This window comes from Marmota flaviventris, chromosome 7 (assembly GCF_047511675.1).
Source record: "Marmota flaviventris isolate mMarFla1 chromosome 7, mMarFla1.hap1, whole genome shotgun sequence".
Lineage (NCBI taxonomy): Eukaryota > Metazoa > Chordata > Mammalia > Rodentia > Sciuridae > Marmota > Marmota flaviventris.
In genome coordinates, this window is record NC_092504.1 from 4,771,309 (window position 1) to 4,914,066 (window position 142,758).

At 48.5% G+C, this 142,758-nt stretch overlaps 4 protein-coding genes and 1 long non-coding RNA gene across 13 annotated transcripts in view; 2 read left to right on the forward strand and 3 right to left on the reverse strand.

The window, feature by feature from the left end:
* Positions 1–257: 257 nt before the first annotated feature.
* Kiaa0232 (KIAA0232 ortholog) lies at positions 258–81,053 on the reverse strand. 9 transcript variants are annotated; one of them, XM_071614124.1, is made up of 11 exons: positions 80,945–81,053; positions 56,321–56,363; positions 53,994–54,487; positions 35,552–35,689; positions 23,111–23,177; positions 21,881–21,962; positions 16,711–20,035; positions 15,423–15,494; positions 8,788–8,896; positions 4,790–4,887; positions 258–2,704 (listed from the first exon to the last, which is right to left on the reverse strand). In XM_071614124.1, the coding sequence occupies exons 3-11, from the start codon at positions 54,135–54,137 to the stop codon at positions 2,525–2,527; spliced, it is 4,215 nt and encodes a 1,404-aa protein (XP_071470225.1). In that variant the 5' UTR covers positions 54,138–54,487; positions 56,321–56,363; positions 80,945–81,053; the 3' UTR covers positions 258–2,524. The 9 variants fall into 9 exon arrangements, with proteins under 9 accessions (XP_071470225.1, XP_071470227.1, XP_071470223.1 ...); XM_071614126.1 differs by lacking the exon at positions 56,321–56,363 and having other exon boundaries at positions 16,753–20,035; XM_071614122.1 differs by lacking the exon at positions 56,321–56,363.
* A 25,362-nt stretch (positions 81,054–106,415) lies between these two features.
* LOC139706396 (uncharacterized) lies at positions 106,416–110,970 on the forward strand. Its single transcript, XR_011707942.1, has 3 exons — positions 106,416–106,962; positions 108,711–108,892; positions 109,010–110,970. It is a non-coding gene; the product is annotated as an uncharacterized lncRNA (long non-coding RNA).
* Positions 110,971–126,473: 15,503 nt separating this feature from the next.
* Bloc1s4 (biogenesis of lysosomal organelles complex 1 subunit 4) lies at positions 126,474–127,653 on the reverse strand. Its single transcript, XM_027936800.2, has one exon. It carries the CDS (start codon positions 127,495–127,497, stop codon positions 126,853–126,855), a length of 645 nt encoding a protein of 214 aa, XP_027792601.1. The 5' UTR covers positions 127,498–127,653; the 3' UTR covers positions 126,474–126,852.
* Positions 127,654–132,875: 5,222 nt separating this feature from the next.
* Positions 132,876–134,801, forward strand: LOC114093553 (MORF4 family-associated protein 1). Its single transcript, XM_027936345.2, has 2 exons — positions 132,876–133,421; positions 133,915–134,801. Exon 1 carries the CDS (start codon positions 133,033–133,035, stop codon positions 133,414–133,416), a length of 384 nt encoding a protein of 127 aa, XP_027792146.2. The 5' UTR covers positions 132,876–133,032; the 3' UTR covers positions 133,417–133,421; positions 133,915–134,801.
* A 6,035-nt stretch (positions 134,802–140,836) lies between these two features.
* Positions 140,837–142,758, reverse strand: part of S100p (S100 calcium binding protein P) — a 2,663-nt gene continuing 741 nt past the window's right edge. Inside the window, exon 2 of the mRNA XM_027935165.2 lies at positions 140,837–140,986. Within this exon, the coding sequence (XP_027790966.2) occupies positions 140,837–140,986 (150 nt within the window). The remainder of the gene's footprint in view (positions 140,987–142,758) is intronic.

Sequence of the window (142,758 nt, forward strand, 5' to 3'; positions counted from 1 at the left end):
ACCACGGCAAGCCACCAGGAAAGCACTGCTCCACCTCAGGCACACCTCCTGTGGGTAGCCCAGCATACCCGTGAGGAGGGCGGTGCAGCCTGCTCCAGCATGGCCTTGGGGGACTCCGGGGAGGGTGTCTCTACCTCTGGTGCCCCACAAGGCACTGCTGATGTTTGATGAGGCCACTACTAGCTGCTTCACAGGCAGACACAGAAGCTGGGACCTACATGAAAGAACCTTTGAGATGATAAATAAAGACAACGCACTCTTTTTAAAACTTTTTATTTGGTGTTAACTCCACAAGAAAACAAAACAAACAAACAAAAAAATCAGTTACTCTGGTGTACGTGAAATCAGAACAATACAACCACGGGAAAAAAAATCTCAGCCCAGGAATGGAAACTGGTACTTCAGTGCCATGGAGATGCAACGCGCTTCATACCACAGTGCGCTTCAGCGTTTGCCAACTTTATTTATGTTTTTAATGCTTTTTGTGATCATCCATTCACAAAACCAAAAACCACACTTTCAACTCTGTTGCTGAAAGCCTCTGAGTTTTAGTCACTTAACTATTAAAACAAATAAATACAGAATTTGTTAATCCCTTGGCCCATCTATTATCCATCCCCATTCCCTGTGGAAGGTGCTCCACCGTCCCACGCCTGAGGAGGTTGGCACTCTGCCACCTGGAGCCATTTCCTGATGAACAGCAGCTGTCCAAAACCAACTGAGCTCAAGGTTGTGTCTGAAATCTACTTATTTGGTCTCTGCTACGTAAGCAACGATTTCTAAGATCATCGTTGCCGCAGTGATTTTAGGAATTTTACAACTTCCAATCCTTTTCTGCTGTTGCTGTTAAATTATATTTCAGTGCAGATGCTAATCAATTTTTAGGAAGCTCCAGAAGAAAGAAAAATACATAAAAACTTATCTGATATCTGTAAATAAATAATAGCAACATAAAACCTCACACATGCACACACGCACACACAAACCCACTGTAAAGTGTCAAAAGATGCGCTGTATAAAGACAAACCCCCACGACGGCGAGATGGCACCAGAGGATCACATCAAGCCTCTCACGGTGAGGACACACGGAGCCTCGGCGACTCCACAGCCTTCCACGGTGTTTCTGTTATTGGGAAAAAGGCGATAAACTCACATGCTCAAAGCAAGTCAGGTACTTCACAGGCAGCTCAGCTCCTAGCTAATCAGGTGCGTCTGCTGCCTGAAGCAAGTGGTGAAGCTGTCTCGGCCATGTCGGGCGTCACCGCCATTCCCGATATCACAGATGCTAAACTGACTTCACAGATTAGGTGTTTTTAAAATGATGCACTGATTAAAAGAGAAAAACAACCTAAAACGTCCAGGCTTTGCAGATAGTGCTCCTCCTGGCTTCAAACTGTTGTAGTGTTGGGAGAGCTCGAGGAGGTGTCTGCACGCACAAGTGCGACCTGCACGAGGTGCACCGACTCCCAGACTCACCAAGGTGTGGCAAAGCAGGTTACATGAGGGGCCACATGGGCATGTGGGAAAACTACTCTACCCACCCAACCCACCGCACACACAACTCATCTAGAACCTTCTCTCCAACACAAGATGATATAAGAAGCTACATTACATCACAGCCACAAGAGCAGCTAGCTGCAGCAGCCAAAGATTTCTTTGGGGTGATAAGGTGGCCTTTATCTCATGTCAAATGTTTATAACTTCAAGTTTTGGGGGCTTTAATTTAATGTAGTCACCAGAAAATAAAATGTGCAACCAAGGTCCTCACTGTGTGCTGTCAGACTGTCCACGAAGAGCCCTGACGGCGTTCTGGTGTCCACGCACTGCAACACCAGCGCGGGGCAGGCAGGGTGGGTGTCTCACCCCACTCTGCCTCATTTACCACCCCACGGCCCAAGTCCTTAGCATCTTCAGTTAGCAAAAAAGTCACAAACCACAGTATCTTCATGATACTTTGGGGTGGGGGATCCTAAGACAGAAACACGGTATTTGGTGGGTCTCTAAAAGCACGCCTCTGTGGTTTCTACTTTGAATGCACATGAGATCTGACTGAAGGGAGACCATGGCCATGTCACTCAGGCTTCCCTCCTGCCCTCGCAAAGGCCTGATCCACAGAGGGCAGGACGCATCTCCCAGGGACTGAGAACAAAGCCACGTCTCTGAGCAGCAGGAGTGGTGTGGACACTGCGATGCGACGGTGTACCGACATGACTGCAGTGAGGGGCGGGGCTGCAGGGGTGGTGCAGGCGCAGCGGCACCTCTACGACAAGCACATGCACACCCATCTGGATTCCACAACACAAGCTAGTCTATTTCAAATAGCCAAGAATTTAACAGCTTGGAAAAAAAATCTTCAACAGGACAGCTGTCCTCAACTCTAAAATAAGCAAGAAGAGAAAGATAATTACTGATCTGAATCAGTTAATTGAAGAAGAAACCTATTTGTTGCTTTAGATTAACAGGCCTCACAGAAGGGCAATTCCCATCACATATCGTTTAAAAATAATTTGTACTACTCTGCAGGTTAGAGGTGAGTGCGGGAAAAGAGGTCCTCTTCGCTGGGGCCCACCCACTCGCCACCACCTTCGGAGCCCGAGTCCCCCGAGCTGGAGCTGGCGCTGGAACGTGTCTTCCTGCGGAGGCCGTTTGGATTCGCCCCAGAACCTCTCTCTCCTGTGCATCTTGCTTCATAAACAGAAGACACCTGCGAGTCAAGAAACAATTTTCAACAGATCAAAATCAGATTTTGCCTCCAAAGGGCTGACGCACCCTTTGTTCACACACAGAGATGAAGAAGGAGGCCCTGGTGTCCTGCTGTGCCGCACAGCAGCATAAGCTCCACTGCCTCAAGAGCACCTCTCCCTCAGCCCAGGAAGGACCCAGGCCCTCGCTCTGCACATCAGTCACTTGGACAAACGTGGCTCTGCAGGGTAGGATAAAAGGGTTGCTTAACTTCCACTGAGGCCTGCGTGCTGCAGGACAGCACGGCCACACCCTCCTGGGGCTCGCGTTCCAGTGGAGAAGACCAACAAGCAGACCAACACACACAGTTTCAGACTGCAGATGCACAGCACGGGGGGAGGGCACGGGAGTGGCCGAAGGCACAGCTTTCGAGGAGAGGCAGAGCGCATGCTCATGGCTGCCTCAAGGCAGTGCTTCTGAACTGGGTCCCGTCTTCGTGAACGCTGTTTAGGCACATTCTATTGTATGAGACTGCCCCCACCATATGGCTAGCATTTCTGGTCTCCAGGACACTAGATGTAAGTGGCAGCCCCTTGGCAGTCACGGCAACTAGCAACACTCCCTTCCCTGTCATCGCCACTAGCACCAGCCCCACCCCACTTCCAGATGGCAGCATTGCCCCTTCTTGAGAGCCCCTGAAGCAGGAGCACAGAAAGCCAAAGAGCGAGGAGAGTGTCGGGACATGAGGTCAGAGAGGGCAAAACAACAGGGCCTCACAGGCGCACAGGAAGTCTGGATTCTGTCCCAGTGCAGCAGGTACAACGTATGTCCTACAGTCTGACTGCTGGGCTCACAGATCAGGTCCATACTGAATCAGTGTCTCCACAACCTTAGATAACAGCATTTACTCTTTCTTCTTCTTCTTCTTTTTTTTTGTACTAGGACTTGAACCCAAGGCTCTTAGCCACTGAGCCACACCCCTAGCCTATTTTAGTTTTTATTTTGGAAATTAAAATTCAGGGCCTTGCTGAATTGCGGAGGCTGGCTTTGAACTTGCAATCCTCCTACCTCAGCTCCCCAGCTGCTGGGATGACAGGCGTGGCCACTGCACCTGGCAGTGTGTACTCTTTAGATGCTGCAGTTTTCTACTGTGCAAGGTGGACATGCCAGCAGAGCCTAGTGCACAGGGTGCTGTGACGCCACCCTGCACTGCTGGCTGGAGAGGTCGGGGGAAGTTGGAAGAGGGAGCTGGAGTGGCAGCTATCGTGGACTGGGAGCAGTGGTGTGGCCTAGTTGGGTAGAGGGGAGGTGAAGAGGCTGAAGGCACACTCTCCGGGGGTAAGAGCAGGGGCTGAGGAGTGGCACTTGATTAGGTTTGGGGGATCGAGGCTGGTGGGGCAGGTGACAGGAGCTGTTCACTGAGGCAAAATCCCTGGAGAGGCCTCATGAGGCAGCCTTGCTGCGCCCAGTCTGACAGGTCCACGGTACCAACACCAAAGGGCACCTGAGAGGAGAGCCCTCACTGGACTTGAGCTGACACGCAAGATCAACACTGGGAGGCAGAGGGGCTTCCCAAGGCCATTCACCTGTCTGCCTAACGGCAAGGTTAGAGACTCACTGAACCAGGCCCAGCCAGGCCTTGTTGTCCCAAGGCGCTCACTGGCCCATCAGGGAGGCAGACATCAGAAGCCACACACAGCTGGGTACCAGGCCAGTAGGATGCTGCACAGAGTGTGGCAAAGGCCCCCAAGAGGTTGGACACGCCGAACTGGCCCTAGGACGGTCTCCCCTGGGGCACGCCTTGAAAGATGAAAGAGGTACCACTGAGGGACCAGCAGTGGGGTGACAGGGGCAGCTGTGCATTGAGAAATGCTCTGTGGCAGCCCTGGGAAGGAAAGGCTGGGAAAGCCAGGACTCCTTAGGAAGCTTGGCCAGGGATCATCAAGGTAGGCTGTGAGGCAGACCCCAGGCCCAAAGAAGGGCCAGAGAGGAGGAAGTCTGCACCTGGGGTGGGGTGGCATGTCCCAGGACTCCCAGGTTTCTGACTAGAGAGATAGGGGAGGTGGTAGTCATTCTATGTTAATAACGAGGAGGACAGTCCACTTACCCTATTAAAATCTAACAGACGCTCTTCATTACTGGGTATTTCTTTAACATCTGGATACTCTTCTATACCATTCTCTCCCTTGGCATTTGTATAACATTCTTAATCATTTTGAGTGGAGAAGGGAAGAGAGGGAAAGGGGAAATTCCATTAAGACACAGTTATGAAACACACATTCTTGTTCCGTTTTCACTGAAAACCTAGGTCTCCCAACCCTCTGGAGATTTTAGGTAGTCATTAAAAGCATAGTTGGCCAGGTGTGTGCGAGAAGAAAGCCGCACCAACAGCAGCTTCTTGGACCCGCCACTCTTGAGTGAGTTCTTAAAACCAGGCCAGCGTAAGCTGGTACTCCTACTGCTCCACCACAAGAGGGTCACTCAACAGTACACCATCACACTTGCCATGTGACAGGCCCTGGGGACACAGGACAAAAGGACCAACGAGGTCTGTGCTCTCAAGAAGGAACGTGGAATGGAGGAGACAGACGATGCACCATGGATATGCTCATAAAACACAGGAACAGAGCAGCCCAGACAGAGGGAGGTGCAGTGAGGAGACACAGTGGGGCAGTGTCCTGGCCTCCTTCTGACTCAACACCAAGCTAACACGTGTTCACGCCATCTCTGGGGCGGGGAAGGAAGTCAGGCCCGAGTTCCAACTGCACAAGTGGCCCACTGGATGGAAAGGAACCGAACCCAGGGAGGGCAGCCATTCTCTGCCTGGGCTGCATGCCCAAGTCACCCGGGGGGCTCTCGAGTGCTAGCATGAGGCATCAAACAGATGCTAAGACTCCCCCACCCACAGCCACAGGGACAAGGTGGGCCTCGAGGAGCACTGCACCACCTCTCCATCGGGGGTGGACCTGGGCCAAGAGGTTTGGCAGCCGCAGGCACTTAAAGTTGCTAGGTCAGGTCAGGAGAGCAGCCCAGGCCCCAGGCTGGTCAGGCTGCAGCTGATTCCATGCTACGCCATCCACATGCAAGGCACGTCAGAGAGTGATACAGCGATCACACCCTCTACAGCTGCTGGCCAGGACAGGCTTTGGGATGGTTGCAGAGAAGACCACCACCCTCTGATAAGGCTGGAGACCCTGTCTCACCCCTCCTGGCCAATTGCCACTCACCCCGCACCCCTCCCCACTGCTGCCAGGGGAGGGCTATGAGGGGCAGGAGGCTGTTCCCTAGACTAGGATATGCTCATGGGTGGAGCGATCCTCTGCCCCTTCATGCAGGGAATCGGTAAAGGGCAATGGTGAACTGCTGTCCTTGTTTTCCTACTGCTCCACCAGGTTTTGAGTAACATGCATGTGTCAGGCACTGCTCTAGGTACTGGGCCCTCCACAGCTACCAGGAAGGCATTCCTTTTAGGTCCTTAGAAATACAGCAGTGGAGACACAGGAAGACCTAGGCAGTGCCAAGGCTGAGCAGCTGGACACAGTGGCACTGGGCTCTGGCTCAGTCTGTGTCAGGAGCCTGGCTCTAGCCACTATCTGTGCTGCTCCCCTGCAGGGCTTGCTCTGCAAGGCTAAGGCCACACACATTGACATCAAATGGGCCTTCGAAGTACCAAGAAGCCGTTTCCCAGAGCCCTGGAGAGTCTCAAGGGTCTGTGAGTTCCCTGCCAGTCCCTGGCTGGCCTCATCCCACGTACTCCTGAGTGCCCACTCTGGCAGCCACACTTCTGCTTGGCCTCTCTCCCTGTAGAGCCCCAGCTCTAAGTGGTTTGCACCGTGCCCTCAAGTCCCTGCTCGGAAGGCCCTTGAATAGGAGGAGTGGGACAGTTTGCCTGTGTTCCCAGAGCCTGGAACAGCGTCCAGCAGAATAAAGCTATGCATCTGCAGAGTGGAAGCACCTACCATGGCAACACAGGTGAGGACAGAGCGCCAAGGGCGCTCTCAGGCCTGATGGGTGCCAGTACAAGCAACCCCACCTCCAGCCTGTCTCTGCACCCTACTGTAAAAGGGAACAATCCCCTTCCCAGCAACCCAGAGGGCTCCAGGCCAGCCACTGGCCCAGGGTAGCACGTGCCTGTTATGAACTACTTGCAGCACTGGAACAGGAGTCCCTGGCTATTTCTGCTTGGTGGGTGAGGGGCTACCTGTTTTCTTGGCTAACCCTCTTCTGAGGCTACTTGTCCCCATCCTGTAAGTCGAAAGAGGGGTGCTTCATAATATCACTGCAGGGCAAATGCATGGGATTTAGCTCTACCACTATCTGTCCTTTGAGTGTTCCTCTAGTGCCACCCCACCTCACACACAAAAGCACCATGGACGTTCATCTGCTAGCAGCTACTGAAAGACTGTGCAGGTGACCAGGGACCTACAGTTAGGAGCTAGAGCTGGACTTCCACTAATGGAGGCAGAAAACTGAACTCAAGTAAGGGAAGCATGAGCTGAGTGTGTTGGAAAATTGCTATGAGGAAGGGTCTCCCACCACGAGACAGCAAGCACCCGTCTCTCGGGGCCCTTCCTTCTGTGCACAGCTCTGGCACTTCCCACCTGCTTCCCAGCACCTGCACCTGTCTTGTCCTGACCCAGCTGCAGGCTATATGTTCAGGAAGACAAGGTCTGTGCTGCCCCAACCCTGGAGTCCAGCTCAGTGCCAAGCACAGACTGCTGTGGTGGAGGACAAAACTTCTCGACCACAGGATATACAACCTGGCCTCCAGTCACGCTTAATAGTTGACTTGCAAGATCTGGGCAAATTGCCCACCTTGATACATAGCTTCCTCTTCTGGGAACTAGGCCCAAGACCCTGCCAGGCTGCTGCAGAGCAGCTTGCCAACCCTGGGGCTGCCAAGCCACTAGCTAACACAGGAGAGGAGCAGCCACCACCTTGGACGGGGCTCCCAGACAATCAGAAGCCACATGAAGACTCGGCCCTCTGCTCTTCTCAGGACCCCTGGGGAGAAGGAAAGGACTTGGGAAGCTGCCACAGCTGCAGACCAATGAGAAGCAGACAACCCCCAAGAAGAGTCTCGATGCTAACCCTGCCTCTGTCCCATCGGTTCTGTCCAGGCACGGGAAGGAAGGCTGACTGTGGGCAAGTATGACAGAGGCAAACCCTTGAACACATATGAGAGCACGGTGGCCCTGCAGGGCTCTGACGGGAGAGACTGGTAAGGAACCAGCATGCGGGAGCCAGGAGGCCAGGAGCCAGGCAGGCTAAGCAGCCTGACCTCACCCTCACAGATGTTTCTTTAGCTCTTGCTTCTCCCCAGACTCTAGGTAGAAATGTCTTATAGCTCTGCACAGGTCCACCTGGGAGGCTCGGATGGTGCTCTCAGAACATGCCCCAAACTCGTGACCTTTCTCCCAAATCAGCAGCTGCCACCCCCTGGCCACCATCTCCTCGTCTTTATCTGGTGCTCACTCCTCACAGGAAGTTGCTTGACAAACATCTCTACACATCTCGATCATGTTCCCTTTATCCCTGCCACTGCCACCACCTCAGTTCACACCTTCGTCTCACCACTCCAACTTCTGCCACAGCCCAGGCACCCTGGCAGATGCCCTGCAGGTCCAGTTCCATCTCCACTGCTGCTGCAAGTGTCCTAAACACACATCTGACCTTGACGCACAAACTGAAGTCCCTCATCAGGCCCTCCCTACACCCTCAACTCCCGACAGGCCCTTCCCCGTCTACCACAGCCCAGCTGAATACAATGGCTCCCTGCTCCTTCTGCCTGCCCCAGTTCCCTCACCCTCTTCTCCCCAGGCACTGCCTCATTACCTCTTCCTCCCCAAGTCCATATAGCTTGTATGCATCTCATCAATGGTTGGACTTTTCATGAATTTCCTGTCCTTTCCTTCCATCAGCCCATGGCTGAGTTCCAGAGTGGGGTCTGGCTCTTACTCATCGCTGTATCCCCAGAGCGTGGCAAAGCACTGGCCACAGAAAACCCTCTAAGAGTCTCCTAGACTGATAGTCACAGCCAGAAAACTTACTGCTCTTAATGAACTCAAAGTCTGAATGCATAATGAATAACACAGTCCTCCTTACCTTCACACTCTGATGCAGGGAAGAGAGGAGAGTACAAGGCTTTTTCCCACCAGGTCTGCTTTTCTTGACTTCTATTCATTTCTTGTACATTAGTGTTCAATACAGGAAACTGTTCAGATTAAACCAAATATAGAAAACATTGATAAATTTCAGGATAGAGGTAAAAATATAAGTTTTATTTATTAATTATGGACTAAAACCCAGGGCTTTTTTTTGTGTGTTATGTGGTATTGGAGATTCAACCCAAGGCCTTGTGCCTGCCAAGCAAGCACTCCCCCACTGAGCTACATCCCGCCCCCCAAATCCAGGATTTTTAAATTGGTGAGTTTTTTACTGTTCTGGATATGGTAAAGAAAAAGGCCAATATGTTTGTAGAAAATAAAGAAAGTCTTCCACTGAGTGATAGAGCTAACCCTTATCTGTAAGTTTTGAATTTATATTGTTTCATCTCTTGTACAAAACTGTTTTTTTCCTACAAAAAAAAAAAAACGAAAGTCTTCTTTAAAAAGCACTCACACTGTAAGTGGAATGACTATCTTGTAAGCCCAGAGAACTCTTAACAAGGCAAAACTACAACAGAACAGGAAATACTCCTAAACTAAGGCAAATTTTTTGACTTCAGCAGTGCACAAAGATAACATGCCCCTGAGCTTGAGGTGTTCTAAAGAATGGGGGCCTCTTCTTCACACATAAGGCAGGAGGTAACAAAAGAAGAGATGGGATGCAAGGTAGGTTCTTACAGGCAGTTACTAGCCTAAATGTTTTTCTTTAGAACAAAACTATTTGCTCAGGTGAGAACTCAAAAGGAAGCTGGGACAAAAAGAAGACAAATCACAAACTCATATTCAAAACCCACAGCGTTGCCCAAAAGCCATGAGGGCATGACTCCTGAGGAGCAGGGGAACTCACACCCTGAGCCCCGGTGGCCAAGGCAGAGTGGAAGCACCCAGCCTAACAGGAGGGACCCAAGTCTCCAACTCTCAAAGCCCAGCAGGACCCTGCCACCAACCTGGGCAATGAGGCAGCATGGCTGGTGGTCAACAGCGGCTCTCCTCAGTGACCCAGGAGAGTCCTTGAGAGTACTCATTAGGAGATTCCTAGTCAGCCTCGGTCAGCACCTGCACCCTGGTGGTGTCTTTCCACTTGCCTGCCCAGCTCTCCCAGATGAGGCCTGGCCTCTGCATCTTTGTATTGCCCGGGGCCCCTACACTGTGCTCTCAACAGAAGTCTGCTCTCGGAGCAGCCCTGGACTCTGCGTGAGTCTTTGCTGTTTTAAGATGTGCCATTGTGGATTTGAGTTTAACATTATGTGTTCTGGACTGTTTTAGTAACTAATAAACAATTCTCCAATAGGATTCTGTTATGCTTATAATTGTAAATTATTTTATGGGTCTAAAATTGCTTGATTCAATAACATGTCTTTTACAACATAAGAAACACTAAACTTTTTGTTCTCATTTTATGCATCTTTTCAGATATATTCCTCAATTAGGAACTGAAGGAAACCGTACTGTCTTCCCAGGTCAGTCAACCTGCACTGTTTTCTCCACAGCTTATCCTAACAATAAAAACTAGTCCTGCTGTTAGATAATAGATGCCCAGGCCAAAGGAACAAAGTTCTACCTCATGCAAATGAGGTGAGAAACGCGCAGGTCAGCAGTGAATTCGAGGCATGTAAAGCACCTGGCACACCATTCCCAGCACCCTGAAGCCCTCGGCAAGGACTCGCCTGTCCTGTGATATTACTTAAAGCCATTCAGGGCAGCAAGGAAGGCTCCCCTGGCCAGAATCCTCTTATCATCCCAAGGCACTACATAGAGAGCTGGATCTGGAGGTGGCAGATCAATTTTTTCTAGTGTGAGTTCAGTAAGACTGCTTATCTTTTAATCCTTTATTGAGACAGGAAGCAAGGAAAGGATGAGAGAGGGAAGAGAGTTCATTGTGGAGGATGGGGCACGGCAGGAAAGCAGGCTGGAGGGCCAGGACACCACGGGGCTTGGAGCCCAAGCCAAGCTGAGGCCACCTGCCAATGGAATCGAACTGGAAGCTTTTTAAGGGCAGGCCCACGTCTTACTCATCATCTTTGCATCTCCAAGCACAAAGTAGATTCTCAGCATCTACAGAGCTGAACACACCAATTCCTGGGCCTAGACTCATATTACTGAGCACACCAATTCCTTTCTCTCCTGTTGAAACCACTGGTAAGAGCCTATCAGTTTCTACTACAATTTTAGGAGTCTTTCTGCATCTTCAATTTGAGTGTCAATTCCTGTGGTAGGCATTTAACAGGGCCAAGTGACTCTTGACTGAAATCTCTGAAACCATAAGCCAAACAAATCTTTTTTTTTTTTTTCTTTTTGGTGGTACTGGGGATTGAATCCACAGGCACTCTGCTACAATTACAAGTGTATGCCACCATACCCAACCCTAACCAAATCTAAGTTGATTTTTTCCATAAGCAATGAAAAGCAAACAGAAAACTGATACTGAGAAGTAGGGTCATTTCTGTAACTATACTTAGTGATGTGATTCAGAAGCCTTAGGAACTGGTTGGCGGAAGAAGTTTGGAAAAATTTGGAGGAAAGACTAGAATGCTATAAGCAGAGTTAATGGGTGATTCTGGTGGGAGATCAGAAGACCAGAACTCTGATAGGACTATGGAGAGTAAAGGCTGTGCTAACAAGGCTGCAGACAGAAACGAGGACTCTATTGGGAACTGGACTTGTGGCCAACCTCAATATAGAAAGAACTTTTCTACATTATGTCCATGCCCAGAGACTTTGTGCAAAGCTAAATTTAAAGGGGATGGACTAATTAATTTGGTAGAGGAAATTTCAAGGCAGCACAGCACCCAGGTAGTGACATGGATATTGCTGGCTTTTAGCCAGGTTTACTGTGAAACTGGGGAGCAGAAAGCAGAGTGGAAAGATATGAAAAACTTGACCAGAAAAGGAGTGAAGTCCCAGCCAAGAAGAGTACAGTTGCTAGAGATCAGCACCATTAAAAATGAGCCAGCAGGGCTGGGGATGCGGTAGTGATGTGTCTGCCTTGCATGCAGGAGTCCTGGATTGGCTCCCCAGCACTGTGGGGCCGGGGTGACCAGGGCAATAGGAACAATGCCTTGAGGGCAACTTAGGAATCAGCAGGAACCCCCACCCCCACTTCAGACTCTAAGTTGCTGTTTGAGACCAGTGGCCCACTGTTGAATCCCCACCCCTGATGGAGTCCCACTATTCAGCATCAAGGCATTCAGAATGCAGCTCGCTGGCTCAAGTTCAAACTGGCAACAGGCACTGGCACCATCTATGTGACACAGTTTTGTAGACATGCAGAATGCAAGAGTTATAGGGTCATGGAGGTTGCCACTTAGATTTCAAAACAAAGCCTGGGAGGTCAGGCAACATCTGGCAGGTCAGGAGTCCCTACAAGCACCTCTGACAGGGTGAAGTGTGAAGCTTTAAGAGTCAAACTGAAGCTCTAATAGAGACCCCAGTTAAGTTAGAGATGCCAGGAAGTTAGACCGGCTGCCAAAGAAAGCTGCAGGCGGTGGGCAGAACCATCCCTAGAGAGCATCTATGTGGGCTGCAGCCAGCAAGGCTGTGGGGTGGGGCTGCCCAAGCGCTGAGGAGCTCACCTCACACCACCTTGTGCCCTGGATGCCGAACAAGGAGTTACATGATTTAATGTTTACCCTGCTGAGTTCCAGTCTTTCGTTGGTCCAATTCCTCCTTGCTATCTTCCTGTTCCTCCCTTTTGGAATGGGAGTTTACCCTGTGCCACTGTATCCTGAAAGTACATAACTTGTTTCCTAATTTTTAATAGGGGCTCACAGCTAAGAGTTTGCCTTGACATTTAAAGGAAACTCTGGACCTGGATTTTTGAACAATGATGGACAGTTAGACTGTAGGGGTTCTTGAAGATGGACTAAATGCGTTTTGCATCATGGCAGAATGTTGTGATTTGGATCTTAACGACCCCCAAAACCCACGTGTTAAAGGATTGGTCACCAGCCGGTGGCACTATTACAAGGCCTAGTGGAAAGAAGCTAGGTCATTAGGGATGTGCCCTTGGAGGAAATACTGGCACCTCAGCCCTTTCTCTCCCTCTTTGCTTCCAAGCCACCATTAGTTGAGCAGCTTTGCCCCCGCCACGATGCTCTCCCTTGCTCGCGGCCCGAAAATAATGGAACCAACTGACCATGAACTAAAACTCTGAAACTGTGAGCCAAAATAAGCCCTTCTTCCTTGAAGCTATTTTTCTCAGGTATTTTATTACAGCAACAGAAAGATGACTAACATGACCAACGTGCATCATTGAGACAGCCTTCCCCTCAGCTGCTGCCAACTTTTAGGTTGTGAGGCAGAGACCACACTTTGCTCATCTAACGTCTAAAGAGCTCACACTTTACTCAACTTCTGGTTTGGTTGTGACTAAAAGGAATGCATAAAGGACAGAGGGAACAGGAAGCAAAGCAAAACAGAACAGGCCTGCCCCGAGGAGACACACACACACCTGCCTGCCTCTGGGTGTCTTCTGGGCTCCCTCCCTCCAATGGCAGCTCTGCAAGGAAGCCTGCCACATCACTCAATTAACCTGGGAAGCTCCTCCCAGCAGTCCCAACCCACCACATGCCTCTTCCAACTCTTCTCCTTCTTTCAGATACCTTTTATATTCTAACACAGCACACAATATGTTTGCTGTTAGCTCCCCAAGATTGCAGGTAGCTCCCCAAATGCAGGGCTCTACTTATTTCCACTCAGAGGCACTTAACACATTTGATGGAAGAAACGGAACAGGGGTGGGTGCGCGTGAGAGCAAAAAGACATAAACTTAATTAACCCCAAAAGCCTGACCATAAATGCTTCCAGCCGCAGACATCCTCCTCAGTTCTGTTCTTCAGTGCTGGAAATAGAACCCAGGAGTGCTATACCATTGAGCTCTTTTTTGTTTTTTGAGAAAAAGTCTTGCTGTGATGCTGAAGCTGGCCTTGAACTTGCCATCCTCCTGCCTCAGTCTCCCAAGTAGTTAGAACGATAGGCGCCAGGCCTCAGGAATTTTTTAGAAGGTGGAAAATGGAAATCAGGTAAATGAACAGGCTTCACAGCTTTAAATTCTCACTGGACATACAAGTTCTGAGAGAGCAAGCTGCCAGGGTTTGGTTTACTCAGGGACCCCTGTGCCTCTGTCATTCAGCTTGCAAAAGCAAAAGGAAGCCTTCCAAAGGCAGAGGCCCGAGTCCTGCTTTGAGACTCTCTTTGCTCAGAGTGGCGGGAGGAGCTCTGGCTCTGGGCAGGCCTCCCAGCCCTCTGGGCCTGCATGTCCTCAGTAGTCGGGTGGGAAGAATCTGTCTGGCCCTAGCACAGGTGAGCTGGGTGCCCTGCCACCCAGATCACCCTCAGTCCCTCTCTGGCCTCCAGAACTGGTGACCTTCACAGAGCAATGTTTGCCTGTGGCAAAAAGACCTCCTCCCCTGAACTGGACTGGAAAGTCCCCAAAAGAGAGAAGGAAGACTTCTGCTGCTTTTCTGGGCTTCAAAGTGCTTGGCACCAAGTGGGCAACCAAATGAATGCAAAGGACACTTGTGCCACAGATTTATGCACCAACAGATACATGCAGCACAGTGCTTCTCCTGCTACTCCTGACTTTCCATCTATACCTGGACCATGAGCCAAGCTCATCGCCCCGTGTGCCTATGGTGCAGGCCCCCTGCCTTGCCGTGCCCTCTGTTCTCAAGGTCTGCCTCCTCCTTCTGACCCTGATACCCAGGTGTGCGTAAATAGCCTTCCTCACCTCTCAAAGCCTGGGAGGATTCTCCAGAGGTTCCAACAGCCTCCTGGGCTCACCTTCACTGCTCCACCTACCACATTACCAGAAAATTTGCTGGCCCTAATGCCCTGAAAGATAAGGAACTGGCCAGTTAAATTGTGGTGCACCCATACAAGGGAATAGTATGTAGGCAATAAAAGAAGAAGGGTGACTATAGTGTGATGCCAGTTTAGTTAAAATGAGAAAAATAGGAAGAGATAGGTGAACAGGTACTTGCTTATCCATGCAGAAAATACCCAAGAGGAGCCCAGTGGAGCTCACACTAGAGGTGGCTCCTGGGGAGGCTTGCACTGTGCCAACACCCACTGGCAACTTCTGCAGCTTAACCAGACATAAACCAGAATAAACTGCTTACAAATAGGTTTCCTTTCCTTGTCTGAACTCCTCATGGGCAAGGACAGTCTTGTTTAGGGCTCACTATACTGACAGGCAGGCATGAGACAGGTGTCTAATAAATGTCTATTGAGTTGAATTAAAGCATGTTCAAAAAACATCTTATGCTCCCAGACACCAATGCTATTAGAAACCCTGCGTTTTCATCCTCTTGCTCTGAAACAGATGGACCACTAGCGAGCTTTAAGTGGTGCTCCTGAGAAGCGAGCTTTAAGTGGTGCTCCTGAGACTGACCAGGCAGTGTGACAAGGCAGAAGGGCACAGGTCCCAGTCCTGCCTGGTCCTAAACCATCCTGCAGGCAACTCTCTCCAGCTCTCAGCACTGACAAGACCTCTCAGACACCCACACGTCCTTCAGAGCTAAAAGCTTTCAGGAAAACCCAGAATTCTGGTAGCAGGTAAACGTGTCAACATACTAGAAAGCGAAGGAGTGTGGTAGTGGTGTGATGCGGAATCGTGCTTCCTTCCTCCTTTTCTTTCTTCCCAATCTGGAACCAGGTGAAATACAAAGTACATAAAGGAATATTTAAGGAGGAAAATGGGGCAATAAACAACAAATAAGGCTAACAACATTACTGATTTTTCCTCAGTTCAGACTTCAGTGTTGAATGGGATGAAACTCATCCCTTGGGGATCTCTAGAATAGTGATTCGAGTCACCTGGGGCTTCCTGCAATCACAGGCAAGCAGCTGCACACCTAGGCACTGACTCAAAGAATAAGCAAGGCACAGTCCACAGCCACAGGAGCTGACAGTCGGGTGAGAGAGAAGGTGCATAACTCACTCGTGAGACACAGAAGTGCAATTAAAGAGCCACAACGTGCAGGAACATCAAGAAAATGAAGAAATTAATTCTGATGCAGGGTGGGGTGGGTAGGAGAGAAGAGGAATTGAGGGCATGTCAGGGAAAGGTGGTATGTGAAGAGGGCCTCATGGTGTGGGTGGGACTCACATGCAGGACAGACGCGGGGGGGGGGGGGGAATACACCAGCTGCTCTGCCTCAGATGGGACACTGCTAAAACTCCAACCCTGCCTGTCAAGTTGGCCGCTCCCAGAGAAGGGCCAGGCGCTGCTGTGTCCATTCGCAGCCGGAGGAGGCAGGTTGCTATGCTGTTTTGGGAAACAGGTTACTGCTTTAAGTGTTAGCTCTGCTGCAATCAACTTAACCTCGAGCCACTTTTAGGAATGTGGCTGAGGACTCAATGATTCCTATTAACAAAACTGTCATTGGGAACCTCCCTTGACAGACTCAACAGAGCTTGCAGCCAGGCCCCAGTTGGCAAGTGCATTCATCACTGAGCTACATCCCCCCCCCCACCTGCCCCACCTTCACTTTTATTTTGACATGGGTCTGAAAGTTGCTCAGGCTGGCCGAGACTTTACAGTTCTCCTGTCTCTGCCTCCCAGGTGCCTGGGATCACAGGCGTGGCCGCCGCCCAGCTGTGTAGGCTTCTGCTCTACACATAGCACATGTATGTTAACATAAAAGAATCCCAAATCCTGTGATTTAATGTAAAATGTCTTTCCTTTGAAAGAATATCTGCTAATTCAAATTTATAATCAAATCCATTTTCCGTCCTTAAAGGTAAAATCATAACAACAACTCTTAAAGACATTTGGGCTAGTCTCCCCAATAGTTGAACCCTATCTTTTGCTGTCTGATACAGCTATTCCTGGTAGTAGGATGAACAGTGGTGATTATACCTGATCCAATCCTGTGCCAAATGCTGACGTGCACAGACATACCTCCTCCAGCTGTCCTGAAGAAACTGGATCATCTTCATAAGCAGGGAACTGACAACCTGCTTTGCAACTGCAAAAATTATTAATTTCTTCCTCACATTGTGCCATTATTTTACAATTTGCTTCTGAGCTTTCTAAATCTATTTCCAGAGATTCATTCATGCTACATTCCAAACATTGATTTTGCTTCCCGACTGGCAAAATCCCAGTTGACTCCTCCTGGGAATCCAGTGATGTCTGAGCACTCTTTTCCATTCCAGACTTTTTTAATCTTGGAAGGAATTTTCCAGACTCAAGTTCTGATTTTCCATAGTAATGGCCTTCTTTCTCTGCATCTTCTTCCAGAGGTTTGAGATCTGCTTGTGGATCTTCAAATACATCAACCTGAGAAGGAATGGGAATATTTACTTCGTCTTTCTCAGATTCAAATTCCGACTCGCTTCCTCCTCCTGGGGACAGTTCAGATGCAGAAATTGGGCGAAAGTGAGTCCTAGGAGAGATCCGAATAGCCCTGTACTGCGTTCTATCAACTCCACATATCCTAGGGTGGAAAGCTTCACTGTCTGAATCAGAGCAGAGGATTGATTTCGGTTTAAAACTGGGGCTGAAAGATGCAATCCCTTCAGGTTCAAATGAACATTCCACATGAAGAACTTGGGAAAATGGATTGCTTAAGTCAAAGGAAGAGAATGAATATTCAAGTCCAGGATCTTCAACTTGAAAGTTACTGCAAGCTCCTAGCAAGTCTTCATGGAAGATAAAAGAAAATCCCTTATTTAATCCATTTTCCCCACTCTTCGGCTGATCATTGTGTTCAAATGACATGAAGGGTTTCCATAACTGCCTATGGCCAGGAGCAAAGCTGTTTCCTGGGGTCATGAAGACATCTGTTCCAGCTATTGTCACAACATCAGACGCTGCACACTGTAACAAGCTTCCTTTTGTGTGACCAGGTGGTACAACTGCCCACTCCCCATCGCTGCTGAAGGTTTTGAGTTCTCCATAAACCCCTCCAAGAATGAATGCGTTCTCTTTATCTTGGGCCACGTCCCAAGGTTTAGAGGGTGTAGTATAATCCCCACCGTCCACCTTTGATAGCTCACTGGAAACAAACGCTCTCTTCTCCAGGTTCTCCTTCTGTCCCTCCCAGAGATGATACTCAGATCGTTGCACAGCTCTACGAGGCTCCTGAAGGGTCTCCATCTTTGCTTCAGCATCCAGACAGCAGCAGTAGTTATTTACATCGGTGGAAAACAACTCGTCATCAATTCTTTCTATTTCTACTGTAGTCGCAGAATTTTCATCTGCCATCTTTGTCCAAATGTCTTTGATAACCCCTGAGCTGTAGCCATCTCCGTGTGGACTGCTTTTACTACATACTTGTGTAGTTTCAAAGTTTTTGTTTTCTGTTTTTTGTTCTAGCTGAATACCACAGACAGATTCTAGCTTAGATCTTTTTTTGAAAACTAATGTAGGAATTTCTCCTGAAGTTCTACTGTTCTGCTGGCAAGTTTCATCTTGCAAAAAATCTAGAAGTTCTTCATCTACATAATTTGACGAGACTCTAGGAACTACATAATTAATATCTTCTGCATTAAACTGTGTGGACTCTTCAAACTGAATGTTTAATGTCTCATTGTCTGAACGTGTTTCTTCTGAATGGGACCATGGACTACAAGTTCTTGTTGAAAGATTAGAACAGTGTTCATTTTCTTCAAAGGCACTATTTTTGGTCCATATTAGTAATCTAGACTGTGTTTTCCCAAGCATATTAGCACTAGAATCTGTATTTTCATTTCCCAAGTTGAGTGTTTCAAAAGAAAATGGTAAAACAGAATTACTGCATTGCACTTCAAACACTGAAAAACAAGAGTTTATACCAGATCCTTCATTAATATCTGAGAAGAGCTCTTGATTGCCAGCAAGCAAGTGTGAATTGAGCATTGTGCCATCCAAGATCGGAGAGAGTCTAATTGGAGAGTCTCCTCCAAAGCTCTCTCCGTCGGCATCGCCGGAGCTGGACGAACAGCACTCCCAAAACTGAGCCAGATTGCCAAGGTCTTGCAGGAACAAGCCCTCAGCACCCACAGAGCTGGTAGAATCTGTCCATATTGCACGTTCCCCTTGCAACTCCACACCATCTAACACTATGCAACATTCTGCCTCAAAATCTGTATTCTCTTTGCTTTTTTGTCGAATCATATTCAAAATCCGACTTTCTCCTTGCATGGTTTCTGAGGCACCAGGATCCAACATGGATTGATCAATATCCACTTCATAGAAGTGTGTTAATTCTGATAGATGAATGTCATCTAGGTATTTGTTGTCCTCTGGTAGAGAACATAATGAGGTCCCAGTGAGGTCAATATCCTCATTTATAACTGCAGGCATTTCTACAAAGTGACCATCAATGAAAGTACCTGCTGCGAGGTATGTTCTGTGAGTATTATTGTTGCTGATACACAGACCATGCACTGACTCAGACAAGTCTTCCACCACCTCTGACGTCAGAGCAGTTGACTCTTGTCTGTTTCTGTATGTGGTCTCTAGTTTGCTTTTTCTGCTCAAAGGAACAAAATATTCAGCAATTGGTTCAGTGTACCACAACGGCTCCTCTTTATACTCGGTGTCGTTTCTGCTCTCCGCATACAGGTCCCTCCCTGCAGTGCTGGCCGGATCTCTCCTGCCTGTCTCCTTGGCTGCTCTCTTGCCGCGCTTGCACAGCTGCCTCACAGACCCGCTGCTGCTGCTGCTGCCGCCTGCGTGGATGCTTCTCTCTGTCTTGTCACTATGCTTCAGTGACAGCCTGCTTTGCCCATTCCGCCCTTTTCTATTTCGAATTTCTCGTGCCTTGTGTCTTACTTTGACATATTTCATGGATGCTTTTAATTCTCCCTGATTCCCACTTGAACTTGAGCCTGCTTCACTAGAGCCAGAAGACCAGGAGCGAGGGCGGACCTTCCCTTCAGGTTTGTGCCGCATTTGCTTTCTATACAAGGCAGGCCTTTCTTCAGCAGGGCCACTGCTCAGCTTGTCCTCCTTCTCGTGTCTGCCTCTGCCCTGGGCTTTCTCATGCACAGCAGTGGACACTTCAGAGCGTCTTTCCTTGATGACTTCGCTTTCGCTATTGCAGTCCTTGGGAGAGGATGTGTCTGTGCTTGCTGGGGGGGCTGTGGATGATGAAGAGGAGCTGGAGTAAGAGCAGGCTTTGGACTTGTTCCACACAGTCATGATTTCTTGCAGGCAAACTGGCTTCTCAGAAAGTGGTGGAAATGCTTCGTAGTACCTGAAAAGCAGTGAAGAGATTGAAATGAGCACTTTGATGTGTTACATGCAGGAAAACAACGCTGCTAGTCAGCAAAATGGAATATTTCATTTTAACAGAGTCAGCACTCACATCATTCAAGAACCATTAGCCAACATGGTTCACAATAAAGTACACTGTACATTAACACTGCCCTGTGCATCAAGCAACTGTTTTGCTGAGCACTGTGATAAGCACTATACTCTGAAAATAAGTAAAAGGAGAGTTTTTATCTTCAAAGCTCAAATTTTAACAAATATCATAGTAAGAAAATGTAGTGTTTTTAGTAGGAAATGTTGGAATTTGAATCTCAGCTCAGTCACTTATGCTTGTGAATTTAAGCTCATTACTTAGTGTTCTGGTCTATTTTCTTAATTGTAAAATGGTGAGCATATGACTTACCTCACCAAGCTGTTGTGAAAGTTATAAATCAATGTAGCTGGAAAGCTGAATGGCACCTGAGTCAACACTATAAGCTCTAAAGCCACATTCCCTAAGGTCAAATCCTGGCTCTGCCACTCATTAGCTGTGTGACCCTAGGCCTGTTGCTTAATCTCTCTGTGGCTCACTTTCCTCACCTAGAAAGTAGAGGTAACAACCATTTCTGCCTTACAGAAAAGCACTGCTTATGGGACTGGCCTTGCTCCTGCCACTTTATCTCAGGATGGCAGCACAGTGCCCTGGCCACTGAGGGCACTGCTACTCTGGAGGCAGTGCTCAAGTCACACAGGAAGCGGCCATGAGGCCATGCTTTCAAGGGCCTGGACTTGACCCTCCTTTCCATCTATGTGAGAGCTGCACAACAGAAACATAATGTTTCCCATGTGCTGGCAGTCCTATTAAGGAGAAATGAGTGAAGTTAATTCCAATAATACATTTTATTTAACCAAGTAAACCCGTGATATTACCATTTCAACGTCAAATCAATATCAATCTAATGCCATATTAAACACTTCTTTACATGTTTTTGAAAGCTAGTGAGAATTTTGTGTTTAGAGTACATCTCAAGTTGAATGAGCCACTTTCAAGTACTCAAAAGCCTCCTATGGCCTGTGGGTTTGATTTTTGTTTTGGCACTGGGGATTAAACCCAGAGGTGCTTAACTGCCGAGCCACATCCCCAACCCTTTTATATTTGGAGACAGGGTCTCGATAAGTTGCTTAGGGCCTTATAAAGTTGCTGAGGCTGGCCTTGAACTTGCAGTCCTCCTGCCTCAGCCTCCCAAGTTGCTGGGATTACAGGTATGTACCACTGTGCCTGGCTTGGCTGTGGTTATTGTGTTGCACAGCATGGGTCTACACAAACCAACTAAATGCATTTTTTCCTTGGGTTTTAGAGGTTCAGAAGATTAAAACAAAATGTATAACAAGAAATCTGCTTATAATGCATTTTACAGTAACACTATTCATTTACAAAGAAAGAACTACAAGTACAGGAAACAGGTCTGGTTAAATCAGGGACCTGCCCTTGTTCCCTGTGCAAAAAGCAGTGAGAACTAGGTTTTCTTGCTATGTGGACAAGGATAATCATAATTTCTTACAGCTGTCTCAAAGAACTATTGTGAATTTCAAAAGTAATAGTACATAAATGGACTCTCTCGGCAAACAGCCACTTTCCTTGTCTTATTCGTCTCATAAACATTTATCGAACATGCGTGATATGCACAGAACCCTCTGGTTCACCTCTGAAGAGGTGTCAAGCACTTAATAACTACTCAGTAAATGTTTCCTAAATTATGAAATATGAAATTAAACAGAAGATGACAAACCAAAAATGGAAACCACATAGTTATTAGTCTGATTTTAACAAAAGCACACTTTTACATACATTTCCACTTGATCCTTTGCTGTAGGGGATAATTCTGCCTCTGGAGAGGGAGACCCCTCTAACTTTTTGTGAATCTTCTCTTCTGTTATGAAACAAAAATTCAGAAAGATTTGTCTTACATCTAGTTAATAAATACCCATATTGTTAAAGTTTCTCATTTAATTTTAAACAGAAATGATACAGGCTTCTGTGGCTTAAAAATGAGAACTCTAGACCAATTTATCTTTTAATAAAAATCTGTTTCTTCAGTGTGCCAGAAGGAATTTTCTGGCTAAATCACTTTAACATCAGGCTGAGAGGTGAGTTGTTCGTCACTGATACGGTGTTCTAGAGGCGCTTAATTAAAAGGCTGATGTCCCTGTGTACTATTAATTAGACCAGATGGGGAGAATATCTGTTTAGATTCCAAAAATATTTTCTCACAAAATTCTGACTGATGGACTTTATATGGACTCATTTTTAAACTAATACTAATCTGTAAAGAAAATCCTTCATTATAATTAGCTCTGTTACTTGACAAGGTGGCGAGCCATGGCTATGTCTCACCTCACCCAGAAACAACTGGCTATCCTTGTAGCTTAGCCTTAGGTCAAAATCAATCGCACTGATCCTTCAGCAGGAGGCCAAGCTTTGGTGCACAGCAAAGTGACCATGAAAAGGGCAAGGAAACAAGAGCCTCAGCCTTCAGCGTGAGCCTCCTTCTTAGGTCTCACACAGTCATCAGGAAAAGCAGCAATGAGGTTCCCAGACCTAAATGACTTCATGGGCTTGTCAAGTCTGCCTATCTAAAAAATTAAAGTCAAAGCAGAAGTTTCTTCCAAACCTGAAGTAACTAGTGTCCCCATCTTTAGAGGACTTCACACGGATGGGCAGATGTTAACAGTTGGGTAAGGATGAAGGAGGAGAAGGGAACGGTGCTCCTGGTCTCTGAGCGTCAATGTGAAGACACACACGGAGGAATCTTCCTGTCTAGGAAGGCACCAGTGGATTAAGTCCCTCTTCTCTTCTGGGAGCAGGGAACTCTACAAATTGGCTGCTAAGGACCGTGGCAGAATCCACAACAGGGCCCATGACAGAGTAGCACGCTGGCTTGGTGGGGTATGTTAGGCACAAAGGTTTGCTTCTGCTTTCTTTCTTTCTTTTTTTTAATTAATTCTACGGTTTTTCTCACTCTAGATCCTGGGGCTATCATCCCTGAGTGTGGCCTCTGCTTGTGAACTGCACGCTCACCTTGCTCACTCTGCAGGTCTTTCAGTCTGCAGCAGAGTTCTTCCACCAAGGTCTCGATCCCAGAGCTCTGTGAGATGACAGAAAGACCAGAGGTTACCTCTGGGTTCAGCAAAGCAGGCATCTGTACACTTCTGTTTAACACAGAGGTTTGCAAATCTCAGACGTTCCAAAAGAAATATATCATCAATACTTTAATGAATAGCAGAGTTTAAAAATTACACAACTGCAGACCTAAACTGATATATTTTACTATTGAAAGACATTAAGTGGAACTTACAAAATGTGGAAACATTAATGTATCTCCTAGAATGGCTTCTATCTTCCCAGAGGCATATCACTTTACTCATTAAGACAGATCAAAGGCCTAACTGCCCAAAAGCCAGTCACCAACAAAAAGAATCTAAGTGAATCAGATTAAGAACATATGTGAAGGGGATGGGGTTATGGTTCAGTGGCAGAGTGCTTGCCTAGTATGTGTGAGGCACTGGGTTCGATCCTCAGCACCCCCATAAAAATAATCAAACAAATAAATAAAGGTTGGGCTGGGGATGTGGCTCAAGCGACAGCGCGCTCACCTGGCATGCATGCAGCCTGGGTTTGATCCTCAGTACCACATACAAACAAAGATGTTGTGTCCGCCGAAAAGGAAAAAATAAATATTAAAAAAAAACTAACTCTCTCTCTCTCTCTCTCACTCACTCTTTCTTTAAAATAAATAAATAAATAAATAAAGGTATTGTGTTCATCTACAACTAAGAATATTTTTAAAAAGAAGAAGAGGAACATATGTGAAGTTGGGTGTGACGGCTCCTGCCTATAATTCCAGCAACTTGGGAGGATAAAGCAGGAGGATGGGAAGTTCAGGGCCAGCCTCAGCAACTTAGTGAGACCCTGTCTCAAAATTTGAAAAAAGGAGACAGGGAGGCTGAGGATGTGGCTCAGTAGCAGAGCACCCCTGGGTTCAATTCCCAGTTCTAAAAAGAAAAGAATTTATGTGAGTACAACCTTGTACAAACTCAATGCAAAGAAAATTTAAAAACCTCATCTTGGTCCTCTAGGAGCTCACAGTCTAATACAAGAGGTGAAAAAAAAAACAAAAAACATTTTTTAAGTGAACTCTTCATGACGGCAACAACAAAAGCAGCCCAGACAAGTGGCTGCTGGGAGCCAGCGCGAGGACCTTGTTTTCTCTGCAGGGTCGCACAGGTACAAGCCTCTGCTAAGAACAGGGGCAGGACTGCAGAACACCAGGAGGAGCCTGGGAGTGAGAGGGTGGAAGGAGGAGTCAGGTTTTGGAGAAAAATGAATGCTGGACACAGGCACAAGCACGTCTTTCACTAAGCAGACTTCCAAACTTTGTGAATTCTCGATTTCTCACAAGAAAGAAGGATCTTCTACAATGAATAAAAAAATGAATGTGGTTTTAGGAACTTTTGATTTATTCAGTGGGCAAAGTCCTATTTAAGTTGGCATCAAGTATCTTTCGGTGGGCACAATCAAACAGATGCACATGACCCAGCCCAGCGGTCACTGGGCCTGGGGAAGCTAAAAATAGAACTTTACCTCATTCGCTTAACCCAGAATGACTCAGCACAAGTATTATAGATATCCTAAAGGAGAAACCGCACAGTTATATAGTTTGAGCAGCAAGAAACAGATTCCATTGAAAAGGGATAACTGCAAACATTCAGTTACCCTCTATCCACATCACATCACAGTTTTAACGGGGAGACAGGAAAACAGGCCAGACAAGAGCTGCCGTCCCTTAAAAAAACACTCTTAAAACCCAGGCCAGATGTTAGTCATAAACATGGGTCAGCTCGACAATTCCATTAGAGAGGGTCTGCTTACCATGATGTTCAAGGTGTGACAAGGACGGCAGTTATATTCCCTCTTCCGGATCAAACAACTGACACCGGGGTCAGCTGACCTGCCGCACGACACTCTGAGCTGCAAGCCCATGTCACTGTGCTGTAAACCCTGCGGTCTCCAGTGCAGGACACTGAGACTCCAGGGACTGCATGCTAGGCTTCTTTCAACACTAAAATGGGCTGCCATGTAATAAGCTACCGCAGAATGACCACTACCACCCAGGGGCTTCGTGGAGGGTTGTTATGCTGTGTCTCGGACACCAACTACACATATACCATGTTGATCTGTATGTGAGAACAAAGGTATATACATACATGCACGCACAGACTGATATGTGTATATATACATATATTTGTTTTCATATAAATAAGTAAATATCTATGATGCTTTCCTATATAAATAGCAAGAGACAAACAACTTACTTCTTACCTTGTGTGCAGAAATAAGCTTTACCAACCAAGTTTTGCTTTTCTTTCTTAACTACCTGCAGTATCCTATTTAAATTTTTAAAAAATATATTTTTAGTTGTTGATAGTCCTTTATCTGTTTATTTATATGTGGTGCTGAGAATCAAACCCAGCGCCTCCTACATGCTAGGCAAGTGTGCCACAAACCCAGCCCCTGTTTATGTTTTTTTAATGAACAATTAGGCCACTACATTATTATGATCATGACTGAGAAGCTCAAAAGGACATCAGAAATGGGCATCATACTCTGTTGTGTCCTGGGAGGCAAAGTGTTAATTCAGAACTATTAAGGAGAAATTTCACTCACTTTCCCAATTATGCCATAAGCTACTGAAGAATTTTAACATTCATATTTCATAGTAGGCCGAATCCATACAGCATTTAAGAACACTGCAGCCTACAGCATCCTAAGACACAAGGAGAGCACAGTGCCCAGTCTTTAGTAACAACTCTGAGGGGCACGGGCTGGGGAGAAACCCAGACCTCTGCTGATGAGCTCACCTTGCTTTCCCCATCGCGTTGATAACAGAGGGTGCCCGCTACTGGTGGGTATCCAGCAACACAGTGGCACACCAGGACGCAAGTCAGCACTCCAGACCTGCAGAGCAGCCAGCTCTGCACAGGGACCAGCTGGCCTCCAGAGCTGTCCAGCAAGTGCCCACAGGAGCCGGTGGCGGCCAGACCTGCTCACCACACACGCTCACCCACTGCACGAGCGGTCACAACCCCACTGCCAAGCGGCCGTGCAGAAGACGACAGCCTGTCCTTCCAGAGTGCACGGGCTGCTCACCTCCTTCTCAGGCAGCAAGACCAAGGCGGCTGCATTTTGGCTCCGGGTTCCGCAAACCTAGGTCTGAATGCCTGCCCTGCCATGCTCGGAGGCGGCCAAGCAGTTGGGCACGCATCAGAGCCCCTGTCACCCTGCTCACTTAAATGTGGGTTTACTGCTAGATTTTATATGTCTTTCACTTTCCAGAACTCAGTTTTGGATTCATCCCTTCAAAAATGCCTTCAGGGCTGCTACAGCTCAGTGGTAGAGCGCCCGCCTTGCACGTGTGAGGCACTGGGTTGGATCCCCAGCACCACATAAAAAAAAATAAAGATATTGTGTCCAACTACAACTAAAAAAAAAAAAAATAAAAAGCCTTCAGGTTTTCCTGCTTTGAGTTTGGGGTGAGGAGTGGGAATGGGCACTAACCAGACGCAGCATGGCGCACCCCTCTGGGTCCCACCTGGGCGCCTTGGCTGAGTCCTTTTCTCTGACCAACACTGGGTCCCTGACAGCACCCACTCAGCTCTGCGGTTGCAGGCGAGGTGAAGGACAGTGACATAATGGAGACTAAACCTGGGCCAAAGCGCAGCTCATGTCTGGTACTTCCAGAGATTCTCGTTGCTCCTGACAGTTCCTACTGTTTCCCACCCTGCGACATATCAGTGCTTCTCCACCGGCTGCACACTTCCCGTCCCTTTAAATTCGTGACATAATCATCGCTGCAATGGCCTGCTCTGCTCATTATCTGTCCTCTGCATACCCAGAGGCTTCTGCTGCTGCGGAAACCTTCCCACAGCGCACTCATCTGGACGGAAGAGTCCCTATGTGCTGGACAGTGCCCCCGCCCCTCCCCTGTGACCCCTACCCAGTACAATACTCTGGCACATAACTGCTGGTTCCATTTGGACACTGAGAAGTAGAATCAAAGAGATCTAGGTGTGAAGCCAAGGTGAACCACTCTGATCGTACAAAATCCACGGGCCTACTGCAGCCTCAGTCTCTACATTGGGAAATGGTCACTGGAATTTCTGGAACGGTCCCCATTTCTTTTTCCCTCCTGTTCACCATTTCTTTACTTTTTTGTTCTACTTCAGGTGTACACTCCAAACCTTCAACTCAGTTTTTCACATCTATTATGCTCACAATCTTCAAGAGATCATCTTGTCTCTTGACTGTTTCTTCTTGAAAGCAACCTCTGTGGGAGAGCAACCCCACCCTCCGTCACCGGTACCCAGCAGCTGGGAACAGAGAGGGACGGGATCAGCAGGAGTCCACCGACTTCATCCAGTCCCCGATTTTCATTATGGAGTGCCCATGTTTTCCCTCAAGGGTGTCTGATGTCTCAAAGCCCAGAACCTGCCCCTTCGATCCCTCTAGAAAGTAACTGCGAGGACAAAACCAGCTATTCTGGTGCTCCGGTGAACCTGACTGCTGGCACTCACCCCTGGTGGGGTCCCCTCACACTGTGACGGGGCTTCATAATGACTATTAGCAAGCAGGACACACACCTGCTTGGAATGCCGACTCCTAGGCTCCACCTGCCATGCACAGTCGGGTGGCAGCTCAGAGCCCTGCTGCTGCAATACCAGTTCCTCGAGGAGTGCCACCCTGCCCTGCCGCTACAGCTGCACGGACGGCAGCAGGACCAACACAAGAACTTCCCAGCTGAGCGCGCACTAACCTATACAATCAAGAGCAAAGGTAATGGGTGCTTAAAGCCCCCAAGTCTTGAGTTCTCCGTCATGCAGCCACACCAAGGCAAAGGCTTCCCAACCACAGCTTCCCCACAGCTGACTGTGACAGCGTTTCAGACTCCAGACTGATTTCTAAGGCAGAGCTGGGGGGAGGGAGAGGAAGCCCAGTCACATGCTGAAGGGGAGGCCACTGGCGGCAGCGTGCTGGACAGCAAGGGTGCATTCCATACTTTAATGATTAGCTTTTTAAGTTTTATTAAAACATTTAGAACAAAAGTAATGTTACAGTTAAGTCAGTAAACGAGCACCAACAGAGAGGACTAAGGGCAAGACTGGGGTCCCACACTCATGCCTTCAGAGGCCAGGAAACGAATACCAAGATTAAAAGCCCCCAAACCCAAAGCCATTGCTGCTAAGGACATAGATGGCAGACTTCTTGAATGACAAAGGAAAGCATGTCAAGAGTTACGACGAGAAGTAGAGGGTATCACTGTGCTATCAGTAATGATAAATTGACATGATCAAGTTTGGAAAAAGATAACTGTTTTGAATCAGTGTTCAGCAGGGTGATGTATGCAAAGAGAATCTTTGCATGATGATCTGGACTCATCAGACATCCTGTGCTGTGTGTGGCTGGACAAGTTACTTAACTTCTCTGCACCTCTATTTCATCATCTACAAAGAGAAGGAAACACTTCAATTTGAATTAAGTCCTTCAATGTTCCTATTTCATTATAGCATCCTGTTGACATAAGCAAACCCTATTTTTTAATATCGCCCCATTTCTTACTTGAACCTGGAGATAGCAGTCTTTCTTCCTTTCAGATAGCTGTATTCCTTCAGGAAGAACTAAACTCCCTGAACAAGACTCAGACCCAAAGGCTTGGCTCTGGGTTGAGGGTCTGGATACTCCTTGTTTCTTAAAAAGTAAAGTCAAGATCTTCAAAGTACAAATTAGAACAGTTATTTTTAATCCAGAAGCAAGGCTCTGAAGGAGATCCCTAATAGGCATGTAAGAGAAGAAGGCACAAGAAAAGCCCATGTCTGTCTCTCTGGTTAGGTCCTGACTTCCATCAAATACTGCAGGCTATGAGGCTTCACAATGGCTTTTCAAAACTAGTGCTGAGGCAAACTCCTGTGGTCCCGACTACTCGGGAGGTTGAGGCAGGAGGATTACAACTTGGAGGCCAATCTAGACAAAGCAGTGAGACCATCTCAAAATAAAATAAAGAAGGCTGGGGGTATGGTTAGTGGTGGAGCATTTGCCTAGCAGGTGTGAGGCCCTGGTTCAGTCTCCAGTAACACACACACACACATACACACCAAAAAACAAACAAACAACTGACTTCAATGTAGCAAACTGATACACTAGAGAAAGCACTGTGGGGGCAGCATGGCCAGGGCCCGGGGCTCCTCTGCTGCACTCCTGTGATAGCCAACAACCCCAAACTCTTGTGAGTGACTCAGTGCTAAGAAAATAGATGAGTGCTTCACAGTTTCCCAATGGACAATTAGTTAGGAATGAAAAGAAATAATAAGAACGATTACTAACAGATAAATTTTAAAATGTTAACTAAAAGAGGAATATTGCAGAATATATGTATACAGTGTGGTACCATTTAAATAAAGATATGAACATCCAAAATAATGCTCATATCTGCACACAACTTCAAGCAATATTTAGTAGAAATAGAAACATAACAGGAAAGACAGATGCCAAGTCAGGTCCCGAGGACATGAAGGCCGGGCCAGCAGGCCGGGGAGCACGGCCCAGCCTCTGTTCAAGCCCTCTGCCCCTCACTCCCCCGCTCCTGCAGTCGCCCCACCTGCTTCATTTCACATCCTCACTTTCTAACATTCGAAAGATCAGGAAATTTCTCAGAAGAAATCCCAATTTTCCACCTTTTTCAAAGGGAAAGCAGAAGCTCTGGGTCAGATAAATGAGTAAGAAAGAGATGCCTGGGCTGGGGATGTGGCTCAAGCCGTAACGCGCTTGCCTGGCATGCGTGGGGTGCTGGGTATGATCCTCAGCACCACATAAAAAAAAATAAAATAAAGATGTTGTGTCCACCAAAAACTGAAAAATAAATATTAAAAAAATAATTCTCTCTCTCTCTTAAAAAAAAAAAAGAGAGATGACTGAAGGCCTAGTCAACCTTGGACACCCACAAACACTGCCTGGACTCCCAGCCACTTGGGACGAGGCTGAAGCAAGAGGATGGTGAGTTTGAAGCCAGCCTGGGAAACTAATCAAGACTGTCTAAAAACAAAAAGGGCTGGATGCAGCTCAAGGGGTAGAGTCCTTGCCTCGCATGCGTGAAGCTACAGATTCAATCTGCAGTACCAAAAAACCCTAAGCCCAGCTAGCTCTCTCATGGAGGCACCATCCCACACAGGCTCCTTCCTGGGGACTCTGCTCCTCACCAACAGGGAATTCCAACCTTGCAGCTGCCTAGACCAAGGAGCTGACCTCAGGCCTCTACTCCTTCCTCTTCTCTACCCATGCACAATTCTGCCAGCTCTGCTTCAAAGTGTATCACAGACCAACCAGTTTCCACCTTCCTGTCCCTTCTGGGTCTCTCAACTGGTTCCCCCAGTCTGCCCTCTGTCCCCCACCTACCCGGTCTCAGCCACCCTGTCTAGTCTCCACACACTGCCACACGCCCTGATGCACATCTGCACCAGGCTGTGCCACCCTCTCCTCCAAACCCTCCGATGCTTTACAGGGCCTTTAGCTCTGTCTACATGCCAGAGAGCCAAGGCCAGGCTTCCTTGGGCAGAGCTGGCTATGACTACACAGCAGGAATGTGTGTCCTTTGCTCTTATAACCACTGGCTGCTCCTCAGGGGCCTGGCCTGAAGAGGGAACAGGCACCACTTCTCCCAGGTACAGAGCACGTGTACATAGGGGACCCACACAACTCAAGTCTCAATAAATGCTACTCATCATTGTTTGGTGTTCTTATTACACAGAAAGAATTAGATTAAAAATGCTCGTGCCAACATACATGTTCAAGATCGGCTGTGAAAATGAGCTGTCACGAGACACCTTCTCTTGTACATGGCCTTGTAATGCACACAGACAACCCGTGCAAAACATGAAGGTGAGTTCTGCACTTCTAATGGCAAAAAGAAGTTCCCAATGGGCTCACCTGGATGGGAGAAGCCGAGCAAGTGAAGGCAGAGCCCTGCGCCCAGGGCATGGGTGCTCCACGAGGCCCTGTGAGCCCAGAGCCTGGTCTGTTGGCTGCAGCAGCAGCAGTGCTCTGACACTCCCGAGGTGAACTCAGTCACCCTGCACTTGGCGTTGGCCACCCCCAGACAGGACCACACTGCATTTCTAATCTTCTAGCCACCCCAAGTGCTGATGATGGGCCAGCTTCAATTAAATCTTAGGGGCCCAATAAAAACAGAACAGAAATAAAATTAATCATTAACAACAAAAGCAAGCAAACAACATAAAAAAGCCCTAACTTTGGGAGTAGGGAAAATAGAACCAGGTAAACTTGAGGAATTCAAAAAACAATGGCTGGGGCACACTTCAGAATTCTGTTTCATAGTTTTTTAAAGGGAGGAAGGCCTGGATTTATACAGCAATTTCAGGCATGAGCCATGCCCACTGATAAAAGCCATCAGACAGCTTGCATAACATCACTTAATAAAATCTATGCATCTGGCGGAGGGTTGGAGTTATCTATTATCAAGTCTCAGTACCATTCCTCTTTAACAGACCCCACTTCTAACCACAACCAAAGCAAATGCAAAGTGTGTTACAGAAAGTGAACACCCGGGAGACCTGCATGTTATTTGTTATTTGCATGTATAAATGAAAGGGGATTCGGCAAAGGCAGCTTTAGCGGGGACCCAAGGACTAGAGGTCCATCAAAGGTCAAGACCCCAGAGGAGTGACTCTTCAGCAAGAGCTTGGGGATACTCATAGGTGCTGCCAAACTCTCCTCCAAATACAAAAATGCATTTGACACCCCTGAGTTGCCATTCAGTTCTAGTGATGCCTCTCAGATATAAAATACTGAGCCAAGCAGGCCAAGAGGTGCACTAGAAAGTGGTGAACGACTCGCTACGAGACAAAGGGAGGCAGAGGCAGAGTCACACACATGGGGAGGTAGAGTGAGGCAGGCCAGCCATTTCCCTTAAATCCCGACACAGTGGGCAGTCTGCAGTACAGATGCAAGTGCGGTGGTCAACCACACACCAATACAGGGAGACAGGGTCCCGCCAAGCTGCCCAGGCAGACCTGGGACTTGTGGTCCTCCTGCCTCAGCTTCCTGAGCATGTCATGAGCATTTTAATCAACTGGATGATAAACACGGATTGCCAGTGGGTTTCAACTGTGATCAGCTGACAGTGACTGACTGAAGAGCGTACTAGGAAGAGCTCAGAGAGGGCATCTGGACTGAGCAGGCAAGCAGGGCACAGCCACGGCCCCTGCTGTCCTCAGTGTGTGGGAATCAGCCACAGCCACACACTATCACTCACGGGGCAGGGCAATAAGCTTCCTCTGTAGGTCCTCCTTGCTCCTTTCTTTGCACTGAAGCCAAGAGATTTGGAAAAGACAGCTAGGAGACACATTCATAAGTTGCCGCACCAATCCCTTCTATTGCTACAGAGTAAGTACAGTGTTCTTCTCTTTTTTCTTTTTTGTGGTGTTGAGGATTGAACCCAGGGCCTTGTGCGGCTGGGCAAGCACTCCACCCCTGAGCTATATCCCCAGCCTGCACATTCTTTTTATCGGATTTCAAAAGCCCTAAGAACAGTTTCCAGGGTCTATAAGTTGATGCACAAACAAGGTGTATGGCTCTGGGGCAGGGCCCTGATACTTGGGGCCTGTCTCCATTCATTCTATAAAGAGTCACGGAGACCTGGCCCATGCTCAGCACATTCACTTCCCCTGCCAACTCCAAATCCATCTGATAGGACTAAAAAGAATTATTAGGAAAAGCAATGGACTAATTCTTTTATAAAACGAGAAGGAAAGACCAAGATAGGATGATATGTTTTATTGCCGGGCAGAGGAGAACACGTCTCCTAAGCAATGACCCAAGGCAGCAAGGACCTTTGCAGGCCACTGTCCTTCCCTGCACGGTGTCCACCTCCTGTCAAGTTCTTCCCAGCATACAACATGCTCAGCTAGTATGAAGGAGACCCAGGCTCAACAAGCTGCAGAGAAGGGTGGTGACACACGTTCTCCCACTCCTCCTCCTCTCACAGCAGACTCCAGCCGCCTTGCTGCTCACTCAGCTCAACCAGTCATTTCTCCGCAGCCTTGGTCCAAAGGAAAAAGGAGATCTTTTCTCAGATTCAAGCTCCCAACCATGACTCAGCAGCTTTTTTGGACTTTGTTCAAAAAGCATTTACCTGAACTAACCTCTCACTTGCTGAAGATCGAGGCACTCTGGATCCTTTCAAAAGTGCCAGCTGGCTTATCAATCTACCCCCCGGGGTGTCATGAGGAAAACACATCTTGGGCAATTGCCTGAATGCACACCTCTCTGCAGGCTGCCCATCACCTGCAGACCCTGCTGAAGGGGGTGGCCCTCCACGCAGCCTGCCCCTCACCACAGTTCACAAAGTTAGGGGTGCTCAGAGGCTCTCTCTAGCTGAATGGTGTTGGGTGCTAGAGTTTGGCGGCCATGCTGGGCTGGGGCTGGAATGGCCATCCTTCACCATGTGTGCGCCAGAATTCAGAAATGGGAAATGACCCGGGAGCGGGGAGAGAGCAGGCTCTGTGTAGGAATAGGGTCATGATACAGTGGTCTTCTATTCTTCCCCCTCTTGCAGCAGATTTCAGCTGCCCTGTTGCTCATTCAGCTTAACCACAGTCATTTCTCAGCAACACTGGTCCAAAGGAGAATGGCAAATAAGACCATGGCTATTAGAGAAAGTGACTTTATCTGCCACTCAGAGCGTCCGTTGTAGATCCCTCCTTAGCCCAGTACTGTCAGCCCTTGGTTATAGTGTGGTACCCCTGCATCCTTTATGTATATTCCTTTTTCCCCCTTAAACTAGATCAACCATGTTCCTACTTGTAGTAACGAAATGGTGCCCAATTAAGCCATACAAGCAATACTTCCAAAGTCCTATCCAATCATGTATAAAGTAGCAGTTTTGGACAATTCAGAAGTTTAAAAAAAAAAAAAAAAAGTAGGGATAAAGGAGAGGAAAATAGTTGGGAAGAAAAAAGGGATCTGATGGAGGGGAGGCTCTTAAAAAATTGAGACTAGATTCAGTTCAGGAGACATTCAGTAACTTCCACAGGCAGCACACACTGTGCTGGGCACCAGGGAGTAAAAACCACACAACGCACAGTCCTTGCCCACAAGCGGCACAGCCTGGCAGGGGCAATGAGGACGCCAGGGCTGCGACACCCAAGGCACACACAGGTGCTGTGAGCCCTGAGCTGGAAGGACGGGCCTCCAAGGACACCTCTGCGTTGGACAGGAACACGGGTCAACACTGAGCAGCGAGGCGCCCAGAGGCATGTGCACTGTGTAACAGGCCAACAGATGACAGGGAGCAAAGCTGGCTCTCCTGGAAGGACACCCAGACCACCTGGCTCCAAGAGGAAGTGTCCAGAGATGGGAATCCCTCAATTTCATCTGGTACCTTAAGAGGTACTGAAACCACCTTATCTCGAACAGCACAGTCAAAGTAAAACTACTTTTTAAGAAGTTCTTATCTCAGAGATAACATCCTAGAGTAGGTAATAAAATAAGAATTCATAATATTAATTTAAATAAATGATCATATTTTAGAGTTATTTTATATCAGGATGCTAAAAGGTCTGAGAAATATTTTATATAAAGTACTAAAAGAAGAATTTTTAAAAATCTTATAATGTTTTCTAAAAAACAAAGAAAAAATATAAATCATAAGCAAAAACAGTACTCTTACAGTGTTAGAACTGCAATCTTACTTCTAGGAGTATATCCAGAAATAATGAAAATCATGGATAAAACCACCCATGCGGGCTGCGGCTGGGGCTGTAGCTCAGCAGTAGAGCACTTGCCCAGCATGTGTGGGTTTGATTTTTAGCACCATATATAAATACATAAATTAAATAATGGTCCACCGACAACTAAATATTTGTGTATATATATATATAAAAACCACACATGCAAAATGCTAGAAAGCATAACCAAAAAACCAAGAGTAGGCTAAATATCTAATGAGATGATTATGTTAGACTGCTGAAAGAATATTTTTTGGGAAATAAATTTAGACACTAAAAAAAGTAAAGACTATGTAATAACAGGACTAACTATATGATTTTAAATTGGAAAAAGTGGAAATTTTTGTATATATGCTAATTAGAGCAGTATATACAAAATGATATATTTTACAAACAAAGCGTGAGAACTTCCATAAAGAATGATAATGCTGTTTGTCCTTTTTAAAGCTGGACATGTGATTCTGATTTTCATCTTTGTTTAAAAATTACCAGTTATGCATAATGTTTAAGATGAGTTGGAAAAATAAAAGAAGAAGAAGAATGATAATGCTCACATTACAGTGGGAAGATAACGAGTGATTCATTTTTCTGAGTTTTCTGGGTCAAGTTGTTGTATTTGTCAACTTTTCCAATGTTTCTCTGTGTTTGAAATAAAATGTAAACTCACTTCATCAGAAGCAGATCGAAGACACTGGACAGCAGCCTGTTTCTTCATCTCCTCCAGCGTCAGATCAGAGCACTTCTTCTTACTCTTCCCCCATTTCTTAGGAGCTCCTTTTTCCCAGCCCAGGAAGATGTCATTCTCCTACAAGAAGAAGGCACCCAGTTAAGGGACCAAGACTAAACAAGCCTCAAGAACCACTCCACCTCCTGACACATGCCTCCCAACAGGACTCACTCACAAATGAGACCCTGATGACCAGGAGGCCACAGAACACTGCCAATCAGGACACTGTGGCATAACCCAGGTGGTACTGCCACATAGGTGGCTTAGGGCTTACTGTTTATCAACTTACCAAGCCTGACCACCTACGTTTGTACATGCCAAGAAACAACCCTAATGTTTGTGTGTAAAGAAAATATAAATTTCAGCATAATTTCTAAATTATAAACAAAATTAAATGGCCTTTTATAATTCCTACTCTTTGATATGGGACTTCAGGTTATTATTAGATTTTAAAACTTAAAAAATGATTCAACCGGGCTGGGGATGTGGCTCAAGCGGTAGCGCGCTCGCCTGGCATGCAAGCGGCCCGGGTTCGATCCTCAGCACCACATACAAACAAAGATGTTGTGTCCGCCGAAAACTAAAAAAAATAAATAAATATTTAAAAAAAAAAAACCTCTCTCTCTCTCTCTCTCTCCCCCTTCTATCTTAAAAAAAAAAAAAAATGATTCAACCCATATATCTATATCTTATAGTCTAAATAATCAACAGGTAAAAAATATTATAATTAGGATTCTGTTTTTTCTTGCTTATATGAGCCGATTATAAAAATCTAAAGAAAATTTCAAAAAGCAGCAAAAAGGAAAAGAAAGAAATCACCTGTGATCCTAACCTCAGTCAAAACTAAATCAATTAACTATGCTTCATTCAGTCTTTTTTATATGTTTTAAAAAAACATGCATGAACTCATACAACTTGTATAATTCTGCATCTGACTTCCTGCACAGCAAACCTTACCCTGTGTTGGTGTAGTTGAATATTTCAAGATGTAGGTTCCTAGGATTGTCCCAGACGGAGACTAAGGAAGACATTTTATTGCTTTGTTATTTTATTTATTTATTTTTGCCTTTTAAGCCTTTCACTTGAAAATTATGGTGAAAACCAGTGGAGAAAGATGTTGAAAGATGGGGAGGGAGAGGGAGGGAGGGGGAGGGAGGGAGGGAGGGAGGGAGGGGGGGAGAGAGAGAGAGAGAGGGAGAGAGAGGGAGAGAGAGAGAGAGAGGGAGGGAGAGGGAGGGAAAGAGAGGGAGGAAGGGGGAGGGAGAGAGAGGGAGGAAGGGGGAGGGAGAGAGAGAGAGAGAGAAGAAAAGAAAAGAAAAGAAAGATGTTGAAGGAAAGAGAGAGAGAGAGAGAAAGGGACAGACAGACCAGACAGAAAGGCAATGGAAAGCCACAACCTGGAAGAGGCCCTGGGGGCAGGAGGCCCTGGGGAAAGAGCCAGGCGAGTGCAGAGATGGAAGAGGAGGCAAGGAAGAGGAGGCAAGGTACCACAACAGCGTGCTTAAAGATCTTCTAAGATCAAATCACACCCCACCAACCGCCTAGCCCCATTTTTCCTTCAATCCAATCTATGAAGTCCAATTTATGCTACGAGGAAGACAGAGAAAGAGCTTCCCCTGTACTCATCATGAACAGCATGCTTTGTAAGCAGGTTTTGGGGCATGGATTCAGAGCTCATGAACTTGAAAAACATATTCTTTGGCTGAAAGGTTTTATTTCCTTTTTCCCAGGAAAAATATGGTTTAGGCCAAACAAGAACGCTTGGTGTTTCCACTCATTGAACATAAGTTTACTAGCTGGACCACATCTGGGCCTGCTGCTCCTCGGCAACAATTCCTCCTAGAGGCAGAGCTCCTCCTGTACAGGAGCGCACAGAACCCGAACAATGTCCACACACAGCTTCTTAAAGGCAGAGAAAGGTGTAACTTCCCGTCGTTCATAATATATAAAAGAACAAACACAGGAAAATTATATGTAAATTATTGAAAACACCACTCATTTTGTCTGGCCTGCTATGCCTGGCTTCTCCTTACTGAATACTTACAAACATATTTCTCTATTGTTGTATATCATAACTCAACACCGGTAAGGAACACTCACTAATCCTAGCACACTTGTGTTATAAATACAAATAGACTTTCAGAATTCTGATGGGCATGCTGTCCTTTTGGAGCTCAGTTTGTCAATACATATCAAGCACCTTAAACATGTACATGTACATGTAATTTTGATCCAATAAGTCTACTTCTAGGAATTTATCCTAGAGAAATAATCACTAAGTGTGCAAATATTTAGCTATAATGATGTTGACTGTACTGCTGTCAATAATGGCAAACATGCAGAGACAACCTAAGTGCCAAATGACAGGGCATGGTTAAATAAGTCATGATTCATCCAGTGGTATTACAGACACTAAAATGGAATTATGAAGTGTATTTATTGAAACAGAAAGCTACTGACAATGTAAGAGAAGTAATCTATACAACAATATAATCTCATTTTTGGTTAAAAACACACACACTTATGTGCATTAAAATGTCTGAGAAAATGTCATGAGATTACCAAGGAGCTTTTCTCTTGGTGAGGGTAGGCCATTCAGCGCACTCTCTCTCGCTCTCTCTCTCTCTCCCCCCCTCCCTCCTTCCCTCCCTCCCTCCCTCTCTTTTGGGTGCTGGGGATTGAACCCTGGTGTGCTCTACCACTGAGCCACACACACCTTATTCTTTTTGAGACAGGGTCTTGTTAAGTTGCTTAGGCTAGTCTTGAAATTGTAATCCTCCTGCCTCAGCCTTCAGAGTCACTGGGATTATAGATAAGCACTACTATATCTGGCCAAATTTTTATTTCCCAAATTTTTTAAAAAATAGAGTCATATGCTCTATTTTTTTTAAGAGAGAGAGAGAATTTTTTAAATATTTTTTTTTCAGTAGACACAACATCTTTATTTTAATTTTATGTGGTGCTGAGGATCGAACCCAGCGCCCCGCACATGCCAGGCGAGCACGTTACCACTTGAGCCACATCCCCAGCCCCGAGTCATATGCTCTTAATGGTCAAAAAGGTTTACTGTTGTCTTAAATAGAAAACTGCTAAGACAAAAGAAAAGAGAAGCACTCCTTCAGATTTTCACCGTAACAGGTATCTGGCATTACTACATTCATTTCCTGTCTGGGGACCCTTTGTTTACACTTGGAAACATTCGCCCATTCACCCAGAAACCAGGTAAGAGTCAGGTAAAGTCCAACAATGAATACGACTTGCCAGAGGCAGAGTCTAATGGGAAAAAGACAGACATGCCAACAGGTACAGTGTGACTGCGGCTGCAGCAATCACAGCCCTCCGCACAACCGCTGAGGAAATAAATGCCTCAGCGCTGTGGCCTCCTCTTGGCCTTGGTGCTGGCACAGGCTTCCTGTGGGAGGAAGGTCACTAACTGCAATTGCTGTTGCTAATGTTTCCCCCACCTCTTTTGTGTGACAAATTTATTTGGAGTTCAACAATTTCCTTAGTTTTCCATCCACTTCCCCTCTTCTAACATGCACAGTCTCAAAGAAAGAGAAGTTTGGGCTAACAAAGTGGTGAGTGGGAACCCAAGCAGAACTCTGAAACAGTGTGCTAACGCAGGACCAGCAGGCTCTTTCTGTAAGCACTGCAGGTACCTCAAGGCCAATGTGGTAGGGAAGGACATACAGGAGAAGAAGGAGAAGGAGAGGAGGAAGAGGAGGAGGAGGAGAAAGAAAAAGAAAGAAAGAAAGAAAAAGAGAAAAAGAAAGAGAGAAAGAATCAACATAAGTTCCAGAAATTTATAAAAATTTAACTCTTTCCCACTCTGTGTTATATGGCTCTAATGACAAGAAGAACGCAATTCTTTCTGGGGGAGATGATGTCATCTGATAGAAGGGGTTCCAAGCCTGGGGAGGTGACACAGAAGCAGGAGGACTGCCTGAGCTCAGTGGTTCAAGGCCAGTCTGGGCAACATGGTGGCACAATGCCTCAACAAAACAATCTACCAATATTCAACTTTTAATACTAACTTTTTTCTTTCCAACTTTTTAGTTGTTGTGGTGTTAGGAGTAAAGTAAAATACACATGAATGTGCTACCTCGGCCATTTTTAAGTGTATGTTTTAGTGTGAATACTGATGTTTAACACTTTTGTGAACCTATATCATAAAATTGACTTTGGGGGAGGGTGCTAGAGAAGCAACTGGAAACCACTGATGTGTCCCCTGTCTGCAGTCCTGCCTATTCTGGAAGTTTCAAACCAATGCTGAGAATGGTGCTCTGAAGGTCTGTGAATGCTATAGCCTGTATCAGAACTTCATTCTCACTCAGGAGCAAATGATACTCAACTGTAGGATGGACTCTGTCTTGTTTGTTCATTCATCTGCTGATGGACATCTGAGTTTTTTCCACCTGTGGATATTATGAATTACACTGCTATGAAGACTCAAGGAACATTTTTGTACGGACATGTATTTTCAATCCTCTTGAGTACACACCTAGGAGAGTTGCTGGGTCATACTTTGATTCTATGTTAACCTTTTGAAGAACTGCCAGGCTATTTTCCAAAGCAACTGTTTTTACAATCACTCCAGCAATTTATGGGGGTTCCAAGTTTTCCACATCTGTGAAGAGATTTGTGACTGACTGGGTTTTTTCAGCCATCCTGATGGATATGAAAGAGAAGAGCATCACAGTTTTGATGTCCTTACCAACAAATGACACTGGGAACTTTCCACGTGCCTAATGGCCAATTGTATATCTTTTTGGACAAGCTGAGTTTTCTTTCCATTGTTGAGTTGTAGAGTTCTTATCAATATGGATACATGTGCCTTATCAGACATATGTCCTACGAAAATTCTGTGCCATTCTGTGGGTTTTTTCTCACTTTTTTGATGCTACCCTTTTAAAGCACAAACTTTTTAATTCCAATAAAGTTGCATTTATTACATCTTCTTTAGTTGCTTGTGCTTCCAGTGTTGCAGAAATTACTGGCCAAGCCAAGTTATGAAGATGCATTCCTATGTTTTCTTCTAAGAATTTTAGTTTCAGTTCTTACATTCAAGTCTGTATTCCATTTTGAGTACATTTCTGCATGTGGCCTTCCTTCATTATATTGTACTCCCACAGGTCCTCAACTGAACAGGTTAATAGATACTGAGATAGAGAAATGTCCTTTGCATTGTCTTAGGTGTGCAAAGCACTGCTAAACTGCAGTTTGAACTCGGACAATAGAATCATTGTAAATTTGTATAGGAACAGACATTTTGGTTCACGTTTTAACTTCTGACAATATTAGACTATACAAAGCACCTTGCTATTATTTATGAATCAAACAATTCCTTGTTAAAATGACTTTACCACATTTTAATTTTATATAAAAGTACTATTTCACCATGCAAATTTTAGGTGGAATTCAGTAAGAAACCTCTAATCTGTAGTAAAAGCTGCATGAACAATAGCATGCCACATGCATTTTATGGGCATTTCTTTTGACAGCTTTCTCATTCTGTTTTTCTTCTGGATTCATGTTAATTAATATAACATAACTTATTAGCCAAAATTCAACTGCAGAACTGTACAATCAGATTTTAAGAGAGCATACTATAAAAAGATCCAAGATATTTCTATTTTATTTGTTATCTTTTCAGTTTGCTGTGCTGTTCTGAAAGTCAACTGACACGTGCCCAGGTCACTTTAAAAATGGAGTAAAATCAAATATAGTTTTCTAAATTCCTAGTCTTGAAAACAAAAACACAATTATTAAATACCAAAAGCAGATGTGGCAAAAAAAACTTCCCAGCGTGAGAATCTATTTATTACCAGGTACATTTTGGACACTATTGTGAGGTAATATAAGGCTGGAGTTTTGACTGACTTCCTCATGCTGTCTTCTATCAAAAAGGAGACAGGGGACTGGAGGAGGAAAAAGAACACAACATTCTAAAATACAGCTGGTATCATGACGTCTGCTGTTAGCTGCAGAGCACCCAGCCCCCTGCCTCCCACACCTTCCTGCTAACAGCCTTCAGGAGAACAGAGCCCTGGTGGCCTGAATGGGACTTGGCCACCCCCACCGGCAGGCCCCAATTGGTCAAGTGCAAATCAGTAGGTTGCGTCCCTTCTCAGCCACAGGGTAGATGCGAGAGGCAGGAGAACAGTCAGAAAGAAGCACTTGCTGGTTTCCAAGGAAGATGTGTGAGACTGTGATGCTAGAAACACATGCACTGTCACTACCCTCTTACCCACAGGATCTGGTTCAAAACCAAGCTGTAAGAAGGCAGACTGGGCCAGTATAGAAGCCCCAATGACCAGTGAGGGCTCCATCAAGTCAGGCAGGAGAGTCCTTCTGAACTTTCAGTCATGAGGACATTTTCCCTCAAGTCAATTCAGGCCAAATTTTTGGTAGCTTGTGAATAATGAAAAATACGGTCAGAATTTGAGGAAAGGACTCAGCAATAAATCAACACATCTCACTGCTCAAAACCATTTGCCTCTAAAAAACAAGAAGTTCCAATCACACAAGCATAATTTGAGGTTAATCACACTTATCCCTTCTCTTTTCCTGCTAGGTCTTCAGCCCCAATCCCTATGCCCACACTGCGCATCTGCCCCTACTGGCTCTTCCTGCTCAAGCCCCACCCATGCTTTCCCCTGCTCACCTCTGGCCTCACAGAGCCCCTTCTGTTTCTGTGGCCTTATATACACAATTCCTCTCCCCTTCCTTTATGATGGTTCTTCTACCTTTATCTCCTCCAGGACTCCTACTGTGACTGCCCCCACGCACTGCCAACACAGGATGAGTGAGCTGTCAACTGCAGCTGTTCCTCAGGAACTATTCCTATCTGTCTCTATACTCCTGATGCCTGACAGAATCAGGCAAGCCCTGAGCCTTCACATTTGAATAAAAAAAGCAAAATGGGGAATTTTAAAAATATTTGCATTCAAAACTTCTTTGTCCCATGAAAAGATTCAACACAAAAAAATTTTAATATGATACCCTGGGCAATATGTGGATGAGTTTGTGCACATACCATCAATATTAATTCCTAATGATTATTTTCATATTCCTTATGCATAAAACTTTTGTACATTTTGCTCATGCAAAATAATTCTAAACCTCGGGGTTGGGATTATGGCTCAGTGGTAGAGTGCTTGCCTCACATGCGTGAGGCACTGGGTTCGATAGTCAGCACCACATAAAAATAAAGTTATTGTGTCCACCTATAACTAAAAAATAAATATTTTTAAAAAAGAAATCATCACTTCTCATTACTTAAAAAAAATAATTCTAAACCTAATGGGAAGTGGTTTTTTTAAAAAATATTTTTAGTTGTAGATGGACACAATACCTCTATTTTATTTATTTATTTTTATGTGGTGCTGAGGCTTGAACCCAGTGCCTCACATGTGCTAGGCAAGCGCTCTAGCACTGAGCCCCAGCCCCAGCCCCAGCCCCAACCCCAGCCCTAGCCCCAGCCCCAGGAAGCTGATTGTATTATTCAAAATCGTTCCTCAGAGTTTCAGCGGGGAAGTCTCTTGTTTTATTTATTTTAGAAATATCAACTCATAAACTGCAAAAAACATACTTTAGCCATAATCAACCTTTATAATAATTTTGAAACGGACTAAAGAATTTTGACATACAGATTTCTTGGTTAATTTTATTATAAAAATATTAATAAAGTTAAATATGTAGAAGTTAAAAGGTAGCTCAAAAAAAGAAAAAGTCAGTTCCACCCCATTGTCAACCCCCAAAAGTAACTATGGTTAATAACTGGCACACAACTAGATGCTTTTAATGCTGAATCTGTCCTAGACACTAGAGTATACACAATGTCAATGCAGGGTATCCGCACCAGGCTGCTCTCAGACCTAGAGCACCCCAGCAACCTCAGACACCTTCTCTGTCTGAGTCGTGTTTGTGAACCTTCATACTTAATAGCTTGGGAAAATCTCTTAGATTGGAAATAATTTTCCTCAAATCTGAAAGTCACTGCTCCACTCCATTCTCAGAAGTAACATCAGAAATCAGAAGTCCCAATTCTTTGAGGCCTGTTTTTTCTACCTGCAGGCTCCTCTTTGTCCTTGGTGGTCTAAAATGTCAAAGCCACATGCCTGGGTGGAGAGGAAGGTCCTGTACCAAGAGGAAAAGTAATGCTCCTCTTGACTAGTGATGGTGTGTGACTTCCCCAGAAGCAGCAAAGTTGCCTGTATTATTCAAGGTCATGGCCCCTAATCCACATAAGGGGTCTGTCAGCAACCCCAGCTGGGCCCAGCCTTCCAGCACCTCTCTGATGTGACAAATGTATCAGCAATGCCACCTTAAGCCCTCCAGAACAGCTCATCTACCAGCCGACAGCAGTGAGTAACTTTAGGTAAAGCTACAAAGAGTAGAAGAATCATCTGACTGAGCCCTGCCCAAATTCCTGACTGACTCATAAAATCTGTCAGGTTTATAATAGAGGATTTTAATCATTTAGCTAATAAGTTTTGGATTTTTTTTTTTTTGGTGTGGGGGGTTACTGGGGATTGAACCCAGGGCTGCTTTAACACTGAGCCACACCCCCAGCCCTTTTTATTTTTCATTTTGAGGGTCTTGCTAAGTTGCTGAGGCTAGCTTTGAACTTGCAATACTCCAGCCTCCACCTAATTCTCCAGATTATAGGCCTACACCACCACGCTTATTAAGTTTCAGGCAGTATATTATGCAACAGACTCTAATATAAATATAAATATACATATATGTGTGTGTGTATGTATATATATATGTGTGTGTATATATATATATTTCTTTTCTACTAAAACTTTTTGCTTTAAACTCAAGAGAAAGTCCCCTAATCCTCCTACTACAACTCTGGGTGAACAAATCCAGATTCATTCTATCTGCATTTTACTTTAGCTTCTTAAAAATTTATTATTTTTTAACCTGATAATTATTTCACAAAGAAATAATAATAATTGCTACCAGAATCTTTACTTCTCAGTTTGGGGGGGGGGGCAGGGACAAAACACCTTTTAAAAAGACCCAACTATGTCAAAGGTAGCAATTATATCCAGAAATGCAACAGGCCCATGTTTGCTGAATCCATAACTAGGATACATGCAAGGCCAAATATTTCAAATTGAGATTATTCTGGAAAATGTTTGAAATACACTATCAGGAGCTTAAGCCTACTTTAATAAATGTATTTGCCCAGCAGCTTAAAGATGGGTAGTTAATAGAGGAAAAGCCACTTGCTGGGGAGATGAAAGGTCCTGCTCTAACTGTAGAATCAGTGCCTAGAATGATGCCTAGCACCTATAGCAGCTCAATAAACACGCAGAGAACAAGCCTCCTCTAGCCCTCAACAGTGCCACTTGACCTGCTGCACAGGACACGCATCACAGCAGTGCAGAGACAGGCACAAAGACGCTGCCCTGCCCCAGTCAGGAAGTAAAGAAGGTGGCACCAGAAGGCAGGTCTTCAGCTCCACAGCCCATGTTCTTTTTAACTGTGTGACACTGACAGCAAGGGAGGATCTCAGAGGTGGAGCGGAAACAGCCATCTGGGATAAATGTCATGGCGCAACAGGCACAAATTTGGGTAAGGTCAGCAATATGTAGTTTCACCCTCTAACCCCTCCCACACCACCAGCTTAATTATTCGTGAATGATCTGAAGAGGTGCACTCCACAGCAACCCTCTCAGGCCATAATGCTCCCTGTCACTTTTTAGAGTCAATGTGAACACTGGTGGGCACCATTCATCCATTAGGAGCAAGGGCAAATCCTGGGAAGGTTCAGGGCTAGGAAGACACTCCTGGCTTCCTTCCTCACACTCTGAAATTCAGACTGGAAAACTATTAAGCCAACTAGGTACATTTAAGCAAATAAGGGAATAAAGAAGTGTTCTTTGAATGCAAATGTCAACACTTGTCATGTAGAACAAACGTCTATTAAATGGAAAGTTGCTGAAAAACTGCACAGATGCTTAACTTATGAAGAGGCTGCTATAAAGACAAGATAAGTTGAAGATTCCCTTTGTCAAGCAGAGTGTGGTGGTGCATGCCTGTGATTCCTCTGGAGGCTGAGGCAGGAGATCCCAAGTTTGAGGCCAGCCTCAGCAACTTGGTGAGACCTTGTCTCAAAAATAAGAAATTTTAAAAAGGGCAGGAATATAAATCATGGTAAAGTGCCACTGGATTCAATCCCCAGTTCCACAAACAAAACAAAATAAACCACTCCCCCAAAAGAAGATATCCTAAGTCAAAAAATGCATTGAACACACCTAACCTGCTGAACATTCTAGCATGGCTTAGCACACTTTAAATGTGCTCAGTATACCCACATTAGCTTATAGCTGGACAAAATTGTCCCACAAAGCCTATTTTATAATAAAGGTTGAACATTTCGTGTAATTTATTGAATACTGTACTGAAAGTGCACAACAGAATAGTCATGAGGGTACTCACCAATAATGTACACCAGCTCAAAGCATCCAGGGCCTAAAGAATGTTTGAAGAATTGAACTAAAATTAATTGATGGATGATGGGATAGTACAGCAACAGGGTCATCAATTTCTGTGGCTGGTTGTCACTGCCCAGCATCAAGAAAAAGTAGCATACCAACACATTACTAGCCCAAGAGAAGATCAAATTCAAAGTATGGTTTCCACTAAATGTGCACTGCTCTCACAATACTGTAAAGTCATTAAGCTGAACCCCAAGGAGCAGAGACCTCTGTGCCTGCAGTGAGACACCCGAGGAACCCAGGATGGATTCAGTTTTTGTAGTTTCTACTTCAAAGACTAGAATAAACTGGGCACGGTGGTGCATGCCTGTAATCCCACTGGCTCCAGAGGCTGAGGAAGGAGGATCACAAGTTCAAAGCCAGCCTCAGCAACTTAGCAAGGTCCAAAGCAACTTAGTAAGACCCTGTCTCAAAATAAAAAATAAAAAAGGCTGGGGGTGTGGCTCATTGGTAGATCAGTACTGGGGGAGGGGGAAAGTTGGGGGCAGTATAGCTTGAGGAAGTCTCTGGGGTCTAGAGAGCGAAAACTACAGGTGCCAGGATTGGGGGAGAAGGAGGGGTGGGAAACAGGCCACTCTGCTGGATTCCCTTCGGACACAGGACCCCTGAAGCTGGGGGGCACAAGGGACTTCTAGATGGCCAGCAAGTTTCTATGTCTTTATCTGGGCAGAGTTATACAGATGTGACCTTTGTGGACATTCCCCCACGTTGTGTGTCTTTCTGTATGCAGTTACGGAGGCACCACCCTTCTCACTCTTGGACAGCATCCACAGTTGCTCCATAGCTGAAGTGTTCATTGAGTCCTGGTGGTGCTGAGATCTAAAACCCCAGCAGCTCAAGGACCCCGAACCCTGCCACAGACTGAGGGCGTCCTGGAAAGACTGTGGGAGAAGTCTAAGAAGGTCAGACTCCTGCATGAGGAAAATGGTTTATTTGAAGACCAAATCTTGGAATGTAGTACAAATTGAAACTACTTCCTAAAATTGAGAAGCGGTAACAGATCATAAAAAGGAAGAATACCTTGTACAAAGGAATTTAGAGAGGACCTTTACTCTGAAGGTTCAGCACTATCATTCTGGCTGCCTCTGGAGGACAGCCAATTCCTAGCCATCGCAGCCCCCTGATCACAGTGGCCAAGCCAAGGACAGGACCATGGCCAAGTCGACCTGCAAGGACAAGAAGCCTCATTGTTCTGCTGGACGTGCGAGTCTGAGCGACAGCAGGCAGGAGAGGGATGAGGCTTGTGAACAAAGGCCAGAGGAGGCAAACTGAGAGCCAGGCTCTGCATCAGGCTGCCACTGAAGTCATCCTAACCCAGGGACATTTTAAGTTTTCCAAACCAGTAAGTGCTACACAATTTACTTAGCTGTGTGACCCTGAACAAGTTACTTAGCTGCTGTAACTGAGTATTCCACTTATAAAACACAGATAACATCAGCACACCATGAGGACTGAGTTACTATAAACTGAAAAATCAGCACTTACAACAGTGGCTGGCACACGTGTTCGTTTTTACTGTATTTCCATTTAAACCACACTGACCTGGGCTTCCTGTTTTAATCCCAGACTCCTTGTATGAATAAGAAACAGAATTTACAACCAGGAAAATATTAAACTCTTCGGTGGTAGTTGTGCTTTTCTTTCTTTCTCTCTCTCTTTCTTTTTTGTGGTGCTAGGGATTGAACCCAGACCCAGGGCCTTGTGCATGCAAGGCCAGTACTCTACCACCTGAGCTATATCCCCAGGCCGGTAGTTTTAATTAGTTAGCTATAAAGGAAAGTTGAGAATGCTTGGTGGCTGGGGTTGCAGCTCAGTGGTAAGCGCTTGCCTCACATGTGTGAGGCGCTGGGTTCAATTCTCAGAACTGCATATAAATAAATGAATAAAATAAAGGTTCATCAACAACAAAAAAATTTTTTAAAAAAATGTCTGGGACTGTAAAATGATCTTCCTGAACAGCCCTCCCCTCCCTACCTGGAAGGATAATGAGAGCTTGTTGATGCCATCAATCAGCATGGCTTCCGGGCAAGGAAAGCCCCCAGCACATGCAGGTTGACAATTTACCACAGCTCCCCTCTTAGCCACTGTTGAGCAACATGCAAAGTGTTTTGAAGGGACACAACCTAGGGTGCAGGCCTACCTTCCCAAGTTTCCTGGCACTCACTTTCTCTCTGGGGGAACTGTATCCTACATCAACTGTCAACAGCGAAGACAAGGAACTTTCCCCCTTCTCTAAAAGCTTTACCAGTACATGAAAAAACAGTAACCTAACTCCACCTGGTCTCTAAAGCTTGCCCTTACAATGCCTCTGTCACCACTTCTTGAAACACTGGCCAGAGAAATTAGACAGATGATATAAATTAAAGAAATACAGATAGGAAAAGAAGAACTCAAATTAGCACTATTTGCCAACGATATGATTCTATACCTATAAGACCCAAAATATTCCACCAGAAAACTCCTAGAACTAGTAAATGAATTTTCAGCAAAGTAGCATGATACAAAATCAAAACCCATAAATCAAAGGCATTTCTGTATATCAGTGACAAATCCTCTGAAAGGGAAATGAAGAAAACTACCCCTTTCACAATAGCCTCAAAAAAAAAAAAAAAAAAAAAAAAAAATTCTTTGGGAATCAACTAACAAAAGAGGTGAAAGACCTCTACAATGAAAACTAAAAAACACTAAAGAAAGAAATTAAAGAAGACCTTAGAAGATGAAAAGATTTCCCTTGATCTTGGATAGGCAGAATTAATATTGTCAAAATGACCACACCACCACTATACAGATTTAATGCAATTACTGGTGCCAATACCATGCTGTTTTTGTTACTATCGCTCTGTAGTATAGCTTAAGGTACTAGAACCAAAATAGACTGGTAGACCAATGGTACAGAATAGAGGACACAGAGACTAACCCACATAGTTACAGTTATCTTATATTAGACAAAGGCTCCAAAAACATACACTGGAGAAAAGATAGCCTCTTCAATGAATGGTGCTAGGAGAACTGGAAATCCATATGCAACAAAATGAAATTAAACCCCTATATCTCACCATGCACAAAGCTCAACTCAAAGTGGATCAGGAACTAGGAATTAAACCAGAGACCCTGCATCTAACAGAAGAAAAAGTAGGCCCCAATCTCCATCATATCCGATAGGCCCCTACTTCCCTTAATAAGACTCCTACAGCATAAGAAATAAAATCAAGAATTAATAAATGGGATGGATTCAAACTAAAAAGCTTTTCCTCAGCAAAAGAAACAGTCAGTGAAGTAAACAGAAAGCCTACAGCTTGGGAACAAATTTTTACCACTTGCACAATAGATAGAGCACTGATCTCTAGGGTATATAAAGAACTCAAGAAACTTAACACCAAAAAAATAAATAAATAAATAACCCAATCAATAAGTGAGCCAAGGAACTGAACAGACACTTCTCAGGTGAAATACAATCAATCAACAAATATATGAAAAAATATATTTCATCTCTAGCTATTAGAGAAATGCAAATCAAAACTAAGATTTCATCTCGCTCCAGTCAGAATGGCAGCTATTAAGAATACAAACAACAATAAGTGTTGGCAAGGATGTGGGGAAAAGGGTACATTCATACATTGCTGGTGGGACTGCAAAATAATGCAGCCAATATGGAAAGCAGTATGGAGATTCCTTGGAAAACTTGGAATGGAACCACCATTTGACCCAGCTATCCAATCCTCGGTCTATACCCAAAGGACTTAAAAACAGCATACTACAGGGACACAGCCACATCAATGTTTATTGCAGCACAATTCACAACAGCTAAACCTAGATGCCTGTCAGTCAGTAGATGAACGGATAAAGAAAATGTGGTATATATACACAATGGAATACTACTCAGCAATAAGAGAATAAAATCATGGCATTTGCAGGTAAATGGATGGAGTTGGAGAATATAATGCTAAGTGAAGTTAGCCAATCCCAAAAAATTAAATGCCAAATGTTTTCTCTGATATAAGGAGGCTGATTCATAGTGGGGTTGGGAGGGGAAGCCTGGGAAAATTAGACGAACTCTAGATAGGGTAAAGGAGAGGGAATAGAAGAGGGGGCAAGGGGTGTAAAAAAAGATGTTGGAATGAGATGGACACCGTTACCCTAAGTACACATATGAAGACATGAAAGGTGTTATACTTTGTGTACAACCAGGGATATGAAAAATTGTGCTCGATGTGTAATATGAATTGTAATGCATTCTGCTGTCATGTATAACAAGTTAGAATTTTTTAAAATTTAAGAAAAAAAAGCTTGCCCTTAACAATAGAGTCTGCTATGTATCTGACAATGATTTGTTATATATAAAAATAAAATTAAAAAAAAACAAACCACAAAGTCATCTGGTATAAAAAACAGCTCTAACAGGAGCAGACTGAAAGAATCCTGGTATCTATAACCATGTTGACCCAGGATCCTCTAACTGCTCTCTAAGTAATAAGGAACACCATCTTTACCTTCAAGGCTTACCTTGAGAAAGAATAAGGCAATCCCTACATGAGAAATAGCCAGCACCGCATCTGGTGCGCTAGAGTGCTCCCTGCGTGACCTGGTTACTTTACTGATTTTAAAAAGAGAAAGCGGAAGAGGAAGGCCCTGCAGAATGTAAACCACAATGCAGGGGGCAGAACTGAGGTGGGAAATCACCACCTCCAACCACCACGGTAACAGCTGATGTAGGCAGGACTCAGCAGTGGACTCCAGACTGTCAAGCTCGGCTCGGCTCATCACAAAGAGAGGAGCACTCGGCTCTGGAGTGGGACTCTGGTGGGCAACACCTGAAGCAGAGCCAGCATCAGCCAGAAGGCACAGACTGTCATACAGCACATGCCATGCTATGGCGCACAGGGAAGGATACACCATCACTTAGGTCACAGCATTGCCACAACCTCAGGAACTGAGGCCAACGCAACACACCAACCTGAAGGACACCTTGGAAAGCAAATGGCCTATACTCTCCAAAAATGCCAATGTCATGAGACACAAAGGGATGATGAGATTAGAGATGTGACCACTAAAACCAATGCATGACTCACTGGACGCTAGAGTTAAAAAAAAAAACAAAAAACAAAACTGCAATGAAGAACACCATTGGGACAACTGTTGAGAACTAAATGCTGACTGGGTCTGAGACAGTAATGTTGCACTGATAGTAATTTTCCTTAATTCTATAATTGTACTATGGCTGTCCAGGAGATACACTGAGGCCAGGCTTAGTGACCATGCCTGTGATCTCAGCTCCTTGGGAGGCTGAGACAGGAGGACAACAAGTTCAAGGCCGGCCTGGATGATTTAGTTAAGACCCTATCTTAAAATAAAATTAAGCCGGAAGTGGTGGTTCATGCCTGTAATCCCAGCAGCTCGGGAGGTACAGGCAGGAGGATCCCAAGTTCAAAGTCAGCCTCAGCAATTTAGCAAGGTGCTAAGCAACTCAGTGAGGCCCTGTCTCCCTGAGTTCAATACCTGGTACCCCCACAAAAAGACATTAAATTAAATTAAAAAGGAACCGGGCATGTGCCCTGAGGCAGGATGCTCCAGGTGCCACCAGCACGTGCACATTGGTGCACTCAGGAGGTGGCATGCACAGGAGAACAGAGATAAAGCAAAGGGTGAAGGCACCACCAACTGTGGCCTGAGTGACCACCACAAAAGTATACACTACTCCTGCTGCTCTTCTGATGTTAGAAATGACTTTTCAAGGAAAAGTTGAAATCTTCTTAAAAAAAAAAAAAAAAAGTGATTTTCTGCCCACAAGGGTATTGTAGCTGACTGAGAAAGAGATCACATTCCAGCAAACAAAGTGAAAAGCTGCACAGAAGCGACACAGTCGATCGTGGTAAAAGACATTGCTTTTGAGAAGAATCGAAAGTTTCAAAGAAAATGTGACCTGAGCTTTGAAGGACGAGGAAGAAAAGCAGTTGATATCATCTAAAAGTGATACACAGGGAATTCTTGTCTGAGAATATACCTACCAGAGCACAGCAGTCACGACCAGAGAAGGAAAGCCCATGAGGTGAAATCCCTGCCAGCCGTGGCACCTCCACACCAGACGAAGCGGTTCACCACCGCTCAGCGCGCAGCCAGCACCACCAGCCAGAGGGGTGAATACCTGCCTCGGCACCGAGTCACCTCTTGTCAGGTATGGTTTTGCATCTGAACTTCTTCATCAACACACGACACGCATGTCTGCTTCCCAGGACTGAGTGGAGCAATATTTTAGGGTCTTTTATTTCCCTGTGGGTCCTTCTCATAACTCCAGATACACTGTTTTCACCAACCTGTACCTTTTATGTCCTGATGATGAACCACAACTGAGCAGGGAGGACCAAACCCAGGCAGACCCTCACCAGCTGCAGCTCATAGACACCAGCGGGTCCACCATCAAATCTCATCAGAGATGTGCTTCACCACAATCTTATCAAGAACAGGCCTATGCTTTACCCTAAATGTCTTACAGCCCTTAGCACAGGAACACTTTGGGTTAGTAAATGTACTAATTTAATTTTAATAACTTATTAATTTATTGATTAAATATTCTAAGCTGAAACTGCTGACATTGAAATTATATTAAAGTCCTACTAAAAAAAAATCACTCATTCCCATGTAAACACAAGTACATGTTTATAACTGAAGTATGTGATTATTTTAATTATAAGAAAGATGTTTCTTACTTCTGGAAAGTTCTTCCATGCTTGTAGATTTAATATTTTACTTGTCCCTAAATACTCTATTCTGCATTTGCTACAAAGATGGAGGCAAATCGTCAAGCTTTAGTAAGGAAACTACCAAATACCGAACCCATCTGCTGATCATCAGGTTCTGAGTCAACCCTCTGGAAACCTCACTTCCCAATTCCCTCTGGCCCAGGCTGTAAGCTGCTTGGAAGTCATGTGTCCAGAGAGACATGATGAGACACCTGCAGTGGGAAGGCCTGTCTGTACAGGGACGCGGGAGACCCGAGGAGATGTTCTGCATGTTACACTTACAGAACCTCAGGTGCTTTGGTGGCTTGGAAGGGCAAAGGCAGTTTCTCTGTCAATGAAACTTTGTTTTTTGTTTTCAGTGTTAGTAACAATAGCTTGAAAAATAAAAGTCCACAAAATAGCCCCTTCTTCCCACCAAGGTTCTATAAAAACCAAGAGTTTATGTGAAATTTGCAGGCAGAGGTCACCCAGAGCCCATCCATTGGTGGCTGAAAACTGTGCTTCCCTTCAGCAGGCCACCCTTGAGGAGCTCCTCCTGGAGAATGAGACTGAGGTTGAGTTATTTTTCAAGAACCCAGATTTGGTTGGTTTCTCACTTTAAACTCAGCACCCATGTCAAAAAAAAATTCACAATGTCTGAATTACAAGGTGACATACAGTGACTTCTGGCAAAGTTATGAGCTTTACAGAACTTTAAGTCTACTGATTTGTCACGCTATTTAACATCACTCTTGCCAATAAGATCCAGGTGTTAAACTTTGGGATGGTAAGAAGTGAACAGGAACAATGACTAAACACCTAGCTGTGATATACAACTGCCTGAATGTGGAGCCAAGGCTGCAGGACAGTGCTGCTCAAAGAGCAGGCCATCAACTTATCGGCAATCCAGGCAACATCTCGAATGCCCGTGACACAGAGAAAGCTGCCAAGCAAACGACGAACTGAACAGTGGACTTGCCAAGTTCCAACCCAAGTTCCAACTTGTCATCTCGTCCCCGACAGAGTCGAGTCTGCACAACACACACTGACTGGCCTGCTCTGGAGCACAATCGCCCTCGTTAAGAACGTAACACATGCAAATACAATCATCGGTTTTCACAGGACATTTAAAACACGTAAATGAATGAATACCTGTTCCTGCAGGTCGTAGTCATAGCTGTCATGCAGCAGGAGACTGAGGACGTACCGAGTATAAATCATGGCATCGATGCCACATTTCTCCAGCTCTTGTCCCAGCCAGGTCTGCACTGGGCCCAAAGCATGAAGCAGAGACATGTCAGAAACAGACACGGGGCCTGGATAGAACTCGAGGAGCTCTCAGATGGCAAACCATCCACAACTGTGCAGACAGGTACATGAATCTAGGTTGCTGACATCCTTAGAACACAAGGCATTTTCTGTAGTTGGTGTGCTGTTGTACCTGGAGGGGATTTTCACTCCGGTAGAAAGGGTAGAAGCTTGACACCTAGGACCAGCATCCACCTGTGCTGGCCATCAGCTCTCTAGAACAGCACCTCCCTCTTTAGGCATGACCACTGAACCAGCATCCTGACAGCAACAGATACGCGCGTGCAGTTTCCTACTTTCATTTCACATGGAGGCCAAATCTAAGTCTCCGGCAGAACCTACAAAAATGAGAGAAAAAAAGATATGCATTATATATACATGTAAACCAAATTATTTATCTTGTGGAAAAAAAAACAAACTGTTCCTCTTTATTGAAATACCTTTGATCTTAGAACACTATTTTCCCCCTGGAACCTTTGACATTTAAAATTAAATGACACTGTAAACTTTTAAAAGCTTACTATCTTTTAACAGGAAAATTGAGAAGTTTATGTTCTGTCTGTGCTCAATTATACTGATGGTTTATTTTGTTATCTCAAGAGACAGGACTAATAAAAACATTTTATTAGATTACAATAAATTTTTAATAATAAATTTTTGTTTATATGTAACACTGAAAGAATTTACTAACAAATCACTAGTTCACATTTAAGTGTAACAGAAATAAGCAGTCAAATATTAATTTTATTGAAACACAGGCAAAACGAATTAGTCCTTTAAATTTAAGTTTTATACAGGTGATCAATTCTTTCATATGCCTAAAAATTTCAGGACTAGTCATTGCTTATTTCATACAAATTAAGGTGAAACACAAACATTTTTATACCATGGCAGGCTACACTTTATACCTACTATAACTTTTCTTACATACGTAGGTTGAATTTCCGATTGTTTGTGATAGATGACACTCTTGATTTAACAGCATTCCCTTTAACATATTTTAATTGTGAAACTAATCTAACAATGAGTTTATAAAATCATAATGTTCTTTGTGGCAGAGTACTGATTGATGTATACTTCTAGCAAAAAACACCAACACAGTTAGAGGTGAAGCTCATCAGCTCAGCTTCTGCATGAACTTTAGCAGACAATAAGAAGGCTACTGAAAATAACTCTTATGAAGCAGTCTTAGTGTTCACTGTTAGTAAAAGCATCAAGTCAGAAAGTTAAATACTCTTCCCCCAAAGATTTAAGACTGAGTTTCTTGCATTCCATCTACAACTACATAGTAAACTTTACATACATCAAATATTTTTTAAAAAATTTAAATCCACTGTAGGACTAAGTTGCTGGATTAATGTATCACTAATGAGTATTTGGCTATTTTAAAAAACTCTTGCTAATATGTTATCTTTTCTAAATTATCAAAGTTGATTAAATCAAAGCAAAGGTTTTCTATGAGTTTCATCAGCTGACTCTTAAAATGAAAACATTTTCCAGAACTCGTTTAACAACTATTTGGTTCTCAGGATTACAGACAGATCATCAGTGGAATAATCTGGGATGTCACATGTAGCAGGCTGACAAGTTGGTTATCATTCAAGGAGATTTGACACAATGGTTGAAGAAACTAGAGGGGAACCTAGGTCACTGGATTCACAGGAAGAAGTCGGAGAGGGCTGCAGAGAGTGGAAATATCAGACACTTGTGCAAAGGGTTGTCCACAAACATTCACCAGTGTTCATGGGTGTGTGTCTAAGTAAGGACCTAACCCTGCGCGGGCAAGGAGCACCATGAAGAGCAGGAGGAGACAGGATTCCTGCTCAACAGTGGGGCAAGCGACACCCAGCACGCTAGAGAACCTCAGTGTAGGGGACCCTGGCTTGAACACTCAAGAGGATCTAGTGTTTATGGTGGGCATTAGCCCTAAACAATGCTCTGGTCCTGCCTGACAAATCTTAAAAGACCCCAAAGGACCAAACTATTTCCAACTAAATTCATAATGGTCCCAGAACAAAGCTCAATTTTTATAGGAAAACAAAAACATCCAAAATGAAATTGAGAATTGTCAGAGAAGTTAGAGGCGGAGAAGACATTGAAACAGTTATTGTAACTGTTCAAAAAGATGAGAAGAGAATGGAGGATAATGTAAAAGATGTACAACCCAATACCTGGAGATGAAGATATGTTCACAGGGAGAAACACAGGAGAAGTCTGTTAAAAAAAAAAAAAAAGATCACTGAACTTTACAAAACAGAACTAACTGCAGGATGGATGAAAAAATAACTTAAAAGCCTGAATAGAGCACGTGAGCTGTGTGACAACTTTAGAAACCCAACATACATGCAATTGGTGTCTGAAAAGAAATGGAGGAGATAGAGAAATATTTAAAGATTAACACCTGAAAATTTTTCTACACTGATGAAGCTTTAAAAAAAAAAAACTCACAGATCCACGATGCTCAGTGAACTCCAACCCAAGAGACATGAAGAAAACGACACTCCATAACAAAACACTGAAGCCTGAGACAAAGAGAAAAAGCTTAAAGCAGCCAGAAAGAGAGGCACACTGAGGATAAGAAAATGATGACCTCAGAGCTCCTGTTGGGCCCCACGGGAGTGAGAAGACAATGGAGCAAAACTTTTAAAATACTGAAAGAAAAAAAAAAAAAAAAAACATAAAAAAAAACCCTGTCAACTGAGAGTTCTATATTCCTTAAAAATATCTTTCAAAATCAAGTTGTGGGGCTGGGGGAGTGGCTCAGTAGTAGAGCACTGGCCTAGCACAGGTGAGGTGCTGGGTTCCATCTCAGCACCACTTAAAAATAAACAGATAAAATAAAGGTATTGTGTCCATCTAGAACTAAAAATAAACAGATAAAACAACAGCAACAAAAAAGTTGAAACAGACTTTTTAGACATGTAAAAACTGAGGAATTCATCAGCAGCAAATCTGTCCTACGGTAGTATGAAAAGAGAAAAAAATGGTACCAGAACAAAATGTGGATCCACTCAAAGCTGGAAATGGTAATTATATTTGTTTCATTATTTGAATATCCTTAAAAGATAACTGACTTTTTAAACAAAAATAACATACGTGTAGCACATGTACAAGCAAAGTGCAGAACAAGGAGCAGAAGCACCCAGGCTGGGAGAAGAGATGCAGCACACTCCTACAAGCCTCTCCTTTTTTTTTTTTTTTTTAATAATCGTGAAATCTATTTATTTTTATTTTTGTTACTGGGAATTGAACCCAGGGCTGTTCTACCACTGAGCTGCACCCCAGCCCTTTTTCCTTTTGAGATGGGGTCTCACTAAGTTGCTGAGGCTGGACTTGAACCTTGATCTCCTGCCTTAGCCTCCTGAGCAGCCACTGTGCCCAGATACTGCAAGGTTCTTACAGAGGACAGGAAAGGGCATTTCACTTGAAGACAGAGTCGGATAAATTAGCTATTAATAATCACAACAAATATATAAACACACTGATTTAAAAGGCAAAGAAAGATTGGATTTTTAAAAAAATATTTATTTTTTAGTTATAGGTGGACACAATATCTTTATTTTATTTTTATGTGGTGCTGAGGATTGAACCCAGTGCCTCATGCATGCTAGGTAAGCACTCTACCTCTGAGTCACAACCCCAGCCAACAGACTGGATTTTAAAACAGCAAGACCAGACTATGTGCTGCCACTTTAAATATAAAAACGCAAATGTTCCAAGGGAAAGGCTGGAAGAACACAGATGATGCTATGCTGACAAGACAAAAGCCCAATGTCCACACTGTTACTGTCCGAAAACACAGATTTCAGAGCAAAGAGGTCAGCAGAGACCAAGGTCAATGTGTGAAGATGAAGGTTGATGCATCAAGAGGGATTTAGCAGCTCTATAGTGCACACCCGACCGCACAGTTTCAAAATATATAAAGCAAAAGCTGGGAGAACTGAAAGGAGAAACACAAAGTCCCAGCTACACAGGGAGGTTCAACACCCCTTTCTCAGCACATCACAGAAAACCAAGACAGAGAGAAGAACAGCCCCCCGCAGCTTGACAGGGACAGACTAGGTTCTCGGTCCGAAGGCAGTCTCAAACAGCTGAAAGAATTCAAGTCACACAAGCATGTTTCCTGACCATGGAATTACATTATAAACAACAAATGTATGGAAAATCCCCCAAATATTTTTAAAAATATTTTTTAGTTGTAGATGGACACAATGTCTTTATTTATTTTTACGTGGTGCTGAAGATTAAATCCAGTGCCTCACATGTGCAAGGCAAGCACTCTACCACTGAGCTACAGCCCCAGCCCCAACCCTCGCCCAAATATTTGAGAAATAACAGATGTATTTCTAAACAACCAACTGGACAAAGGAGAGGTAAGAAAATATTTTATACTGAATGAAAATGAAAACACAATGTATCAATATTTTCAGAATGCCACAAAAGCAGTATTTACCTAGGAAGAAATTTAAAACACTACCTATGTTAGAAAAGGTCTCAAATTAATGATCTCTGAGGTTTTTACCTTAAGAAACTAGAAAAAGAGAAGCAAATGTAGCCTAAACTAAAAAAGAAAAAGGATTAGAACAGAATGAAATAGAAAGCAGAAGAACAATGAAATAAACCTGATTATTTTAAATAAAGTAGACAGGCCTCTACTTGGACTTATCAGCAAAGAGAGAAGGCAAATTATAACACCAGGATGGAAAGAGGAGGTGACTACAGGTTCTGCTGACATGAAAAGGATATTAGAAAAAACCTCACACCAGGGACAGCACTTGCCTAGCGTGGAATAGGCCCTGCGTTCCATCTGCAGCATCACACACACACACACAACTCTACACCAATAAACTCAACAACTCAGACAGAAATGACAAATTCCTTAAACAAATTACCAAAAGCTCACTTGGAGACACTTAATGAATATCTCTGTGTCCACAAGAGGAACTGAATTTACAGTTAAAAACTCACAAATCTCTAGGCCCTGACAGCTTCAAAGCTGAATTCTACCAAATATTTAAGGAAAATGTAATGCCAATTTTATTCAAATTTTTCCGAAAGTGAAGAGAAGAGAACGTTTCTTGAGTCATGTTATAAGGCCAGCATTATCTAATACCAAAAGCCAGATAAATATAGTACAAGAAAACTACGGACCCACAGGAAGAGAGATGAGAGATTCAGAAGTTCTAACCAAAATCTGAGGAAACTGAATCAAACAATATCCATCAAACGGAGAGGGCACAGGCTAATGAAATATATAGTCACCTTTGCCACTCACCTTCAAAATGTTAGTTTACTATGAAAGGCTCGGCTTATACTTGTTTCCCTCATTACTGAAATGGATAAAGGCCTTAAGCTTTTATGCTGTGAAAGACCTGGTTCACTGTAAAGTTTGACATAGAAATGTTGTCGTGATTTTTATCCCATTTCTTTAAAAGAGAATCTCAGCCCAACCACAGGATGGCCTCTTGAAGGAGATTTTCTTTAGCCAAATGATACCAGGTAGCGCAGGAAAAACTGGCATGCAAATTGCAAAATGAAGCCACTCCCGAAGCCAAAGTTGCATGACCTCCAACTGTGCTATTAGCCACTCAAAAGTCACTCTTTCTGTGACTTTCTCAATGGCCAAGCGCAAATACATGGTCACAGCCATAGAGTCACCAGGAGATTATAATCTACAGAGCACAGATGGCTGAGGACCAAGGAAAAGAAAGAGGAAGCAAGTCTGGAAACTTCAGACAAGGCTGCGCACACCTCTCCAGTCCCTTCCCATCCACACAGGACACACCAGTCACTAGACGGCTTACTTCTTCCTGTTTCTTCCAGGGGGAGCCATTCTTGGCTTGCAGCTGGCGTCTGCCCTCCTTGCTGTGAACCTGGAGCTACTAGCAGGTATTAGGCTCCCTTTCCCTAAACACCAAGCTTCCCGTAAAGGGCGAACATCTGACCAAGTCAGAGAGCTGATGCGGAGACACCCAGCTGAAACTTACCTCTAGCAGTCAAAGCATGGGGCCGGGGGAGTGCGGTTTTACCCACGTAAACAAAACCCATGTTCATCTACCTGGCAAGCTGAAGAACACAGCTGGCAAAAGTGTGACATTGTAAAGTCCCCAAAATGGCTAGTGGCAGAGGGCGAATACAGAGATACACAGCCTCCCTCTGCCGTCCAGCTTTCTATTTATTTTGGAATGCAGACATTTGCAAAGCAATCTCTGTGCATTTAAGCCACACTCTACCCAAACAGTTCAGACTCAAAGAAGCTCAGCACAAATTGGGCTTTTTCTGTCTAGTAGACATTTTAAGGACCTTGGGATTAAAAACAGCCCTTGTAGTCAATGAAAATTATCCCCCAAAGACTGAAGCAACGCTGTGCAGGCTTTTGGGTCAATATTAACATGTATTTTAGTCAAATTTTTCATTGCTGTGACCAAAAGACCTGACAATAACACAGAGAAGGGAAAGCGTATTTATCGCTCATGGGTTCTGAGGTCTCAGTTCACAGAGAGCCAACTCCATTGCTCTAGACCCAAGATAATGCAGATCATCATGGCGGAAGGGTATAGTGGAGGAAAGCAGCTCAGGACACGGCAATCAGGAAGCAGGGACAGAACTCCACTCATCATGGACAAAATATAAACCCCAAGTCATGTCCCCAGTGACCTATCTCCTCCTGTTGCACCTACCAGCCTAAAATTACCACCCAGGTAATCCCTATTAGTGGATTAATCCAGTGACTGGGTTCCGACTCTCCTCCTCTAAGCGTTTCACCTCTGAACCTTTTTGCATTGTCTCACACGTGTGCTTTTGGGGGGACAACTCATATCTAAACCATAATAACATGGCTCTGTGCCTGGCAGCCAGAGTGTGGTGGCTTGACAGAAGAACAGCAGTCAGGCCCAGCTGATCCCCCAGGTAACCCTGCACTGAGTTATAATACACGCTAGCCTCAGTCTTCAGGAGTCAATGCCAGCGCCTGTGACGTGAAGATCTTTCTTGGAACCAGAATAACAAAGTCGATTTTTAAAGCAAAGACACTGACTCCTTCCACCATCTAGTCTACATGTTTTCAGGGTGATGCGACATTCCCCAAGAGGTTTGGCCACTAAGGAAGAGAAAACTGGCCTAAGTACTCAAGCTATTATTACCTAAAACAAAGCTCTTTCAAAAAATAGATAAAACTGATAATGTCACAAATTTAAAATAAGTACTTCAATAATAAAGTGGTTTTTTGTTTTTTTTTTTTGGAGGAGGGATCATTTTGAGAAAGTTCACGAATCTTTCAAAGTCTCATCCCTATGTGACAATGTTCTGAGAAATACAGTCATCTTTCTATAAGCTTTAAACGCCACATGTTATTACTGAAAATAATTCAAACTATAGCTCTTGCTAGGTTTTTGAGATAGTTGTTTGGAGTGTACTAGCAGCAGCTCCAGTAAGAGATATACTTTGTCTACAGTGCAATTTCTTTGGTGTTCAAATACAGCAAGGTGCTTCTCTCTCTCTCTCTTTTTTGCAATGCACTATAAGTATTCTAGGTGTGATCACAACACATGCAAATCACTGCAAAATACAACAGTGCACAGGCATGGTGACTTGACTGCCTTGTGTGATATCCTAGCCAATCACATAGCACACAGGGAGGAGCAGCTGTGAATCCACGCTGCTCTGGGTAAAATGCGGGAGAAAAAGCTGGGTAGCTCTGTGCAAACAGTGCATTCATATTTTGAAGCAGCCGGTTGGCAGTTGACTTCAGAGTATTTCTTTCTGCTCAATTTTACCTTACTGGCTTTTTTCCCCCCCTTTCCTGGTACTGGGGATTGAATCAAGAGGTCCACCACTGAACTATACCAACCCTTTTTATTTATTTTGAGTCAGGGTCTTGCCAAATTGCCCAAGCTGGCCTCAAACTTGCAATCTCCTGCCTCAGCCTCCCACGTTGCTGAAATTATAGGCATGTGCCACCATGCCTGGCTTATATTATATATTTTTTTGTGGTGCTGGGGATTGAACCAGGACCTTGTGCATGAGAGGAAAGCACTCTACCAACTGAGCTATATCCCCAGCCCTCTTATATACTTTTCTTAAAAGTTTTAAAAGATTTTCTTAAATATGAAAATAGAAACACACAATTTTAGCACCTTGAAGTACTTTTTTTCAGTATTTCAACATGTTAAATAATAACATACAAATATTTTCATATTCTGCTTTTTTCATCAACACTGCCCCCCATGTTGTTCCAGTCTTGAGGCACTGTCCAGTGTGGTAGACTCTAGTCATATGTGGCTATTTAAATTCAGGTATTTAAACTCAGCGAGTCCTGTCCCAAATTTAAAAATAAAAAGGGCTGGGGATGTAGCTCAGCGGTGAAGTGCCCCTGGGTTCAATCCCCTGTACCACAATAGTGAGAAAACAAAAACAGATTAAGCTTACTGACAGAGGAAAAGGAGTAAGAGGGCCCCTGAACAAGAGGCCAATGGAAGAAAGTTTTAGTTGAAATAGGGCACATGATACTTCGGAAACAACAGCCCCCAAATTGTAGCAGACTAAAACAATGATTTATACTTTTGTCATGCTATATGCCCATCCTGGGTTGGCAGGGATGCTGAGTGTAATCACTCAAAACATGATCATTCTGGGACACAGGGTGACAAAATGGACACCATCTTGAACTCTGTCAGTTCAGGGGCCAGAAAATAAGATGTGATTGAGGTGACCCTGAGGTTTTGACTTCCAGTGACTGAGACCTTCTCAAGGAAGTGAGTTGCTCACACTCATCAGTCAAAGCAAGTCTCCTGGCCTCTCTTCAGCAGAGACAGGTGCAACCAGCCCTGAAGACCACTTCATGGGACAAAATATGGAATTCTTAATAGGAAATATCTAACATTGTTAAAATCAGCATTCTGGTAAACTAAAAATTAAAGCACAGATGAATTAAAATAATGTAAAACAAAAAATAATTCGTAAAAAAGAGACAAAAGCAATATACTCAGAAAGGTTCCAGAAGGCCCCAGTGCTGCTGAGACAGGACTGCCCAGCAGGCGGCACAGTGCGGCCTGCCCTGCCTCCTGCAACCCTGCAGCCATCCTACTACTCTCTTCCTGCACACTCAAGGCAGCTACTGTCCTCATGCCTTTGTCTTGGGATGAGACCCATTCAGACTGTTCTCTAGCTGCCTCCTGGGGATAGGCTATTTCACAAAAGAAGGCTGAAAGTTCTTCAAGCCAAACTGACATACTCCATGTTCCACTGAGCGGCATGCTCCCATCTTGGCAGATAATTAAAACTGTTGGACTGATAATTTCCCAAACCTAAATGGAGATGAATAAATTCTGAAGAGAGTTTGAGAAATAAATCAATATTTGAAATATTAACATGTGGCACAAGACTCCCTCTGGCCCAAGTTCTGAGCCCGTGAGCAGGGGGGACTGTAACCTAGGAACTCCTCATTCTTTCCCACTCTCATATGCACTGGAGATTCTTGTGTCCCAGGCACTGTGCATGGCGCTGGTGGTAAAAGATAGTGACCCTGAGGTTTTGACTTCCAAATTCACCATCCTGTATATGCAGGCTTTGGCTTTATGCTCAGGTATTAGGTAAAACAACTCACTCTTCTACCAGCTGAAACCCTCTGCCATTCCCTTTGATCTAGTATGGTACTTCCTCAATTTATACATCCACTCCAACTACATATTTTTAACTGGTCATTCCAAAGTTCACAGTAAGTCTGCAGAAGAGCTCGGGTTCAAGGGCATTCATGCCCTAAACTTTCTTTTCATAATTATTCAAGCTGGGTGCTGCAGCACTTTCACACAAAAGTACCTGAGGGAAGAGGGGAGGATATAACAGAAAATAGAAGACCGCAGAAAAGAGAATTTTTAAAAGTATGTTTGAAATATTAAGGCTCAGGCTTTTCGATGCTACTACTTTTTACCAAGATCCTAAATAATACTTGCCTGGCAAACCAGAGAATGCAAACACATACCAAGGTTTTATATATTTTAAATAATTTTTGCCTGTTATTTACTCACTTTGGTGCTACAATTTGGACCACAAAGTATTGCTTACTTTCTTTAGTAGGGAGTCTGGCTCCCAAAGCCAATCTATAGCCAGAAGAGGACCTCCATAAAGAATCGGAACTGGAACTCTATCACTAACAACAGGAGATGGGGGCTAAAAGCTGATCATGTAAGCCTGTTTACTCCATGTCTGAAAAATTATGTATGTTGGACATTCAGACCCCATTCTAGAGATGTATCCTGTGAAAAATGAACAAGGCTTATTTTTAAGATAATGTAATATTAAAAAAAAAAAAACTCGTGAGGGACCTGAGTTCCTTTCATGAAAACAGGGAGAACTGAACAAAGAGTAAGACACTGCATCCTTACCAGCCAAGGTATCAGAAAGGAACTGCTAAGTACAGGCTCTCCAGTGATACAATGAATTACTTTCATAAATACAGGATTGTTCTGATAGCTAAGACTACTACTTAACAGTAACAAAACTATTAAGAATTTTAAAAATTTGCAGGCCTGTAACCAGACCTGAAGATGAAGGCAAAAAGAAGAACCAAATGTGACAACACAGGATAGGTGAAAGCATTGCTTCCATGTAGAATCAGCAATTTTCCATTAAAGCAAAAGGAGAGCAGGTCACATATGAAAGGAGATGGGAAAGGGAAGGGCTTTCCATCCAATCTGGGTAAATTCTCTACTGACCTTGCTACTTGCAAATGCATACAGACCAGAAAGCTTTAGTCAGCCTTTCTGTCCTTATTGTTTAAACTCAGCCATTTAGGAGATAAGCTGCTTAAGTAAAGTTGCACTATTTTATATCTAACTTTTACCTGATCTCCAGTTATCTGATGATCATACTCATCTGTTAACATTTCAGGTTTGAAAAACTGGACTGCCAGATTAAAACTGCTTGCAGGTTACTATGTTATTAATAACCAATGCAGTTCACTTAGATGTGCTAGATGTCAGAATTCATTAGCAGGGCTACAAAATGGCAGTTTTTCTGCCTGCAAAATGAAATTCCTTATTTAAAAAAAAAAAAAAAAGTCCTAATGGGCCAGGTGCAGTGGCACACACCTGTAATCCTAGTGACTCGGAAGGCTAAGGCAGGAGGATTACAAGTTTATTTTATTTTTGATATTGGGGATCGAACCCAGGGCCTTGTGCATACAAGGCAAGCACTCTACCAACTGAGCTATATCCCCAGCCCCAATGGATTACAAGTTTAAAACCAGCCCTCAGCACCTTAGCACAACCATAAGCAACTTAGCAAGACCCTGTCTCAAAATTTTAAAAAATGGGAGATGGGGATATGGCTCAGTGGTTATACATGCCCCCAGGTTCAATCTTTGGTACACACACACACAAAAAAAAGTCTTTATGTGAATTTACAAAAATTCATTTTTTCCTAGCAGAGGCAAATTGCATGTCAAACAGGTTACAAAATTTTAAAAAAGCATAAACTATTTTAGCCAAAGGGATGGGGAAATGTACACACTCACAACTACAACAGTTCTCCTCGCCTGCAAAATGCAACAAAACAGCCACCACACAAGATCCAAACACAAGACAAAACAAAGTTCATTATCATGAAATTCTAAGAGCTTTTGTTAGAAAGGTAGTAAATGAAATTAAATGAAATGAAATTTGTTGCAAAAGTAATGAAACAATTAAATTTTAGAAATTTTAAAACATCAGATAGGAGAAATTAAAATTTATCTTCACTCTAGGAAATTAAAAATTTCAAAAATCCTAAGCAAGTTTATTTAGAAACTAAAACAAATAGATTTTTAGAATTTTTGAAAATACAAAAAGCTCAAATATGATGAAAAGCACTGTCAAAGCTGAAACATTTTATCATATAAAATACTAGATCACACTGTGCCAAAATGACCTTTCAAAGTGATACTCTTGCTTATCAAAATGTCTGAGCATAATCCCAGCAGCTCCGGAGGCTGAGGGAGGAGAACTTCGAGTTCAAAGCCAGCCTCAGCAACCACGAGGCACTGAGCAACTCAGTGAGACCCTGTCTCTAAATAATACAAAACAGGGCTGGGGATGCGGCACAGTGGAAGAGTGCCCATGAGTTCAATCTCCAGTACCAAAAAAAAAAAAAAAAAAATGTCTAAGCATAGGTATTCTAGTGCTTTCAACTTCTAAACTCAGAACCCAAGGCAATCTACCTCTGAGTTTCAAGAGAGGGGGAGAGTGGCCCAAAACTCTCCAATTGCTAAGACCATGGATTTTTAAAAATTACTGTAAAAAGCTATAAAATATTATAGTTCCCCAAAATGGGCTTAGGTAATAAGCAACACTTCAACAATGTTTTATTATCTGCCAATAAAATCTCATTTAATATAAAAATTGTGTGGACTGTCTGATACTAGTTAGAAATTTCAAAGGGTCTAAATGAAATTCTATTTGATTATGCAAAAAAATACAGTGGAGAACTCAGAAAGTACCAAAGTATGTGTGCTAAATTTTTCATCCATTGTTATATGCTTCAAACATTAAATCAAGTCTTCAGATGTAGCTCTTAGGGTAACTACAGTAATTCTTCTAGCCCCTAGAAGCTATTTAAAGGAAAAATGTTATCATTTAAAAAGATAACAGGCTGGGGGGGGGGGGGTGTTCTCAAAGTTTATTCTGGATGACACAACAAATGTATTATATTGCTTTAGAACTTTATTTTGCATAAATTAGGAAAACACCAGAGCTTCTTGAAACTTTCAATATGTTAATATACATCTAGGACCTCCAAGAAGGAAGGAAGTAGGTAGTTTGTGTGCTGAGTTATTTATAGACCCCTTTTGCTTCCTTGGAACAAAGTTTGGGAAACATGACCTCTAATCAGAATGAAATTAACATTTTCCCCAAAGTCTAAATTATAAGTAAGATATAGACCACCTGAGGTCCTTCCATCCTGAATTCTCCAAGACTGAAAAGTTAAACTAATGGCATAATTTAGGAATAAAATTGTTAAGTATCTCTCTTCTTTACTTCCCCTCAAATAACTTGCACAGTTATTCTATACAGCAAACCAACCAGTACTCCTTTTTATAAGTATCAGAATCCTTCAGCTTTCCCCTCTAACCTGGACAGCCTCCGGGCACATCTACTGTCTCTGAGTACACTAGAGTGGCTTTCAGGTTCCCGCCCTCACACGGGGTGTTCTGTGCAGGGGCAAAGGCCCTCCACAGCGCCCTGCCTCCCCCTGCACAAGACCAGCAAAGCCGACCCTCAGTGGTGGATGGCTTGAGCTTAGGAGTTCAAGAGCAGTTGGGGCAACACAGTGATAAGCCAGGAGAAAGGAAGAGAGAACGGTGGGTTGGTTGGTGTGATTTATACAAATGTCACCCCTACAAATCTCTTTTTCCTACCTTGTCCTCTCAGTCTAATAGTCCCAACGACCCACAGGATATTTCCATTTGACCTCAGCTAGATGAAGAATATCCACACAAATACATGGATTCAGAAGTGCCCTTCACCCTTCCCTCCACCTTCTGCCCTGAGAACCTCCTGCCAGTTAGTTTCATTCCTTTGCTCCTTACATCACACCACCTACCACACCTTGCTCCACATCTGAATCACTTCTGCATTCTACCCTGTTAGGCAAAATCCCATTTCTATCTTTTTGCCCTTGGAGAAGGGGTGAAGGTGACACATAACCATACCACCTATGAAGACAGGTGACGAGTGCTCTAGCAGGAAGGTGCTAAAGAAACACCCAGAAAGGACTAACTAAACTCCTGGGCACAGTGGCACACGCCTGTAATCCCAGCAGCTTAGGAGGTTGAGGCAGGAGGTTTACAAGTTCAAAGTCAGCCTCAGCAACTTAGCAAGACCCTGTCTCCGAATTTTAAAAAAAGGAACTGAGGAAGTGCCTTGGTGGTTAAGAGCTCCTAGGTCCAATCCCTAGGTACTAAAAAAGAAAAAAAGAACTAACTAAAACATGCATGTCCCCAACCTTCCGCCTCAGGGATCTGAGACACTTTCTACAAGAGCAACCCCTGCATTTCATTTTTTCTATCTGGAAAACCAACAATCCTACCTCATGGAAGGACCAGCCTTCCACCGCCCTGCTACCACCACTGCTCTCATCAAGCTCAACATAACCTCAGGTCTGTCTGGGACTCAACCCTACGCCAACACCACACTAGTCTTCATTACGAGACCTTTACATCAAGTCTTGGAATTCTGCTTCAGGAGCATATTCCCTATTCTTTATCCTTTTCCCTTTCTTACGATTTTAGGATCAGTGTGTCATATTCTAGGAAAGGCCCTCTTGGGGTTCTGATGGGAAATGAATTGCATGTATCAACCTATCTGAAGAGAACCGACTGCTTTACGGCACTGTCTTCCTGTCAGGAATAAGAGCCATCCGCACATTTAATTAGGTCTCCTTTTATGTCTCTTGAATAAACTTTAGATTTTGATCCAGACTCTGGCTGTTGGATTTATCCTAGATACTGGGTTACAAATTCTCTTTAGTTTTCTACACATTATCATCTGCAAGTGACAGCAATTTTGTTTAGGCATACAGTCCTTGTGCCTGTTAATACCGTCCTGTCAGATTACTGTGGCAGTCAGCTAGGCTGGTGAGAAGTGGCACCAACGGGGCACCCTTCGCCCTGCACCTGACTACACAGGAAATGTTCCCACACTCCCCCATGAGACTGACAGGCATTCTCTGTAAGGCCGGTTTCCTTAGACACTCTTCACGGATTAAGAACATTTCCTCCTACTTGAAGCTTGCAAGATCATAGTCACAGCTCAGTCACCTCTGTCAAAGACTCAGTGACAAAGGCGCTTTCTTCCTTAGGATATAAATGTGGTTTTCCTGCAGCAGGAGGAGCAGGAACTCACGGGAATCCTTAACATGGAAGTTTTGTACATGGATGTTCATCTCACTTCAACCACCCCAAGAGGTAGACACTGTTATTCCCTTGAGACTTCAAAGAGACCATCTCCCACTGAAAGAGGAGGAAGAACTGGGCAGAGGCACAGGCTGCACTGCCTCGGGAGCAAGCGGTCCTTCCCTGCCACAGTGGCTCAGCCAAGGGCCCTTCTGGCCACAAAGACTACAGCAGCAATGATTCCAAAGTGAACTTGGGTTTCCAGCATTTACCTTCTACTCTACCACAGTCCAAAAGGCCACAGGTTCCCTAAGAAGTCTTTCAAGGGGCTGGGGCTGGGGCTCAGCAATAGAGCACTCGCCTAGCACATGTGAGGTACTGGGTTCAATCCTCAGCACCACAGAAAAATAAATAAGACAAAGGTATTATGTCCATCTACAATTAAATATATATATTAAAAAAAGGGGTTGGGGTTGTGGCTCAGTGGTAGAGCGCTCATCTAGCACCTGCGAGACGCTGGGTTTGATCCTCAGCACCACATAAAAATAAATAAAATAAAGGCATTGTGTCCAACTGCAACTAAAAATATTAAAAAAAAAAAAAGAGGGCTGGGGTTGTGGATCAGCGGTAGAGCACTCGCCTCACATGTGTAAGACCCTGGGTTCAATCCTCAGCACCACATAAAAATAAATGAATAAAATAAAGGCATTGTGTCCAACTACATCTAAAAAATAAATATTTTAAAAAAAGAGAGAGATATGTCTTTCAAATTATCAAAGCAGCGTAAATTCAACAAGGGAAAAAGAAAGGGGACTAAATGAGCTGAGAATTTTAAGTTCACCTGACATACATTCCAAATTTTTGAGAATGAGCTATTGCTCCAAGGCCTTTAATGCCACTGGTGTCTGAAAATATGTGCAGAGACGGCTAAAGAGAGCCAAGACAATAGCAGGTTGAAATGGACATCATGTAAAATGGCACGTTTGAGAAAACCAGTACATTTAGTCCAGGAAAGAAGAGGTTACTGAGCACAACAATTCTGTCACACCAAGCAGAGGCACGGAGAAAGGGGACTCATTTCTGTTATTACCTATATTTCTCCTGAAGGCCAACAATGGGTCAAATCAAATCAATCAAAACATCTCTAAGAAAAATACTGTTGCACTGTGTGTAGACACCATGCTGAGTCACCCAGGATCCATCTGAAGGACTTGGCCGGGCTGCTCCCCTCTCAATCAGCCCCTCAGAGAGCTCTCCGGCTGCAGAAACCAGCTCCAGGCAACCACCAGGCCTCTCAGGGCTCCCGAGGCTGTGCCTCCCTGGGCCTGTCAGGCAGTTCAAGGGCTCCCTCCCCCACACAGGCCCTAACCAGCGCTCCACGTGCCTCTGTGTCCAGAGAACCAGCATGTGACGCTGAGGGAAGAACTGGCTTCCCCTGCCCACTGAAGTACCTCTTCACTAACTCCAAACAGCAGAACCACCACCCTTTGGTGTACATTTACCACGGGCAAAACACAGCGAAGGACACAAGTGAGTTTAATCTAGAGGCAACAGCAGCATGTTCACTAGCAAATTTAAAACTAGGACAATATGATTTCATCACGTACATGAAATGCTCATCCTCATGGTCCTGGGAACTTTTGCACCGCGGGTAAACCAGAACCCACAGTTCCACCCACAAAACTGTTTTTCCTCTAAGAACATGGATATACTCATCCAGGTCTGAGGCACCACAGCCACTCTCAATCAGTAAACACCATTGCCTTTTCTTAAAACCTCAATGCATTTCTACTTCACTGGGGGAGAATGCCTCACCAAGATAGAGGCAGACTGGAGTGATGTGCCCATGAGCCAAGAACACCAAGGACTGCCAGAAGCTGCTGGCACACAGACCAGGTCCTCCCTCAGAGGGAAACAGCCCTGCCAACACGTGGCCTCCAGAACTGTAAAAAAAATAAATTGCTGCTGCTATAAGCCCCAGTTCATGGTACTTCCTTACAACAGTCCCAGGATGTAATGCTTAATTGAATTCTCAACTTGATTGGATTAAAAGATACCGAGGATTGACAATTATGGGTTGTCAATGAGGGCGCCTAGGAATGACTGGCATGTGGGACAGTTAACAGAAATGGAGACCCTCCCTAAGTGTGGGCAGCACCTACCAATAGGATGGTGGCTTAGATGGAATGAAAGTTGGAAGAACAAGGGAGCCACAGCAGACGCGATTGCTGCTGAGATCTGCTGAGGATATCGGACTCTCGCTCCTTCACTCTTCCAAAGCGGATTCTCCAGAAGCTTTGGACTTGAACTAGGATGGCACCGTGGATCCCTCTTGTTCTGGGGCTTCAGCCTCTTGGACTGCGCAGCTACTGGTTCTCCCCACTCTCCAGCCTGCAGACAGCCATGGTGGACCATCCAGCTTCTGGTAGCATGAGCCAACCTAATCGTCCCCCTTTCAGAATCATACTTCCTGTGGATTCTGTTCCTCTAGAGAACCCTAACTAATACACAGGAGATGAATGAAGCCCCTCTGATTTTTCAGAGGCAAAGAAACCTAGACATGTTTTCGGCGTCCCAATACGCATCAAAACCAGGGCAACCATGTGCCCCAGCTCCAGAGCTGGTGCCTTTCCCTCATACTATTACCCCTATCTTACTGGAGCACTTCCTTCACCCGCTTAGGGAGGACTGCAGCAAAGCCTTTCCCCTGCACTAAGCAGAGCCTCCTTAATTCAAGTTTTTGGTTTGGCCATTACTGTTCACTATCCCCAAAGGCTTGAATCCAAAAAGAAAAGTGAGACCCACTCTGACCCCACTGTAGCCAATGACAAACCTGCTTCTTCCCAATGCCACCTTTTGCCAGTCCTGGTAAGGCCCAAGCAAGAGTCAATCAGGAGTTCCAGTTTCCATAACACCGCTCTGTATATGCAAAAGGTTTGTTGTTTTTTGTAAACAGAAGAATGAAATTCAGAGGGAAAAAGTATAACATCATAAGAAAAAATAACTGCCCAATACTGATACAGCTATCAACAAAGTAAAAGGCAGTCCACAGGCTCCACCGGGAAGATCTGTAGTCCCACTGTTGTAAATGGCCAAAGTCTGTTTCTCTGCCAAATGAGCAGGACAAAGGTGGATGAGGTTCCCAATGATTCTGGCTGAAGTGACCAAGTGGTAAACCAAAAAACCAAACCATGAGATTATACAACAGAAGGACACAAAGCCCTCCCCTCAGGGTAGCCAAGGCCACACAAGAAGCCTAACTCAACACTCAATGGCATCTGAAGAGCTCAGAACTAGCAGACGGTGTCCACATAGAGCAGTTTCACCAAGTGAAGACTGCAAGGTGAAAGCCCTGCGACCAAAGCTTTAAGGGTCATGAGAGCCTCCTTCCTGAATCAGCTGTGTCAAACCCTATTGGTGTGTGCTTTCTTTTTGATGGACTCCTCAGGCTGCAGCAGAGCTTTCTCTGAATAGGCTCATGAAATTCATTTTATAAAAAACAGTATAGGGAAATATTTTGAGCCTGCATCTCCACAGCTCTTTCTGGCCTATGAACAAACAATCCCATCTATTACATACTCCTCAGACCCGGTTTCTCCCTGACACTTCTCTTTTACCTAGTATGGTCACCCATGCACAGTCCACAATTGCATGGACACAGGCCCAAACTCAGGCTTTCCCTGACTACACACAACTTCTCCATCATGCCTCTGAGAGCAATTCTTCTCTTAGCAATATCAAGAAGAAACAAGTGCAACTTTAATATATTTAATCCAAAATAGTGTCACTCCAAATATAATCAAGGTGAGATTTTTTTACTTTTTTCATACTGTCTTTGAAATCTGATGTGTGTGACAATTGTGACACTTCTCCATTTAGATCAGCCTGTGCCAAAGCTCAAAGCTCCATGTGGCTCCTGGCTGCCTAACTGAGCGGCACAATCCTGGCTGACCTCCTCTCCCGGGGTTTTATGTAACATCTGTGTGGTGACTGCTCCAAACTCTGTCCACCCTCCTCTCTCCAGAACACCAGAATTCTAATGCCATCAAGCTACCAAATAAGTGTCTGACTGGCACCTCAAACTTATAGCTAAGGCGCTTCACCCATTCTACCCAGGATTCCAACCAACTACTTCGCAACTAGATAATGCCATGAATCCTCATTCAACTGAACCTAACAATAAACCTTATTTTCATTCTAACTTACCTATGCTGTGTTTAGTGTTTGTCTGACTTCATTTTACAAAGTGAAATTCCACCAGAGATGGACAGCTCAATACTGTGAAACTTAAGTTCTAAAGCTTCAGGTTAAATATGATTTTTTAAAAAATAAAAACAGGGCTGGGGATGTGGCTCAAGCAGTAGCGCGCTCGCCTGGCATGCGTGCGGCCCGGGTTCGATCCTCGGCACCACATACAAACAAAGATGTTGTGCCCGCCAATAACTAAAAAATATTTAAAAATTCTCTTTCTCACTCTCTCTCTCACTCTCTTTTAAAAAAAAATTAAAAAAATAAAAAATAAAACCAAAACAATACAAACCTGTAACTGCAGTTTACTATCAACCTCTTATAACTTACAAGACTTTTAGAGCCTTTTCCCCCCTTAATTTTAAAGCTTGTAGCATTTATGATCTATTATGGAGTTTTCCAAGAAAATACATATGGACTTTCCATGGATCTCAAATTAATTATACTTTTTAAAATAGCATGGGACATTTAAAGAGACATTGTATAAAGAGTCTCCAAGTAAATACATTGTTAATGTTAGTCATTATGGAAACAGGATTAGGAGGTGAGAGGGGCTTTACTTTACATGTTTTTTCATAAAGTCTTCCAAGAATGATTTCATAATTTGTAGGTGCAGTGGAGCATAATAATTTGGCTTCTGGTTCAAAAAGGACTATCAAGATTGTAGCAGGACATCATTAAACCAAGCAGGGGTGGTATGTGACTGTGCAGGAAGCAGGCTGAACCTGGGCCTTCACAAATGGAATAGTAGACATTTTTTTTTTTAAAAAATGGTGAGCTGGGCACGGTGGTGCACACGTATAATCGCAACAGCTCGGGAGACCGAGACGGGAAGATCTCAAGTTCAAAGCCAGCCTCAGCAACAATGAGGTGCTGAACAATCAGTGAGACCCTGTCTCTAAATGAAATACAAAGTAGGGCTGAGGATGTGTCTCAGTGGTCGAGTGCCCCTGAGTTCAATCACCAGTACCCAAAAAACAAAGCAAAACAACATGGTGAGCCAGCCACAGTGGCACACACCTATAACCCTGTGACTAGGGAGGCTGAGGCAGGAGGATCACAAGTTTGATACCAGCCTCAGCAACTTAGCAAGACCCTAAGCAACTTAGTGACACTCCACCTCAAAATAAAAAATGAAAAGGGATGGCAATGTGACTCAGTGGTAAAGTGTCCTTGGGTTCAATCTCCAGTACCAAACCAAACAAAACCATGGCAAAGCAGGATCTATGTCTTGTATAAAAACCACTCCAAAATATAAATTTAGTGTTTTTTAAAATCATAACACAAGAATACTCTCTATCATGATTACTTTTTAAAAAAAGATATATAGGCAGCTTTTCCCCTGATATCCAAGAAATTAATCATTGGTTTTCAAGGAAAGATGAGTACAGGATGGGATGGGGAATAACAGAGGATACTTGCTTTCCGTTTTATATTTACTACATCTTCAGAATTCTTTAACCTGTACATATTTTTCAAACAGGCTTTCTACCAGCTACTTATATTTAAAACAATGTTTTGGTAAACCACACTGCAGGAGACCCCAGAAAAGTAAAGTAGCCAGCAGAGTGCATGGCCTACCCAGGTAAGCTGCCAATGTCGGCATGCAGCCTGGGCATAAGCAGGTGGGCCAGTAGGGCCGCAGAGCGGAGATGCCATGTTGGGGGCTCACCTGTCACTGTATTGTGCACAAGAGCTACAGATCTAGTGCCTGGCCTGTGGGGGCTCTGGTCTTGTTTTGGGTGATTACTCCTCTCTATTTCTTATTCCTTCGTTTTGGAATAGGAATGTTTAACCTGGGCCTCTCCTGTCATTTTACCTAAGAAGTATGCAACTTGTTTTTTTTTTTTTTTTTTTTTAATTGTGGCTCACAGGTGAAAGGCTTTGCCTTGAGTCTCAGACAAGATTCTGGACTTAAACTTTGGAACAATGCTAGAGCAGTTAAAACCTGGGGACTACCTGGGGTGAGATAAATGCATTTTGCACTTGTGAAATGTACATGAAGCCTTTAGGTCTGGGACAGATGCTATCCTTTGGATACATGTGCGTAATCCCCAGGGGTCCATGATGAAACTTAATCCTCAGTGTGGCAGTCTTGGTAGATGGTGAAACCTTTAAGAGGTGAAGCCTCATAGGAGGTCCTCAGATCTTTGGGTACTGCCCTACAGAGAGATTAAGGTAGTTCTCCCAAAAGGGCTATAACAAAAGGGGAAAACCTGACTTCTCCCTCTCATGGCTTCCTGATTCAGGAGTGGCTGCTTACTCCTGCACACATTCCAACCACAATGCGATGCCATCTACCATCCTCACCAATGGGCCACCACATCTTAACTTTCAACTTCCCAAACTGTAAGCTAAATAAATCTCTTTTCTTCATAAGTAGCCCGTCTCGGGTATTTCATTATAATAATGAAAAGCTGACTAATATACATACAAAAAGTCCTTTAACAGATTTTACTTAAACTTTACAGTTTATGACAACAAGAAACTCCTTTGGATGGAGTATTAACAAAAGAGTATTAACAAAACTGTAAAGTTGGGCACAACAGCACACATCTGCAATTCCAGCAATTTAGGATGCTGAGGAAGAAAGAGCAAGAGTTTAAGACCAGCCTGGGAAACACAGAATGACTCCATCTCAAAAAAAATTATAATCCATATTCAGCTATCTATGGTGATGACCAAAGAAAGCAGTGGCAAATAACAGCCCGAAACAGACGGTCAAAAACATGTCTATTCAATTTCAACTTTCTCTCCATTAAAATCTTCAGGGAAATGCTAATGAGGAGCAAAATGCTAATAAGATAGTCAAGAAAAGGCTTATAACTAAAGAGAAAAACATTCAAATAAATTTCCAAAGTGGGCAAGCAACTTTGAAATAGTTATGTACTGACTATGAAGATTCAAAAGGTGCTTTGGAAAATGTAACTGAGTCAGAAACAAACTCCTGGATAAAAGGGAGAATATTTTTTGAGGCACTATCCAACCACTCTATGAGAGGGGACACACTGAAGCCCACGGCTCCCCACTGCTCCCCACGCATTCACCCCCAGGAATCTGTCCTCCACCGTGCTCACTGACTGTCACACTTCATTTAACTATTACTTGGCAACCCCGCCCCAACCCTACCATCATAAAGGTGATAGAGAGACAGTGCCTAGTTTCTCTTATGGTCACCAGAGAGAAAAATACACACCCTCAGACACACACACACACACAGCGCCTGTGTGTTCTCCAAATTCACATTCCTCCACCACTCCAGCTGGAAATGCACACAGAGCAACACATTCTCAAGCATTTTTTGCAATTATTCATCTTCTAACTGTCCTAGTGTCTTCTATTTCTAATACAAACACTAGCAATATTAAGTTCACCCAGAGATAATCCCATCGTGTGCAAATCTTTAAAGCAAGTTTTAAGAGATTCATTAGAAATATGTAATTTACAATGACTGAAAAAACTGATAATCATAAATAAAGCCAATGTAAGTTAATTCACCATCAATACATCTCTGGATACAACCTGTTCAGTTTGAGGCCCTATATAATCAGTAACCATACAAACTTAAATACAGTAACTAAATATTAAAAGTTTCAAAATTAAAGCCAGTCTTCCTTATCAATATGTTCCATGTCCAGCCAGGGACAAGACTGCTGACAGAACAGAAGAGCAGGGTCTGCAGAAAGCCTAGAGACAGGGAAGGGGTTCTGGAGAAGATATAAAAAATAACTTCCACAGCCACTCTAAATCCTACACAGGGAAATTCTATTATTCAATGAATAATTACAAGATGTAAGATTAAAGTGAAAACATCTGCTTTATTGAAAAATAATGTATATGTAAAATTTTGACAGCTTCAATTTTATATGATTTTCTTAAACCACATGCCCCAAAACAAAAACAAATGAACAAAAAACCCTGTAAATCTAAGAGAGGTTTCCTGCCTTCAGAATAATTTAGAACCACCATTACAAATCGTGAGAAAGCCCTCTCCACTGTACTCCTAAGAATAATAAAAAATGTACGTGCAATTCAGAGAACAAATGTTTTTATCTCTACATACAAATGCCAGAAACAAATCAGTGAACTCTAAGAAAACAAACTAGCACACAGAATCAACCACTTGCCCCACCTCCAGGGTACTCTACAGTTACTCCACTAAAAGCCAAAAGCTGCCACTTACTGAGTAGCTACTACATGCTGAGCCCTGCTCCCAGGGACTGTCCCTGCCCTGTGGATTCACAAAGTTCTCCACAGAAAGACATTCCAACCCCATCCTCTCCTGCTGAGCTCACCAGATGGGGACCACGAAAGACACAGCACACTAAAGGGAATCAGCAATGAATAAGATTTTCCTCTCTTTCCTCAAGGAATTTAAGATCCAAGATAGGCATCCATGCAAATAAACTAGGAAAAAATACCTGAGTGGCAGTATCTGTCAAGTCCTGTGTGGAAGAACAGTAAAGAGGAGTTAATTCTGGAAATCAGGTTACAGAGTGGAAGTAGCAGCATTAGTCTTCACTAGTTCTGACAGGAAGAGCAGGGCAGGAAGGGCAGTGCAGACCAAGGAGTGGGCCATGGTGGAAACAGCCCGAGGTATCAGGGACAGGAAGACACTCTGCAAGAGATGCAGCAAAGATCTCAGGAATTTCCTAACAAGTCACCTCCTGCTCCAGCGGCAGGTGTGGATGGTGGCACCCCAGGTGAGCCTGACCAATAGAACACCCTCAGGTGTGCCGCGGTGGGGATGCTGAGACCCTGGTGCACAGGTACCTGGGGTCAGAGCACAGTATACAGTAAAGAAATCAGGCTCAGAGGAGGACCAGAGGAACCAGGGAAAGGAACCAGTTAGGAGATTCAGTAGCCACCTTCCTAAGGGATGGGGACTGCCTCAGAGAGTGGGTCCAGGAACCAGGAAGGAAAGGTGGGACAGAAAAGAGCCAGGGGCCCAGACCTGGTGCAAATCTGGTCATCGAGGAGGGAAGTTTTTGAAGCTTCCTGCCTGGGAAATTTAACTATTACTTGGCAACCCCCCCCCAACCCTACCATCATAAGGTGATAGAGAGACAGTGTCTAGTTTCTCTTATGGTCACTAGAGAAAAATACACACCCACAGACACACACACACACACACACAAGAACAAAATATGCTGTGAAGCAAGACATCTTCTTACCTCACACCTGCACAGGGATTGCAGCATGGCCTCACCACTCTAAGGCTACAAAACAAAGAGACAGAGACAGAGACAGCACACTGGCCCTTGGTGACCCAGGGCCAAGGCACAAACGTGGGTCTTTTGAATCCAGTGCTAATGTTCTTCTTAATAAACCCCACCAAGAATTACCTTTTATGAGTATAATAAATTTCCAAAAGAGGAAAAATATTAAACAAAAACATGTTATCTTTTCAATTTAAAGAATATTTTTAAACTTGTTCTCTGGTTCCCTCTACCCAAGAAATGCTGCAGAAATTCAGTCCACAGTGTAGACTCTGAGAGTTCAAGTGAGATGGGAAAGTGAATGGGTTCATTTTGTGTAAAATATCACTTGTTATGAGATTATGTGAGGGCCCAAAAATAATCGCAAAGAAATAAACAGTAACTATATTCAACATAGTGAAACTACATTTCTGACATACTTGACAACATTAATATATTCTTTAAGGTGGATTACTGACTTTGATTTTACTTAGCAAACATTTGAGTACCTTCATATATTTAAAAGGTGTTGGGCTAAACTGATACCTCTAGCACCACAGCCAGTGTTTAATATAAATAACTTATAATATAAAATGATGGAAGTGAGTAGTAGATGACTAGGATTAGTGAATAGAAACAATAATGGAAGTGAAATAGAGAACTAGCATTGCAGTAAGGAATAACTCATTTTGATACTACTTCCACATTGCTTCAGAGAAGATAAATTTGATATGAACTTCTAAAAACTGAAGGAGGTGGGGTCAGACAGGGCAATCCAGTCAGAGGAAAGAATATAAGGACTAAAGTAGTGTGGACGGAGAAGCAAGAGTTGTATAGTTAGCTGGACAATGTGGAAAGGAGACATGACAATACTTTAGGGTCCTTAGATGTGATGCTGGTTTGTCTGAATGTTAAGCTCAAAACAACAGGCGCTCCTGGAAGACTGCTGAGCTGGAGGCTGGCAAGAGTTGCTCTGCCTTTAGGAAAGGGCATGCTGGCAGCAGCCAGGGAAAGTGTGCATAGGAAGGGGCAGGGAGGAGCCTGCAGACAGAGCTAAAAGAGCTAAGTAAGCTGAGCAGAGGAATCTGAAAATAAGAGCACTGATCAAGTCATTTTAAAGGGTTTGAGTGTTGATGAAATCATTTTACATCTTCCCTCACTGACCATCCTAACTATGCTGTGAGACAGGTGTCCTCATTCTTCCCATTTCACAGATGACAAAACTGGCTCGAAGGCCATTAACTGCTCCATGTCAAATGCTACCAAAACAGGGACAAAGATCAGGCTCAGTACTTTTAAAAAAAAAAAAATCTCAATTACTTTTGAAGTACTAAAAATTCATTTCATATTCTTAAATATTTGCATTTGTACAATAATAGTTAGATTTGCCTTATGATGTCATATTAAAAACCTGCATTTTAAAACAAAGGAACGCAAAGATACCTACACCTCTAATTACACCTCCTATGGAGACAAATATTTAAGAGTAATATTCTCCTCACCCTTCAATATTTCAATGCCCAAACTGGCCCTTCCTTAGTACAGGCTTCCGTAAAAACCTTATACCCCAAACTGAAAAGTAAACTACTTACAGAATTATGGAAAATTCATGATTTATCAAGCATGGTAACCGAATCCAGGATGTAAAGATTCCCAAGACCTACTTAAGAATGGTTCCGTCCAAAATGACTGATGGGTAAATATTTGACCTTCAGGATGCAAACGGATAGGTATTTCTGTCCCTTTAAATTCGGAGGGTACGAAATGGCCAAAGTGCTCTGGAATGAGTCGCTGCATCGCAGACACCTCGCTGGGGTTTTTCACCGGATAAATGGTGTCTCACACACAGCATCAACTGCCATCAAAACTGAGGGTCCCCACCTGCTGAGCGACCTTCCGCCACCGTGCTCAACACGAGCGCAGACCCCGAAGCGCGCGGCCCGCTCCGGGAGCCCGGGCGGTGACAACGGGGCGAGCTGCAGCCCCCTCCCCGCCGCCCTCCGCTCGCGCCCGGAGGACAAAACCCGGCACGCCCGCCGCGCGCCCCGAACCGGCCGACCCGGCCCGGGCGCCCTGTCACGGCGCGGCGCCGCGCCGCAGGCCACGCCGCGGGCAGCAGCACCGGGCGGGCGGCGCGGGGCCGCAGGGGAGCCGGGCCGCGGAGCCCCGGGCGCGGCCTCCCGCCGCGGAAGCCCGCCCGCCCCGCCCGCCGGGCCGCCCCGCGCCGCCCGCCCGGCCTCCGCCCGGCCCCGGACGATGCTGGCGGCGGGGCGGGGCGGGCCAGCGCGGCCACCGGACGCCGCCCCGCCCGCGCCCCCCGGCCCCGGCCCCGGCCCGGCAGCGCCCGCGGCCCATTGTGCGCGCTCGGCGCCGCCGGGCCCTGCGCGGCCGCGCTCCGGGCTCCGGCCGGCCGGTGTCCGCGGGCCCGCCCGCCGCCCCTCCGCCGCCCGGCCCGGCCCGCGCCCCCCGCGCCCCCGCTCTACCTGCCGAGGCTGCCGGGAGGCGCGGCGGCGCCTGCTCGCGCTCCGGGGCTGCGGGCGGCTGCCGAGCGCCGGGCGGCCCTGGCCTGCGCCTTACGTAAAGCGGCGGCGGCCCCAGCGCCACTCGGCGGAGGGCGGGAGGCGGCGCGCCGCAGCCGCTCCGCCGCGTTGCCCGGCAACTGGCCTCAGCGCCCCGCCGGCCCGGCCGCGCTCCAGATCCTTCCGCCCGGCGCGGGATTACATCAGCGTGCCCGCCCCGCCCGGCCGCCCGGCCGCGAGGCCGCCGGGGGCTGCAGGGCCAGGCGCCGAGCCCGGGTGCGGGCGTCGCCAGGGCCACGCCCCCTGCGGAAGGGCACCGCGGGCTGCCAGGCCCAGGCCCCCCGCCCCGCCCGGGGTGCGGGGGCCCCCCACCCGCCCCGCCCGCGGCGCAGCCCCCGCCCTCCCGGGCGCACGCTCCACCTGTCCGCGCCCCCTCCTTGCCGCGTCCTGGGATGGCTGGAGTGGGCGGCCAAAAATGAAGACTTTCTCTTTTTCTAAGAAGCCCAGGAGAAATGTGACATGGCTTTTTAAATTTGCTATTAAGTAGGCAAGAGCTAAAAGACATTCTGGAAGATTCGGAAGTGGGAGCCAAAAATGTGCACTAACCTTCTAATCAAGGTCTCTTCACACCCACCCACCTTCCCTAAATGTGACTCCTAGCCCTGTTCTAAAAAAGCAAATAATTAAGTGTCATAGATACCAGGAAGGAAGAAGCCCGGGAGATTACCTGCTTTCAAGGAGGAAACAGGTCCGGAGCCGGGTGCCTCGCTGGGTCATTTCTTCATTGTTTCATTTGTGGAGCACATGGTGGGTGCCAGGCTAGGCTTTTCTGTTCAGAGCCTGTGGGCAAGCTTCCCGCACCAGGCCCCAGGCTTTGTGGGAGACGCAGGCTGAACCTGGGAAGTGCTGGTCCCCTAGGTAGGCTGCTGGGGGGAGAACCCAGAACGGCTGTCATTTATACACAGTCTCCGAGATGCTTTTCTGCAAACATTCCTTTTGCTTTTCACAAGAATCCTAGGATGCAGCCATATCACCACCCCCCATTTTACTGGTAAGGGAGGTGAGACTCAAAGAAAGTGATGTCCCCAAGCCTGACTGCTAGTGGGCGTGAGGCCATTTTCCTTCCCTAGTTCCTCCCAGGGTCCAACCCAGGCCCTTGGCTTAGCGATTGGGGGTCTTTTCCTCTACACAGCTCTTTCCCTTCATCAGCTCCCTCCCAGGTCACTCCCAGGAACATTCATTTCAGTGACTGTCTCGGGTCATAAACACCCTGCACTCCACCAACATCTCCTGGGCACCTGTTCTGAACCTGGATGTCCCTGCATTCCTGGAGAATGCGTTCTGCAAAGTGGGGAGAGAGTGGGAAAAGCCTGGGAATCCGAGGCTCCCTGGAAGCAAAGGGGAGGGTAACTTGCTTCAGTATCTAGTTCCCAGCTGCCCCAGGCTCTGGGGTTCACAAACTAGTATTTTCCAAAAATATGGGAGATATTCAAAAGGTGGCCAACTCTCAATCTTTGCCACATTAGTGACATTACTGTCATCTCCATTCATATTTTATGAAAGGACATTCATTGTTACAGCAAAAATTTTAAGAATAGTAACAGTATATTTCAGATATTCTCCCAGGAAAGAAAACACAGTTGGCAACTTCATAGCTACACACACCCACAGTTTATTGATCTTATTTTCATCGTTTTGTCACAGCCAGTTTTTATAAACTACGGACTAGTAGAACCTGAAGTCTTCTTAGAAAACGATTTTGAACCAAATCAGAATTAACTAAAACTAGTAGGATTTGGAGGTGGTGAGGAAGATTGAAGATTAAGGAATGAAAGTCTCATGGTTACTTTGTTTCCTTAGCAAAGCAGCCCCCTATGGTTCAAATTGTTTTGGGAAAGGCCTAGAAAGAAGTCTTGGCAGATGCCAGCCTCAGGGCCTTTGCACTTGTTGGTTCCTCTTTGCAGAGTACCTTCTCTCCAAATCTTCACATAGCTGGCTTCTTCTTGTTCAAGGCTCAGCTACAATGTCACTTACCCAAGGACACCTTCCCTGTTGCCCAGCTTAGCGCAACCAGCCTTCCCAGTCTTGATGCCATCACCCTGATTTGGCTGTTATGAGTATCTGAAATTACCTGGTGTGTATGTTTGGTAGTTAATATCAGCCTGACCCTTAAGACCTGCATCCCAGGAAAGCAGGCATCTTGTCCCTGAAGTTCACCTTTGCATGCCCAGGGCCCACCATAGTTGGCCAGTGAGTGACTGAACTGTCTACATCTGCACTGTAGTCAGAGTGGACATTCAGAGAGAAGCCATTCTGCCTGCCTGTGAATAATCGGGAGCAGGGTTCTCAGGTGCAGAGCCTGCATCTTTAAGTGTGCTGCCCGCCCACGGCCTTCCTTTAAGCTCCAGGTAGGGGTCAGCCAAGTTAAACTCCGGAGAACAAGACCTTTCCCAGGTCTGGGCTGAGATGCCCAGGAATGCACAAGAGGACTCTGGTTAAAGCAGAGTATGGAGGCCAGGAGGACACCCCCTCTGGCATTTTCTACAGAGCAGCCGTCTTGCTTTCCCATGTGTGTCTGAGATCATTTCTCCACTCTCCAGAGTTCCTGCCACAATCCTTCAGCCCCTGCACAGGGGCACATAGGTGTCAGGGGGAGACGTCAACCCCTGGTGCCCTCTGACTCGGATGCCAGCAAGGGTCTCGAAGAAGCCAGCAGAGCGTGTGGTTTGTGGCATGTGCACGGTGAACAGTGGGCCGGACTGCAGCCCAGCTGTTCATGACAAGTGACTGTGGGAAGGCAGGGCTCCCTGGGCTCAGATCCTGGGTGCAGAGCCTTTCTCCTGGACTCAGTTTCCCCTTCACCACGGCCATGGATTTGGGCAGGCAGATTTTAAGTCGTCATCTCCCCCGCCCCCCACCGCCTGCGAACTTTGGAAACAAAATTTTGATGAAGTGACGTTGTGATAAAAGAATATGTCTAAACCCTCCCCTGTCACCAACACTGACAATGCCACTTCCTGTTTTAGGACCTCAACTGCCTTCCAGATACTTTACTGTCACCTGTTCTTAGACCCCAGGGTGGCCACAAGGGAAAGGTGATCCCTGTTTAGTGGGTAGGGGGTCCTGAGGCTCTGGCCAGGTTACCTTGCTCCCCCCAGGCCATACTGCTGTGCAGTGGCACTGCCGGATGTCATCCCAGCCCTGTTCTTGCTACTATGCCACACTGCTTCATTCAAGTCCCTCCTGAGTCATCACTCTGATGATTGGTGGCCAGATAAGAAGCACACCCAGACACCCCCACGGCTTCCGGCAGGACCAGCACCTCATTTAGGATGCACACAGCTCAGCTCCGCTCACAGGCCATCAGTCAGGGCGGCCAGTGGCTTGGCTTTGTGATCTTCTCTCTTAACCTCCCCAGACCAGTACCATTCCTGGTCTCCCTCGTCTCAGTCACCCTCATTCCACTTAGGTGGCTGAAAAGTCAAGACACAGCCTCACAGTGTGACCTTAAGTAGTTCACTGACCTTCGAGGGTCTTCCTTTCCTAGTATATGGAACGACAGAGGAATAATGGCCCCGTGCTACTGCTCTGTAGGCTAGATTTGGGGCCAAAACAAGTCGTCTGCAGCCTCTACAATGCCATGTAAATGTCAAGTTCATCACTATTCCAAGCTCGTTTCAAGGACTGATGGCTTTCCCCTCAGTGCCACCCTGATCCATGGAAAACCTAACAATGTTGCCAGCACCTGTCCAACCCAGGGGACGGACGGGCAGCATGGAGGCCGGGCCCCAGCCTCACCCAGGGTTGAAGCTGGCCTCCACTGTGTCTGCCTGGTGACCTGGGGAAGCTACTTTCCTCATCTGTGAAGTGGCATTATCATGGTACGAGTCTCAGGGGGGCTGTTGTGAGGGGGTAAGGGACACCACACAGCAGGCTCGGACCAGTGCCCTGCATACAGTGAACAGTCAATGCCAGCACCCACGACCAGCCTTCCCCAGCTCAGAAGGGTGCCCCATCTCCAGATCGCACTCTTCCTGGCCCCCTGCAGTTCCCCACTCCAACCTCGGCACTCTGCGTGCTCCTGGGGCCGCCCCATCCACTCAGAAAGCTATCAGCCGGATGTGGGGTGACATCCAAAGTGTCTCTACCAACCTGGCCTTTGTCCAAGCTCAGTCCTGCCTCAGGGACTTGCCAGCTTTGCTGTGGCCCTACCCCAGATGATTCCTGGCCTTCTCCACACAGTCCCCAATCCTGGGGGTACTGGGGGGCGAACCTGGGGCTGCTCTACCACTGAGCTTCATCCCCAGCCCTTTATATTCGAGACAGGGCCTCACTAAGTTATTGAGGCTGGCCTTGAATGTGCAATCCTCCTACCTCAGCCTCCTGAGCCTCTGGAATTACAGGCATGCACCACCATGCCCAGCCTCAAACACACATTTCTTGATTCATCCGTCTGGTATATGAAGCGCCTCCCTGTGTTTGGGGAAAACCTCTCCCTTACCCTTGCAAATCTGGGTGTGATACAAAACTAGCACTCCTGCATGGAGCTGAAGGCTGGTCACTGGCCACACCTCCCTCCTCACCTCCTGGCCTCAGCCCTGATGACTTACCGTCATTAATAACAACCTAAAGCCACTCATGAGGCTTCATCTGCCCTGGTTTGATCTTCCGTACCCAGATACCTGGCATCTGTTCCTCAGCAAGCAAAGGAGGCGGAAATGATTTTAATCCATCTGGCCAACCATGAGCACAGGCTCCCTGCCACCCATCAAGACCCAGGCCTTGTGCAGAGGAGGGTGCTCCACCAGGTGAGATGGAAGGGCCTGGAGCAGGTGAGCGAGAGGTCATCCTCTCCTCTCAGCATGAGAGCTGCCCCGCTGCTGGGCAGTGGGAGGGCCTGGAAAGGCCTGAGAGCAAGTGGTGTTCAGAGAACCAGGTCCCACTGCTCAAGAGCTGGGTGGACCTGGACCCTTTCCACTGACCTCCAGACCTCAGGCCAGACTAGTCCCCATGACTTCCCTTCCAGTGCACAGCACCAGGTGGGGCCTGGCCATGCAAGGGGACAGCAACTTTGTCCTTTTCTTCCATCTATGGCTCACACCTCAGTTCCACAGGCACTCCAGGGCCAGCCCTGGGCTGCACACAGGGCACCCAGATGCCCCAGACACCCACCTTTTGATAATGGCCTCCATTCGTTACATCCCTGAAGACCCTATTTCCAAATTAGGTCACACTCTGAGGTTGGGGATTAGAACTCCAAAGGTCTTTTGTGGAGGGTCATAATTCAACATCCGTGATATTCCTGGCCTTACGAATTGCATGCTCTGTCTCATTTATTCTTCCCAAGAAGGGAGGGACTATTATTATCTTTGTTTCACTGATTAGAGAACTGAGGCTTAGAGAATTGAAGTCATTTTCACAAGGTCACAATTTCAGCTGGTATAAAATTAAAACAAGAAGTCAACCCCAAATCTAGTTTTCTTCCCCTCCATCCTTTCACCCATTCATTTAACAAGCCTCTTCTGAGCAGTGTAGCAGACACTGTGCTAGACTCTCTGTAAACCTTAGAGAATAAACCAAAATGTCTCCATGGAACTTTGGATCTAAGGATGAGGGCTGACTATAAAATGTGAAAATGCCTCCCTGCTAATTATGAGAAGAAACAAGTGGCAGATTTAGCCGTGATACCAATAAAAGCTTCACCGAAGAAGTGATGTTTAAGTTGAGACTTGAACAATGAGAAGGACCAGCTCTTCATGATCAGGAAGGGTAGGCTGAGGGGAACATATCAGACATGGGAACAGTACATACAAAGGTCCTGAGGCAGGAAAGGTCATGGTGCACTGAGGAAATGAACGCAATGGGGCATGGCTGGAGAGCTCCCTATGACTTTGGAGAGGCAGGGGCTGGAGGTAACAGGGTCCACATCAAGCCAGCGCTAGTGTACTATGGCAAGGAGTTTGGACTTTACTCCTAAAGCTGATGGGAAATGGGAACTGCAGGCAAGTGAGCTGTGGAAAAATCCACTTATCTATTCAACAAGTTTGGATGGAACTCCCATGAGGCATCTGGTGCTACCATCAGTTCACAGCTGAGGAAGTTCTGGCCTGGGAGGTATTTGGGTTCTGGGGTCTCTTGGATGTCCACTTGGCAAGGTTGCTTTCAGAGTTGTCTCTATCTAAGGGGCCCTGCGTTGGGAGGAGGACCTGCAGTTCCGGGTCTTGCTTTCTGGGTGACTCTAGGCCAGTTATGCCCCCTTGGGACTTCCGCCTCTCCGTTTACTAAGGGGGTGCTATGTGCTCCCTCTGAAAGACGGGGAGAAAGACAGAGATCCCATTTGGTGACCCTTTGTCCTTGACATCTCACAGTATCTTCAGCTCATGTGAAGTTGCAGGTTTACATAAGGCCAGACTCTGGCCAAGACTGTCCAACATTGGGTGGTCAGTGAGTCTCAGTATCTTTATCTGTGAAATAGGACTAATATTACACACCTGGAGCAGAGACTGGGTGGCTTCTGGGGACGTGCACTGTTGCCAGGGGATGCTCCTGCCTCCATGAGCAGGGACTACTGAGGACTTCCACTTCCCTCCCCTTCCCCCCGAAGCCCCCGTTAAAAGGGCTCAGAGATGTGGTATGACTTGTCCAAAGTCACTGGGCCCAGCAATATTAGCCAGGTACCCTCTCCCCTTGTGACACTCTTCGACTTTGGACAGCCACAGGTGTCCAGAGCTGGGAGACATGTCCTCAGGAGTGGTGAGCAACTGTGTCAATTCCATGCAAGACCCAGTCATCCTCAAGTGCTTCGTGGGCCCACACAGGATGATCTCCAAGGTCCTCCCAACCCTGCAGGTTGGCACTCTAGGATCGACGCGTACCTTGGGTATGTTTATGAAGCTTTCCTGGGTAGGAGGCAGGCAGGGTGGCAATCATTCAGAATGCCAAGGATTTACAGCCCTATTTGGGCTATAAAGAATTGCTACTAACAGCTAATGATGCTGTGGTGTTTATAGGGGAAATGGTATAATTGTCATTTATTAAGATGGATATTATATTATATTTACATGCCATAATTATTTCAAAGTCTGATTACAATGCTTAAGTATCTTTGGCAGGATGCTAGCATCTTCCAGAAAGAAGTGACCGTAAATGAGATGACCCCCAGGTAAGCACCTGGCACAGAGCCTGCCCAGAGCAGGAAAGGCAGGCGATGGGGCTTCTCGGAGCCTCTGCGTTCCACATGCAAAAGTCGGCAGGTGACTGATCCTGAGAGCGCTAGACCTTGGTGGGGGAACCCCTGCTGCCCTGCCTCTCCTGCCTTCCACACTCAGCAGCCCCCTCAGGGTCCCTGACCTTGAACAGGAATTCTGCTCATTCTGGGCCACCAGTGGGGTTTGGATGTGTTTTAAGTGTGTCCCCTAGTGGGTTGAAATCTTGGTCCCCAGTGTGGTAACACTGAGATGTAAACCTTTAAGGGTCAGGGCCTGGTAGAGGTGGTTAGGTCATGGGGAAGCTGCCCTGGGAAGGAGTTAATAGAGTTCTCCTGTCTCTCTATGGCTTTGAGGCTCTAGGAACCTTATATAACTGAAATCACCCAGTAAGCATCCTTTGCTACTCAAAGTTCACCCATATTGTAGCAGGCATCTAAATGTCCTTCTTTTTAAAGGCTGACTAATATTCCATTGTATGGATGTTTTTTTCCAATTGTTAATCTGTTCGTCTGTCCAGGCACTGGGGTGCTTCCACTTTTTGGCTATTGGGAATAACAGCCAAAAAGCTGCTATGGTTCATTTCTTTTTAAGTCTTGTTCCTTATTTGCAAAGTAGTGTCCCTGTCCTCACGTTCTTATATGAGTAACTCTGCCTGCCATTTTCTTAACAAGCCCTGGAGCCCTGGAAAGCATCAACACAGCCTGTGTGGTGTGTGCTCGATGTCCACAGACTGCGTGGACTCACGGTCACAGAGTCTTAGGAGCGCCCTTGCTAACCCAGTTTACAGAAGCAGAAAGAAACAATGACCTTGCCCAAGGTCGAGCAGCCAGTTGCTGGGAGGACTCAGCAGAAGGATCTGGAAAAGCTGACTCATTTTGGAGCCAGGCTTGTGACCAAGCTGCAGAGAGTCTGTGCCTTGGGTTTGTCCCAAGCATTCTCGTATGGGGAATGGGCCACCCTGCCGATCAGATCCAGTTGCCCAGGGAGGAGGGTGAGAAGCGGGCCTCGCAGACTCGCAGCTGCTCCTGCCGACTGAAGGCATCCCACCCCCGAAAGGTAGGTGCTCTTCAGTTCCATCTGTTGAGAAAAAGCACAACCTACCACGACAACCCGTTTGGGAATTACGTAAAAGCTCCTATTTCACACATCTTTTTTGAAAATGTGCTAGAAAAACACATTCTGTCTAGCTGACATGATCAAGAAGAATATCAAACAATATCCAAAGAGAATCCTCCTCTTAATTTAAGGCAAAAAATAATAATAATAATAATAATAAGCCAACACCCATCACCGTGCTCATGTCCACAGAGGAGTGGAGAGAAGGCTGGACGCGTGGCTGTCAGGGAGAAACTGTTGCTGGTCTCCACGTCTGTCCCGCGGGTGGCTCCACATGCAGGTCACGGGGACTCTTGGAATTTCTGCCTTGAAACCCTCTGGCCTCATTACCTCCGGGGCTGGCTCATGGCCCACAATTGCTACTGGTTCCAAGGTGGAGGTGCTCTGCGGAGGAGACCTCTCGGGTGCCACTCAAACTCCAGCCGTGCCTCAGCCGGGTCAGCGCGGGCTGGGTGGCTCGTCAGCCGGCACCAGGCCTGGAGAAGTCAGTCAACTGGTACTTTGCCTCCAGGAAACAAGCAAACAAAAGTAACTTCTTTACTCCTAAGAGTGCTGACAGTTCGGGTGAGAGCCAGGACGTACTTATGATCACTGTTGGTTTCTGTGCAGGGAGAGGTGACAAAGAGCTGGCACTTCTGGTGCCTGCCGACCACTCTTGTTTCCGGAGCGCCCTCTGCTCAGGGATTCACACCATCGACTCTCCAACCTGAGCAGGGATCCTGCAGGGCCCATCCCCATGTTTGTCAGATGAGGAAACGGGGGCTCCGTGGTGAGGGCAGAGGCAAGTAGGTGGCAGAGGCTGGCTGGAACCTGGCTCTGTCCCTGACTGGCCTGAGAGACCTTCAGAGCAGAGAGGCCCTGCTGAGACCCCGAGGGGGACACATGCAGGGGAACTCGGAGACCAGGATTGAAGCTGGTGATATCTTAACCCGGGGACCCTAAAAGCCAACCCTGGGCTAGTATTCAGAGCAAAAGGTTGATCATGAGGTGAACTCAGAGAATACTGACCCCCAAAGTCACGTGCCTCCTAATTCCCAGACCTGGGAAGATGTGGACGGCACATGGCAAAAGGGACTTTGCAGTTAACATCATGGATCTTTTTTTTTTAGTGTAGATGGACACATAGACCTTTGTTTTATTTATTTATTTCTATGTGCTGCGGAGGGTCCAACCCAGTGCTTCCCACGTGCTAGCTAGGCAAGCGCTCCACCACGGAGCCCCAGCCCCAGCCCAGGGTCATGGACCTTGGGACAGAGAGGTCATGCCTTCACCTGGTCCTAACCTCGGCTGGCTGGCCACTGCCCCACAGTCCTGGTCTGTCTGCTTCCCCAGCTGCTGCGTGTCCTAGCCCAACAGGCCCCCACCTGCAGGAGCACGAGCCGCTGGCCCCTCTTTCCCCATGGGCCATGCTCAGGAACCTCAGCTGGATGCCCCCACATCTCTGCCTCACTCTTCTTCTCTCCCTGTGACTGTATCTAGCAGCTTCCCATGCCCACCCCCAGGCAGGTAAGAGGCCTCTCTCGCTTGCTTACTGCTATCCCTCTCAGGCCCCCTTCCAGGTGTTGCCCCTGGAAGCATCTGTCCCACCCATCAGGCTGCAAGTCCCTCTGGGTGGGGTTTCTGGGCGTCCAGCCCAGGGCCTGGCACCCAGGGTGGCTTAGGGAAGGACGCTCCTCTGTGGAACCAAGTCATGGGAAAGGCACGCGCTGCTGCCCACAGCCCAGCCGCCGGCCTCTCCGCCTGGCTATTTTTATTTCTTACCCCTGCAGAGCAGAGGCCTGTGGGGCAGGTTCTCAGATGGAGCCAGGGAAACCTGCCAGACAGACCGGGGCCACTTGCTGGGGCTGCCTGAGCCAGGCCTGCAGGAGCGGCCCAGGCTCCTCCTCTCCAGCGCAGCCAGAGAGCTGTCCCTGGAGCCCAGGTCTGCCTCACTCTTGCTGTGACCTGGAGCAAGCCACGTCCCCTTTCTTCTCCTCCTCTGTCGGGAGGGTGGGGATTGAGCTCTGGTAGCCACTTTGAGGATCAAATGATAAATCACTGAGTCTGATTCTAATTTAAGCTTCAAACAGGTAAAATAACCACATGATTCAAAATTAAAATGCAGAAAGGGGTGTTTCCTGAGTGCCAACCCAGCCCGTGACTCTGCAGCATCCGGCCAGCTGTGCTTTGGGATGTTAGCGGGTGCACCGTCCTCCTAGGGAGACAGGTAGGTGGATAGATTGGCCCACTCATGGGCACCGAGCACCTACTTGGTGCTACATGCTTTGACCCATAGTTGGAGCTCAGAGGTGGTCATGCTTATGTGACACCTTCAACATCCTCAGCTTCTTATTTCCAGCTTCGACAGCCAGCTGATCATTGAGTGAGCAGCTCACAGACACCGTGCTGTGTTCCTCATAAATGTGTCCCCCATTTTATGGATAAGGAAACTGAGTTTCAGAGAGGCTGACTTGGGCAAAGTCACACTGGTGGCAGAGTTAGGAGTCAAGGACAGGTTTTGGACCCCAAAACCTGCTTGGCTTCATTCCTGTGGCTGTTGTGATGACCCAGAAGGCTGCAGCCTGCTTGATATAGTGTCACACATTTGCAATGCCAGCAACTCAGGAGGCTGAGGCAGGAGGATCGCAAGGTCAAGGCCAGCCTCAGTGACTTAGCAAGACCTTGTCTCAAAATTTAAAAATAAAAATTAAAATAACAGAAAAGGATGTCCAGAGATATGGCTCAGTGGTAAAGTGCCTCTGGGTTCAATCCCCAAGTACCAAAAAAAAAAAAGTGGGGGGGCAGGCTTTCTCCAGGATCGCTGCTGGGCACCTCCCAGGGTGCAGGCAGGAAAGTCAGGTTGAGCTGTCCCTGTGAGGGCCCCTCACCAATGGGCATGCAGTAGTGGGGACAGTGAGTGCCCTGCTTCCTACTACCTGACAGACTGCCCTGTCCAGATATGAGGGCCCCATTCCAGGCAGCTCACCCCACAGAGTTTCCCAATATCCAGAGAGACCAGGGCCTTGTCCTAAGTCACACAGCATGGGCGTGGCGGGCCCAGAACTGGAACGTGGTTATGCCCTGCCCTGCCCTGCCCTGCCCTCCGAAAAGGTGGCCCACCTGCACCTTGTCAGGGCACCCCAAAGCATCACTGGCATTCCTGCTCTTGGGACTGGCAGGGACACCCACAGCTTATTCATCTCCATGGTCCCATTCATACTACTACTGGCCCAAGGCTCTGGGACAAGGCCTAGAACAAGGTTGGACCAGGGCCCAAAAGATCCTTCAACTCCTCTGACACGACATCATTATGACTTGAATCCAGACTCATAAGAACTCATTATGTTTAAATTCTACAACATGTTGTACTCCCTCGTGAAGAGGAGGCCCTACTCTAAGAATCAGGAGGGTTCTTTGAATTCAGGTTGTCCCATGTATCAGCTGTGTGACTCTGGGCAAGTTGTTCAACTTCTCTGAGCCTCAGAGCCTCTTCCTCCTCTGTAGGCTGAGAGTATTAATATCTACCGTCCAGGCCACAAGGAGGGTGAAGTCAGAAACTGCAGGTAGAAGCATCTGGCAGTTAAGGATGATGTCACATTAGCCACACGGCTCAAACACACAGGACCCCCTTCCGGGCAGGTGTTGTGCTAGGCTCTCGCTGCTCCCTCTGTGGAAGGCAGCGCCATCTGAGTGGCCACTGCAGCTTGCTTGGAGTTCTCTCACCTCCTCTGCTGCTGCTCATCAGCTGACACAGGAGATGCTTGTGTATCTGCTCCTTTCCATTCTGCAGGGCGGGCAGGGTCTTCGTCCCTCTGTACCCTACTCTATCTCCAGCACCTGGAGCTGGCCGGTGAGCTGTCCCCTTGGGAACCAGGCAGGGAGGTATCTTTTGCCCATCTTATGAACAAATAAGCAGAGGCTCAAAGAGGAAGGGGCCTTCCCCAGAGCCAGACTGCCTGGACTCCCCGGTCACTCTGTTCATGACCTAAGGCAAGTCCCTTCAGCTCTCGGCCCTCGGTTTCCTTATCTGTGGTAGCAGGAGCTGCCTGGTGGGGTTGTCCTAAGCATTAAATAAGCCTCATCCTGTGACGCGCTCTGCGTGGAGCAGATGGCCAGCTCTGCACAATCACAGTGACACCAAGGAGCAGAAGATCCAGAGAGAAGAGGCTCAGCCACCGACACCTGTGGACTCCCCCGAGCCCCACTCTGCGCGAGCCTCACCAGGTGAGCCAGGCTGAGTGGTGGGCTCCCGAGGCAGTTGGGGTGTTGAGGTCTCCATCCTGGTCAGGGCCAGGCTGGAGCTCTGTTATCAGCACCACCTTCAGTTCCTGGAAGTGGGTGTGCCCACAGGGCCCGCATGCACCCCGTCGCCGTCTGGGTCCACGTTGGCTGCAGCAGCTGTGGCCCAGGTTGAGTCCCGGCAGGGACGGCTGCAGCCTGGCAGGGGCTCTGCGGGAGGGGAGGGGGGCACAGGGAGGCAGCCACTACCTGGAGGCTCCTGGCTGCCCAGCCCACCTGGGCAGCCCCCATCCCAGCTCCCAGAGGGCCCCTCTACCCCACTCTAGAGGGCTGACTCTTGTCCAGAGTCAAGGGAACTGATGGCAATTCTAGGTGCCAGGCTGTGTTTACCATGAGCCAAGGATCTGGTGGGCAGAGAAAAACTGTCCCGTCCATGGTGACTGCTCTCCAGGGCAAGATGAAATTCTGGTTAAGAGCGTGGATGTAGATTCCCAAGTCCCCTGGAATTAGACCACTTTTGAGAGCCTTGGGATGAGCTTCTTAAAGCATTTGTGCCATATGATCGAAGACCTATCTTTGCCACTTGCCGTGTGGGTGACATTGGGCACCCGAGGACCTCAGTCTCCTCATTTGCAAAGTGGGCATAGTGCCAGTTCCTCTTCGCCGTCGAGGTGATAAAGAAGGGGTGTGTAAAGCAGGAAGGGGCAGCGATCTGCCATTCCCCTGGCGTCCCTGGGTGGGCTGTGAGCGGCTCTTCCGGAGCGGGGCTTTCAGAGGCTGCCCGCTGGCCATGATTGGCTCCCTCTGCTCACCAGGGCGAGAAGACCCCAGGAGGCACCGTCCTGACCCCTCCAGTTTCCCCAGCACTGGGCCAGCACCAGTGGGTGGAGGGTCCAGAGCTGTGACCGTCAGCGGCAGACCCCTCTTGGGGGCAGGGACTGAGCCAGTGCCCGGGGAGTCAGGGCTGAGCCTGATGCTGCCTCCACCGGGTGAGGTTGGGCAGGACCCGCCGTCTCCCTGCGTCTACTCCTCTCCTTCCAGCCACACCGAGGGCTGAGCCTCCCCTGCTCCAGGAGGTAGCCGCCCTTTCTCACCCAGACTTGGGCAACAGAATCCCCAGAGCTGACCCTGAGAAAAAGGCCGAGACCCAGGAAGATAGGGGACGCCTGGTGAGGACACCTCAGTCATGCCAGCCGAGACTGGGGGACACCATGATGGGAGACCATGGCCTCAGAGGGAAGGATGGTTCCTTCACCCCCACTGGTCACCTGACCTGACAAGCTCTGGGTCCCAGAAGGAGAAGCCCCACAGGCCCACGGTCACCTTGGGTGGGGGCCATGAGTGGGGACAATGCCACTGGAGTCCTGAACACGGGCTTTGCCTTGTTTGTCCCTTGTGGTCTATTCCTGTGTCCCTATAGAATGAGCAGAGCCGGGGTCCCTGGGGCAGGGGGGAGGGGGCTAGGGCGGGGGAAGGACTCCTGGGAGGGCTGGACAGGGGCCATCTGATGGGGAGGGGAGGAAGGGCCAAGCGAGGGAGGGAAAGGAGGTCTCAGTGCCAAGTGGGCTGAGAAGGGCCAGTGCTGGACAGCTCTCCGCTTCCCGTGGGCCCCAGGTGCTGTCCCACGCGCCTTCCATTCTGGGCTATGGACACGAGCCCCTCAGCCAGGGGCTCCCAGCTGGATCTGAGCCCAGGCCCTAGGATCCTGCAGCCGGGTGACCTGCTCCCGCCAGGCAGCTAAGGAGCAAGGAAAGAATGGGCTCTGACTGCACCGCCAGCTCCCTGCTCTGGGCGAGGAGACTGGCCACCCCAATCTCACTCCGAAGACAGTGACCAAGGCTGTGGAGAAATCACACCAGTGGGGACCTCAGAGAGAGGCAAGAACCCTCTTAGAGTGTTGTGCTGTCAGTGTCAGGGGTCTGCTCGGCCAGGGGCCAGCCCCATTTACTCACCACAGGAATCCAGGTGCTGCTGGGAGGATACTTTGTAGCTGTAGTTAACATCACTGTCTGCTGATAAGCCAAGGAGATTGTGCTTGATGTCGGGGTGGGCCTCATCTGAGCAGTCGAAGGCCTGAAGAACAATACTGAAGCTTCCCTGAGAAGAAGAACTGCCTGAGAGGCTCCAGCTTGCAGGCCGCCCTGCAGACCGGCAGCCCTGTGAGTCAGTTCTTCGACATCAGCAGCGCTTCCCTGTAGGAGCCTGCGGGGCACCAGGAGAAAGCTGACATCCAGGCCTCTCCCCCTGATTTCCCTCTCCGCTGGAGTCTGTGATGAGCTAGACGCTGTGCTAGCCCCAGGAATGTAGTGGACTCCTCACCGAGCGTGGGAACAGTGACATTAAAAAGGTCACACCTCGGTTTGCATGCTCACTGTGTACTGCAGGGTCACCACAATGCATGCAGTTGGCTCACATGGTTAACAAGACCTGCTTGCACACAGCTCCGAGATCAGTGATGTCACACTGGCCACTTGACATTGGCTGTGGTAGGAGCATCTGCAGAATCAGCAATTGGCAGAATCAACAATCCGGGCTTCCCAGCTGTTACGGTCTGGAGGTGAGGTGTCCCCCAGAAGCTCAGGTGTGGGACAGTTCAAGAAGGTTCAGAGGAGAAGTGATTGTGTTGTGAGAGTCTTAACCTAATCAGTGGATTGATCCCCTGTTGGGATCAACTGGGTGGTGACTGAGGCGGGTGGGGGTGTGGCTGGAGGAGGTGGGCATGGGGGACGTGGCTTTGGGGGTAGATTTTGTCATGGTGAGAGCTCTCTGCTTCGTGGTGGCCATGTCCTGAGCCGCTTCCCTCTGCCACACTCTTCTGCCATGATAGTCTCCTCACCTTGAGCCCTAAGGGATGGAATCTGCTGTCTAGGGACTGAGACCTCTGAAACTGTGAGTGACAAACTTTTCCTCCTCTAAAATTGTTCTGGTTTGGTCTTTTGGTCCCAGTGTTGACTGCAACAGCAGCTGAGGCACACACCATCGGCCTCAGTGTGAAAGTACCCAGAGCCCCTTAGGTGGGGGGTTGGAGGAATCAGGAAGGCTCTCCTGCTAGAGGGGGAGGGAGAAGGGAGTGCAGGTGGCCAAGGAGAGGGGAGGGCCTGTCACTGTCCTCCTAGGGGCTTCTGGGGCGGGGCTGGGGCCAGTGCTGTGTCGTCTAGTCTTGTGTCTGCGTGCCTTCTTTTCCCGTGTGCCCACGTGCCTTCTTTTCCCGTGTGCCCACGTGCCTTCTCCTCCCGCATGTGCACGAGTCCCTTGACCCCAGGCTCGGCACCGTGGCTCAGCCCGCAGAGGTGAGGGTGAGGGGCAGGCCTTGGGGTCAGCAGGGCAGCCACGGGACACAGGCGTGAGCAGATTGATACTCTAAACTTCACTGAGGCTGCTGCGGGGGAAGCAGAAGCAGGGAGCCTTGGGCACGAGGGGACGGCGACTGGGCGAGACTGGCCGCAGTGGAACGAGCATCCCGAGCATCCCGTCTGGATTAGAGATACATCCAGAGGTTCAGCTGGAAGGGCTTGCAGATGAGAACGAAGAATGAAGAGTGACACACTCTCCTGGCTAGAAACTGGGGACAATGGAGCACTGACAGAGCTGGGAGGATGCTGGGGACAGGCTAGAGTGGGCATCAAGTTCTGAATAGGGGTAGAAATCTAAATGCGTTTTTCTTGGGGCAGATAAAGGGTTAAGCCACCAGCGATCTTTGGGCTAGTGGCACTGGCTTGGGATCAAGGACAAATAACATCTCTTTGATCTGCCTTCCTAAGTTCTGACCTCTAACCTTGGGGTTACTTCATAGCCCAGAATAATTGCTGGGGCTCCGGTGATCATGCCTCCATCTCAGGCAGAAAGTAAGAAGAAATGGTTAGAAAGGGCTTTCACCAGCTCTGAACTCTGTTTTGTTTTTGAATGTATGTTGTTGAGGATTAAACCCAGTACTTCAAGCACACTAGGCAAGTGCTCTAAATCACGCCCTGGCCCGTCTCTTAATGAGCTTTCAGCAAAGACCCTCTCCAGCTCCTAGATCTCATTGGTTGGAATGCAGTCACATGCCACACCAGGTGGCAAGGGACCCTGTGATGTGTTGTCATCCAGCAGACCCTTTTCTGCCCGACTGATTTCAGGGGCCACAGAGGGGGAGTGACCGCCATCTGTGCTGCGCTCTCTTCTTGCTATTCTCCCCCTGGCTCACCCGCTCCCGGCCCCTCTGGGTGGCACTCACAGTCGGACCTCGCCCCCACGCCCAGCCTCCCCCTGCCTCCGCGCCGTGGTCCTTGTATTCTGGCTCCAGACAGTTTCCATTCCTAGTGGAAGTCACATCATGGTGACTCCGTGTCCCGTCCCCTCTGCTGGGTTCTGGCAGTGCCTTCTAGAACAGTGTGTGATCCTGGGAGAGTCAGGGATATTAGAAAGGCAGCTCTGTCCATGGCTGGGCCGTTGCCACTGCTGTCCTGAGAGGCTCTCCTGTGGTTTTCCTGGGGGTTCCGAGAGGTCAGGGTGCACAGTACTGGGCCACCACCTCTGGGAGAGGGGACTGCTGGCCACATGGTCCCAGGAGAGATAGAAGTTAATACAACTTGGCTGCAGATAAAGAAGCCTTCCCTCCCTCCCTCCCTCCCTCCTCCTCCTTCTTTGTGTGTGTGTGTGTGTTACCGGGGGACTGAACCCAGGCCTTGCGTGTGTGAGGCAAACGCTCCTTCACTGAGTTGCATTCCCAGCCCTCACTAAGTTGCTGAAGTGGGCCCTAAACTTGGGATCCTCCTGCCCCAGCTTCTGAGCTGCTGGGGTTACAGGTGTGTGTCACTGAGCCCCACTTTATGTGCACTTTAGGAAGAAAACAGAAAGGGATGTTTGAAAGATTGATATGGCCAAGGACAGGGACAGGATGGGGGGCCCAGGCCCGGGCAGAGACCCCTTCAAGCCAGCAGCAGCCTTTCTCAGCTCTTTTTGACCCTTGTTCCCATGTCACGGGTGAGAGGGACCAGTGGCCAAGTACCCTCCTTCCAGGCACTGTGCTCAGAGATCATTTGCTTTTACAAATGGAAAAAACAAAATGAGGTTCAAATATTAAACCATCTGTGGGCTGGCCTTTGTGTTTTCCTGACACTTCATCTTTTTATTTTTTTTTTAAGAGAGAGTGAGAGAGAGAGAGGAGAGAGAGAGAGAGAATTTTTTTAATATTTATTTTTTAGTTCTCGGCGGACACAACATCTTTGTTTGTATGTGGTGCTGAGGATCCAACCCGGGCCGCATGCATGCCAGGTGAGCGCGCTACCGCTTGAGCCACATCCCCAGCCCCCTGACACTTCATCTTGTCGTCACCTCTTCTGTCCCCCACCCCCCACATTTTTCTTACTGTGTCTAACTACGCAGGGTGAAATGCACAGAGCTCGAGTGCTTGATGAGTCTCCTCTAATGTATCCGCACCTGTCAATGGATGGTATCTCAGCCCCCAGGATGTCCCCCACGCCCCTTTCCACCCAGCCCCTCCCCTTCGAGAGCAGCCTGCTGGGAGCTGTATCCCAGGTCTGGTTTGCCCTGGGTGTCCGGGGGTGCAGGCTGGCTCTCCTTTGCTTTCATTGCAAAATGGAGACTGGACGAGCACTCGAGGAGTGCTGTGGCCGGGTCCACTGGCCCGGGTGCTGCATCTCTGAATTGCCACCTGTCCCCACCTGTCCTCGCTCACGGCCGGCCTCTTGCCTCTGCAGGGCACACTGACCCACTTTCTGCCTGCGAAGCCTGCCCTGCCCCATGCTGCTGGGTGCTCCCCTCGCCCGAGCTTTCCTTCACCACCCTCTGCACAGCCAGGATGAAGTGGCTGGTCACATGTCACTTTACCTTCACCACCTGTGACCCCTCCCCCAAGTGGCTAACTCTTGTAGGGGGAGTGTGGGTCTCAAGGAGGGCTGTGAGGGGGAAGGGAGGAGGGAGGTCGGGGGACAGCACTCAAGGTAGGGTTGACGGGGCTGCCTGAGCCCGTGCCTTCTCTGCCAGTGCCCCTTCAGGTCCTGGGGGTGTCCCTGGGGAAGGCGCCTCTGTCTGCACCTTGCAGTGGCTGGAGAGGTGGGATGGTGTGCTCGGGGCTGCTGCCACAGGAGGCGTAGAGACCACAGAAGTGACTCCTCACAGCTCTGGAGGCTGGGAGTCCAAGGTCCAGGCACGGGCAGGCTCAGCACCTGGCGAGGCCCGTTCCTGTTCATAGATGACGGCTTCTTGCTGTGTCCTCCGGTGGTGGAAGAGGCGTGAATCTCTCTGGGTCTCTTTCCCACACAGGAAGGCTCTGCTGTCATGGCCCCATCTCCCTCTGAAGGCCTCACCTCCCAAGGCCCTTGCCCGGGGCTTAGGAGTCAACATACAAATTTGGGGGACATGGGCCTTCAGCCTAGAGCAAGTGGACAGACAGCTTGACCCAGGTACCACAGTGCTGGCTTCTCCCGTCTTTTGGTGGCAGCCATCACAAGAGGGGACACTGCCTCTCAATGCAGACTGCACCAGGCATTTCAGGGTCACGTTTCAAAGCCACCACACACATAATTAGATCAACAAACATCTCAAATTCACTGAGTGTCACCCAACTCTGTCCTAAATCTAGGTGGATGATTTGATATGAAACAGACATTTACATAAATAAATGTAAAAGAGAAGCCGTGCAGGAGACAGCTCCAGGAACTCTGCTGTCTGCTCCAGACACGCTGGCCACGGGCCGCAGGTGGTCAGGGAGCCCGGTGCCTCCTGCCCATGCCCACAAGCCCCTACAGCCCCCTCTCTCAGGCCCTGAGCTGCTCTATTCAAGACCTGCTGTCCGACCTGGGAGTCGAGTGTGGCTGCACTGCTGCCCCTGCCCTCTCCTTGCTGACCGCCAGGCCGTGGCCTTGGCCCACCAGTGTCCGAGGTGGCCAGTGCATTCCTACAGCAGAAAGCTAGACCCGAGGGCCCCCCGGGAGGCTCCGTCCACCTTACACCCCGCAGTGGGAGGGCAGGAACACAGAGATACACGGAACATCAAATGACCACTGGCCTGGGGACAGAGCCGCCTTTGTCCTCCGCCTGCCAGGGGACACCTCCCCTCAGAGGCTGGTGACACCGTGTTCCTTCAGAAGCGGGGGCCACAGATCCAGGCCCGAGGTGATCAGGTTCCCCGTTCCGAAGGGGAACAGGACGGTGAAAGTGTGGGAAAGGGGCAAACAGGACGCCCAGGGCCTGGAGTGGACATGTACAGGACCCTGGGCACAGACAGCCGAGCCATCAGCCTGCGGGAGGGGAGGGGTGGGTGGGCCATGCCTCCTGGTTTGGCAGGTGAAGACGCCGAGGTCCCGAGAGAGGAGTGGCCTTTCTGAGCTCACACAGCAGCCCAGGCTGCCCACATCTGGGTTGGTCCATTCCAAGGATCCTGCCCGTGTCCAGCTGATGGCCCAGAGCAGGGAGGGAAGCTGGACATGAACCCTGCCCACACACGAGTGCCATTTCTGTGCCAGTACTCTGGGTTCCTCGCTCGGTCAGGTCCTAACAGCACCTGACCATGGGTGGAAGTGCTGTCACCAGTTGGGCGGCTGCAGAGAGAGGGTGGGCTGGGCTCACCCACCTGCAGAGCTGGCATGCAGGGCGAGCAGGGATGGCGCTAGGGCCAGGAGGGTGGGGCAGCGCTGGCCTTCAACAGCCTGGCCGGTCATGACTTGACCTGGGGCATGATGGAGCCACCCAGGGTCTTAAGCAGAGGAGTCGGAGGTCAGGCTTGGTGTCTGGGGGAGGTTGAAGTGGGAGGAGCGCGGCGGATGGCTGCAGCCCAGCGGGAGGAATGGTCCAGGAGGCTGGGATGAGGGCTTCCCCAGCCACAGAGCTTTGAAGATCACGGCTCCTAGACCGCCCCTTCCAAAGCAGACCAGGGAGGAGAACTAACTGCCCAAGTCCTAGCTTTGGGGACTGTGCTTGAGTGTTCTGGGCCCATCCGTGGTGTCTGCTGTTGCCTCCCATTCAATCCCTGGTACCGCCCCCCTCCCAAAAAAGGTCTATACTAACTTGGAAGACCAAGACCTCGGTTGTTTTTTTTTTTTGGGGGGGGGCAGCACCGGGGATTGAACCTAGGGGCGCTTAACCACTGAGTCACATACCCAGCCCTTTTTATATTTTAGTTTGAGAGAGGGTCTCACTGAGTTGCTTAGGGCCTTGCTAAATTGCCGATGCTGGCCTTGAACTCATGATCCTCCTGCCTCAGCCTTCTGAGCTGCTGGGATTACAGGTGGGCGCCACTGTACCCAGCTAAGACCTCAGTTTTGAAGTATCAGATAAGGAGACAGGAGGGCAAACCACTCTTTATTTTATGACGTTCTTGGCCAAAGGGGCAAATTACCCTTCTTTTATGGCTTTCCTAATGTACACCTGGGCATCTCCAGCTACCCCCGGGCCCTGAACAATCTTTGCTCCCAAACCTGAATGCCACAACACCTACACAAGGGCTGGAGGCCGTGTAGTGACATCTAGGTGGCCTCTTTGGGACATTTTTAGTGAGTGGGAGGGAGCCATGCTACAGAAGTCAGGGTGTGGTGAGGTTAGAGCCCAGAGACTGGGTCTCACCCTGCCAAACCACGTACTCTGTGATCTCCAGAGGTCAAGGCCGCTGCTCTAACCTCTCCGAGCCTCATTCCTTCACTCAGCCGTGCCGGGCGTCTTGCCGGAACCGGGATCCGGGATGAGTCAGACAGGCCCCTCCGTCCAGGCCTCCTAGCTTCACGGGAGAGGCAGATGAGGAAAGGCGGCAGGCAGGGTGCTCCCTTCCATCTGGGGAAGGTGGTGTAGCTGGGCCGCTGGGCCTGCAGAAGGACTTCCTGGCGGAGGTGAGGCCCAGGAGCCACGTTCCTCTTCCGTTAGTTGGGGTGGTCATAAGAGTTAAAGCTTCTTGTTTCAGAGCTTAATTCTATGTTAAACTGTTACTTTGTTACAAAAGTAATACATGCTCATGGTGAGAACTTAAGTAAAACATCTCCTTCCTGCTCATCTCTGGAGGGACTAATTGCTGTCCACAGCCTCCCCGTGGCCTTCCAGAAACGACCTGCGTATATGGAAACATGTGGGCAAAGCATTTAAAGCCCAGAGAAGTGGCAGTAGCTCCCACAGGTGAGCCTTCAGCAGGGCCAGGCTCCCGGCTGCCCTCGCTCTCCCACTTGACCCTACACCTTGGACTTGAACATGTTTCTAATCCATAAGCAACTCCTCAGGAGGATGCAGAACAGCCTGGGGTGTCTTAGGAGCACATGGACAAAGGCTCCCTGTGCCTCTGCCCCCTGGGTGCCTAGCACTTCCCGCACCGTCCCACAGAAGCCTCCCTGGACTGTGTTTTCAGAGGAGGAAACTGAGGCTGCTCAGTGACCAGAGGCAGCTGTGTTGTGACAAACCCCACAGGGCTCTGGAGCCAGAAGGAGGCCACACTGTCCTTGAGTCCTGGTTTCTGGAAGCAGCAGGATTAAATATAACCCAGGCAGGCAGCAGGCGGGGGTGGAAATCTCAGGCTCAACCAGAAAGTGCAGGCCAAAGGGCGGTCCACCCTCGCTGGCTCTGTGAGCAGTCCCCTGGGGTTCTGGCTGGGCCAGTGCTCCCTCCCACCCAGGTGCCCACGCAGGGAGAGGCCCAGTCCCCAAATGTGTCATCTGTGTGTGGGTTGTTACCTTTGACCCAGTGACTCCTCTCCTCAAAATTGGGTCATGGTAAAGGTCACAGGCTCTGGCAAGTGGAGAGATCTGTCCTGTGGCCTGCACTTGGCCCAATGGGGAATCGTTGCTCTGTGGTGTCACTCGTTGCCCTTGTGACCCTGAGCCCAGGCAAGTCTCTACACCTTTTTTTCATTTTTTAAAAATCGAGGCAAAATCACCCAAAGTGTAGAATTTGGTGGCACTTGTACCTTACAACGCTGTGCATACACCACCTCTGTGTGGTTCCAAGACATTCTCTTCTGGAAAGCACCAGCCGGCAGGATGCCCTCGCCCCACCCTCCCGCTCCCAGCCTGGCAGCTAAGCCGGGCTCGCTCCGTGTCCTGGGCCCAGTGCTGAGCTGCTTTAACTCCTTCCTGACAAAGCTGGGGGTTCGTTCTGTTTCTCTGGATTCTCCTGCTCAGGACACTCCTATGAAAGGATTCAAACCCCATGCGGAGTTTGGAGATCGGCCTTTTTACCTGATGTTCTCAGGGCCTCGTCTTGGAGCGCTTACCAGAACTTCATTCTCTCTCTGGCCATGTACCACGGGGTCGCACGGACACCCCGTACTGCTCGCCGTTCGTCTGGACCCACGCGTGGGCCTGTGCCCCCGGAGTCCGTGAAGGTCTGGGGATTACAAACCTGCAGGCTGTGGCAAGCCCTGGGCCCGTGGCTTGCCGGGGTTACCGCGCCACCTAACATTTCCTGTGCTTCCTGTGTGCTGTCCCACGCACGGGGCTATTTTAACCCTTTTGGGACAGTGCTTCTGGTTCATTCTTGAATTCTGCTCTCGGCTTTATGAGGCAGGCACCAGTGAGGTTGGTTCTGCTTACAGAAGACCGAGGCTCAGGGAGGCCAGCTGGGCCTCTGGGAGGAGTGGAAGCCAGGCCAACCCGACCCCAGGCTCCAAGTGCCTCCGGGGTCCACAGTGCCAGGATGTCTGAGGAGGTCGTCCTGGGCCGGGGTCCCGGGGACCTCTGCCTGCCTTCCCTGGATTCTCTCTGTTTGGAATTTCTGTAGCTGCTAGGCTTTACAATGGCCACATTAAGTTTATAACAGAAAGAAACGGTAAACACCACCCTAGAGGCTCACGTTCAACGAAAAGAGCTGAACATGAATAAATTCCACGTGTCACTTTATCTCAACCCTCAGAACCAGTGACCAGAAAAACACCCAGAGGGCTGGGCACCGATGTGTCCAGAGGGCTATTTCTGGTGTGCTTAAAATTGTGCAATGAAATTGCGATTAACATGTAAGTTTTCCACCTTTATTTTCATGATGAACACATAAATATTACTTTTTATTCAGAAGGAAAGCAACTCTAAAGTCAAAAGGTGGACATTTCCAGCTCAGGGCCCAGGGTGTTCCTACCCGGGGCACAGCTGGGCAGGTGACCCTAACTCCCGAGAGGGGGTCTTGTTCGGAAGCTGTCAGATGGGATGTTCCTGCACCTGGGGTTGTGGCCAAGGGTTGCTGGCCTGACCCCAGCCCCAGCCCAGGCTCACCAGTCAGGGTGTCCAGCGCAGCCCCTGTGGCAGGGGTATGTCAGCCTGGACCCGCCCACGCCCGGCTGTGCTGCCCATCCGGCCTCTTGGCTCTGCACGGGCACTGCCCTCGGCCTGGGGCTCCTCCCTTCCAGCTCCGAGCGCCTCTTATCCTCGTGGTCCTTCAGTGGTCCTTGGGCACTAGCAGAGGGGCATTCAGAACAGCCACAGGCAGGAGGTGCTTGTCCTGCTACCCTGGGGCTTCCACACCCAGGTTTGGGTGGTCCTCCCACTTCCCTGCGAGGCAGGTTTTGCCTGTCTTCATGAGAGCTGTGTTCTTGTGTTCTAGAAGGAGGCCTGATACTCAGAAAGTGCTCAATTAGTGCTCAATGGATGGTCACTGCTACCATCTCTACTCTGGAAACGAGACGTCTGAGGCTCAGAGAGGTTAAGCAACTTGTCTAAGTCCACACAGCTAGGAGGGGGCTTGGCCACAGACCTGTCAGATTTCACACCAGTGGTCTCAGCCTCATGCCAGCCCCCCCCCCCCCGCCTGTGGGCTCTGGTTTGCAGTGGAGGTGGATTCTCAGTGATAGGTAAAGGGCTCCAGGGGAAGAGCCGTGTGGGCCTGGTCTGTGGCACCAGACGCTCAGTGTTTGAGTCCTGGTTCTGCCATGTACCGTGTGACCTTGGGCAGGTTTCCTCTGTCCTCCGAGCCCCAGGTTCCTGCCCGGCATGACTGTGGGCCTGGCCCAGAATAGACAGGATACTTGCTGCTTAAATAACATCAAGCTTCTCCAGGGCTCAGTGAGCTTCTGGGGAGAGCCAGGTCCCGTGTGGGGGAGGCGGGGGGCCACACACATGTAGGACAGTGCTCCAGCAGAGCCACACTCCAGCCTCCAGGTACCCCCACCCTCAGCAGAGCCTGCTGGATTCTGGCTGGCAGCGTGGCCAGGCCTCCTCCCAGCCCGGGGGTAGCCATGGAGTGCCTCCTCCCCCCCCCACCCCCGCTGGACCCTCCAGAGCTCTCTCCTCGGCCTGGCACCCCCTTGAGTCTGGGGCCCCCATGCCCCAATGCCCTGGTGGAAAGAGATCTCCATCACCCAGGGAAATTGGAAGTTGACACCCACCCTAGGGCTGGGGACCTCTGCTGTAGTCAGGATGACAGGAGAAGGGAGAGGGGCCACGAAGCCCCTGAAGACACAGCAGGGGAGGCGCCTCAGGGGAACTGTGGCGGGGGGAGGTCCTGGAGCAAGGCCACTTGGTGGGAGTTTGGGAGAGAGGGGAGAGGCTTCCCTGCCATGAAAGGAGCAGCGGGCAAAGGCAGGGCAGTGGGGAGGGCAGAGGACACTGCCTCTGACCTCACGGCCACCTCTGCTTTGGCAGGACACCAGGGCTGGGCTGACCCACCCTGGCAGCAGCTGCCAGGGAACAGGTCCGAGCAGGCGCCTGGCAGGATGACTCAGGAGCCTGGCAACCTAGCAGAGCGGCCTAAGGGCCCAGCTGGACCCGGCCTTTCTGGCAGTGTCCCCCCTGGCCTGACCCCCGGGCCACACTCAAGCTTGGAGACCAGTTAGAGGCCTACCAGGCAGCAGGCCGAGGAGCAGAGCTGGGTGGAGCCCTGTTCCTACCCAGGAGCTAGGCCAGCCTCTGTGGGTGGACACGCCCCTGCGTGTGAGGCAGGACCTGGCCCTGGGCCTCAGTGTCCCCATCTCACAGAGCCCTGCTGAGATAATGCAGGTGAAAGTCACGTAGGCTGTGCGGCTCCTCCTGAAGGACATGACAATAACAGTCATGGCTTCATACAGGGCTGGCAGGCAGCGTGGGGGGGTGACGGCACCATCTGGTGGGAGGAGCCGGAGACTGGGACCCCAGCTCTGCTCCTGGGGAGCCGCGGATCTGTGCAAAGCCCTCCTCTGGCCCTCAGGTTCCGCGTCTGTCAATATCTAGGGGCGGGGAGTCCTTGGGCTCTGTGGTTGGGGTGGCCAGCCTCAGGGGAAGTCAAGGTCACCTGGGAGGCCTGGACCTCACTGGTTCTTCTCCAAAGCCACAGACAACGTTCTCCTGATGCCATCCTGGCCTGGCTGACCCGGCCCTCAAACGCACGGGCGCCCAGGCAGCCTCAGGGGCTGGCGGGCCTCACCTGTGCATGACCTCCACGGGTACAGGGCATTTCGCCTGAAAGGGCAGCCCTGCTGTCTGACAGCAGCACTGGGACCACAGCAGGCCGGGAGGCAGGGGCCAACCCTGGGGCACTGCTGGGACAGCCCAAGCACAGGTAAGGCCTGGGGCTGGAGGGGCAGGAGGCCACCAAGGCTCTCCCTAGGGGGCAAGGCCTCCCTTCTGCCCCTCCTGCTGCCTCCTGGGTGCAGATTCCTGGCTGGCCCCTGTGCCCAGCCCAGGCCTGGGTGCCACAGGTGCCCATGAGGGGCGTGGGTGGATGACATGAGGTGGAGAATATTCTGATATCTTTACATCAGGGAAAGAACCTGACTCTGGGAGACAATGAAGCCGAGCCTCTCAGGGGTAATGGAGGTGAGGGGACCTTTGGTGCTTAATGGTGGACAGACCCCTTGGCTCCTGTGCTCAGGTCCCCCCCATCCCCGCCTCCTCATCAGGAGCTGGGTGGGGCTCTCCCCAGCCTGGGCAACACAAGGACAGGGCAGTCTCCACCCGAGACGTGCCGTGCAGTGGGCCTCAGACCAGGTACTGACCCTCCCTGGCCTTGGTTTCCCCATCTGTGCAGTCTGCCAGCAGTCGTCCCCAGGAGGCAGGATGCGCACCTCAAGGCTGTTACAGGCCTGGCTCCCCGGAGCCCCAGGGCCTGCACGGAGGCCTTTCTCCCTCAAGCTCCTGGTGCCTGGTGCAGCCGTGCGGGCAGGCGGCGCCTGCTCCAATCAGCACCCTGTCTCCATGTTGTCTGCAGCTCTGTCTGCCTGGATGGGCTCAGTAAGGCCCCACAAAGTGGAGGGACAGCGCACCATGTCAGAGAGAGGGACAGGCTTCCCAAAGGCCCTTCTGACCCACGCAGAGTCCTGGGGAGGGAAGGCAGTGGCTGCTGGGCCAGCCCTCCCCCGAGAGGGAGCATGAGAGGTGGACAGAGGAGGTGTGGGCGAGAGACAGTAAAGGGCCACAGAGACTGAGAAAGGGATAAGTCCAGGACGGTGGGAGGAGAGAGGCGGAGAAAGAGCACAAAGACAGGCCATGTCATGGAGACAGGCTAGGCAGAGCAGCTCGACTGGACACCCAGGCACCTGGTCTGGGCCGCCACCATAACACACAGAATCCTGGGCCATGACAGAGCTGGAGACGGAGGTGGCTGCTGGGAAGGCCTGTCCAGGCTCCCAGCCCCTCCCAGTGGGCCAACCCCCACATGCCCTCTCACTCACTGGCCTTCACACACACGCCCACCCTCCAGCCCGCCTCCCATGCACACACACCTTCATGAGCACGGAGCGTTGTTGACAGGACTGAGCCCCTGCACCCTTGCCCATCCCAGGCTGCATGCGGGAACAGGCAGCAGGGTGTGTGTGTTTGGGGGGTTTAGATGTCGTATCCCCCCAAAGCTCACGTGTGCCAACACTCACACAGGGGGACCAGGTCCCACGCTCACATTCAGCAGCACACATGCACTGCGCGAGCCCAGGCCCAACCAGGTGCAGGGGCAAGTGCGGACCCAGGCCCACAAAGGCACAGTTGGGGCCCTGGGCCCTCAAGGGTTCATTGGTCCTGAGCTGACAAATGGTGGACAGACCCCTTGGTTCCTCCTCATCGGGAGCTGGGTGGGGCTCTCCTCAGCCTGGGCAACTATGTGTGGTACAGTCCCAGAACATTCTGGAGCTTTGGTGGGAGTGGATTCTCCCACGGAGGCTGCAGTTTACACTCCAGAGTTCACTCCTTCCACCACCTGGACATCCACCAGTCTTGGAGACCCCCCACCTCCTCCCTCAGGGTTTCTAAGTCCTGCTTCTGTGCTATCCTGCTGGTCCTTGTTGCCCCTGCTGTGACACTCAGCTTCCAATTCAGGTTGCACACCAAAATTTCACTTCCAGCCAGCGTGGGGGACAGAGCAGGACTTTGGGTACTGGGGAGGGACAAAGGCTGCAAGGGCCCCACGGGGTGATGGCCACACAACTTCAAAGGGAAAGAGTGTCCATGACCTGTTCTGAAGACGCCGTTCAGAAGTGGACAAACTTCAGAGTCCCCAGGTACGGCCAGAGCCAGGATCTGCTTCTCGGTGCCTGGGTTCTGCTAAATTCAGGAAAACTGGAGGGGCCAGAGGTTGAAACAGGAGGGGTCAGCTCACACAGAACGTTCCGCCCCAGGTGGAAGCTGAAATGAGCGCTGCTTGCATTTTGGTCACCCCACCTCTGTGAAAATGGATCTGTGACAGGTACAGAATCCAAGGCAGCAGAGCAAGGTCAGTGTGTGCTGTCGGCTGGCTGTGCTTCTGGGGAGACCACTCGGGCCGGCATGCGCACAGAACAGAACTCAGTGTTCTCCTATTTGCACAGTCTCACGCCTCTATTTGACGTTGAGTTGTAATTGAGAGATAATTCATATCATGCAAAATGTGTCACTTTGAAGTATACAACCCACACATTTTAGGACATTCACAGTGCTGTGTGACTTCACCATAACCTAATTCATCAACCTCAAAATAAACCTCACAACCCATCGTGGTCGCTCCCCATCTCTCCCTCCTCCCAGTCCCTGACACCCACTGTTCCGGTTTGCACCTTGAATGTCTCCCAAAGGCCCAAGTGTTGAAGGTTCGATTCCCCAAAGTGCTGCTACTGGGAGGCGGGGAAAGTTTAAGAGGTGGGGCCTAGTGAGAGGAAGTCAGGTCATTGGGCGTGCCCTCGAGGGGACATTGGGACCAGGAGGTGAGCAGAATTCCTCACTGTGCTTCCACCATGATGTTCTGCCTCACCACAGCTCCAAGCAACAGGGTCACACGACTGAGTACCGAACCTCTGAAACTGGGAGTCAAAGTCAATCTTTCCTCCTTATACGTTAATTTTCTCAGTTATTTTGTCACAGTGACAGAAAGCTGACATAAACACCAATCTGCTTTCTTTTCCTGTAGATTTGACTGAACATTTTACATACGTGGAGTCACACCGCACGTGGGTCCGTCTCCTTTCACATAACGTGATGCTTTTAGGTTCATTCTGATCTAGTAATTCTCAGTCCTTCCTTTTTACTGCATTCCACTGTGAGGGTGGACCCCACTTCAGTTGCCCACTCATTAGGCGATGGATTTGGGGGTGTTTCAAATGAACGTTTCAGATACATTCTTTACAAAATCGTTTGGGGAACGTCAGGATGCAGTTCACAGCTTTTTGTTACTTTCCCTATTCTGAGATGAAGTCCTATGACTGATTGTTTTTTTTTTTTCTTTTGAGAAATGGTGATAACCCTAGATGAAAGGTCTCAGCAAGATGTCTCTGGTAAAGAGAAAAAGAGCTGGGGATCCCCACAGCCTTTCCTCCCAGGAGCCGGGGGCCTCGTATGGCCCGGTGGTGTTAGCAGCCAAGGCAGCCCCTTCGAGTTCCCCTGGGGTTGTGGCTCAGCGCTAGAGCGCATGCCTAGCCTGTGCGAAGCCGAGGGGTTTTCAGGACTCTGCATCTAGGTGGAGACGTGGCAGCCTGGGCTTGTGGAAAATGGACACTCTGCGCACATCCTGTTCCAGCTCCTCTTCCTCCGTGTGTCTCTGCGCAGGGGAGATAAAGAGAGGCGGTCTAGGCTGGAGGGCCCGTTCTCCAAGAGAGGCCGACAGAGTCCCTGGGCACCTCCCCAGATGTTCACCATCTCGCCTGTGTACACCCTTCCTGCTGCTGACTCAAATTAACAAGAGAGGGCCGCTGTCAATCATGGACTGCTGCGCCCAGCCAAGCTCAGGTCCTAGTCATCTGGAAACAGGGGTGACCGCTAGAATGGTGCAAGGTGACAAGGAAAAGGCCCGATTCAGTGGATTAATAATGACAAGCAGGGCACTAAGTTCCACTTAGAGAGCAGGAAGAAGTTCCAGTGTGTTTCTGTTCCGTAGGGCGATTGTAGACAAGCATGATGATGGATGTAAATTTCAAAGAACTAGGAAAAAGGATTTTGAAAGTTTTCACCATATGGAAATGATAAATGTTTGAGGAAATAGATGTATTTGGCCTGATTTGAACATTGCACAATTTAGACGTGTATCAAAACAGTATATATTGCCCCATTATTATGTATGATTTTTGTGTTTTTATGTAACTGCTAAAAATACACATGATTAAAAATTTGCAGACTCATAGAATTATTACAATGGTAATCTGATAATGTAAGCCAAAATGTTGAACATAAAGAAAAAAGTACCTTTCTTCTCACCCTAACACAAATATTTACTCCACATTTTGATACACTTTCAATTTGTCTAAGTATTTTTTAAAAACCCTGTTTTTCATCATCTTAGGAGTTATATGGACTCATATAGTAAAAATGTAAGTAAAAAGAGATAAGGGGATCTGGGTGCAGTGGCGCACACCTGTGATCCCAGTGGCTCTGGAGGCTGAGGCAGGAGGATTGAGAGTTCAAAGCCAGCCTCAGCAACTTAATGAGGCCCTAAGCAACTCAGTGAGGCCCTGTATCTAAACAAAATATGAAAAAGGGTTGGGGATGTATCTCACTGGTTAAGGGCTGCTGGGCTGAATCCCTGGTACAAGAAGGGGGAGAGAGAGAGAGAGAGAGAGAGGTTTCCTTCCAGCATTCATGTCCCAGTGATTGTATTTTCATAATTGTGTCGTATACAATACTATAGCAATTTGCATACACAGTTTCATAGTCTTCTTTTTCACCAAAAATCATGGACTTGCTTTTTTCATTCTGCTAAAAGTATCTGAAAGCAATCATTGTTGCACCTCTTTAGTGGAGTTAAAACACTGCATGAGGGTTGGGATTCTGTAGCGCGCTCGCCTAGCACGTGCAGGGCCCTGGGTTTGATCCTCAGCACCACATAAAAAAAAATAAATAAAATTAAGGTTTTGTGACTAACTACAACTCAAAAATAAATATAAAAAAAATAAAGCAAAACAAAACACTGCATGAGTGGAGTTGTCCCCAGCGCTCCCTCTTGTGTGGTCATACTACTGTGCAGTTCTGATGTGATTCTCCCTGCTCAGTGACAGGTGAGCAATGCCTGGGTCGCGTGTGCAGTTGCAATACCCCGCGGCACCGCCTCTGCTGTTATAAATGATGCCAGGGAAGGCTTCCTTGGGACGGGTTCTTACAAACAGGTTTACTTTTTGGTAGAAAGAGAAAAAAAATCCTAAAATTTCCATGGGATTGTCAGGGACTCCAAATAGTGAGAACAATCTTGAAAAAGAACAAAGTGGAGGCCTCACCTTCCTGAGCTGGAGGCCTCACCTTCCTGGGCTGGAGACTCACCACGGTCACCATAATAGTGCCGTAGTGGCATCAAAGCACAGAGACATCAATGGGAGAGAATAGATGGCCTCTGCTGCCAAGAGAAGTTCCATGGCATGCCAAGACCATTTGATGTGGAAAGGAGAGGCCTTGTGAAAACCTGACAGCCACATGCTAAGGACCGAGACTGGACCCTCACCCACTGTTACGAGCAGAATTTCTCAAGATGGACCCAAGACCTAAATGTAAGAGCTGGAACTATAAAACCCGTAGAAAACACAAGGAAAGCATCTGGTGTTGGGTTTGGCAATGGTTTCTTGGATAAGACAGATAAACAGAACTACATCCAACTTAAAAGCTCTTGGACATCAAAGGACACAATCAACAGGGTGAAAGGCGACCAGGGGATGAGGAAACTGTCTGAAAACCACATATCTGATAAGAGATTGACATCTGGACCACGTAAAGGATTCCTGCAACTCCAGAACAAGCAAACAAAAAACAAGAAAACAAACAACACCAATGACTCGGTTTTTTAAAGTGAACAAAGGACCTGAACAGGCAGCTCTCCAAAGCCGTACAGATGGCCAGTAAGCACAGGAGAAGGCGCTCAGCACCACTATCATTACGGAAATGCAAGCCCAAACCACAAGGCGAGAGTGCTTCACAGGCATTAGGAGAAAGCAGCAGAGGAAACGCCCGCACGGCTGGAGACAAGAGGAAGCTGACACTGTGGCACTGCCAGTGGCCCCAACACGTGCAGCCACTGCGCACCACAGTACTGAACGTAGAATTGTCGCACGATCCAGCAATTCCGCTTCTGGGTATATATCTCAAAGAACTGAAGGAAGGGACTCACATAGATCCATCTATCTGGACAGCCACGCTCACAGCAGCAGTCTTCACAGAGCCCCAGGTGAAGACAGCCCCCACTTCCCTCAGCGGCTTAATGCATGAATACAATGTAGGGTGTCCACATGCTAGAATGTGACTGTCTGGAAGAGAAGGAGAGAGCCCAAAGACATGCCAAGGGAAGCCTGTCAGTCGCTAAAGGACAACGCAATGGGGGGAGTTGGGCTTGGGAGTGGGAATGGCAGTGGGTGTTTAATAGAAAAGTTTTAGCTGGGAACCTTCTGGAGGTGGCTGGTGGTAATGGTGGTACAACTATGTGAAAGCATTAGTGCAAGGGTGATGTTTGTGTTTGTGTCTGTGAGACGGACACTCACAGGCATGAGCTCCAGGGACGTGGGGCTGGGGATTGATCGGCATGCACCACTGAGCTACACACCCAGCCCCACGATCCCTGTTTCCTGACATTCTTCCCCCAGACGTGTGCAGGGCATCTCTTCTGCAGAAAACCCTTTTTTAAAAAAAATTTTTTTTTAGTTGTAGATGGACACAGTATCGTTATTCTTGTTTATTTTTTTATGTAGTGCTAAGGATTGAACCCAGTGCCTCATGCTTGCAAGGCAAGCGCTCTACCGCTGGCTACAACCCCAGCCCTGCAGAAAACCTTCTGATCATGCTGCTGAAACAGTGTCCTCCCCCAACCCTCATGACCCCAGGTCTGACGTCGGCTCCCTCCGCAAGCAGGCATCCTGCTCCGGGTCTCACTTTTCCTTGGGGCACACAACAATGTCTGGTATACAGTAGGAGCTTGGGATGCATATCTGAGGAGTGAGTGCATCCTGTGAAGCAAGTATTCTTCCAATGAGGTCATGTAACTTCCCCAAGCGCACACAGCCAGAAGAGACAGGGCTGGGATTAGAACCAGGCCTTCTCCGGGGTCAGGTCTCTCTGCTCCATGAAGCTTGGAGCCTGCAGCATGGGAGGGGTGATGTTTGTATTTGTTTTTGTGACACTGATGGATGCTCACAGGCATGAGCTCCAGGGGAGTGTGCTGGGGATTGATTAGTAGGTTTGCACTGTCATTGGAGGCTCATGGAGTGGGAGGTCCCTTCCCCACTCTCTCTTATTGAGTGTGTCTCCTCTTTAAGCACCTGGCCTATTCCAAGCCAGGGAGCACCCTCCCTTCTCCAGGTGAACTAATACCTCCTACCAAGTCCTACCAGAGTTTCTGTCACTCCAAACTGTGAATAAATAGAAAAGTCCAGGACAGGCCAGCCCAGATTTGAGTGTGGACTTCCCAGGAGCTGGTGGTGAGACCCTGGGCACATCCCTTGACTTCCCCGAGCTTCACCTCTCCCACCTGGGTGGTGGAGACCAGAATACCCCCAGCCCGTCTGTGCCTCACCCTCATTGTGACATCCAGCCTGGACTTGCACACCTCCAGCCAGGGCGGCCCTCTACTTCCCAAGGGACATGCATGGTGATTAGTGACCTCTCACCGGTGCTTGGATGCTGGCCCTGCCTGGAGGAGGAATTCTTTTGGCCCTTCAGAAATGGAAAGCAGGAGAATTCCATTTCACAATCATGAATCAGTCAAAGCAGCTTGTTTTCTCCCCAAACCCTGAGGAAGCCCTCTTGTTTTGAAAGACAAATTCAAAGGCAGATTCCTCACTGCAAGAGTTATCTGTCTTCTTATCTGCCTGGAGCAGAAGTGGCTTTGGAATACCCAAACAGAGAGGACCTCTGGTTAGCTCAGATAAACGTGAAGCCCCACCTGGGGCGGGGAGATGTGTCGGCTTCAGGCCTGCCGACTGCTGCGAAAATGAAAATTATTTTCTTCCTCAAACAAGTTGGATTGTTCTTGTGAGTCCCAGCCAGGTGGCCAAAAGATGCCACAAGGGGTGCTCTGGCAGAGACTCACACAACCCAGTTTGGCTTTTAAAATTATTTGCAGAGCTCTGCAAATGAGGCAGGTTTTTCTTTTTTTCCTTCTTTACCCTAATGTCGTTCTATTTTTTTTTTCTTAAACTTTTTTCATGTTACAAACATCACAGGTATTTATTGTCACCCGGAAAATGTAGTAAAAAAATAAAGAACATCAAAATTACCCTTAATTCTGTCCCCCAAAAACAATCTAATATTTTGATGCATTTCCTTTCTCCCCCATCAAAGGGGCCATCCCCTTGATAAAAAGAACACCAGTGTCCCTTCTACCACCACCTCTGGAGGAGACAGACTCGGCCCTGCCCTCTTGGAGCTCACAGTCTAGAAAGGAAATAGAAAATAGAAACATAAACAGGTTGTCCCTGGTTTTCCTTTTACAAACCATATTGCAGGGATGTGAGCCGAGCGTCTGAGCGAGCACACTGAGCTTGTTAGGAGAACTTTTTATTTGTTTATTTATTTGTTTTCTTATGTGGTGCTAAGGTTTGAACCCAGTGCCCCACCCATGCCAGGCGAGTGCTGTACCACTGAGCCACAGCCTCAGCCTAGGAGAACTCTTTAAAAGTGGAATTTAGGAGACAGTTTTTCCTATTACATTAAAAACTGTGGTGGTGATCCTCTTTATGCGGTGTGTATTAAGATGATGCTGAGACTGCCTGATACGCATGTCCTCGACCTGCATGAGGCTCTTTCAGGTTCTAGACCTATAGATTCTGGGGTCGGGGGGATTTTCTGGGGCTCCTCTCTAAGCTCACCCTCATCCCCGTCCGCATCCCAGCTGGCACCCCACCAGACATGGGAGCTCCTCCTTCCTGGCCATCCGTTCTGTCCTTCTTGGGAATGTTGTGAAGTGAAACGGGTCCTCATGAGCTTCCGGCCCGGCCCTGTTCTTGAGACTGCAGAGCAGACCCAGGCCCCATCCCCGTGCAGAGCCAGCCCCCTGTCCTTCCCAGATCTGCTCTTGACACACACATACTGCGGCCGGGCTCCACCTGACCTGCTGACTGCAGTCCCTTTCGTGGGACTCCCCCTGGGGCTGCCTCCCCTCGCACCGGGAACCGTCCTGCCCCTCCCCTCGGGAGCAGTGGCCCCCCTCTGCACCCCCTTTCCTCCCAGCTTCTCCTCCTTTTCTTGTCTCTTGGAGGCTCTCAGCTTTTAGGCCACCTCTGCATCCAGTAGACACTGGGCAAAAAATCTGTTGCGCCGACTCGCGGAGGACTAGGTCTCTGCCTGCGTCTCTGACAAGCCGCGCAACCTCAGGGTGCCTTGGGCTGGCTCTAAGTCCCTGCTCTCCCTTGTCAAACACATGCGCAATCACCTTATCACCTTCCTGGGGTTGTTTGTTTACGCCACACAAAATGTTCACCAAGCAGCCCCCCGCCGCCCCCGCACTGTGCTGAGAACTGAGGACACGGGTCAGGCAAGATCAGTGGGGTCATGGTCCCCCGGGCACTCCGTCGTCATGGAGACAATCACTGACTCAGCGGAGGAGGTCCAGGAAGGACCTGTGCACGTGCAGGACAGAGAGAAGCAGGAAGCTGCAGAGTCTCAGTAAGAACAGCCCCCCCCCCCCCAAAGCGGGTGATTTCCTTGGGACCTGAAGGAGGAGGATGATCTATGTGTGTGTATAGGGGGGGGGGGGGGTCCAGAATTCCAGACCCAGGAAGCAGGGGCCCAGGTCCTGCGATCAGGTAAACAGCCTTGTCTTAGCCGCCTAATCAACAGCCATTGCAGAGGTGTGCGCCAGCCTCGGGCTAAAGATATCTCTGTAGGCCAGGATTCCTGCAGGAGGGAACCAGCCTCCCATCCACACCTCCTAGTCTGGTTGATTAAGTAATTGATCCATTGAATCTTCACTTCATGGAGTCATAGATTGATTTCTTGATTGGGTGACTAATTAGTTTGTTCACCTGCCTAACAAGTCTTGGCTGTGGCCTGCGGCCCACTGGCTCGGTGCTGGCTCTGGGAGCGTGTGTGAACCAGATGGGATGGACCCCCTGAAGTGCTTCTCCAGGCAGGAGACAGAGGACACCTACGTGGGAAAAATCAGACAGCAATGAGACAGAGCGAGGTCCTTGGCTACAGATCCCCACCCAGGCAGGAAACAGGGAAACTTGAGCTCAGTATTGAAGGAGGAGCAGTCACCCCTCAAAGACCAGACAAACAGCCCAAGCCAAGGCCCTGAGCCCAGTGGCCTTGGCCTGTTTGGGGCTCAGTGGGAAGCCTGCTCTCTCTCTCAAGGGAGCTGAGCATTGAACATGACTTTGCCCATAACAAATCACCTCCTAATTCGAAGGGACTGCCAACCAGGGGGTGAACTTGACTCTGGCCACACACAGTGCGTGCGTGCGTCTTCCTGGAAACTAGCAAAGTGCAGCCTTCCCGGCTGGCACAGCCTCCTCCCTGAGTAGGCCCCAGGAGCGGGCGGCCGCTCGGGGAGAACAAGGCTGCATTATGGAAGTTCCCCAGGACGGCTGTGGGCAAACAGAAGGCCCAAGTGTGTCCAGGGAGGGCAGGCTGGGAGCTCAGAATAGCTCATTGAGTCCATGGTCGCCAGGCCAGGAGAACAGCCAGGAAGAAACAGGTCTTTATGAAGGGGAGGCCCGGCACAGCCTGAAACGGAGGTCACACTAGCCACACCGCCCACCCGTCTGCGACCTTCCCTAGCTGGCCCCACGCAGATTTGGTGCTCAGGAGGCTCCAGGGCACGTAGGGCGCAGCAAGACTAAATTTATAGTCCATCGGTGGCCCGTCCGGCATGGGCGTTTACCCTGCCTCTTCAGACCCTACTTCCCTACTCCAGGTGCAAAGAGCATTTCAGAATTTCCAAAAGGAATGTGAAAATATTGTGTAAAACTTTGTGCTCCTCAACAATCCTAGGAAGCGGGGGCCTTTAGGAACCCCAGTCTGCAGAAGGGGAAACTGAGGGTCAGAGCACTGGTCACTTGGCCAACTTTGCAGCTAGGAGATCACACTGCACCCTGTGGTGTGTGCATGGTGTGTGTGTGCACACGTGTGAGGACTTGTGGAGGGTGGCCGATGGCAGTATGTGTGGTGAGGACATCGTGTGCGTGTGCTGCCAGGTTGTTCCAAGACTCTCCCTGGTCAGGACACCTCAGTGTGCTGAGTGGGGGGTGACAAGCTCACTTCCAGCAGCCGGTGGAAACAGGGCCAGTGACCCAAGTGCAGCCCTGCTTGTCAGGGCCATCTCCTGCATGGGCCAGGGCATCTGGGAACTGGGTCCACCTCAGGAAAACTGGTAGCAGGAGGAGGAGCAGAATCCCAAGGTGGGGACTGGGGCCTGCTGAGCCCCCAGCCCCATGGCAGATGCACATGCCTGGGGAAGGGGGACCCAGAAATTGTGGAGCTTAACTTCTCATCAGTCACCAGCTCCCTGCTCATCCTCCCCCATGTGTCCCCAGAGGGTCTTCCAGTGGACTCTGGGCCAGGCCTTTCTCTTCTTTAAGACCTTCCTAAGGACAGATTCCAAGCCTGGCCATGTACCTGTGCCCAAGACCCCAAGGCCCGTTCTTCTCGGTCACCCTGTGCCACACCTGCCCCCCTGGGTCTGGCATCTTGGTAAAGCTGTTCACACGCACTGGAAGGCTCCTGCCCTGGCCTTGGCTCCCAGACTGTCTGTGGACTCCCTCCCCACTGTGCCCTCCCCCAGGGCTCTACTGAGCCGGTTCCTGCAGCGCTTCCCTGGCTCTCAGCTGACGTGGGTGGGCACTGTGTCCTTGAGCTTTCCAGCCCCTTAGGCCTCCTCCACCAGGGCCTGTCGCAGGAACACAGGGCCTCGCAGTCCCATCCGTGAACTTCTCCCCCTCTGGGGCAGGGTGGCTCGCCCTGTCCCCCTGCTTCAGCTATGGAGCAAATTGCCTTCAGACTCATGGCCTGAGACAAGCATTTGTTAAGCTCAGATTCTGGAGGTCAGGAATTAGGGTGGGGCACGCGGGGCAGGGCTTGTTTGCCCCACAATGTCTGGGGCAAGACTTGAATGCTGGGGCTCGAGTAGCCAGAGACTGCTTCCTCCCCTGGGGTCTGCATGATGCTCTGTCTACTGGGGGCCTTGGTTCTAGTCCTCGGGCCTCTCCACGTGGTTGAGCTTACTCACCACACTCCAAGGACAGAGGAGGTAGAGGGGAGATCTGAGAGGTGGGAGCCAGACCCCCACTGTCATGGTGCAAGTGACCAATCCTGGCGTACGGTGGGTAGAGGAACGCCGGTCACTTGGGAGGATTCTATCTGCTGCCACTATCCTCAGAGCCCAGCACAGGGTGGGCCCTTCCCAGTGCTCAGGAGACTTTTATTGGTCTGTTGAGCTCAGTATTCCCACTACAGTCTCCACAGGAGAACACTGAGGCCCAGAAAGTTGCAGCAACTGGTTCAAGGCCCTCTGCACTGGGGAACCAGCTAGTGGGCACAGGCAGTAAGACAGAGTGCTGCCTTGATGGTCACAGAGAGCTGAGCTGGCTGGGCCTCTCCTGGGTACGTAGGCAAACTTTTGAACCTCAGCAGCTCCAGACACAGAGATTATGCACATTTGTGGAGAGTGGCAGGCTCCTGTAGCTGGCAGCTCCCCCACCCATCAAAGGCGCCTGAGATCTCTGCAGCCACCAGGGGGCAGTGTGGTGCCCACAGCCTGCGGCCTGAGGCCGTGTGGGTGCGCAGGAGGCTGCTGTGTGTAACTACTCCCAGGAGTCCCAGGGGCTCTGGGGTACCCAGGACACAGTCACAGTCTTTGAAGTGGGTTTCTTTGCAGGCTCCCCAGCTCCCTGTCCTCTCCTCAGCCTCTGATTGTTCAGGCTGCAGAGGTTGCCACTGCCCTGAAGCAAGTCAGCCTTCAGCAGAACCAGGCACCCAGAACCAGGCCAGCTGCAGGGCCTTGCCGGCATCCTGTGCTCAGCCCGTTGGTTTCTTTCTTTAAAAGTTTAAAATTCCAGCATGCTTCACTGAATCCTGAACCGTCACAAGTTAACTAATTATTCAGCTGGCGTGTGTGCGCACAGGCATCCACGCATGTGCGTATACTCTTCCCTCGGCCTGCAGCCCCTCCCCCTCCCATCTCTCTGGTAAACTTCAGTGTTCAGGGTCGGCTGAGAGCAGGCCCTGGCACCTGCCACTGGATCCCACTGTCCTCCCCTCCCCTGCCACAGGCTGCTGGAAGTAGGCAGCTTGTTTAGTTTCTCTGGACCAAAGCGGTCTCAAAGGCTGGAGGCCTGAGGCTCCTGTGAGTATTTTTGTTCCCAGCTGATTCCAACACTGGGAAGAGATATTAGCAGTCTACTACACGAGGACCGCTGAGGGACCCCTGTGATGGAGAGAGCTCCAGAGAGCCGGACATGCCTTTGGGTTGGCCTTGAGTGCCTGTGGACGTCTCTGGCCTCAGTTTTCTCAATCGCTGCTTGGTGGGGTGGGTGGAAGCTGGGAGCTGGCCAAGAGTGGCCCTGGCTGGGCAGGATAAGACGGCGCAGAAGTGTAGCGTAAGCTCGGGGACTTCCTGTCTCCTGACAGCGCTGTTGCGCCTTTGGGTTCTACACATGGGAAGTTTGGGCTTGCTTTTTGACTGGCTCTGATGTTTCTGTTTGCGAGTCATCCACAGGGGGGTGCTTTAAGAAAGCAGAAACCCGTGGTGGATGGAAGGTGGGCATTATCCTGTCCCTGCAGAAGGCTCAGGAGAGAAGGAGTGAACACTACACCATTTCCAAAGGCCCGGAAGCTTAACTACCTCTCAGCCTCCCCAGTAAGACTCCTCCAAACCCAGTGCACCACCTGTGACTGGCACCTGTGTTCTCCCAGTGCCCAGACTGGAGACCTGGGTGACCTTAACTGCTCTCCCGTCCCCCACCCCACATGGAGCTACTCTCAAGTCCCACCTGGGTCCCAGGCTCCATGCGTGGAAACCAGGGTCACCTTCCTTGCCCCCTGTTACCCACCCTCCCCCAGAGAGATTTAGCCCAGCTCAGTCCACCTGCTGCCGTCCCCCACAGGACCTAGCCTGTGTTGACCTTGTGCCAGATCCAACATGCCCTTGACCTCATTTAGCCAAAGTTGCACCCACTCCAGGATCAGTGGGGCTGCGTGGGACTTGTCCATGGTTCCCAGCTAGGAAACATTAGGAAAGTGGCAAAAGACGATGATTTTAACCTGGGTCTGTGGGTGCTCTAGCCTCCTATCCTCCCCTCACCAGCCATGGGATGGAGCCTAAGTGTCAGGAATTGTCATCAACAACAGCTGGTGTCAGTTGCCACAGTGCATCAGCCCAGGCTCCGCTGGTCTCTTAGGCCCCCTGAGGTCCTGTCCACACCAGGTCCCCAGGAAGCCTCCCTCTCCCTTCTGTGTGTGTGAAATCCACAGCTCAAACGCCCCCTCCTGGCAAGTGTCAGTACTGACATTCTGAAGTCCATCTGGGGGCCAGGCTCTGCTCCGATCAGCTAGCTGTGCAGCACCCAGAGGTTGTGGCAGGTCGGCTTGGAGCCAGATGGTCTGGGTTCAAATCCCAGCTCTGCCGTTCCAACTGTGGGCCTTGGGTGAATTATTAGCCTCTTTGGCCTTAGGTTCTTCCTCTGTAAAATGGAGATAATAATAGTATCCACCTCCCAAGGTTGCATGAGGACAAAATTACTCCAGAGTGTCCAGTGGTACCTGGCCATGTAATAAATGGTCAGTAAACATCCCTGGAAGTTATTAAGTTCCCACTAGTAAGAGCCAATGTTACTGAGCCCTACTCTGTGCCAGCACAGGCCAGACCCTTCCCCTAAGTTCTCACCAAGTTCCCTGGATCATGCTCATTTTGTAGATGAGGAGACAGAGGCCCAGGGAGGAAAGCCAGGAGAGACTGGTACACAGAATTCTGCCGGGCTGTGGAAAATCCCAGAAGCAACTTGCCATGGGCTCCAGGTGCCCTTGGGTCTCTGGAGGCAAAGTCTGACGTCCTTTCACTGCGTGTGCTGGTTCTTTCTCACAAAGTGTCCCCATGGACTGATGACACAGGTGATGGGGAGGCACTCTGGGGTACAGAATTGGCCTGGGACTCAGCAAGCACGGCCATGCGCATCAAAGACTGTGTGCCTGGGCTGAGGAGCCCTCTGGGAAACAGCATGTCCATGTGGAGGAAATGAAGGAGAGTGAAAGGGTGGAGCAGAGGGAGGGGCAGCTCAAGGCCAGCAGAGCTCAGGAAGGAACCTGGAAACCCAGAACACCAGGAAAAATGGCAGGGCGTTATTTGGGGAGTCTCTGTTTCTGGAGATTAGCATGCGAGTCTGCAAGGACTAGCTGGTGAAGAGCCCTGGTCAGTGTGGGCAGGCACTGGGCAGCTGGCCCAGGGAGGAATGAGCAATTGCAGAGAGTGAAGTGGCCTCTTCTTCAAGAGCCAGGACTGACTCTTCTTCTCCTGCCCTTGGACATCAAAACTCCAGGCTCTGGGCCTTTGGACTCCAGGACTTACACCAGTTTCCTCGCTCCCTTTCTCAGGACTGTGGCCTGGAACTGGAGCCAGGAATTACTCCTTCTGCTTCCCTGGTTCTGAAGTCTTTGGACTTGGACATGACTATACCACCAACTTGCAGATGGCCTACTGGGGACTTCTGTGAGCCAACTCCCCTAATAAATCCCCCTCGGGCATCTGAATACCCCTCTCCTGTGCTGCTTCTCTGGAGACCCTGACTGATGCGATGTGGTGGAGGAAAGCCCTGGAGATGTCAGCCACGAGAAGGCCAGCGGATGGAGTGCTCCCAGCTAACACAGCCAGGCTGACCTGGCACCCAGCCCAGTGAGGCCCTGTTCATGACACAGCGAGGACCTAAGGATGCAGTGGAAGCAGGCTGGAGGCAGAAGCGCAGTCGAGGGGGACCGACACAGCATGAAGTGAACCTGTAGGCTCTGGGCGCCTGCCTGCCTCACCATCAGCCACCTCCTTGTCCCCTTTGTCCCCTTTCATTGTTTCCACAGATATACTGTCAGGGCCTGCCCTGTGCCAGACAGGCTGCTAGGTGTCACAAAGGACCTTTGCCCTATCTCTGTCTGCCCTTAGAGATAGAGAGATAAATGGTCATGTTCCCTCTGGAGACAGATAAGAAAGATGAGACAGTCAATGGACGGTCACTGTCTATAGCCCCACCAAACTGGCACCCCTGCATTAGCACCCTGGCCTCCCCACCATCAAGCTTCCTCCCCTCCCACCTCCCATGCAGAAGCAACAGCCAACTCTGCCTTGGGAGTTTGGCTGTAGCCCCCCTCTGCACTCAAGAGGGACAGGGTGTCTCAATCTTCAGTGCCATCACCCATTGAGTTTCCCAAGGCAGAGTCGGCACCCTGGTTTCAGGCCTTACCTGCTCCTGCAGTGCCCCCTGGTGGGGAAGGAGCTGACCTGCAGACACCACAAGGAAGGTCCTGCAACCAGTCCTGTATTTATACAGGCTTCCTGTATTTAAGCTCTCCCTCCTGCAGCAGGTGCAGGACCACTACCTCACAAACCACAAACAGCCCCGCCCCTTGGATGATGAAGGTCCTGAAGGAGGTGCTCTCATTCTCCATTAACGTGACCAATGATTTAGGTCACTTTGGAAAATGTTTTTCGCACAATAGTTTTTAAATTTCTTGGCACATAAAAGAAGTCTTCTTAGAAGACTTAGAAGCTAGGCATCCAAGTGCCGTACCAACAGTTTCTGGTGCAGTTAAGAATAAGGCCTCTTATTTCGTTCTTGGAGCCCGAGTACGCCTGCAGTCTTTAACCAGCGCAGCCCCGAAACTGTGGTTTGGACTAACACTGGCATCTGACCTTCTCGCCTACTAGCCTGTCTTCCTCTTGGGAGAAGCAGCACATCTTGTTTTTCTTTTGAGTCCTTGGCCCTCCTATAGAGCTTGCTTTCCTGGGAAACATCTGCTTGGTTGATTCTTTGTTTGCCTTTGTATCCTTCTGGCATTCCTTCCCTCAGCCAGTCTCTGGCCACTTATGCAGCAGCTGCATGTGCCAGGCCTGGTGCTGGCAGCTGAGGATGCAGCCACACCTGGCATGACCCAGGGGTCACGCCAATTCTCACGGCTGGTGGCAGAGGAGGCAGGGTAGGGCAATAATGCCACAGCCACGAATCTCAATTGTAGTCAGTGCTATGACAGGGACATACCAGGAGTCTTCCAGGGTCAAGTGAGACCAGAGAGGAGTGAGGCACAGGAGAGAAGTCAGCTTGGGACGGGAGTGGGTTCTGCAGGGGCCAGCAGGTCACAGAATAGAATTGGAGTTTTAATCTAACGTTAGGAGAAGCTAGTGAAGGCTTCATGCAGGCCCCAGTGCTGGCTCAGGAGCGAGAAGCCTCCTGGCTGCTGTGCACCATGTGCAGAGCAAGGGAGGCAGGAGAGGATCCACAAGGCTGCTGAGCCGCCTGGGATGTGCAGGGCACTGGGATGGCAGGGTGGCAAGGGGGGTGGGCAGCAGGGTGCACTGGGACACATTTTGGGGTGAGTTGAGTGTTACCTCTGTTAACAGATCACTGTAAATCAGAGTCCTCAGAAGACAGTGCCATGGGTGAGTTCATGAGAAGCTTCAGGTCCAGAGAGTGTGTGACTTCACCTGCTTGTGACTTGGTCTCATGTGGCCTGCACTTCCTCTCTGGCATCCTGAGCCTGTCTTTCACTTTTCTCATTTTCAGCAGCAACAAAAAACCCTTAGGGACTGATACTTTCTTCTTGTCATCAGATGCCTGTTTAGCCAAGCAAGAATAAAACTTTAAATTTCAGACTACCAGTAGTTTTTCTCAGTATGTCTCCTGGGCTTCAATACCCGGTTTTGTAAGTGAACTTTTATTGGCACACAGCCATGACATTGGCTCACATACCTGTGGCTGTTGCGGGTCAGGGAGTAACTGTGCGACCATAAGGCCAGCAATGCTAAAACACTTCCCCTGTGAACTTTGTTGACCCCTGCGCCAGGGCAGGTAGACCTGGTTTCTACACTCCGAACACAGTGCAAGACTCCAATTCCTCAGTGTCCTAGCTTGGGGGAAAGCCAGAGTGCTCACCAGCTCATTAGTACCCAGTGTTTCCTGTGTGCACAAACCAACTCCTGGATGCCAAAGACTGCCCTTGATGGAAGGGATGTCCTTTGCCCTCCAGAAACTTTTAGAGGTTATTGTGCTCTTGCAAGCAAAGAAATTGACCCCAGCATGATTGGTGGGGTACCTGAGCGATTAGACCTTATCCCCACTTGTTGATACTTCTATAAAGCAGGGGAGCTCCAGACCCCAGCAGCAGTTGTCCACGAGGTCACCTAGGAAGACAACAGGGCCTTCCCCTGCAGCCCCATCTTGTATTTGACTTAGGAATAGGTAGAACAGGTTTTCCAGGATCCAGAAGTCCTCTTGACTCTCCAGCTGGTTGGAGTTGGGAGAGCGGGGAGCCAGGAAGAGGCCTGATGGCAGTGGTGCCAAGGGCAGGGTGCACCTGGCTCTACCAATCTCCATTCTTGAGACTAATGACCTTCATCTAACATCTATACAAACCAGCTTCAAATCCCACTCCATCCAGAAAGGCCCTGAATGAATCTCTACTTAGAAATCCTGTAAACACCTGTTAACTATTTTGGAAACTAAATGACTTATGGAAAATTTGATGTCATCTTGCCCTTAGCTGCCAGGGACCTTCTATGTCATACTCCATCAACTACAAAGATCTGTACTAACAAAATGACACAAAAACCACCTAAGGGGAATGCTTATTTGAGGTCTCTAAAGGGCCATCTATAAGACATTAAAATATAGATTGAACCCTATTGTATCTGCAAGGGACTCTTAAGCATTCCCTGTTGACAGGGTAAAAGAACAAAATCCTAATACCATCCATTCACACCTATGCTTTAACTCTCCATTGCAAGGGGAAAGAAAAAACAGTGCTGTGAAATAGCAGCTAAGCTTAGTTCTTCCCACTGATTTCAGTGCGGAACAGGACGGGCGGCTCTTTATCCCACTGTTAAAATTGCAAGCAACATGCTTATTTTCAAATAAAAAGGGAAACATGAAATCTTTTTCAGAAGAAAGCCTTTCCAATGACACTTAAAATTTTCCTTAAGTTATACACCGGGCTGGGGATACAGCTGTTGGTAGAGTGCTTGCCTCCCATGCACAAAGGCCCTGGGTTCAATCCCCAGCACCATAAAGAAACAAACAAAAAAAGTTATACATCAAACACCCGCAACTATATACAGATTTGTTTGTCATGGATAAACCAAGACTGTACTAGGTGTGGCGGCACTGGCCTGTAACTTAGGAGGCAGAAGCAGGAGGATTTCAAGTTCAAGGACAGCCAAGGCAACTTACTGAGGCCTTATACTGACAATCATAAAGGGAGTGTGGCTCAGTCCTACAGTGCAAAGCAATGCAGGGCATCCTGGGTTCAATGCCCAGCACCGTAACAAAACCATATAATTTACTAAGATGTCATACTTTTGAAATGCGACTTCAGAATTAGTTGCAAAAAACCCAATATATTTTCTCAGAAATTGTCTACTTTCCTGTGGTTTATAATCTATGCTATGGAAACTTGAATGTAATGCTAATGTGCCACCTACCCTAAAAGCAGGCCACACAGAAAACTGAGACATTATTAGGATTAATTAATAACAAAGCTTTACTGGCTCAGTAGTTTTTCTTATGATCATATAAATATATAAATCTTGAAAAGATAATACTGTTAGTTGAGTAGTAAAATCCGTAAAAATAACAGTTTTGCCACAGTGCACAGATTAAGTTCATTCATTTTGCTTCCCCATCCCCCACCAAGCAGCTAGATGAGAACTGGAAGACACAGGAAAACTGCACTTCTACGTGGAATAATGAATATACTGAGAATTTGTTTGCAGAAAATAAACTTCAAAACTCCATGCTCCACATCCTAAACGCCTATGAGTAGGCCCTTTAATTAACTTAATACTCGGGATAAGTGTCCCGCTTGGGGTCCTCCTGCGCAGGGGCCGCGGGACTCAGAGCTGGGGTCTGTCGGGGCAGCAGGGGAAGTGGTCTTCAGTGCGGAACAGGACAGGCGGCTCGTAGGCGGCGCGCGGCGGCCTCGCAGGGGCCGGCTTGGTGAAGAAGGAGGGCACACTGATGGTATGCAGGAGCTTCTGGAAGGCCCGGGGGAAGGCCCCCAGCTCGGCTTCGGCCCTGGTGACCTGCTCCTCCATCCTGGCCACGCTGCTGCCGATCATCCGCACGAAGGCCTCGAGCTTGTCGATCTTGCTGTAGATGCGCCGCATCTCCGTAGCCTTCGCGTAGATGCGAGGCACGCCCTCGCTGACCACGTGGGATGAGTCTCCGCGGATCATGTCCAGCATGCCCACGAACTCGTCCACTCTGGTGAGCAGGTCCTCGAGGCTGGCGTCCAGGGCCTCCACCTCGGGCCGCGTCCCGGCCCCGGGCAGCAGGCAGGCAGCGTAGCCCGCGGCGGCGCGGCGCAGGAGCGGCAGGTCGCGGCCGGGAGCGCCGTCCTCCGGGCCCTCGTCCTCCCACGGCCCCGAGGCGCTGCTGTGGCTCTGGGACACGTTACCGCTGTCCCCGCTCCAGGCGGTGCCCTGCGGCTCGGCCTCCTCCTCCCGCGAGGGCCCTCCACCCTCGGGGGGAACCTCCATGGCCCGCTGCCGGCGCCCGCGCGCCGCGCTCCCGGACCCGCTCGCCCGCAAGCGCGCCCCGCTTCCGGCGCCAGCGCGCCGCGTCACGCCCACGTACGTCCGCGCCCCCGCACCACACCTCCGGCGTGCCCGCGCGAATTCCTCTTTCTTCTTCCGCTACCCACGCACGTAACTGTTTCCGTTCCCCAGGCGCGCGCATCTACCGGCTTCCTGCCTTCGGACGGGTGCGCGCACGCACGCTGTGGCTCACGTTCAGAACCCCAATCAACCGCAAACGTAAAGACGGTGTGAGAAGCCAGTGAAGGGGTGGGCTCGGTGCGTGCGCGATGCCTTTGTATACCCCTCCCACCCCGCAGCCTCCCTCCGATTCTGGGCTCCCTCCTGCCCCTCCTTTCCTCTTGCAGCAAAAAGTAAAATGAGAGAGATGAGCAAAAGAAAGGTCTGTTTGCAAGATGGGTGCTCATGACGACTTGGAATGACTGGAAGTTCTTCAGGCCACAAATGGTTAGGAAATGGTGCATAAGCAGAGATCATATCCAGGGTACTGCAAGACCTAAAGATGACTCTGGTATTGATGGGTAACAGGCAGACCTGAGTGGTGGGACACGAGGTTAAGGGGATAGTTCTATAAAGTGGGCCAACTGTCCTGACCCTACATGCTTTCTTTTAAAAAGCAATCTGCTTATAGCCCTGCCTGGCTTAAGTCAATGGGATATGTTACATTCCTCAGAAATCAACCTGTTATCTGCAGGAGAAGTGCAGGCCCCAAAGTTTTCTTCCTGCCAACACAAACTACACTGGGGGCGGAGGACTTCTGTAGCCTTTACACAGACCAAGAACTCAAGGATATAGGATAATTAAAAGCAAAGCCTCCTCCCACTAAAATCTGCGACAAGTTTGAATTAGAACCTGTCAGCATGGGCCAAAGGGACCCATAGTGGCCTTGGGTCTTTAGGATGTCATTATATTGGTAAAATCGCCCCTCCATCGGGTAAGATGGGGTCCAATAGGGACTTGAAAGTCTGATGCAGTCCACTTGTCAATCAGATCAAGAGGTAGACCTGGGACCTCCAATAAAACTGGATGGTGGTGTGGGGCATTCTGTCCCTTTCCTCTCTGAAAGATCCCACTCTATCCCTTGAGAGTTGTTCCCCTATTCCCTTTTCTTATCCCTGCTAATAAACACTGCCTGCTACTTTGGAGACATGTCTGAAATCTTCCCAGTGTGATCCTGAGAAGTGATGAGAGGTCTCTTAGGCTCCACAGACAGTCTTGCTCCATAAAGTGATTGCATGAATTCTTAAAAAGCCCAGAAACACTAAAGTCAGTGCCTCCTAGTATTGTCAGACTTCTGCTCTTTAAAGAGGCGAAGGATGTGCCTCATAGGATCTATCAAACAATAGCTTCTCTAGAAAGCTTAAGAACTTGCTCTTCAACACTTTGGGCAGAAGACCAAGACAGAGATTGCTTTGTCTTGAAGGGATTTGCAAGTGGGGCTTTTGTCTAATGGAATGAACCCCAATGAAATCCACAGTCAATCCACAAAGTTTTAAAGATAATTATAGTAACACAAATGCTGCAGCATGAATGGAAAGGGAGAGAGATGGCACAAAATGAAAGGCTTTTGGACCTCTCAAACTTCTACAAAAGCAGATGAGGAATGGCTTGTGGGCAAACACATGCTACCTTTCACAAAGAAAGAAGAAAGACCCAGAGTGCCGAATTAAGAGCCCAAATGGTGGAACTGAGGGGCATGGGGGTCTTAGTTATAAACCTTGAGACAGCACTGCAGAATTCCTGTGGACCCCTGACTTCTTTGTGCCTCCTATTTCCCCCATTTTTGAGGACGAATGTCTATAGTGGTTCTCCCACACCTGCGCACAACATTTCAAAGGTCTACAGATCAAGAAAAAATCTAGGAGTTGGACCTAAGGAACTATATGCCCAGGGAGCTTCATTCACACCTGGCCTAGTTTGGAAGACAAAATTCTGCACTTGAAGCTGATGCTACAGTAGGATAGTGATATACAAAACTATGAGGGTTTTTTAAAATTAACTTTTGAGGACTGTGGATGGGGGCAAGTGTGATCAGCCTTCCAGAGGATCCCCAGTGACCTCCATCCCCTGTATTCATGCTCCTGTGTATTCCTTCCATGGACTGTGGACTGTGCATAGTGATTTGCTCATAATTAGTAGAAAGGGTAGAAGCAATGACTTGTGACTTGGAGATTATATTACCATTTGGTACTCTTAATGCTCAGGGGAAGAGGATAGATTACAGGCTACACCACTCACTGCTCCACAAATATTTGGAGTCAAATTGGTAGGAAAAATAGGCTTTATTCAAAACCAATTGTTTGGTTTTTTTGTTTTTGTTTAGTTTTGGTACCAGGAATTGAACTCAGGGGCACTCAAACACTGAGCCACATCCCCAGCCCTATTTGGTATTTTATTTAGAAACAGGGTCTCACCAAGTTGCTTACTGCCTCGCCATTGCTGAGACTGGCTTTGAACTCTAGATCCACCTGCCTCGGCCTCCTGAGCCACTGGGTTTTACAGGTGTGCACCACTGTGCCCACCTTCAAAAATAGTTTTAAAGGAGGTCAGAAGAAACTTTTTTTTTTAAAGAGAGAGAGGGAGAGAGAGAGAGAGAGAGAGAGAGAGAGAGAGAGAGAGTTTTTTAAATATTTATTTTTCAGTTCTCGGCGGACACAACATCTTTGTTTGTATGTGGTGCTAAGGATCGAACCCGGGCAGTGCGCATGCCAGGCGAGCACGCTACCACTTGAGCCACATCCCCAGCCCCAGAAGAAACTTTTTCATTTCAAATTTCCATCTTCAGAGGCTCTCAGGGTAGGTAATACTTTTAGAAGATGTGGCAAAATGGGACATAAAGTAGGAAATACGCATTTGCAAATTTAGTTAGTCTGTGCCAGACTGGCTGGGGCAGGGGTTGTTTCCACCCATAGCTTCCTTGGCATCCCCCAGGCCTGTTCCCTTCATGAGGAAGTAGTCCTCAGGTTCAATGGGACTCTGAATTTCTGTTTCAGTTCATAAAAAGCAGCAGGACATCCCTTTCTCTCTAATCACTTGCTCTGGGGAAAACCTGCTGCCTACTCATGAGCAACTGCGATCCCATGGAGAAGCCCACATAGCAAGGAGCTGAAGACATCATGCAAATGCTAGTGAAAACCAGCCTCACTAGACATCTTGGACATGGCCTCTCCAACACTGGCTGAGCTCAGAGATCACTGTGCCCCCCTGGACGATCCTGGGCTGAAATCACATGAAACCAAATGAGACTATGCTGTTGTCTGAATATTTGTGTCCCCTGAAATTCATGTTGAAATCCCAATCCCCACATTAAGAGATTATGCCTTAGGGAGGCAGTTAGGTCATGGGGGCAGAACCCTCCTGAGTATGATGAATGCCCTTATTAAAGAGGCCAAGAGATGCCTCTGCTCCTTTTACCATATGAGGACACAGCAAGAAGCCACCATATAGGAAGCAGAAAATGGGCCTTCACTAGACACTGATTCTGTTGGTGCTATGATCTTGGAATTCTGAGCCTTTTGAACTGTGAGACATAAATTTCTGTTATTTATTTTTGTGGTGCTGGGGATCAAACCCAGGGTCTTATGCATGGTAGGCAGGTGCTATACCACTGATATACAGCCCCAGCACTGTTTCTGTTATTTATAAACTACTCACTTTATGGTATTTTATTAAAACAGACTAAGACAATAATGAACTTTAGGACTGTTTTTTTTTTTTTTTTCCATAGCTCTGAAGAATGTTGTTGGTATTTTGATGGGGAGCGCACTGAATCTGTATATTACTTTTGGTAGTGTGGCCATTTTAACATTAATTCTGCCTATCCATGAACATGAGAGATCTTTCCATCTTGTTTCTTCTTCAATTTCCTTCTTCAATGTTCTATAGTTTTCATTAAAGTCAACCTCACAGTAAGTGGGGGAAAACTGAAACCATTTCCTTTAAAACCTGGAACAAAAACAGGATGTCAACACTCACCACTATTATTTAATATAGTGCTAGAAATTCTAGCTAGAGCAATTAGGCAAGAAAAGGAAATAAAAAAGACAAAAATAGGATAGGAAGAAGTCAAACTATCACTATTAGCAGATTATATAATCCTACACTTAGAAGATTAAACACACACACACACACACACACACACCAAGACTGTCAGAGCTAATAAATTCAGCAAAGGTAGCAGGTTACAAAATCAACATACAAAAAATGAATAGCTTTCCTATTCTACAACAATGAATATGCTAAGAAAGAAATCAGGAAAATAGTCCTATTCACAATAGCCTCAAAAGCAAAATGAAACAAAATCTAGGAATAAATTTAACAAAGAGATTAATGGAGTTTTTTGATGAACACCTGCGAGTGCTATGGTGTTTGCCTAACGCATACACATCACCTCATGGGTACCTCTTGCCACTGAGATTCTTGGGGTGGGACCACAGGTCTTTAGCAGATGAGAAAACCAATCTCTGGTCTGTGGCATTTGTGCAAGCAAGCAAGATGCCTCCCCAGCCCAAATTACTGCTAGTGTGGCACTGAGAGAACATGCCTAGAATTAGACTGCATCCATTTCACAACCACATGCGTTGGTGCTTAACGAATGAATGTTAAAGCATCAATGATTGAACCCCACTGCTTTTCAGGCCTGGTGGGCAGTGGGGACATAAAGGTGACTAAGACCAGAACTTGCCCTCAAGGAGTTTTTTTGGTACTTGTAAGTACAGGAGCTTCCAGTTCAGAAGAGGTGCTTCTATTTTAGGGAAGAATCTTTTCTCTCCAAAGCATTCCCAAAGTCCCTACTCAATGCCAGGCCTCCAGCAAGGGCAGAGGACAGAACCAAACCAGAAGGGGCCCTTCACTTTGGTGAATTGGTAACTGACCAGCACAATCCCGGGCGCCAGGAACTAGAGTGAGCAGTGGGGAGGCCAGGGAGAAGGGCTGTTGGCATCCTGGGTTTTGAGTCCAGGGTTGTTCCGAGGTGGGCTTGTGCAATAGCAGGGACTGTGGACATAACTGCATGTCACTCAAGCACGGTTTTTAGCTAGTTTCCCACCTACTTCATACGTTTGTGAGGGTTAATGAATCAATTAAAATTAACCTAAGCCTGCGTGGGCGGGCGGACGGAGAGAGGGGGAGGAGGGGGAAAAGTAAAACCCTGCAAGGGACTGCTGCAGGATGGAGCCCCAACCTTCTTTCACAGAAGACAGAATGGGAAAGGGGCAGGGCGCGATGCGGCGCGAGGGCGCGGCTCCTTTACGTGCGCGTGCCTAGGGAGCGTGACCGTAAAGGAGCCCGGCTCTGTCGTGAAAGGGCCGCAAACGTGGCCGGGCGGGAGTGGTGCTGGTTGGCGACCACACGTCCATTTTGTTCCCGCTCAGTGCGTGCGCGGCGCTTCCTGTCGCGGCTGTCCCGAGGCCGAAGGCCTACGGTTAAGAGCAGGGAGCGACCGGAAGCTGCCTGGCGGCGCCGCAGCCCAAGCGCAAGATGCGGCCCCTGGACGTGGTGGAGCTGGCCGAGCCCGAGGAGGTGGAGGTGCTGGAGCCCGAGGAGGACTTCGAGCAGTTCCTGCTGCCGGTCATCAACGAGATGCGCGAGGACATCGCGGCGCTGACCCGCGAGCGCGGCCGGGCGCACGCGCGCAACCGCGGCAAGCTGTGGGAGATGGACAATATGCTCATCCAGATCAAGACGCAGGTGGAGGCCTCGGAGGAGAGCGCGCTGAACCACCTGCAGGGCGCGGACGGCGGCGCGGCGCCCCGGGCGGCCCCGCGCTGCGAGAAGGCGGAGGAGAAGGCCAAGGAGCTGGCCAAGATGGCAGAGATGCTGGTGGCGCTGGTGCGGCGGATAGAGAAGGGCGAGTCGGCGTGACGGCGGTGAGCGGGCGGGCGGGAGTCGGGCTTCGGGGACCCGGCGGGCCCGAGGACGCGTGCCGTCGTGTTGGCGCCGCTGCGCGCCCTCTAGCGCCTCGTGCCCTGGGCGTTAGAGATGACAGACGCTCAGGGTTCTGAGTAACACGAAGGCTGACTCTTTCTCACTCCTCTTCCTCTGTGCTGCGGCTCCAGCCCACGTGCTGGGCCGGCCTCGAACTTGCGATCCTCCTGCCTCTACAGGCGGGCGGGGGGGCATAAAAGCCAGTTCTGGTAGCGTCACCGCAGGTGGATCTGCCCAGGCACTAAGGGAGTTGGCGGGAACGGGAAAGGGAGGGGTAGAGCCAGAGGGTGCTGGGGCTACCAGACCTTCCCAGATTTCCCTAGAAGGCAGGTGAGTCCGAGGACCCTGTGAGGGCGGTGACAATCCCTGTGGGTTTTAACCTTGGGATGTGGGAAACAGTGTCTTGATAGTAAGTCTCTCCCGTTTGTGCTTTAGATTCATAGCTGATGGACTCTGCTCAACTGGCAAGGATGGACGGACCCCCGAGGGAACTGAACCAGCTCGACGTTTTCTGCTTTGTTTTTGTATCTCTTCTATCCCCTTGCAACAGTCTTTTTTATGGTAACATGTATTTAGTTCTGGAAAGAACTTCTGTTGGAGAAATATTCTCCTAGGAGAAATGGGGCTTAAATCAAAAGCTGTTTCAGTGGTCATTACTTAATTCTTGTTACTTTGCTGTGTTTTGGAAATGGTGGGCATGACCTGTTTTTTTTTTGCTGTTGTCTTGTGACCTGATTGTTTTCTGGAGCTTGTGAAGACTTGGGGTCAGGATCTTCTGGTATTGGAGATCCTGGGGAAGGCACTGCACTACCTGGTTGCCGATGATGAAGGATGTATGGTTAAGACCGCTACAGGAAGCCAGGCAGATCCAGAAGATGGTAGAGGTGGAAGATGACTTTGCATATAGTTTGGAACTTCAGTTCTTCTGTGAGACAACGGAGGAGGTTGTATTTTGTGTACACACTATGTTTGATGTATAGTGTCTAACCTGCCGGGCAAATTTATTTAGACAACCTCGCTAACACCATGTGATAACAGTTGAAGAAGGAGCTGTGTGGTACATGTCAGTGTTTGAATACTCTCCCATGTTGCAGGGACTTCAGCGAAGAGCATCAGGGACAATCTACAAGGACTGGAGGAAGGAAGAGGTCTCTTCCAGTCATCAGGGTAGTAGACCCAACAGATGTTTGAGGTCAGAAACCATACGTGCACTAAGTGTTTGATTGCCTTGCAAAACAAAGACCCCCTTAAATATATATTTTTTTGGTTCAAATGACCAAAACTCCTGTTAATAAAAGAATCATAATCTTTTTTGGTTTTTACGTGGATGGTCTTTTTTGAGTGTCCTCACCCTCCAGTGGAGGGAACCGTTGGTGGGTCTGAGGCTTCCCGTAAGCCTGTACTGTGAGGGAGGATGGTTCCTGGAAGGCGCCATGGGGCAGGGCAGAACACATAGTTCTTAAGTTCAGGCCCTCCTCTGGCCTGAGCCCCTGCCTTTTGGCAGCTGCTGAGTGTTGACCAGGGACCCTGATGGGCCACATACCCTGTCCAGGGTACTAGGAATACAAGGGTAAGGGTTGGGCAATGGTGTGGGGCAGAAAGTGAAACACAAGTGACAACGTAGTATGCCTGGCAGAGCCCTGGGAGCCCTCATGGAGAACCTGGGAGAGTGTCAGCAAGTGACTGGATTGCCTCGAATGCCAAGTCCAACTGGAAGAACGGAGCAGGGGCAAAACCTCAGGGCGCTGGCTCTGGGGAGACTGCTGCTGAGCTGGAACCCTTGGCGCCTGGAGTGAGGTGGTGGAGGTGGGGCGAGAGGCTAGTGGGCCTGAGAGGCCTGCGCCACAGAGGTGGTGACCTGCCGAGCCTACGCTCTGAGGGCTCTTCACCCTGTAGTGTGGGCACATTCAGACCTGCAAACAGGCATTCTGCAGTTTCCAGAGCTGCCAATCGCAATTTCACAAAAACAAGTGTAAAATAATAACAAGCTTAGATATATGATTTGGATTAAGGTGTAAAGTAGGCATTTTTAAAATCAAGTATCCAGGCTGGGGATATAGCTCAGAGGTCAAGCACTTGGCTTAGCAAGTTCAAGGTCCTGAGTTCCACCCCCAGTATCGCAATAATAACAGCCCCACCTAGGAATAGCAGTGTAATTTAATAAGTTACAAGTGGATGTGGTAAAAAAAAATGTAAGTAAAATCAAGTGCCCAAGCATGGAGCAAAATCACACTTGGTGAAGCTATTCCTGGCTCTGGCCACCTTCCCCACTCTTCACTGGCAGTGAGGACTGTTGGGAGCCATGAGACTGATGAGCAAAGCAGTGGTGACTACATGAGCTTGTGGGGTGAGCAGGCGAAGGCAGAGGAGTGGGGCTGGTGCAGAGGTGCACGGGCAATTCAATGCCCAACAGGTCAATGCAGAAAAGACCAGCTCAGCCTTTGTGGGGCCAAGACTTTTGGTGTGCATCCACCAAAGCCCTGTACCAGTTCACCCCAAGGTGACCTCACACTGATGCACATCACAGAGGCCCAGGGTCCTCTTACTGCAGGACCTGGCTGAGGGAGCTTCTCAGGGGTGTCATAGACCTTGGTTCACTATTCACTGATTTAAAAATATGCTCTCTGGAAGCGGTGGCTCAGTGGGAAAGCATGTGCTTGACCTGTTTGAGGCCCTGCTTTGATCCCCAGCACCAAAACAAGAAACATGCTTTGGGGGCTAAAAAATAAAACTGAATATATAAACATGAATGCATGTGTGAGTCCATAGTATGTGTGTGCTGTGTACACTTATGAGTTGCGTACAGTTCCCCCTTGATTAATCAACCATAGGGATGTCTTAGGGTTGTGTTTTGCTTCTTAGTACTCCAGGGTACTAAATAAGTCTCATATCATTTTGACCCTTGGCTCTTAGGAGTATTGCAGTGACAGGCCAGTTGTCTTCTGACATACTTATGATAATTATGTAGCCTAGAGACACATTGCTTGTGTTTCCTACTTATAATCTCCTATAGCCGATTATATGTCAGTGGTCTGTAAGCAGCAGTCAGCTAGGAGCTTGGATTTCCCCAGTTGCTCAGAGCACTTGCCCTCACACATGCAGGGCAAGTGCTCTGCCACTGGGGCACCACCCCAGCCTGAAGTGTGCTGCGCTTTGGACCCCTTAGGGCAGAGACTTTGCTGAATTCCTAACACTGGGACCAGAGTCTGCCTGGCGCATGGTTGGCTCTGACTGCTGAGCGAATGCGTGCCAGTTAGGTACGTACGTGCCAGTTAGGTACGTAAAGCACGCTGAGTGGTGTCCGCTGCCTCCGCAGACAGCTCAGCTGCAGGAAGCTTCAGTGTTACTCCCTACACTGCCCTTCTCCTCGGCACTCCCCTCCCCTACCCGGCCATCACCAAAGCATGTTGATTCCACCCTGACTCATCTGCCTCCCTCCAGCTATTCCAAGCCACAGCTGTTAGTGACAGTCTCCAAACTGGCCTCGCAGCTCTCATTTTACTTCAGTCCTATCCTTGACAGATGAGCTAGAGAACTGTGCAGCCCTTCTCTGCTTGAAACAATTTTTTTGCAGTCCTGGGGACTGAACCCAGGGGCGCTCTATCACTGAGCTATACCCCAGCCCTTTTTATTTTTTATTTTGAGACAGGGTCTCTTGCTAAGTTACTGTAGTTAAGTTACCCAGGTGGCCTCAGACTTGTGCTCCTCCTGCCTCAGTGTGCACAGTTGCTGGGTACGGGCATGTGCCACTGTACCTGGCCTTGAAACACTTAAAAATTCCTTTTGTCTCAGATGTTTTCTTTACCAATACTTAGCTCCTACTGTATACCAAGCACTGGTCTGTACTGAGAGACGGAGCACAGGCAGTCCACACGGTTTGCTTTCTGGAACTTCCTCCTAGTGCTGGAGAGGCATGGCACTGAGGACAGGCCACAGGGGCTGAGGATGCTCACTCAGTCACTCAGCACGTGGACTCCACGTGTCCTCAAGCACTTCTGTCCCTCCCAGAGCTGTGTCCTGGTTTTCCTGTCACTGCCTGAAATTGGCCTCTTCTGGGGTCCCCTCAGCGTCCTCCTCTGCCTGTCCTGCCTTCCTCTCTGCTCACTCACCCTCCTCCACCTCCTGTGAACTCCCTCTAACACCTGCTACAGCCACGCCACCTGTCTCAACCCGGCCTGGGCTGTCTCTCTGTAACCCTGGGGCTACTCAGCTTCCTGGGCGAAGGTGCAGAGAAAGTGGGTCCAGCTGGGGATGTGGCTCAAGCGGTAGAGCGCTCGCCTGGCATGCATGCGGCCCGGGTTCGATCCTCAGCACCACATACAAAAAAAAAAACGAAGATGTTGTATCTGCCGATAACTAAAAAATAAATATTAAAATTTAAAAAAAAAAAAAAAAAAAAAAAAAAGAAAGTGAGGTGCAGAGAAAGTGGGTCCAGCATACATTTGGGGCTTGCATTTTGCCAGGTGGTTGCAATTGAGGAAATGTGTGTAGTTGGTTCTCGTCATCTGTACTAGTTATTCCAAGTCACCATGAACGCTGCGTTAGCAAATGCCGAGTCACTGTCCCTGGGGAAACAGGAGTGGGCGCTACCAGCCTCCAGCCGCACACCTACGACTGGCCATTCTGTATCCGTGCCTTGTGCGTGTTTCTGTTTAAAGGCACCTCGTTTACCAGGTGCTACTGAGTTAGTACTGCACTCGAGGCTCACAGCACATCTGCTCTTGCCTCCTCTGCGGAGCTCATCTGCCATGCTTTCTCCATAAGGTGGGTCGTAGCCTCCTGTGCTTAGGAACAGCAGCCAGCACCTGAGCAGCGACAGAGCCGGGAGACATTTTAAACAAAAATGCACAAAAGCACAAAGAGGCAAAGACCAAAACCCAAACCAAGGCCCTGAGTAGACCCTGGCCCAGGTGCGCTCACAGCACAGGAGTTGGGCGGGAAGGCAGAGCAGGCTATTGGGCCTCAGTGGGGAGTGTGTGTGTCACATGACGCAGCTCTGCTGCTTGCACACGTCTGCAAGTGACCAGGGGTTCACCATGAGCACCCGCTTGGGTTACAATAAACTATAAGAGGTAGGTGAACTTACAAACAGATTCATGGATGGCGAGGCTAGGCTGTGCAACATCCTCACAGTGACATTGGTGTTCTGGTGCCCAGCCCAGGGCCCAGAGCCCAAGGCCCGCAGGGTCAGCCCTCTGAACAGGCTGGGGAAGGTGTCCCCAGTGTGCACAGTCCAGCGTGAGGAGGACTCTTGTAGGGCAGGGCAGGGGACGGGAGTCAGCCCCTGATGAGTGGGGAAGGAGTCCCCGGGAGTATTCCAGGCAGTCAGCCCAAGTGAGGTGGGGAGAGGATCCACAGGGGACCACTCAGGGCAGCCTTTGAGGTGACTCTCCTGAGAGGCGAGGAGGGCGACTTTGCAGGGAGCAGTGTGGGGCTCGGACCGAGCAGGGCGAAGGGACACTAAGGTGCCCTGTGGCGCTGAAGGTGAGGTCCGCATCTGCGGTATCAGATGTACACAGGATAGATGCAGATGGGGGGTATGCATCTGTATGAACTTCCAGGCATACCTGCAAATATTCCCTGGGTCTGTCCATTGAGAGGGCTGGGAGCAGGGACACCCCAGCAGTGACATACTCACTTACCTCTCAGGTCCTAGTTTCTAGGTAGCACTAAAAGCAGCCAGGGCTGAGTGGAGGAATGGCCAACTTCAGAGACAGGCAAGGAAAGATCAAGATGTATCCAGACATCTTGATGTGACAGCAAGCAAGGGCCTACAGAGAATGTTGGGGACATGTTGGAAGGACAGAAGCCAGCCTAAGTAGGCTCCACCGGTCATGTCAGGGACAATTTGAGAGTCACTATAGTGATCATGGCAGATTACAACCCACTGAGTAACGTGGGAAACCGTGATTCACATACACCTGAGCACATGTGTTAATTAAATGTGCTCCGAGGATTCACCTTGTGTCACAGTCTGAAGAAACCACAGCAGCAGCAAGAGCAACTGGTGGAGAAGCCCTCGCCCAACGGCAGGAAGACCCCTCACACACAGGGAGGGCTGCAGGACTGGGTTGAGTCCTAGAAACAGACCCGATAACAACCTCACACCTGCGACCTGCCCTGAGTCACTTTGGTCCTCTCCTGAAGACGGTGGCACAAAGCCATGAGCTCGGGTGACGGGAGCACTTACTCACGGTGACTCTCATCCGTACTTGTACTCATTTCTTCTCTGTCACTGGATTTATGCTCTTCATAGCAAAAAATACTCTGATACCATTAAAGGTGTTCCTTGGCCAGGCCCCAGGGGTGCAGCCCGCAACCCAGAGCCCAGCAGCTTGAGGCAGGAGGATGCTAAGCTCAGGACTGCCCTGGGCAACTTAGGGAGACACGGTCTCAAAATAAAAAACACAAAGGGCTAGAAGAGTAGCTCAGTGGACGAGCACCCCTGGGTTCAATTCCCATCACCTCAAAACAACCAAGAAAATTGTGCTACTTGAAAACATGGTGTTTGGAGTGACGGGGAGCCTGGCTCACTGAGCACCCCAGGAAAGGCTGAGGAATGGCATGACTTAACAGGTGGCTGGCTGGCTGGATGCACACTCACTACAGGGTGGCCCTCGCTGTGCCCACAGATTCTCTAGGGTGGGCACTGGGCCTCGGCCATGGGCTGGTTCAGAGGGCACCCCAGGGAGTGGACCGGGAACGGACTGTTACCAACCGACCTGTGCTTTTCATCTCTGTCCGTCTACCAGGCTGGCAGTGAGACATTAAATGTGGCATTACATAGTGAATGTTCCAGAAAATCCTGGTCCAGTTTGAGAACTGGCTGCCAATGTGGGATGGAGCCAAAAGGCAGAAAAGCCAGACAGATCCAGGATCACACAGGGGCAATTTATTGGGGACTTATGGACAGAAGTGTGTCTTGGGTGGCCGCAGGATGGAGACCCCACACCATGAGGTGGAGAAAGGGTTTAAGTGTAAGAGGGACAGAGGTGGCCATGGTCTAGCTGCCTGGCCTTTCTCAGAAACTATGCACATGTCCTGTGTCGGCTAAAAAATCTCAGCGTCAGCGGCCAGCACACTGTGCTCAACCGACCATCTGAACAACTTTGTTTATGCCTCAGGGTTGGGGTGTGTGCCAGGTTACAACCAGATGGCTGTTGGTACGTCAGGCTGATACCAGTGGGAATCGGTGTTTGTGGGGGAGGAGTCTGGGGTCTAAAGGAGAGCACCACTTTGAGAGCAGGATCATTCACCAGCATTTATTAATTAGGGGACTTTGGCTCAGCCCAAGGAAGTAATTGCCAACAGAGGCTGGGAGCCAGGGACTCCTCCCAGGTCCTTCCGGTGCAGGGCATCACTTGGATGCTGTCTGTGCAAAGTACTTGTGGCAGGCAGACGTGAGTGCGGCTACAAACACGATGAACTCACTGAAGTCCACCTCGGCATCTCCGTTGGCATCGAGGTCCTTGAGCAGCCTGCCCACAGCATCCTTGTCCCTTCCGCTCTAGAGGAGAGAGGCCCAGAGTGAGTGATGCAGGTGCTGAGCAGGGCCTCGGCCTCAGCCAGGGCCACGGGGATGGGGGCCACCTGCATGTGTGCCACACATGCTGTCACAAGGCTCAGTGCCAGGCCCAGCTGTGTGGAACAGACGCTGGGTCCCTGGAAAGGACACACAGGCTCTGAGTGTCGTGAGCTGCCCTGGGCTGTATGACAGGACGAGCTGACCTGTCATGTTTTAGGTCAAGCGGGGATTGCATCGTACCCCCTGGGAGGACACTGTATTGTAAGTTCTTCAAGGGGAACAACTGGATTTACGGTGCGTTTTTAAATGGCGATCACCCCCAGGAAATGAATTCCCTCGGTGCTCGGTCGCCTCATGCCAGCACTGAGCCTGCTTTACACAGACCCTCAGTTCTCACAAGCCCGGGCAGGAACAAGTGCCACTGGAGCCACAGATGAAGACCGTGAGGCCCAGAGGGCCCCCGGGACTTGCCCAGGGTCACACAGAGAAGGTCTGAGACCCAGGTGTGGAGGGAGCACAGAAGCCCTGCTCTTTGTCTGCTGGTCCTGAGCATTTGTGGCTCACGACCCATGGCCCCAGGTCATTGAGAGGGCCAAGCTGCCTTGACTCATGTGACAGGGCAGAGGTGGTGTCCTCCCCAAGGGACCAAGCTCCACCAGGTGCAGGTCTGCACAGCAGCAGCAGGGGGCGCTCAAGCCAGCCAGGAACCAGAACTCTGTGTGTCCAAGAAAGCAACACCTATGTCCTCTGGCTGCGGCACAGCTGTGCCTGGAGGTGGTTGGGACAACACAGCAAGAGTCAGGGGATTAGATGGCAAAGGAGCGCCCACATGTCCACCCTGGCATAGCTTGCAGCCATTCCTAGGGACATTCACCAAGTTTGTAGCCAACAGTCACCTAGTACTCACTCTAATTCTTGCATGAGAAGCTCTGACTGAGCCAGGCCCTGGGCTGGGTATCAAAGAAACAGGACCACAAGGCCAGCACGGTCCCTTCCCTCAGATGGACATTGTTCTCCAACTTTCTCACCTCCAGGACCATTTGGAGGGAGGGCTGGCAAGGCACAGAGCCAGGCTTGTCCAAGGGCCAGGGCCCTGCTTTGTCCAAGTTCCCTCCCTGGTTCTGACCTAACCCAGGTGGAGAATCCCTGGCTTAGGCACTAGTTCTCAAAGTGTGTTCCCTGGGCACCTGCCCCTCCCCACCTTGTGAGATCAAAAGCCCCACAAACTAAAATCTCAAACTTTGATGATAAAACAACCCACACGCCACACACAAGTTCCCAGCCTGTGGGGGTGGGCACTTTTAGTGACCATCGGAGTCTGAGGATTTACATGGTCACGTTCAGTCCAAGAAGACAGGAAGCTGCACAGGATCAGGATCCGCTCACAGCAGTGTTTGTGGGGTAGATAGGAGGGGGGGCTCCACCTCCCTTCCGTATTCACTCCCGCCTCAAACACACATTATAGTAGAGGAAGACAGGTGAAGCTTATTTTAAAAATACATTTGACTTGGGGCTGGGGCTGTAGCTCAGTGGTGGAGGGCTCACCTGGCACATGGGAGGCACTCAGCACCACATAAAAATGAGTAAACTAAAAGCATTGTGTCCACTCACAACTAAAAAAAAAGATCCATTTCACTCACATCTAGAAAGTAGAGACCTGGGTACCAGGAGCTTGGTGTGTCCAGTCATGCTTTGGACTGGACAGTTTCGCTTCCCTTTCAACCTGCTATAGCAGCGAAGACCCCTCAGAGAGC

Coding starts and splice junctions, on each gene's coding strand:
- Bloc1s4 (XM_027936800.2), bottom strand. CDS start 127,497: ATGGAGGTTCCCCCCGAGGGTGGAGGGCCCTCGCGGGAGGAGGAGGCC.
- Kiaa0232 (XM_071614122.1), bottom strand. CDS start 54,137: ATGTCTCTGCTTCATGCTTTGGGCCCAGTGCAGACCTGGCTGGGACAA. Junction 21,963..23,110: donor AGACCTGCAGAGTGAGCAAG/GTGAGCGTGCAG, acceptor GTTTCATAACAG/AAGAGAAGATTCACAAAAAG. Junction 4,888..8,787: donor CCCTGCATCAGAGTGTGAAG/GTAAGGAGGACT, acceptor AAAATGATTAAG/AATGTTATACAAATGCCAAG.
- LOC114093553 (XM_027936345.2), top strand. CDS start 133,033: ATGCGGCCCCTGGACGTGGTGGAGCTGGCCGAGCCCGAGGAGGTGGAG.